Consider the following 144,179-nt stretch of genomic DNA (forward strand, 5'->3'; position numbering starts at 1 on the left):
CCTATCCCTCCTTTGCACTAAGACTTCTATTTCATAATACATAAGAAGTTTAAATATTCAAAATGAATATAATAAAAATAAGACTCAAATAAAAAGATATTCATAAAATAATACAAATAGCTGAACCAACAGTATCTTCAACCATAATTTCCTACAAGAAAAAAAACAAATATTTTCAATAAATTTCAAATCGCATGTCCACCATAATAGAACAATACAAGCATAATATTTTAAATTGCATAAGCATATTAGAATAGCACATCTACTATCAAATATATCTTTTTTTGAATATTGAAAAAATTACTTCATTACCAAAATGTAAGCAAAGTTACAACACCCCATAGAGAGTCACAAGGTGTAACCTCTCTTGATATTACAAATAAGTGTAAGGAACCACATTTTAAATCATACAAACTAATCAACATTATCATCCTTTGACTCTTCCTCATATGTAGACTCATGTACATCATCTTCATTTCTCAATAGTTGTTCCACCAACATCCTCACGAACCCAATCAATGTTATCATCATAAGTGTCTTCCATTACATGTGTTCTAGGTGGCTCAACTTCTAAATCATCATCTCCATCAACCTCTTCAGCCTGTATATCAAATAAATCTCTTGGGATTGTCTTCATAACAACACTCCAATTGTCTTCATTAGAGTCTTTCACATAAAAAACTTGTTGAGCTTGTGAGGCTAAAATGAATGATTCATCCTCTGATTGTGAACTACACATCAAATGTGAGATATTAACTAGTGTATAGCCATACTCATCCTATTTTATTCCCCTATCTTGTGTCACATCAACCCAATCACATCAATGACTTTTGTGTGCAAGCCCCACGTGCATGTACATGTGCACAAGCTACTTGGCCGGTTTTGACATCTTCTCAAAGTTGGTGACTTCCATCGTGTCACACAGCATTTAGGTAACATGATTTTAACCTTGTAAAGCAAAAAATAACCGAAACCAACCCAATTTGATTGCACTCCGCCCAAATTTAAACCCTATAGTAGGGGGAAAGGGATATACCCAATTATGAAGATGGCTGAGGTAATATTGGAAGTTGGGACGTCAATCTGAGCAACTTGATGATAGCTTTACTTGAGATTAGGACATCAAGCAAAACAAGGCTGGCTATACATATCGGGTCAGTTAGGTTCGTAGTTGGAAGAATTGAAATCAGCTGCAATGAGAGGGAATGTCATTCCATCAAGAATAGAAAAAAGATTTCGATTCCACCCAACTAAACAGTTCGAATGTTTGATTTTAAACCCCTATTCCTGCAAACCTAACAGGATCATAACGTGCCTAAAATTCTCATAATAATTTAACTCAATGGTGTGAGTTAATGTTCCATAATAAGTGAAATCTCCAAAATTTGGATTTCTATCTCTTGAACTAGCAAAACTTAATGTCTTTGTCGTGACAACTTCACTATTTTGGGTCTTTTGTCATCATTCACGATCCTTGGTGTGAAATCGTCCTTCACACGATGGACATTTAGCCAACCATCTAATCTCCTCCAAAATTTAAAGGTTATTTTCTAATTCAAGGTTTGTAACCTAAAACACACCACAAAAAATGTTTGAGATGGATTTATGTTTACAAACAATGTGTAAGAAGTTGCATAATGCAAGATGATGATTCTTACATGTAACTTAAACCATTTATGAAATTTTAGATTCTGGATTTGTTTTATCTCTTTTTTTCTAAGACAGGTACTTCAATGTTGACACTTGATAATTGCAGCATGTTGTTTGCATGAACTTAAGGTTAGTATTCTTAAAATTTTTAAGATTAAAGTTTACTTATCAATATAAAAAACCATATTCAACAAAAAACTTACTCAATATAGGGGATCGCTTTGTCACAATTGAATAACACATATCGATGAGATTGGGCCCATGTGATGTCATCTAATTAGATATAGTCAACATTTCGACGATTTAGCATCTGAAACACTGAGAATCCTTGAATTCCAATATTTGCCTCGTCATTATTTCTTATTGGTTTGTTAATCCTTGTCTCTACAGTATGTAGGTATCATGAGCAAAAGGTTACATTCATCTGCCAAATAACCTTCTACTATAGAGCCTTTTGAATATACTCTGTTGTGGACATAGGATTTAAGCTTTCCAAGGTACCTAGATAGAGAGAATGAAATTTTAAATAATGATCACATATATGTACACACATATATTTGTGTGTGTAAATGTATTAAGCATTGAAGTGAATATAAAGAATTACCTCTCAATTGGATATATGCAGCAAAATTGTACTGGGCCACACATATTAGCCTCATATGCTAAATGTATTGCTAAATGCAACATGATGGTGAAAAATGGTGGAGGAAAGATCCTCTCTAAACAACAAAGTATTAGTGCAATCTCCCATTCCATTCTGCATAAGTCATTGGGGTTTAATACCTTTGAACACAACTTCCTAAAAAAATTGCATAGCTCAATTAAAGGGGAAGACACATTCTTAGGCAATGTTCTCCGCATGGGCAATGGAAGCAACTGTTTCGTTAAAACATGACAATCATGACTTTTGAAACCCCAAATTTTGCATTGCCTCACATCTACCAGTCAATATATGTTGGATGCATATCCATATGAAGCCTTAATTGATTTCAATAGTCTATAAAAAAAAAACTTTTTTCTCAATAGAAGATAAGGAGTAGCACGTAGGGGGGAAATATATAACATTTGATCCACGTTACTGAGGATGAAGCTCGGGCCTTATTCGCATTACCCTCAGATCTAAGCGTGCCTTTACATTATCCTTTATCTTACCATCAAGGTTCAAGAGGGTCCCCATTATGTTGTCACATATATTATTTTCTATATACATCACATCAAGATTATGATGACATAAGTTGTGCTACCAATACGGTAATAAGAAAAATATACTCCTCTTCTTCCGGTTAAAGAAACAATTCTCCAAATCAATGTTGTGTTTCTTTTTTCCCCAGTATTATACATTTTAATACATTGGACGATCATTCAAACCCACCAATCCAAATAAAGCATTAGGTAGTAGGTACATTGAATTTGTCTCAACATGGAATAAAAATTAAAAATTAGGGGTTTTTATGATTTAGTCCCCCTCAGAAAATCTAATACGTATGTTAAGTTAGATAGTAGGTACATTGAATTTAATGCATTTGATGACTAAGTAAATGTTTTGTTTCTTGTGAACCGGGTAACTGGTTCACCGGTCTAACCGGCCAAGTAAAAGATGGATTGAAAACTTGAAACTATTGGTTTTAGATGAAGACCAGAATTCTGTTTGTGAATGCACCCACCAGAAACTCTGTTTCATTGTGCACCGCCAATGAGAGAAAGCTTCAATGGTTCAGTTCCAGTCAAACATAAAATAATTCTGGATAGAAGTGGGCTTCAACTTTCTGTATGGAAGCCAAAAATTGAATGAACTTTAAAAAACAATTAAAGATGCTGAACTCAACTGCTAATGTTGTTACTAAAATAATTGAGAGCTGTTAAATCTTCAACCAAAAGCATCTTTGGTTAGGTCTAAGATGGAATAAAATATAATTAGTCGAAGAGAGAAAAACAAAATCATTATCTTGGGCCTAGAGCCAAAGTAAAAAAAAAAAAAGGAAAGAGAAATTTTATGTACAAGATGAAGATGAAACCAATTGCAAAATGAAAGTATGAATGGAGTGCAACCACTTTTTAGTAAAAATTTAATCAACACTAAAGTTCAGTTTGAAACCTTATATTTTGTCTTATTTTATATGTATTTATATTGTACATATTTATATTTGTACTCTTTCTAAATTGAGCTACTAAAATACCATGATCAAGATTCAAAATAGATTTACGTAACAAAAAAATCATAATCTGAGTACAAATTAGAACCACGCATACGAGTTTCAACTTTCAACTCCACATTTTAAAGAAAGAGAAATAATCATGGATATCTCTATAAAAGGTACCTAGACTCTAGACTCTAATTTAAAGGCCATAGTTATAAGAATTTTAAGATATAAACTACAAATTCATCTATATCATCTTTGTAAAACAGTAACTCCACATGCAATTCACAAGAAAAATGGATTTAAGCTTTTATCCTTTTGTTTTATAGCTTAAGTTTTTTTTCTTAATTAGGTACATATAAGGGGAAAATTCTATTATTAATTATAATGGTGCTTGATCAGGTTGCAAGTTGGGCAGGCTGGACCGGGTTTAAACTCAACCCAGGCCCAACTCTAAGAACCAGGCTTAAGGTCGGAGCCTAGACGAAGCCCGAGGGCAACTTAGATTTGTGCTTTAATTGAAATTTGATGCACTTGGGTTACTTGGGCCTAAGCTGGGCATAGGTTGGTTAATTAGCCCACACTAAAATTTGGTGTAAATGCATGTGAATACATATCCATAAATGCACATGTCTATAGTTTACTGATATAGGTATATTTGGTTGACTTACTAGACCCCAACACGTGGTGTCGGTCAGGGGTAGTTACGTCACTCCATACTCCCCCAAAGGGCAACGAGGTAATTCCCGCCCTGAACGGTTGCGGAGCATTTAATGCAAATGCATGATCCTGGCAAATTTACTCTTGGCATGCTAATGAAAGGGTCGTAGTCAGCCAACGCCTCTCTAATTCCCCCTATGTGACCGCAATCTATGGGATAGTTACTTGTCGTTCATTACTGCTCTCTTGAGCGACTCCGACTATAAAAGGGATACTATAACTAAAGGTACGGACTCACATACTTGAGCTAGCACTTACTCTCTTGTGGTGAACTTAGCTTACTTTGAGCCCTTAGCTAAGTTGACCATTAGAGTCCTTGCTCCTGGGAGCACTCCTGAAGGCCTCTAACATCTTTTCACTCTTAGTAGGTGGGATCCACAACCCTTGGGCCTCAGAAATTACCTCGTTGCCCTCGACTCCAAATTTGGCAACAACAATTCGCACCATCTATGGGAAAGACTTAGCATCTCCCCCTTAACAAACTTTAAGAAATTTCCTTAATATTTTCGACAATGGTTGATAACTAAGGTAGTGTCCCAAATGCTCAAAACTTGATCATACATGAGTTGTTTAACATGGTACTCCAGTGACTAAACAATTTGACCCAACAACTAGATGAGTTACAACACCCAATAGGAGGCCTCCCACAACATGGCCGCCCCATCAGAGGCTAGGAACAACATGGAAAAAGATCTACTCCAATCTCGATAAGATGGCTTCTAGGCGAACGTGTCGATGGAGACCCCTCGGATCCAATAGTAGTAGTCATTAAGCAAGCAAACACTGCTCCAACACTTCTCGACTTCCCCTCCATGCGAGGTGTGAATCGTCATAGCTTCCACGTCCACGATTACCAAGACAACCATAGGGATCGTCACGCCAACCACACGACCACTAACCGCAATAGGGACGACAGCAGGCGCTCAAGCCATTATAGCCCCCCTTATTGGTCGAGAGCTGGCTGATGCCGCGCCTCTCCCCCACCATTCTTGGACCTTCGTGATCACCTCAATTATCACTATGCTCATAGAGCCTAAGACCCGATCAAATCAAAATACTTTGGGAATCATGCAGACCTCTCCCGTGTGAGAGAGCCCCGTGACAACGCCAAGGCCCCAATGCCTCAGATCAACCAATGCCTTAGGGACCTCCAGGCACATATAGGCACCATCTAGGACAATATCAAACAGGTCAAGGAGGGCAAGGGTGATGCCTCCACCAGTTAGCCCACCTCGTCCAGTCAGGTGGAGGCTTTCACTGACTCCATCACCTCATAGCTGCTCCTGCTACCTACCAATTTCAAGGCACCCACTCTTGAGATGTACAATGGAAGTACGAATCCAGAGGACCACCTGAAGAGCTTTGGGACAACTTAGGAAGCAAAACTTCTTCTTCCAAATGTGAATGGATGACGAGTTATCCACCACCTTATCTCGTCAGCCATAGAAATACCACAGCCCTTCACCATTAGGGTTCTTCCTCAAAGACAACTATTGTAGTCCTAATGGTGTTAGGGGCAAGCTAGCTAAGGGTCAACCTATAATGGTTCAACATCTAGGGAATCAGAGGGTGCAAAGGGAAGTGCAACCCAAACTGAAGGTAGTGCTTATGGACACACACTTTCCCTTCATGACAAAGCCATGGCCTATCACTGACACAAGGGACTCTAATTCTATAATCCCTCGGGATGAAGTACTTCTCGGCTAGGGACTTAACCTCCTTCCTTTCAAGGACATTATCTAAAACTGAGCGAGGAGACGGCTCTATCATCCATTGGCCTCAACCTCCTCTTCACCAAACAGCCCATGGACTCCTCAACATCTACCAATACGAGAAGCACCGGTGCATTCCTTGGGGAATCGCCCCTTGAAGGCCTTACAATGGGACACCCAAAGATGTTACCCCTCCGCCTGGTGGACCCGGTGCTCTCATTTACAGAGTCCACACACTATTGGCCATGCTCAGCTTCTTGAGTTGTGACTCTCACCCACAGAACCTCCACATTGGAAGACTGAGAAGTGCCCTCGGAACTACTACTGCTACTCTTACTCCCATTGTTGTTGGGGGTAGGGTTACTACTTGGTTCACTCCAAACGAAAAAGGAATAGGCCTCACAACCAGATTCAGAAGTCAACATGATGGAAGATGAGGCATCACCAAGAAAAAGTTTACCAAAATAGGCTAGAAAACAAGTGACTAGAAGTCAAGGTGGTCTAAGAACGTCCAAGCAAACGCACAACAAGAAAATGGCGGATGCTCCCCTATTTCCTCTCCTTTTTAAAGGACAATAGATAGCTCAACTCCATTCCATCCAACAGTTGTAATCAAACCACCTAAACCGTCCACACCAACAGCCTCCACATGGCATCAACCTCAAAAGACAAAATGACACTAAGGCCCGAAGCTAGCTTGCCCATCGCCTTTGGCTCAAGACACACCAAACTGGTACATATGTTTGACTGCTTGTCCCAGTCACGTCTCCATGACAATAGAAGCTAGTGCCCACCTTGAACAAGGCTACCTGACAGCAAAAGCCAGCACCAGTCCCAGACACAACTATTGGGTAACGACAGCAAGCACTCATGAAGGTCACGATAATCTAATCGTAACAATATGAATCCATCCCAGTCATGAACATCAAACTATGTACAGGCATGATAGTGCCACTCACGAAATGCTCATCTCTGAACAATTACAAAAAGCATTGCCAGAAATGATGTCTGCTCTCATCAGCCGAGGCCGAGCCCTTGGCGTAGCCCACCCAACAGCCTCAGCCTTGGACTCGAGAGTGGAGGGCAAGTGATGTAAGTATATTTGGTCGACTTACTAGACCCCAACACATGGCGTCATACGGGGGTACTTCCATCACTTCATACTCCCCCAAAGGGCAACGGGGCAACTCTCACCCTAAACGATTGCAGAGCATTTAATGCAAATGCACAATCCTGACGCATTTACTCCTAGCACGCTAATGAAGGGGTTGTGGTCAACCAATGCCTCTCTAACTCCCCCTATGTGACCGCAATCTACAGGACAGTTACTCGTCATTCATTACTCTTCTTGTGGGTGACTCCAACTATAAAAGAGACAGTGCAACTAAAGGTATGGACACACACACTTGAGCTAGCACTTTCTTGTGGTGACCTTAGCTTACTCTGAACCCTCGACTAACTTGACCGTCAAAGTCCTCACCCCTAGGAACACTCTCGAGGTCTCTGACGTCTTTTCACTCTTAGCATGGGGGACCCATAGCCCTCAGACCTCAAAAATTACCTCGCTACCCTTGGCTCCAAATTCAGCAACAACATTTACCATAAAAAGTATGCATGTAGCAAATATGATTCTATATATGCATATGTACTTATATAGTTGGGGCAATCTCAAACTAATATAAGGTCAGGTGGGGCTCAAGCTAAGTTGGGCTAGGCCCAAGTCCAACCCAAAAAAAAAAGACTGAATTTGTGGGCCCTTGCTTATCTTGGAAACTAAAAATCCAAGCTCGATCCATGTAAAATTACAGGCTAGATAGGTCTAGTTGGTCTTGCCCAAGTTGCACCCTTAATGCTTAAGTTACAATATGGAATTTTATGGATAACAAAATAGTTTAACCTACCATTTATTTTCCCACCTCCTGTGGTCTAAATGAATTCATGCTTTTGATTTGTATTAGTAAATGTATACATATGTTTCACGTGGCAATTTCTAATGATAATGATAAAGCAAATGTGTGTATGCTGCATATCAAAATTGCAAGGGTTTAGGTGAACGATGTGAAGGGCCTTGTATTCTTGCATACGTTTGGTTAGTTATATCCATTGAAATGTTAGTTGAACATCATACTTAAAATTCAAAAAGTAAAGCGCCTCTGTCTATGTCTAGACTGAGTTTGTCATTACTACTGAAACCAAAAATGCCATATATGTTTTCCTGTGAACCCAAAACACTATATATTAAACCCAACCAATATGTCCCATGAACCCAAAAGTCCATATATTGAACCCAGGCATGTGCTCTCATGAACCCAAAATGTCATACTCACACCCAATTCCAAAACCCTAACCTGTCTACAAACCCAACTCTATCCGAAACCAATATCACCCGGATTAATTGCATCTGTCCATGAACCAAAGTTGTTCACTTCAGCAACTTGATTACCAACAAACAGAAAAGAACGACCTGATTAGCTGGAAAAATGAAAAGAATAGCTAGAAAATATAAAGAAAAATACCTTGATTAGCAACATGTCCATTCAACAATCTGTATAGATTAACAAAGTGTTCCATGCATCATCAAGTTTTAAACAAGGTATCAACCTGCTCAGATCATCAAGTTTTTGAAGCTACAACTAGTAAATACAAACATAAATCACAGTTAAATTGTTCCAACAAACAAAAGCTGTGGGTGGGTGGGCGAAGAGGGATCAGAATATCATTTTATGTTTTCTCATACAAACTATGATTCTTTCTTTCCATCATTATCAACTCTGTTGATAATTAAGAATCCCAATCTCTACATGATATACAATACAAGTAATATCAGTTTTTATTGGAACCAATAATGAACAATGAATAATCTGAGCAAAAGTTATGTTTGGTATCATTTGTATTTCCACCTGAAACATTTTGGGTTAATCAATACAAAATTGACATAGAACAATTATTTAAAGTTGTTTATGATTGAAATAGGCATATTATTATAGTTGTTGCTACATTTCTTAAAAATGTACAGTTTGGCTTGGCCAATTTTCTTGCACATGGACAAAAGTTGAACTGTATCAATAGGATAAGGATTTAATGGCTGAAACAAATACCTTTGCCAAATATATACAATAAATATGACAGCTACTACTCAGCCAAATATGATACTATTAACACAATAGGATAAGGATTTAATGGCTGAAACAAATACCTTTGCCAAAGATATACAATAAATATGGCAGCTATTACTCAGCCAAATATGATACTATTAAGACAATAGGATAAGGATTTATTGGAACAATTAATCCAGCCTTCAATTTTTTTTTCTCTTTTTTTTGATTGTTAGTCCCATGGTTTTCAAAATCGGATTGGATCAGACGGTCGGACTGGAAAAACCAGGAACCAGTCATATAATCAGTTCCGTTTTTCCCCAAAACTGTTGATTTTGGTCAATAAATCACTGAACTAACTGGTTAACCGTTCGAACGGTTTTGACCATTTTTTTATTTTTTTGTCAAAATGGGCCGGCCATTCGGATCAAACGGTCAGACCATTCGAAGAGATAATTGGACCCCTGACCAATTCGGTTTTAAAAACCATGGTTAGTCCAAACTCCAATTTTTATTGCACCTTTAAATGACATATTACTTCTTATTTGTGAATTTGTGAAATTATGGTTTCAGAAAATTGGGATTTTGACTAGTAAAATTAATCCAATCAATTTTAATGGAATCAGATCCAAATCTAACAAATATGATCACTCCCAATATATTCTAGTACAAATAAAATAAAGCAAAACAAATAAAAAAATGCATATAAATGCAGAGAATTATCATAATAAACCGTGAAGGAAATATAATGGCCGGTTGTCCATTAATTTGACAAGATGATTTCCTTGATGTTGATGATTCCATTTTCTTAACTTTCAAAAGCAACATTGAATGCAAACAAGTTTGTATTGTAAATCCCGATGGCATGTCATAAATGTCCTCTTATGCTACTTCTATTTGAAATTATGAGATGTAAAGCAGGGATGTTTTTCCAAGATATAAATAAACATGAATATAGCCCTCTTTGATATGCAAATAAGCCTAGAGTTCAGGATTTGTGGCTATGCCGTAATAGGCTAAGGTATGAAAATCCATGCCCATCTTTAGAGAGTCCACATGTTGGTGTGGCTTCTGTAGCCATTTCAGGATTAGAAATTGTTAACATTGAAAAAAGCTCATTCTTCTAGATTCTAAGTTGTTGTGAAATCCAAGAAATTTCAAAATCTAAATATCCTCTCTATTCCAAAGCTTTGGAATAAGTGATGAAATGGTGCTTTGGAATGTTAGGCTATGTCTGGTTTGTAAAAGTTTTTCTACCTTTTCTTTCATTTTCCTTTTTTTCCTATTTTTTTTCTTCAAACCAAATACAGCCTTAGCAAATACATTCAAAACCCATCCTAATAAGGCTAAAGTGAAAAGATTTAGACAACAGGGCTGAATCTCGCTTTTGACAAGGTAGGCAACCTAAAAACTAAAATAAAAAACAAACAGAACCATTGATAAGTAGATTGAACATGTATTGCAATATTGGAAGCAAACTTTGCATAAATATAAGTAGATCAAAGCTAGGAAGTGAGAATAGAACTTATTGTTGATATGGAGTTCCATCGTATGAGGAAGAAGCAACCGGTAGTTTGATATGGAGTTCCAACAGGGACGGGTTCCATGCGAGGACCTAAATCCCTGAAATTTTTTTAGATAACAGTATTTTTTTGATAAATAAATTTAGTTAAAATAAATAAAAAATTAATTTATAAATAATGTTTTAAATATATTTTGATATAATAATATATATATATAATATAAATAATATACATAATATCATATATTTTAATATATTTAATATACATTTAATATATATAAATATATATAATTGGGGCAAGGACATCAATCCTCATCGAATCAGGGAAATCGGGTCCCCATCAATTGTCATCCCTATTCTCGAGACAAAAGTTGACACATAGAAACATTTATATCATTTATCGATGCAAATTCATATTCTTACCAAACGGATGCAAATCTGAACTGAAGCACAAATTTACAATGATTCAGCATTTGCACTCCTTCCAAACACATCCTTAAGGACAAAAGCTGGGCTTGGACTTAATTTAGGAAGCCCAATGTTAGTTACCTTGATTTTGAGAGCAGTTGCAAACCATGGGCTTATCATTATTGTTTTTGGCAGAATTTGTGGCCAACAACAGGTTTGGATGCAATTATAATGTTAATGACCAGTTTTGTGATTGGAAGATTGTTTATGGTATATATTCATTTATGAAACAAAAAAGGTAAAATGGGTGGAATATTTTTTTTGGGAGAATGACCAATCAGCCCATATCAGAATTTTATAGCCCCAAAGTACAGGGGGAATGCATCATGACCGTGAATTGATGCCAAATTCACGGGCAGGATGTGGTTTATAGGGGGGAGAGGGCTAGTAGTAGGGGGGCTGGAATTCAGAATTCTGCATCGTGTGTATCCGTACTTCTCCGTATTTTTTTGGGATTCTAGCATATAAGGGCAAATTTTGGGGTTTAATATCAATAAAAGTAATATATTTAAAAATTTTCAAAAATAGGTTAACTTTTTAAAAATAATATCAATAAAGGGCAAAAACACTATTCATCTTCTTCTTCTTGCCATTTGTTCATTAGAGTCGCCGTCCTCCGTCGCCCACCACCACCGGCCACCGCCATCCGCTGCCGCCCACCTCCGACAACATAGCTGAAAGTGGCCAAAGGCAGAGGTGGCAGCAGCAGCGCTGGTGGTTTCTTTGTCCAACGCCGCTACCTTCGCCCACCTCTGCCTCCGACAACGTTGCCATAGGCGGAGGTGGTGGCATTGGACAGAGAAACCACCAGCGCCGCCGCCGTCACCTCTGCCTCCGGCCACCTCCGGCAATGCTGTCAGAGGCGGAGGCAGCGGCAAGCGGCAGCAGATGGCGGTGGTAGGTGGTTGTAGGCGGCAAGGGACGGTGGCTCTGGTGAACAAATGGCAAGAAGAAGAAGATGAACAGTGTTTTTGCCCTTTTATTGATATTAATTTTAAAAAATAACCTATTTTTTATTTTTTTAAATATATTACTTTTATTGATATTAAACCCCCAAAAGTTGTCCCCATATGCTATTACCCCTATCCTTGAAATAGAGAAATAAAGGTGTAAATCGGGTTGGGTTGCCCGTGGCTTTGCATGGCCCAACACGATTTTTGACTGGCACGGCATGAAGGCCCACACGCTGTGTCAGGCCCGGTACGGAGGTCCATGCCATGTTGGGCCATGCCAAGCCCAATACGGAGGTTCGTGCTATGCTGGGTCGAGGGTTTGAGGCCCATGGGCCAGCACGACACGGCACGACATCACGTGCCATGCCGCCTGCGACCCATGTGGCGACACGGCCCAACCAATGGCATGGCATGAAGCACGGCCCGCTAGGCCCATAGCGAGCAACGCTTGGCCTGTCGAGAATTTAGCCATTGCCCCCCCCCCCCCCCCCCAAAGGGGCCCAATGGCTAGTTTCAGCTTTTTGGGGAGGGGGTTTACAGAAATACCCCCAATAGCTATAAACAGTCATATTAGGGGGTATTTGTGTATTTTGCTTATAGGGGTTGAAAAAATGATATAAATGCCCCCCAACAGCTATATAACAACTAGTTTAGGAGGGCATTTTGGGTAAAGTTATAAGTAACTTTACAATAACCAAAATACCCCTCCTAACAACTAAATAATAGATAATTTTTTGGGTATTTTGGGCAATTGAATTATGTTCATTCCTATAAATAGCCCTATCCTCCACCATTCTCATCACACCAATTCAACAATTCTCTTAATCTCTTCTCTCTCTCTCTCTCTCTCATACTCATACATTCTCAATTATCTACAATATGAGAAATTTCGATTAGTTGATTGTCCGATTCTGCATTTTCTAATTTTCAAGTCTCAACTTTATCGAAGTTTCGACTTTCAACAAGAATAATGCTTGCTCAACCAGCTCAAATATCTCAATTCGGGAGGCTTGCATGTTGAAAGGCTTTAACCGTTGAAATCAAGTTGGGATTTTGAACCAACAATTCGGGTAAGTCAAATTAGATTAATTTTTATCTTTTTAGAATTAATAAAAATGAATGGCTCTTTTGAAAACTGATTCCCCAACATGTTCACCATGGATGACATTCAATCGCATCACAATAGTGTTAGCACTGATGCAATTGATGTCGATGGAAGTGGAACTTTCACCCCCGGTAGTAGTGATATTAGGGGAAAAAGGAGGACTTCTAGGCTGAATAGCCCGGTTTGGAAAGTTTTCAAAGTAGAGATATTGATGGGAAGGGGAAAAGAGTCGTTTGCTAAAAATGTAGGAAAGAGTTTAGTTATTGTAGCAAAGGTGGTGTGAGTCATTTGAGCAAGCATCTTCTCACACATGAGTGAGAGGAAGATGAAGGGAGAGAAACAACCCAAACAAAGATTGGAAGGAGGACTAGTTTTGGTATTTTTAGATATTCATAAGAAAAAATGAGACAAAAACTTGCTAAGTATATTGTACATGCAGAACAACCATTTATATTAGCTAAAGATCCAAATCTAGAAAAATGGTTGCATAGTTCTGTAAACCCACAATATAAAAAAGTTTCTAGGAATACTATAAGAACTAATGCTTTAAAATTTTTTTATTCATATAAACAAAATTTAATTTCTTTGTTAGAAAATAGTAATTCTAAAGTTGCAATTACTTTGGATGTTTGGACATCCAAATTTAGTATTAGTTATATTTGTGTTACCGACCAATTCATTAATGAAAATTGGCTTTTGAATAAAAGAATTTTAAGTTTTACTAGGCTTGAATGGCTACATAGTGGCCCAGCTATTGCTGCAAGTAATTTAAATACTTTGCATGCTTATGGAATAGAAATAATGATTCTGCAATAAATATTTTAAAATCTCAATTAAAATCATGCTTAAATGGTAAATTAGTTCATATCATATGTGCATTTCACATCTTAAATTTATGTATTCAAGATGCCTTGAATATTATTTCGACTCATATTTCAAAAATTAAAAATTGTATTATATATATATATATATAACAAGTTCAGGGGTAAGAAAACAAAAATTTAAATATTTATGCCAAAATTATGGTTTAAAATATATACATTTTATATTAGATGTAAAGCATATGTTGAATTCTACCTATACTATGTTAGAAAGTTGTATATCTCATAAACAAATTCTTTCTGATTTTTATAATTTAAAATGCCAAATGATATGATATTTGAGTAAGACTGGGAAATGGCAGTCTGCATAAGAGATTTTTTAAAACATTTTTTTGATGCAACAAATGAATTATCTAGAATTTATTATCCAACTAGTTGTAATTTACCATATCAATTAGTGATTGTTTTGCTAAATATAGAAATAATCCACAATTTCAATGTATTGTTGAAATTATGGAAAATAAATTTAAAAAATATTGGGAGAACATTTCTCCCCTTTATTGTTTAGCTACAATAGTAGACCCTAGGATTAGGAAAGATGATTTAGATATTTTACTTAAAACATATTGTGAAAATATGAATATTGATATATGAAATAAAAAAGAAGAAATTAATAATTTATTATTTGAAATGTACAGTTGGTATGAATCTGAAGTTGTAGGAAATATTCCTACAACTTGTTCATCATCATCTTCTTCTACTTCTGACCTTGAGCCTAGTAGTAGGAGAAAAAAACTTTTTTATTTAATAAGTAGAAGGCAGAAATCTACTAGTTCTACAACAAGTTCATTTATTGAACTTAATTTTTATTTACAAGCATTTTTTTCTAATTTAGGTGAAGTATCAAATAATTTTAATATTTTAGCCTGGGGGAATGAACACTCGAAAAATTATTCGTTTCTCACCGCTATGGCACGTAATCTACTAACCCCTTTAGTGTCTACAGTTCCATCGGAGTCTTATTTTAGTGTAGGTACCAGGGTGCTGGATGACAAAAGAAGCTACATGAACAATGAGAGCATAGAGATGTGCATCTACATTAAGGATTGGTTAGATGCAGATGATAAATTACAAGACAAGGGAGGCATAATACAACACCAGACATTTCACCCGAAGCAGATGATGAAGTCATAAATGATGATTCATGAATTTGACTACTTATATAGAATTTTTCATTTTTTCAAATTATTGTAAATTTTTTAATTTTATTTAATTTATTTGATATATATTTTTAAATTTTTTAACAATGTAATTTTGTATTTTCAATTTGTAACCATATTGTATTTTTTATATTTTATTAATTTATTCCATTTTTATATTTCATTCATCCAAGTATGCAATGATCCAATCATTGTATTTGTAATTCACTAATTTGTACCATTCAAATTTAAATGAAATAAAATTCCCATTTTTCTTCCAATTTGTTATTCCATCATTATTATTTCAATTTGGTTAAGTATTTTTTTCATTTATGTGTTAAATAACTTAGATTTCTCATTTCTTAATTTTTTAAATAGTTTCCAATTCCCAAAGTTCATAGGAAAGTTAAATATTTTAGTTTTACAATTTTACTTAGAAAATAAAGCAAAATTAAAAAAAAACAAAAAAATGAAAAAAAAAACAATGCAGCCCAGTTTGGGTTGTTCGGCCCAGGCCCAAGCATATGTGTCGGCACGGCACGGCACGGCACGGCACGGGCCTGGGCCGTGGGCTGTGCCAGGCCAACCCCCAAAATATCCACCGGGGAGGACGGAATGGCCCATGGCGGCCCACGGGCCAGCACGGCATGGCCTGTGGGTGGGGCCATGCTATGCCGGCCCGGCACAACCCACTTTACACCACTACTTTCAAATGAATTCGCCTATATTTTTTTTCTTAGGTAGTGTTTGGATTGGTGGGTTTGGAATTGGCATTTAGAAATAATAACCCTTTCAATTGATTTGAAAATTTAGACTGTGTTAAGCCCTAAAGCAAAATCTTGCTTTTAGACTCGTACGGTACTATGTGCTTCCTGTTGTAAAATTTGTTTAGTAAAGGTTGTTTTTGCAATTATATTTTGAAGATAGAAGCTCAAACAAGCGTTTGGATAGAACAGGTGGCAATTATACACATGTAATAACATCTTATGATCGGAATGTTGACCAATTATTTTAACTCTCCAAATGTCACGTGGCATCTAAAGAGATATGCCACATGGTATGTTTACATGATCAAAGGAATGTCACATATTGCAGAAATGCCATGTGGAACTTATATTTATGCCACATGGAATTTCTAGAAATACACATCGAACATAGCATAAAAGTACAATTAGTTTTCAAGCTGGATAGAAAGTGATCATAAGTTCCTAATTTGTGCTTTTACCTTCTAATGTACCTTTGCTTTGAACAAAAAATGCTTTAAAAAGCAGCCACTACAAAATTTTGAGACACATTTTTTGCTGCTTAAAAAACAAAGAAAAAAAAATAATGAAACAAAAGCTTATTCAAACACAACCTTATTTGTTTGAATGGTGGTTTCAAATCATGTTGTAGATTGTTTAAGATAAGGAATGAGAAGTTGTAGATCCGACTCAAATGGATTTAGGGTTGTCAATTGGATTGGATTTGGTCCAATCTGGTCTAGTCCAATGTGACTCCATTATAAATGGATCAGGTCCAATTCAATCAAATGAATGTTTTGACCAATTTGGACCAGTCCCATTCAATGTTTGGATTGTCCAGTCTGTTCAAATTTATTTCGATTTAGATTGCTTTTAATCCAAATCCGGTCCATTGGTACATATATTATTATCTTATATCAATGGATCAGATATTGGCTTTATCCAACCCAATCCATTATAAATTTGTTACAGACGAACCACGCCCAATCCAATTTAATAAATATTTTGGATCGAATTGGTCCAATCCAATGTCTTCTTGGTCCGCCTAATTCGTCCAAATTAATTTTAGACTGGACAGGGTCCAATCGAAAACCAGTCCATTGACACCCTTAAATGAACCTGAAAATGAAACAATTTGGTTTTATTTTTGTTTTATTTGTTTAATGTGTAGATAAAGGAAGTTAAAATTTGAAACTTATGCTCATTTTGCAAAAAACATAAATATAAATTATACAAAATACGAATACATACAAAATACAGGATTTTACACTCTAGATATTTGTATTTGCATTGTTTCCAAATTGAGCCTTATATAAATATGTACAACACTGCAAATAAAGAGAGCCTAATGTGGTTGGTTTTATAGCTTTAAACTTGAGTATGTTTATTTTATTCCCTTCACCTTTCTAGCCATAAAAAAGCGTGTGAATGGTTTGTGATAAAAGAAATTCAGGGCTTAATTGAAATTTAGGGTCCATTTGGTTCATATCAAGGATTGGAATTGGATTCACCTATTCCTAATGCATGTTTGGATCAATTTAGAATCTGAACCAAATTTACCATTTGGTTCAACTCAGAATCGGAATTGGAATTAGTCAAAATTTTCAATTATGCCCTTGTTAGAAAAAAAAAATAGAAGAGGAGGGGGATATAGAAGAAAGGAGAGGGGAGGAAGAAGTTGTTGCTGCTAATAATACTATTACAGAATACTATTACAGAAAGAAGAGGGAGCAGAAAAGAGAGAAAAGGGGAGAAAGAAGAGGAATAATGGGGAAAAGGCATGTGGAACGTTGGATGAAGGAAGGCCAACCAACAACTGGTCTTACCTCTTTGGAGATGGTGGGCGTTGGTAGCCAACGTTGGATGGAGGAACGTCTGTGAAAGTCCAAACCTTTGGTCAAATAGGAAATATAGGCTTTTTTGTCAAAAAATAAAAATAAAAAATAGAGAGGGGGAATGGGGATCCCATTCCAGGAAGTAGAACGCCCATTCCCCCATATGGGGGGAATTCCATTCCGCCTAGTTTGGGAATGGGAATCCCATTTTGATGAACCAAACAGTTGGAGGCACCCTTACTTCAACTAAAGCAAAAACTTATTGAGTGTTGACAATTAATCTATTATTATATATTTATCATATTAAAAAAATAATTATGGCAAAATAGACATAATTTTATTAATGATGAATATCAAATATACAACTTAACATCGATTGGAAATTAAATCATCTTCCTATCTAGGGGGTGTATTAGTAGTTCAACACTTCAACCTTTCAGATCAAATAGGTTAATCCATGATGTATAATTAAAAATAATTTTTTTAAAATAGAATAATACAAAAAATATTAAACAATTTTGGGCACATCTATAATATTATATACTAATAATATAAACAAAAATAAGTATGATAAATAATAATTATTTTATCAATGATATAAATGAAATGTAAAATTTAAAACCAGTTTGAAAATGAAACCATTTCCATATCTAGGTGGTAGGTAGGTCAATGATCTAACATTCCGGGTCAAATGGGTCAATCTATAATGTCATAACTAAGTAAAGAATATTAAATACATACATATATGCATACATACATACATAAATAAATTCAAAGAAAAATATGTTTTGTATAAAGCATTTTGATACAGTTATATTGTTATATATTCACCATATTAAACAAAGATAAATGTGAAAATAAGAATTACTTTTATCGATGATGAAAATGGAATACATGATTTAAAATTAACTGAAAAAACAAAATGGTTTTTCCATCCAAGTGGTGGGTTAATGGTTAAACTCTCCATGTCAAATGGGTGTTATTATTAAATAATAAAACACATAAAATTCTAGAAAATGTAGAAATTTGTCAATAATTTTGGGTACATTCTATAATATCATATATTCATCATATAAAAAAAGTGTGGTTAATGAGAATTATTTTCATTAATGATAGAAATGGGATAAAAATTAGGATGAAAAATAAAGAGCATTAATATCTAACACATGACCCGACTAACCATGTCAAATGTTTCAATAATTTAATTAGCTAGGTTGTCGTAGGCAAGTGGTTTGGTAGGGATTCAAACAAATCATATCAAATTTGAATTAAGGTATATTCAAATTTGATCTGATCCATAGATTCAACCAAATCTCAAATATTGATTCAAAACCGAATCCAATCAAGATGTCAGATATTCAAATTTGATACGATCCGATTTAATTTTTTTTAAAATAATAAATTATTAAAAGAAAAAATATAATAGTTGAAATAAAAAAAAAAACAAAAAATATAAGTATTTTCTCAACTAAATAAGTAATAAATAACATTTTTATTTATTTCCATCATATAAAAAGTACAAAAATGCATTATAATAACATTTTTATAAATAAGTAATAAATAACATATATATTATATATAAATAATATATATACTATATATCTATATGTGTATATAAATAATTGATTTGACCATAATATTAAAAACCAATGTTTTAACAAAATATTGGAATTGCATTTCCCCTTGGTAAATAAGTAATTTTTATTATCTCATAAATTAAATCATAAAAATAAAAATATATAATTTTTTTTATAAATTTTATAAGAAAATATGAAAATACATTAATATTATATTATATTCATACTAAAAAAAATATGTTTAAAAAAATGAGAATTATTGTTAGTAAAGATAGAAATGGCTAAAATAAAAAGAAAAAATGAATTAATGTCTTAATCATAGTTCATTTTCCTAGTTAAATAGGTTAATGGTTCAACTAGTAAGGTCCTTTGATTATTGATTATTATCATCATCATCATTTGATATTGCCACGTGCAAAAAATAAGAATTACTTTTATTGATGATGAAAATGTAATACATGATTTAAAATCTACCGAAAAAGAAAAAATGGTTTTTGTATCCAAGTGGTGGGTTAGTAGTTCAACTATCCACGTCAAATGGATCAACACATGGTGTTATTATTAAATAATAAAATACATAAAATTATACAAAATATAAAAATTTATAGATAGTTTTGGCTATGATCTATAATATTATATATTCATCATATAAAAAAAGTGTGATTAATGAGAATTATTTTCATTAATGATAGAAATGGGATAAAAATTAGGATAGAAAATAAAGAGCATTAATGTCTAACACATGACCCCACTAACCATGTCAAATGGTTCAATGATTTAATTAGCTAGGTCATTGTAGGCAGCTGGTTGGTAGGGATGCAAACAAATTGGATCGAATTTGAATCAAGGTATATTTGAATTTGATTCAATCCAAAGATCTAATCGGATTTCATAAATATTGATTCGAATTTAAATCCGATCAAGATGTTGGATATCTGAATCTGATACGATCTGATTTTATTTAAAAAATAATAAATTATTAAAAGGAAAAGAAAATATAATAGTTGAAATGAAGAAAAACAAAAAATATAAGTATTTTTTCAATTATTTTTATCATATACGAAGATTATAAAAATGCAATATAAATAACATATATATTATATATAAATGATATGTATATAAATAATTGATTTGACCACAATATTAAAAATCAATATTCAAACAATATATTGGAATTGCATTTCCTCTTGGTAAAAAAATAATTTTTTATCTCATAAATTAAATAATAAAAAATAAAAATATGAAATTTTTATAAATTTTATAGAAAATTTTGAACATGCATTAATATTATATATTCTTAATATTAAACAAAAATACGTTTGAAAAATAAGAATTATTGTTAGTAAAAATAGTAATAGCTAAAATACAAAGAAAAAAATTAATTAATGTCTTAATCATAGTCCATTTTCCTGGTTAAATAGGTTAATGGTTCAAGCAGTAAGGTCATTTGGTTGCTAATTATTATCATCACCATCATGATATTGCCATGTGCAACGCACGTACACTTTTACTAGTTAATTAATAATAACCAAACCTTTATAATTTTTTTTCACTCTCTATCCATTTTTTCAGGACATGTTTCTCCTTTGCATTTTTTTTTTGAAAATCTTTCTCCTTTGCAATTAAATGGCAGGAGTTAAGATTATCTATACTTCATTGTGGGAATAGCTCTCCAAGGCTTTTGTACTTTTTATCAACTAAAATGTCCCTCTTTTTGAATTTTTCCCTTTTCTATTGTGAGGGAAGAATCAGTAACTTTAATACTACTTTTTAATTCATTAAATTCTGTCTCATTAAGTTCCATATTTAAGGTATTAATTCCCATACTCTCTCATTGAATCCTATGTTTAAGGCATTTTTGTTTTTCATCATTAAATTCCATTAGTTAAATCCACTAACAACTATTTTTAGTATAAAACCTATATTTTTTAAAATTACTTTAAAATAAAATTGATTCTTTTAAGTGTTGAATAGGCAATTCAACCATTTGGGTCAAATAGGTGAAACCATGATGCCATAGTTAAACACTAAAAATTTAAAAATAGACAAAACTACAAAAACAAAAAATTATAGAAATATTTGGGCACATCTCTAGTATTATATATTATTCATCATACTAAACAAAACTAAGTATGATAAATATAGAGTATTTTTATGAAAATGGAGTACAAAATTTAAAACTGACCCAAAAATAAAACCATTTCCTATTTGAGTGGTAGATTAGTCGTCTAACCATTTGAATAAATGGTTCAATCTGTGAGGTCATAGTTAAATAATAATTTTTTTAAATAGAAAATACAATGAAATGTGACAAATATAAAAAATAGAAAAATTTAGACACATTAAATATTACATATTAATCATATCAAACAAATATAAGTTCTATAAACAAGGTTTATATTTACTAAAACATGCAAGAATTATTTTCTTGCCTAGGTGGTGGGTCAATGGTTTAACCTTTTGAATCAAATGGATCAACTAAGGATGTCATAATTAAATAATAAATATTCCAAGAACAAGACAAAAAGATATGAAAAAGGTATAGAATTTTTGTAAAACAAACATTTGGGAACAACTTAATATTATATATTGATCATATTAAATAAAGATAAGTGTGAAAGTAAGAACTATTTTACCAATGATGTTAATGGAATACAAAATTTAAAATTGACCGAAAGCAAAATAGTTTTTCCATCCCGGTGGATCAAATAGTTCAATTGCTAGGTCAAATGGGTTAACAAATCTAGCATGCAGATTTGACCATGAAAACCAATGTTCTAAAAATATATTGGAACCACATTTCCATTTCATTCAAACAAGTAAGTTTGTGATGTCATAAGTTAAATGATAAAATAAAAATATAGAAAATATTATAAAAATTTACAGAACATTTAAACATGTCCTTAATATTATATATTTGTTACTTTAGACAAAAATGTGTGAAAAATTAAAATTATATTAATGATGGAATGGCTAAAGTGCAAATCAATAAAAAACGAATACTAATGTCTTACCTATATCATGTTGAGTTAGTCAAACAGGTTAGTGATTCAACTAGTAAGGTCATTTGGTTGTTGACCAAATCTTTTTTATTTTCTTTTTTTGCAAAAAAAGGGTTCGAGTTGAAACATATTTAGAAAAGTTTCCAATTGATAGGTTAATCAATCCAATTACATTTAGTTCAACTACAAGTTTAAAACATTAATGAACTATAATTAAGAAGATTTGAAGCCAAATTTTTAGATTGAAAGGCAATAAATCCATTGGTACACCATCCTTTGAGTATTTATCTTTGTTACATGGATTTTGAAATGAATAGTGAAATTATTATTATTTAAAATTGTTATCAGATTTGGACCTGAATGGATGGTAGGGCTGCAACTAAATCAGATTCTGATGCGATTTGAAATTGAAGTTGATCCAATGTTGTATTGGATTCAGATGTCATTTTATATCTTATTGAATCAAATCAGATCAGAAAAATGTGTTAGTCAGATACTTGATTTGAATTTACATGATCGAATTGAATAAAAGAAAATTTGAATTGGGATGATTGAAAACCCAATGAATTTGAATCAACTATATCTGAATTCAATTCAATACGTTTGCATTCTTAATAGTACAACTAGGAATGGGCAACCAATACGGTTTTGAAAACGTTGACTGGGTCAAATTTACCTCAAGTAACCATGTTAATACCTATTATAATCTATCTATTGTATTTACTACTGTCTCAAACTTATTTTGATATAAAATACTTTGAAACTATCTGTGTTTTTTCTTTTTATTTAAACAAATCAAATAGTTGAAATTAGGCGTTCCAACGAGGCAACCATTAATTCCACCCATGATCCAGTAACCAAAATGCTTTGCATTTGGTCCAAATGTGGCAAGATTGGTTTCGAATTCATTGACAAATATTGTTTTCCATGTTAAGGTGTTCTTAACCACCCTACCAAACTATACCATATTTGGTTTGAGAAGATTTTCTAAACTCAAGAAAAAGAGGACGACTTTCGGTGGATCAGCCCATTGATTTTTTCTAAAGATCAGTATCTCCAGTTGTGTTTAATTTGAAGGAAAAGGTAGGAAAAGGAAGGAAAAAGTAGAGAAACACAGACTTAATGTCTGCTGTGTTTGATCAGTATCTCCAGGTTTCGCTTTCTTTCCCTATCTTATCCTTCAAACAAAACACAGACTTAATTAATTATTAATTAATTTTGGATGCTTAAGCATGTGTTTCATGTGATTGATGCATATTTTACTTTATGTCTGCTGCAGGTGGGTAGGGCTGGCATCTTTTGACCCTCTCAGATCTGTCCTACAGCCACTCCAACTCCTCTTTGGTCGGGTTCAATTCATTGCATGTAAGCCATTTTCTCAGAAATCTCTATGAGAAATGCATCCATTCATCTCTCTCTCATGTTTTAAGGTTTTATCTTTTTGTTGGGTGAGGGGAGGGCAACTTGTTTTCTCCATGAGATTTCATGTAGACCCAGCAAAAAGTTGACCCAACTTGCAAACTCTACCCAATCCAACCTGAAAAAACAAGGTTAGCGTCTTATGTTTAGCTACTTGAATTTGAGAATGACCCAACCCGATTCAATCTGGAAAAAACTGGGTTGGGTTATAGGTGAATCCATTGACCCGATTATTAGGTCTAATTGGATTATTTGTGCATTGTTAGAAGTTTCCACTCTTTAATTTTTACTATTTAGATTTTACTCTTTGAATTGTTAAATGTTCAAGTTATTTTATTTTATTTTTGGAAATTTAAGGTTAATTCCTTTAATTTTATCATTTTCATGTATTTTTCTTTATTTCTAAAAAATCCAATTATTTTGTGGGATGACCTGAATTGACCCAATGGGTCAACCCTAACCCAAACATTTAGGGTTGGAGATTAGCAGTTGTTGAACAAACTCAAAATTCAATCTGCAGTGTGTTGACCCAACCCGAACCTGACCCACCCAACACAATTGCCAGGTCTAGTTTCATGTGACCCTGCTACAAACACAAATGTGTATAATGGGGGGAAAATCTATGATGTTGGAAAGACATGGTATCAAAGGAGTATTAACCAATTAAAACCCACCTGCAAATTTTGATAAAATCCACCTAATTGATTGACACGTTATGATATCAGTTGGTTGGTCACAAATTTTTCAGATATCATGTCTTTCTAGTATCATAGTCCAACCCATAAAATGGGCTACATAACCTTTTATGATTGGACATGCCAGTGTTCCATATACATAAAACCCACCTAAGAAAAAATACTGATGTATTCACTCATGATTGGTTATATAGCCTGTTATACACATCTATGTTCGAAATAAACCTAATGCACACAACGGTGTAACTTATCCCCCAAACCCTTAAACCCCAAAATTGGTGAAGACAAGATTGGATCCCAAGTCTTACTACATCCGGCCAGAGACCTTTTCAGAGTCAATTGGCATCTTGAGTAGGAGCTGTAAGTTGGGTTGCCTGAGTTGAAGAATTTCAAATGGATTTAGTTTTGGGCCCGTTTAAAATTTGACAATTTCTAGGCCTGCTTATAAAATATAGGACTAGGGTTGGCCGACAGGTTTAACTAGGCCCTATTAGACCTGTTCATTGGCCGGGCTGAGCTTTTGCTCTTCATTAACAAGATTTTTTCAGGCCCAAGCCCAAGCTCGACCTGACCAACAGGCCTACAACTCGGGCCCGAGCCCGAAGCCCGACTTAACAGAGGTTGAAATGTAGGGCGACTGAGTTCACTGGTGGTGCGGTTGGCGCCAGTGCATGAGTTCGCCATCACTAATGCTTGAGTTCACTGGTTCTTGAGAATATGCAACAATGCATGAGAATGAGAACTGCAAGACAGACAAGAGAGAGAGAGGAATGGTGGAGAGAGAGAGAAGATTCACTGCCGGAGAAAGGGGCGGCTGAGTTCACTAGTGGCGCGGCTGGTTCTGGTGCCTGAGTTCGTCGGTTCTTGAATCTTGAGAATATGTGAGTGCGTGCGAGTGAGAACTGTGAGAGAGACGAGAGAGAGAGAAGACTCACCGCCAGAGAGAGACGATGACCGGTGCCTGAGCTTGCTTGTCACCTCTAAGACTGAGAACAGTGGTTGTTTGCTTGGATTCGTGCCAGTTATTGAGAGTGAGAATGAGGATAGAAAGATAAAATATGAAAAGAGGGAATAGGAAAGGTTAATCGGCTAGGGTTTACAATAAAATACAAAATGTCGGGTCGGGTCGGGCTTGTGACAAATCCCAAGCCCGGCCTGTAAAATAGTTGGGCTTAGGCTTTTAGGCTCGAGGTCAAGCCCACGGGCTAAAGTTCATGTGCAAGCCCATTCGGGGGTCCTAAAGCCAGATTTTGGCTTTTCCTATTTATTTTTATTTTTTTTTTGTTTAAGAAGATTCCAGTGGGCTAGCTTTATATACAGCCTTGGTTAAGTGATTCTTCCATGTGCTTATGAGGCCCAGCCCATGACTAGACCCGGTTCACCAGGTCTTAAACCCGGCCTGACCTTAACTTCCCCATGGCAAATTGGAAAAGGATAATATTGTCATTTAATTATTTTTATTTCTTTTTATAATTGTTGTCATTTTCAAGTAGTTCAAATTTTGTAAGGAAGACCGTCGTTTTCCATATTTAAGCCGGAATATAAGATTATATCTCATATAAAATCAAAAATTAAAATATTAATCAATGCCAAAAAAGTTCATTTAAAAAGAAACACTGAAGCCCAAGAAGCAAAATAGCAATTTCACCCTTCACTAAGTTTGTAATTCTTCATTAATCGATGGAAAGATTGAAGGAGATTTTGGTAAACTCACAATATAGCTGGTTTCTGATTTTTAGTTTTTACCTCTTTCTTTCACCTTTGTTAATTTAGTACAAAAACGAGTCAATTACATTCCAAAATCATCAATACAAATTGAAATTACACCTATATCCTTTACTTTCTTGAAATGTTCAAGGAACTCCCTTATTTTCTTTAAAATGTTTTTGACCTAATGCCAAAATGACTATAGAAATGAGAAATAAAAAAATATTTTCTAAAGAAAATTAATCATAAACTGAATATCATAATAAAATAAAGAAGACAAAAACATTGTTTTAGAAACAGGGTAGGTGAGTGAACTTTTCTGAAAGCATTAGGGGTATTGTTGTAATTCACAATTTTTATTTTATTTTTATAAGATACTGAATTTATTATTTATTTACAATAATAACAATATTCCTATGGAATCAATCGACAAATATCTCCTTACCTCTCTTTTCCGGTTTTCCCTTCTCTTTGCTCAGTCTTTTGCTATCTGGGTTGCTCTTAAAACTCAGATGGTGATTCATTTCTTCCAATCTCAAATTTCTTGCTAAACTCTATATCATATTGTATTGTTTTCTGATCTGTGTTCCAACTCTTTTCCTTTCCACAAATTATAGTTTTCACCAGGAAATCTGTGCATCTCTACTTCTACTCTAGAAACCATTGATAGGAAACAAAGACCTCCCTGTTTTGGGTTTTTAGAGGCATATTGTCTTTGCAAACAGATTCAGAGGAATGAGTTTTATGCGGGAGATGCAGCCAAGAGTAGCTCCATGTGAGGTCAGTTTCGTTTTTTAGTTGTTACTGATTTTCTTTTTGAACATTTGAATAAGACTGTAAGGGTTCAACGTTACAAATATTCGTTCATGTTTGATGGGCTTAGAATCCGGTTTCTGAAAGACATTTTTTTTGATTCTGATGGATATCTCGGTTTCTACTTTCTCTTTCCTGATGCGTTTCTCTTGATTATAAGTTTTGAAAGTTAAGTTGGCAATTTTCCATTTGCATCAAATCTCCTCAAAAGGTGTTATCTTTTTTTTTTTTTCTGTTTTGGAATCGATTTTCATTCAGAGGGTCAGTGGGAAGTTCTGTTTTATTTGCAGAGACGATTCTTGAGTTGCGATTCTCAACCTTATTCTCTTCCTCCATTTTCCTTCCAAGTTTTGTTGGGGATCCGAGCTGTTTATGGAAGGCAGTTATTTCATGTCTGTGCTATTCAATTCTAAATTAAACTTTTTTGTTGCTCAGTTCATTTTAGTTGATATGCCGTAGATGAGGTTTTAAATTACATTATGAACTGCACCCGGCTTCTCTCCTTTCCTCTTTCCCTTCCCCACCCCATGAATTTTCTAATGTTGAATTTGAGAACTATGCTATTCATATTGTTGTGGGTGTTAATACTGACAGAACTCTTCTATATTGAGGTTTTTTGGTTGTCTTCCAATCTCTGTAGTTCACCTAAGCCTTATTGCAACTCATGCATTTTTGTTCAGTTGTACCTGACGATCCATTTCTTTGTTCATGCAGAAATCATCCTTAGCTGTTTGAGCTTTTCTTTTGGGGCATTTTGGGATAATGGGTAGAGGCAGAGGAAAGGGGAAAAAAATGACTGTTGTTACAAATCATGAGGATCCTGGAAGTGATGAAGAATCACTCCCTGCATACAAGAGAAGGGGAAGGCCTCAGAAACCATTGAAAGATGAAATCGACGAAGAAGTAATTGAGAAGATAGAGGAGGAGGATGGGGAGAATACTAAACCAGCGGTCTCGACCAAAGAGGTGAAAAGTCAAGCAATAACAGAGAACGGAAAGAAGAGGAAAAAGTATTCACAGACAAAAGAGAACTCTGATTCAGTCAAAGAGGAGAATGGTATTGGAAGCAGATTGAGCACTGACAACTCAATCAAATCCAATGGTTATCGACTGAATGGAAACAGGCGTAAAAGCAAGCCTAGGCGTGCTGCTGAAGCTGGTGTTGAGTGTAAGTGAGATTCGGTTATTCATGTGATGGGTTTCTTCTTTTTCTCTTACCAGATAAATTACATGTCTGGGAGCGAAAGGATGTTGGTGCATCTCTGTTTTGGTATTTTGTTTTTTTGGCCTTCTTTTTGTATTTTCTGATTTTCCTGTTCCTTGTTTATGAATGATTTTATCTGGGAGATTTGGAACAGGCTATACTGCTTTGTAATCTTCCATGATGCTACTAGTTCTATTTCACCAGTTCTTTTCATATAATATCTACTTTATGTGGCTTGCATAATCAAAAACTTCTTTTTCCTTTCCAACTGCCTCATCATATTTGCTGATGGGGTTTTACTCCTTTATTGATCTATTTAAAAATATGGTTATGTTGATACCATCATTATTACATGCAGTTGTTCTACTCTGCATCTTCTGGATGTACCCATAAACCAATCCATTCTGGGATTTACTGTGAAACATGTGTTTGTATTATATCTGAACCATTTAATGCTTTTATTTTATCCTGAACCATAGGATTGTTCCATTTACAGCATGCTATGCTTATAAGTTCCAGTTGTCAGGTTGCTAACAACTTAGGTGTTAGCAAAATCGCTTCTGTTTTATTAGGCAAACATCAATTTCAGAGTTTCTGTCTTTGCAGTTTCTTTGCTGCTTGCTTAATAATTTCAAAATATTATCTAGTGTAGCCTATTTGGTGACATGATGACTAGTTATCTTGGCCTCCCTAGATGATGGACTGACTAGTCAGTGCCTAGCATTGAATAGTTTACCCAAAAAGATATATTCCAAATTTATGATAATGATGCAGTCTCATGTCTAAGTTATAGGTAGATAAATAGATGGATGCATAGTCCCTGGTTTCATACCAACCACCCCTAATTGGAAGATGTTAAAAAAATCTACTTCCACTATGCCTCTTATTTTTTAGGGCTTATTACTATTATGTAGCCTCTTGCCATATTTCAACATAGATGTTTAAAGCATTTGGCATACATATACCAATATGAAGGCCATAAATGATGCTATTCTAAAGGACAGAGATAAGAATAAACAGATACAAGTTAAAAATAACTTTGTACCCAACTAGGGAGAATAGTTGATTTTGATTGAGGTAACCTGGTTGATACTTAGGGCCTATTTGTTTGCTCTGACATTTGGCGTTGGAAAGTGCAATAATTACATTAGGAGGTATACTGATATTGGTGAACTTTTCTTTCCTCTAACATTTGTTTTTACTTTTCTTGTTTTTTTCTTATCTAACTCAGAAGGTGGACAAAATTTCTGGCTTTGGTACTTTGAAACCAAAAAGTTATAGTCATATTCTATCATAATTTGTTTTTCCATCACTCTCTCCACAGTATCATAATATGACTTGTATACTTGATTCTGGTAGTTGCAACATTTTTTATCTTCTTTTTAATATGTTTCCATGCAGGGGCTATGATAATTTTGTCTATTCATCTAGGGTTTTTGTTTTGTTTATAGTATTGCTAAAAGGTAGGCCAACAATGACCATCAAAATTTCTATTAGAGATTCTTAAACCTTCATTTTGTTCATGCTTTTAAATTTCATATGGATCCCAAAATATCAAGATTTCATTCCATTATTGCGAGGTATAGGGATGAATAACAAGGACAAAAAAATTACTTTTGAATTAAAATCTGAGGTAGTCCTGAGTCTTATGGTTTTTATAGATTTTAGAATGGGTTTTAGTCTTCATGCTGAAACTCATTGTAGATTACCCGCACAGAAAGAGAATAAATTGGGAGGAAATTTAAACTAGTGTTTTAAAAGGCATGGGAGCGTATGCCTGGAGGCATGCCTCCAGGCAAGGTGCCCCCAAAATGCCTTGAGACTGTATGCCAGAGTTGTTGACACCTCTGAGGCGTATGCCTCAGGTGCAACTTGCAAGAGGCGTGCACCTCATATGCCTTTTTCATGAAGCAGAGGCATGCTAGTGGCATATGCCTCATGCACCTCGTATAAAAAGACAAAAAAGAAAGGAAAAAAGAAAGGAAAAAAGAAAGGAAAATGTCTGTAGAAGTTTCCTTTGGAACTCAGAGGAAGAGAAAGAAGATCATTTGACTAGATGGGAAAGTATCACAAAAAGCAAGGATTTTGGTGGGTTGGGTGTTGGGAGGTTGAAAGAGAAAAATATTGCTTTGTTGGGAAAATGTCTGTAGTGGTTCCCAAGGAGACAAGTGCTTTGTGGTATTTAAGGTTTAAAATGTCGGTGTTGGTGGAAATGTCAATCAATCCAAATATAAGAAACACGTCAAAAATGTTGGGAATGCCGTATGGAAATATTGTAAAAATTATAGACATGGTGGAAACATTGTAAAATATGCAAAATTTAAACATGGAAAACCTAAATGGTTGTAATAGTCAGCCAAATAATCTATTACACAAACAAAAACTAATATTTAACTTCATGCTTGAAATGAACATTGAGCTAGCTCAAAGTGGTAATCATGTAAGTTAGACGGGCAATGACATTGTTGCTCCACATTGGATTAAATTAAAATGATAATCTGAATATTACACTTACAGGGTGCATTCATCCATTAGATTCATTCCATTCCCAGCACAGATACAAGATTTACAATGGTGTCCAAAACAACTGCTGCCTATATACACCTTGCTTTGCAAGAGTGTCGGCCATTCCATTTGCTATCTTTCTAATCCACTTGAAAGTTATGTTGAGCTCCTGTGTGATGCTCTCTATTTCCCTTAAATCATGCCTATAAATCCATTATAAAGAAGTGTTCATTGGCTGATTCTTGGAGGTTACCAGAAGAGTTTAGCAGCTGTTCGAAGACTTGGCACGGCTTGCAGAGTGTTGGTAATCAGGAAGAATCAGAGAAGGCTAGGGTTCAGGCAACATTGGAAGGTAGCAAACAGAATTCTCTGGGTAAGTCTTATTTATTTTCTAGAGATTGCTATCAGTCAAGATAGGTTGGACCTATCTAGAAGGAGCGACCGAACTGTTTTTAGGGTTTTCTCTCAGAGGTGATCTATTCTAGGGTTTCACATTGATCCTACGGCAAGACCTAACTGTGAACCCCTTGGAAAGTGCGGCTGAGCACCTATTTCAGACCTATGATTAAAATCCTAATTCTGTTCCAGCATCTCCGATTGCTCTCTAAGCTGGTTTCAGACATGTCTCTTGGTTCCGAGTTCTTTTAGGGGGTGAAAACTTGTACGGATTGCTTGGTACTGTGATTGCCGATTGGTTTCATATCAGATTTACACTGGTTTCATGCATATACTGTGATTGCCGATTGGTTTCAGATCATACCCGCACTAGCTTCATGCATATACCGCACTAGCTTCTGATTGTGGTCGACTGTTCAAGTGCTGTTTTCTGTTGTAGTAACCCTAATAGTTCGTAACTACTGATTCTTGACCAAGAATGGAGTTTAAAAATTAGGGAGAAGGTAGTTTTGGGAACAACAGTTATGGTAGTGTATTTGAAACCCAGTTTCGGATTACAACTATGAGATTTGACGGGTCAAACTACTTGGAATGGGCCCAATTAGCCATGATGGCTATTGGGGGAAGGGGAAAACTAGGTTACCCCTTGGGAGATGTGAAAGAACCTTCCAAGGAGGATCCAATGTATACCAAGTGGGTTCAAGAGAACTACTTGGTTATGACATGGCTGTGTAAGTCTATGAAGCCACATATAAGCCGAAATTACTTGTGGGCAAAGACAACTAAGGAGATATGGGATGTTATGAAAGAAACCTATTTCCAATCCCTTAATGTTGCAAGAACCTATGAACTGAAGTGTGAAGTGAATAGTCTTAAACAAGGAGAGAAACCAGTTTCTATCTACTTCTCTACCTTGAAATCCCTGTGGCATGAAATTGATCATTTAGAGACTCTTGAGTGGGAAAGCCCCAAAGATGCACAGACTTGTAGAAAGCAAGTTGAGACGAATAGGGTATTTGAATTTCTGGCTGGCTTGAATTCAGATTATGACATTGTGAGGCAACAGATACTGACCAGAGATAGTGTGACCCTCTCTCAAGCATACTCCCTGGTGCATAGTGAAGAGACCAGGAGGAAAGTTATGATGCAACTTCATCCCTTTTCCCCAGCCCTGACAGCTGTTAAACCTAAGTCAGGGGGTGATACAAAAAGGGACAAGAAGAAGGAAGACAAACGGGATTTGGTATGTGAAAATTGCAAGAAACCCAAGCATACAAAATATACTTGTTGGAAGCTGCACCCTCATTTGGTTCCAGCAAAACTAAGAAATAAGAAGGGTAATGCTCATGTGGCTGTGAATACTGATTCAACATCCTCGTCAGGCACAAAAGGCACACCCTAGAGACCTTAGCCGCGGTTCGGGCTGCCCTAATACAGTTGGAAAAGGAAGTTGGGAGTTCAACTCAGCCATCTCAATCACCATCAGCCCCTGCCTCATCTGCATTTGCACATTCAGGTACTCGAGCCTCAGCATACCATGTTTCATCTCCAGGTAATACTGAACACTGTTGGGTAATAGATTCAGGTGCATCCAACCATATGACTAGCTTGCCATCCTTGTTCACTACATATCAGTTATCCTCTGGTAGAGATAAAGTATCCATTGCTGATGGCTCTCTTATTCCCATTTCTGGCAAGGGTGACATCAAGTTATCTGATACCATATCTTTATCTTCTGTCTTGCATGTTCCTAAGCTTGATACTAACCTGCTTTCAGTGAGTAGTATTACCAAACATATGAACTGTTCAGTAACCTTTTTCCCTGACCGATGTATTTTTCAGGATTTGGAGACGAGGAAGGTGATTGGGACTGGCCGTGAGATGAATGAGATCTATATGCTCGGAGAGAGTTCTCGTTGGGAAGAGCTAGTGGATAAGAAGTCCTTTGTTTCTCAGTTTGTGAGTCCGGTTATGCTTTGGCATAATCGATTAGGTCATTTATCTTTCCGGTCTTTGAAGAGTCTGTTTCCTGCTTTATTTGAGTTTGTTGAGATGTGAGAGTTGTGAGTTTGCCAAACATTGTAGAACATCTTATTCTTTGAGTAATAAAAGGAGTAATAATTCTTTTGATATTGTGCATACTGATGTTTGGGGGCCATATCACATCCCTTCTATGGGTGGGTACAGATATTTTCTATTGTTTGTTGATGACTATACTCGGTTTTCTTGGGTCTATCTAATGCGTTCTCGAGATGAGGTTCCCACTCTGACACAACTTTCATCAGATGATTCTAACCCAGTTTGGAGCCAAAATCAAAGTTCTCAGATCCGATAATGGAAAGGAATACTTTGCTAAACCATTAACTTTACCTCCTTAATCATGGGGTTATTCACCAGAGCACTTGTCCTCATACATCACAGCAGAATGGGGTTGCCGAAAGGAAGAATAGCCACATCTTGGAGGTGGCTAGAAGCATTATGTTTACCTCCAATGTACCTATTCGCTTCTGGGGTGATGCTATCCTCATGGCAGTATATCTCATTAATCGGGTTCCTTCCCGGGTTCTTGATATGAAACCCCCTTTTACACTTCCTATGCCTAGACGAGGAGTTGTTTACTATTCCTCTTAAAACCTTTAGTTGTACCTGCTTCGTTCAGCTTCTCGGGCCCCATCATTCCAAGTTTGACCCTAAGGCCTGCAAATGCATTTTCCTCAGTTATGCACAAACTCAAAAGGGTTATTACTGCTATGATCCTGTTTCTAGGAGGGAGTTTGTCTCCATGGATGTCACCTTCTCTGAGGAGACACCCTATTATCCTAGGGTTTCTCCTCAGGGGGAGAGTAGTGAGAGTGGGGATTTGGGTCTTTTTCCTTAGGGGGAGCGCAGTGAGAGTGGATCTAACACATCTGAGGATGTTTCTTTACCTATTCCATTGGGTGATGAAGGCTGTAATGGTGAGGGTGGTCAAAGGGATCAGGAGATGAAAGTCTATCACAGGCGATGCAGGCAGGTTGATCCCGGTTATCGGCAGTCCAGGCCAGTTCCAGTTCCTTCTACGGCTCCAGATCCAGGTATTACAGTCCCAGGGCCCACTGGGACACCTTCCACTGTTGCCACTTCCCCTCCTGTGGATGACCTTGACCTCCCTATTGTCGTCCGTAAAGGAAAACGACATTGCACCACATCTACAACTCATTGCATTTCTCAGTTTTTATTCTATGATCACCTATCTCCCTCTTACAGGTCCTATCTCATTTCCATTGCTAATGTTCCTATTCCCAGAACAGTGCAAGAAGCCTTATCAGTTCCAAAGTGGAAAGATGCAGTGCAAGTTGGAATGGATGCCCTGTTGAAAAATAACACTTGGGAGCTAGTTGACCTATCAAAGGAAAGAAGCCAATTGGATGTAGATGGGTATTTATTGTGAAGCATAATGCTGATGGCTCCATTGAAAGGTACAAAGCCCGGCTGGTTGCAAAGGGGTTCACTCAGACTTATGGTATAGACTACTTGGAGACCTTTGCCCCGGTAGCCAAGATGACCACCATCCAAGTTCTATTATCCCTTGTAGCAAGTTATTCTTGACCCCTGTTCCAGATGGATGTTAAAAATATTTTTCTGAATGGAGACTTACAGGAAGAGGTCTACATGCAGTTGCCTCCTGGATTCTATGATACAGAGACAAGTAAGAAGGTTTGCCGACTGAATAAGGCATTGTATGGATTAAAACAGTCACCTAGAGCTTGGTTTGATAGATTCAGACTAGCCCTTGGAAAATTCGGTTATGTACAGGCCCAGTCAGATCATACACTGTTCATTAAAAGGTTGGACTCCTCTTTGACCCTGTTTGCTGTGTATGTGGATGATATTGTAGTGATAGGAAATAATAGTAGTGAGATTGAGTCCCTCAAACCGCTCCTTCATCAAGAGTTTGAGGTGAAAGATCTTGGTGCACTACAGTACTTTTTGGGTATTGAGGTTGCTAGGTCTAAACAAGAGATCTTTATCTCAGAGAAAATACATTCTAGATCTGTTGGCGAAAACTGGAAAGTTAGGTGTCAAGCTTGCTGATACACCCATTGAACAGAATCACAAGATCAGTGCAGAGGGCGGGGAGCCTCTTGAAGACAAAGTTCTGTTCCAACGGTTGGTTGGAAAGCTCCTATATCTCTACCTCACTTGGCCAGATATCAGTTATGCAGTTAGTGTTGTCAGCCAGTACATGCATTCCCTTAGAACTACTCATCTTCTTGCAGCAAAGAAAATATTAGCATACTTGAAGAGATGCCCGGGTAGGGGTATACTGTTCAAGAATGCTAATCACATGAAGGTGGAGGTCTATACAAATGCTGATTGGGCTGGGAGTGCTGATGACAGGAGGTATACCTCTGGATATTGTGCTATTGTGGGAGGTAATCTTGTCTCTTGGAGGAGTAAAAACAAAGTGTTGTTTCCCGCTCTAGTGCTGAAGTTGAATACAGGTCAATGGCTAACGGAGTGGCTGAAATCCTATGGCTGAGATAACTACTTGAAGAGTTGGGTATTGATTATGAGAAGCCCCTGATGTTGTATTGTGATAATCAGGCGGTTATTAATATAGCTCACAATCCGGTGCAGCATGACAGAACTAAGCATATCGAAGTTGATCGACATTTTGTCCGAGAGAGGGTCTCATCACATGTAGTGTGTCTCTCGTATATCACATCCAACATGCAGCTCGCAGATATCTTAACCAAGGCTATACCAAGGAAGAAGTTAGAGGCAGACCTATCCAAGTTGGGAATGATAAATATCTATTCCCAACTTGAGGGGGAGTGTAGAGAACATTGATGTGGGCCCCACAGTTGTGGTCCCCACTATGTTCGTAGGACAGTATGTGCAATTATTTGTTTGTCATGTTAGTGTTAGTTGGTGGTCAACTTGTTATTTCAGTTTGTTATTTGCTTTATTTGTCATGTAAGTATTAAGGACAAATCTGTCCTTTCTTCTATGTACTGAATATAACCTATAAATACTAAGAGAGTGGCGGCGGCAGATCAATTTGAGAATCTGTCCCTTCTTTCAAACCTTTGTGTTCTCCTGTTCTTCTCCTTTTTTATTCTTTTCCTTACTTTTCTTCTACCTTTTCTAATCTAAAATCCATTAGGATTCAAGGCTGATTGTAGTCTTGATCGCCTACATTTTCTAACAACGCGAAGGTCGCAGGTTCGGGACATTGGTGACAGCAGGCACGTTGTCAGCAGAATAGGGGTACAACTTGATGAGAGCCAGAGCATCCTCAAGGACAGAAAGGTCGGTCTTGCCGCCACAAGCCTCGTACATCGGGCGCACGGTCTGCAGCAGTGTCTTGTAGCTGTTGGCAACCCTCACCTCTGACTCGACCGCAGGCAGTCGTGACGCAGCAGGACCAGCCCCCGCCTTAACCAACATTTTTGGCGTATTCTCACAGTATGCTAGCTCGTGCTTGATGGAGATGTTCACGGGGTGGCAGCTCTTATGCCATAAGGCATCCCTTATCAGGTCTTGATCCTCCTGGAACCATGAAGCAACACTCTTAGACTTCTAGTATGTCCGCTCCATGACATCGAAGGCACGCCTTGATTGGGTCTTGGCGTCGCTCAGGTAGTGGTGTTCGGTCATTATTAGCGGGTACCCCTGGACGGGCAACACACCGATTGCGGACATGTGTGCGGTTGCCACCACTGCTTTCTCTTGGTCAGTCAGTAGCAGCGGTGCGGTCAGGACGTCCTTGTATACGCCACGTGTTGTGCCGCCCACTGACAGGGAGAGGCCTGCTCCTTCGGTGTACCTTGCCTGAACGGTTGACTCGGCCGACTCCCCGAAAATCAGGTCGTTGGCAGTTATGCGATAGAGCTCTGTAGTAAGTGCACACACCACGCCCAGGATGATGGCAACCTTGCGCATTTGGGCATCAGTCATGCCCTGCGGCCTGTGGGCAGCCAAACCCGCATGTGCGACCCTGATAAAGGTAGGAGTTCGGCTAATTGTGTCGTTGGGGTTCACGTTTGCGATGGGTCTCCAGTGGTACGCTGTGGGGATTGTCGACTTGATCAACATAGAGCGTGCTTCACTTAGGTCCCCGTTTCTCATGTTGAACGTCACGAGCTATGTGGTCAGGCCAACGTCATCGTTGATGATGAGCGGCTTCCATTCCTCGATTGGCACTTCGGTAGCGGCCATGACTATCGTTAACAAACTAGGCTAAAAACTTTAGATCTTGAACTATAATAAACCAAACAGTGTCCTGACGAAATAGTCAGAAACGCCATTTGGTTATTTTTATCTGTATTGGAACCTTGACATACGCAGGCACACTGGCAGGTCGCGGGACATGATTGATGCCCAGATGCGCAAGGTTGCCATCATCTTGGGCGTGGTACGTGCAGTTACTACAGAGCTCTATCGCATAACCGCCAACGACCTGATTCCTGGGGAGTCTGTCGAGTCAACCGGTTAGGCAAGGTACACCGAAGGAGAAGGCCTCTCCCTGTTAGTGGGCCGCGCAGCACGTGGCGCATACAAGGACGTCTTGACCGCACCGCTGGTACTGATTGACCAAGAGAAAGTGGTGGTGCAGCCACACACATGTCCGCAATCGGTGTGTTGCCCGTCTAGGGGTACTCGCTAATAATGACCGAACACCACTACCTGAGCGACGCCAAGACCCAGTCAAGGCGTGCCTTCGATGTCATGGAGCGGACATACTAGAAGTCTGAAAGTGTTGCTTCATGGTTCCAGGAGGATCAAGACTTGATAAGGGATGCCTTATGGCATAAGAGCTGCCACCCCGTGAACATCTCCATCAAGCACGAGCTAGCATACTGTGAGAATACACAAAAAATGTTGGTTAAGGCGGGGGCTGGTCCTGCTGCGTCACGACTGCCTACGGTCGAGTCAGAGGTGAGGGCGGCCAACAGCTACAAGACATTGATGCAGACCGTACACCCTATTTATGAGGCTTGTGGCGGCAAGACCGACTTTTCTGTCATTTAGGATGCTCTGGCTCTCATCAAGTTGTACCCCTATTTTGCTGACAACGCTAACTGCATAACTGATATCTGTCCCTCCTTTCAAACCTTTGTGTTCTCCTGTTCTTCTCCTCTCTTTTCTTCTTTTCCTTACTTTTCTTCTACCTTTTCTAATCTCTAATTCATTAGGATTCAAGGCTGATTGTAGTCTTGATCGCCTACTTGGTATCTGCCTTGAATCCTAATGGATTACAGATTAGAAAAGGTAGAAGAAAAGTAAGGAAAAGAAGAAAAGAGAGGAGAAGAACAGGAGAACACAAAGGTTTGAAAGGAGGGACAGATATCAGTTATGCAGTTAGCGTTGTCAGTAAAATAGGGTACAACTTGATGAGAGCCAGAGCATCCTCAAGGACAGAAAGGTCGGTCTTGCGTTATTAGCCTTGAATCCTAATGGATTATAGATTAGAAAAGGTAGAAGAAAAGTAAGGAAAAGAAGAAAAGAGAGGAGAAGAACAGGAGAAAACAGGTTTGAAAGGAGGGACAAATATCAGTTATGCAGTTAGCGTTGTCAGTAGAATAGGGTACAACTTGATGAGAGCTAGAGCATCCTCAAGGACAGAAAGGTTGGTCTTGTCGCCACAAGCCTCATACATAGGGCGCACGGTCTGCATCAGTGTCTTGTAGCTGTTGGCCGCCCTCACCTCTGACTTGACCGTAGGCAGTCGTGACGCAACAGGACCAGCCCCCGCCTTAACCAACATTTTTGGTGTATTCTCACAGTATGCTAGCTCGTGCTTGATGGAGATGTTCACGGGGTGGCAGCTCTTATGCCATAAGGCATCCCTTATCAGGTCTTGATCCTCCTGGAACCATGAAGCAACACTTTCAGACTTCTAGTATGTCCGCTCCATGACATCGAAGGCACGCCTTGACTGGGTCTTGGCGTCGCTCAGGTAGTGGTGTCCGGTCATTATTAGCGAGTACCCCTGGACGGGCAACATACCGATTGCGGACCTGTGTGCGGCTGCCACCACCGCTTTCTCTTGGTTAGTCAGTACCAGCGGTGCGGTCAGGACGTCCTTGTATGTGCCACGTGCTGCGCGGCCCACTGACAGGGAGAGGTCTGCTCCTTCGGTGTACCTTGCCTGACCGGTTGACTCGATAGATTCTCCGGGAATCAGGTTGTTGGCGGTTATGTGATAGAGCTCTGTAGTAACTGCACACACCACGCCAGGATTAGACCTGTTCATGGGCCGGGTGGCCCGACGGGTCGGCCCGGCTTGGGCCAGTCCCTGGACTGGCTTGAACAGGTACATAGGCCCACGGGCTTAACTTCGGGCCAGAAAGCCCGACCCGCAATAAATTCGAGCCGGGCTCGGGATTTGCCAAAATAGCCCTGAGCCCGGCCCGGCCCGACCTATAAATAAACCTAAAAACCCTAGTTGAATACCCCTCTTGTTTTCACCTCTTCCCCTTTTTTATGCAACCAAATTCTTCTTCTCCACATCCTCTTTCCCTTCTTTATATATATTTTTTTAATATAAATAAATTTTGAATTTATATATTTTTTTAATGTAAATAAATTCTGATTTATATTGATTATTGAATAGGGAAAATTTCTAATTTTTTTATTAGGTCGGGCTTTGGGCTTTTATTAGGGTCGGGCTCGGGCTCGGGCCTAACATATTTCTGTTATTGAAGAGTAAAAGCCCGGTCCGAGCCCGGCCCGGCCCATGAACAGGTCTACCCAGGATGATGGCAACCTTGTGCATCTGGGCATCAGTCATGTCCCGCGACCTGCCAGTGTGCCTGCGTATGTCAAGGTTCCAATACAGATAAAAATAATCAAATGGCGTTTCTGACTATTTCGTCAGGACACTATTTGGTTTATTATAGTTCAAGATCTAAAGTTTTTAGCTTAGTTTGTTAACGATAGTCATGGCCGCTACCGAAGTGCCAATCGAGGAATGGGAGCCGCTCATCATCAACGATGACGTTGGCCCGACCACACAGCTCGTGACGTTCAACATGAGAAACAGGGACCTAAGTGAAGCACGCTCTCTCTTGATCAAGCCGACAATCCCCGCGGCGTACCACTGGAGGCCCATCGCAAACCTGAACCTCAACGACGCAATTAGCCAAACTCATGCCTTTCTCAGGGTCGCACATGCGGGTTTGGCTGCCCACAGGCTGCAGGGCATGACTGATGCCCAGATGCGCAAGGTTGCCATCATCCTGGGCGTGGTGCGTGCAGTTACTACAGAGCTCTATCGCATAACCGCCAACGACCTGATTCCTAGGGAGTCTGCCGAGTTAACTGTTCAGGCAAGGTACACCGAAGGAGCAGGCCTCTCCCTGTCAGTGGGCCGCGCAACACGTGGCGCAGACAAGGACGTCCTAACCGCACCGCTGGTACTGACTGACCAAGAGAAAGCGGTGGTGGTAGTCGCACACATGTCCGCAATCGGTGTGCTGCCCATCCAGGGGTACAAGCTAATCATGACTGGACACCACTACCTGAGCGACGCCAAGACCCAGTCAAGGCGTGTCTTCGATGTCTTGGAGCGGACATACTAGAAGTCTGAGAATGTTGCTTCATGGTTCCAGGAGGATCAATACCTGATAAGGGATGCCTTATGGCATAAGAGCTGCCACCCCGTGAACATCTCCATCAAGCACGAGCTAGCTTATAGTGAGAATACGCCAAAAATGTTGGTTAAGGTGGGGGCTGGTCCTGCTGCGTCACACTGCCTGCGGTCGAGTTAGAGGTGAGGGTTGCCAACAGCTACAAGACACTGCTGCAGACCGTGCGCCTGATGTACGAGGCTTGTGGCGGCAAGACCGACCTTTCTGTCCTTGAGGATGCTTTGGCTCTCATAAAGTTGTACCCTATTCTGCTGACAACGCGCCTGCTGTCACCAATGTCCCGAACCTACGACCTTTGCGTTATTAGAAAAGGTAGGCGATCAAGACTACAATCCACCTTGAATCCTAATGGATTTGAGATTAGAAAAGGTAGAAGAAAAGTAAGGAAAAGAAGAAAAAAGAGGAGAAGAACAGAACACAAAGGTTTGAAAGGAGGGAGAAATTCTCAAATTGATCTCCCGCCACCACTCTCTTAGTATTTATAGGTTATGTTCAGTACATAGAGGAAAGGACAGATCTGCCCTTAATACGTACATGACAAATAAAGCAAATCACAAACTGAAATAACAAGCTGACCACCAACTAACACTAGCATGACTGAAACAAATAATTGCACTTACTGTCCTACGAACACAGTGGGGACCACAGCTGTGGGGCCCACATCATTGTTCTCTACAATATTTTATGAAATGATAAAAGTAGCATAGGCACACATTTTAAAATTATTATCATGTTCCAAATCACTAAACAAAGCTATGAAACTAAGGTTATACACAAACGAATACTGCCCTGTAAACTTTAAAATTTGAAGCTTTAGGATAGAATGAGTTAAAGCAAAATTTAAACATGGAAAACCTAAATGGTTGTAATAGTCAGCCAAATAATCTATTACACAAAAAAAAACTAATATTTAACTTCATGCTTGAAATGAACACCAAGCTAGCTCAAAGTGGTAATCATGTAAGTTAGATGGGCAATGGCATTGTTGCTCCACATTGGATTAAATTAAAATGATAATCTGAATATTACACTAACAGGGTGCATTCATCCATTAGATTCATTCCATTCCCAGCACAGATACAAGATTTACAATGGTGTCCAAAACAGCTGCTGCCTATATACACTTTGCTTTGCAAGAGTGTCGGCCATTCCATTTGCTATCTTTCTAATTCACTTGAAAGTTATGTTGAGCTCCTGTGTGATGCTCTCTATTTCCCTTAAATCTTGCCTATAGATCCATGGAACAAGCTGCTTGCTTTTGGCCCAAGAAATTATCTGCTTTGAATCTCCCTCTACTTTCAAAAGCTGAAATCTTGATTGTTTAACAATTCTTAACCCTTGTAGTAGTGCCATTAGTTCAGCCTTTAGTGAATCTCCCAACCCAAAGGTCCTAATAAAATGCCCAACACTTTTCCTGTGCAATCCCTAAATACTCCTCCAATACCAGCCATTCTCATGCTTCCCATGGAACTCCCATCAAAATTTAGCTTTATTTTATTAGCCGATGTGGGTAACCACTCCATAAATGCCTTTTCTTTGGAAGAAGATGCCACTTCAGTCCATGCCCTTGGAATATCATTTACTGAGAATTCTTTGAACAAATCAAGTGTCTTTATCCAATGTGCAGTTCTGATTTTTATAGTTTCAAACAATTCCTCTTTCGATCTACTCTTCTCATTGAATATCCTCCCATTCCTTTCCTCCCAAATAGTTCATCTATTGCAGCCCTTATTGCTTTCCACATAATTCTTCCTCTCTTCCTTGGTTGCCTTACGAAACTTAGGCTGAAAAGGCTTGCTACATTCTGCGAAGGAGACCACCTGCAACCAAAAAGGGAACAACAGAGGTCCCAAACACAAAGCCCAAAAGGGCAAGAAAGCAATAAATGAGATATGGATTCACCGTTTGCAAGGAAAAGGAAGCACAAGTGAGGCGATAAGCATTTGTTTGGCCTTCTATTTTGAAGCATATCACTAGTGTTTACCTTTCCAAGATAGACTTCCCAACATAGAACCTTAATTTTAGGTGGGATAGGCTTGCTCCAAATCTCTTTCATAGGGAAATTCTCACTCATATTGTTGGGCTGCAAGCGAGAACTAAGTAAGCACAAATAAAAACCCCATTAGGTGTACTAGGCCACACTCCAGTGTCCTCCATTGATTGATCCAGAAAAGCTAGCCGAAGTTTGTTCAGCAATTGAATAAGTGCCTCACACTCATTATCCCTTAGATCCCTTCTAAAACCTAAATCCCAATTCACCCATAAAGAAGAGAAAGCAACAAACTTCAGCTAATTCAAAAGGTGGAGGCATGGAAGGTTCAAATTCAAACAAATGGTTAGAATTTACATTAGTAACTGGAAATTCTCTCTTTTTTCCTTTTCAGATTCTGCATATACTTTAATATCAAACTTGTCTGGGCCTCCACATTCAGGAGGTAGTTACCTAACTGTGCTGTGTTGTCATTCAATCACCCTTGTTATCCATTAGGGCTAAGCCAAACTAACATGCAAAGAAAATTAGAAACATCAGGGATGAGAATCAACGTATAATTTTGGAGATGAAGTGACACTTCAATGTGCTTTTTTTTATAATTAACAGAACTGATTGTTGTATTCAATTCAAAAGAAAACTCCAACTGCCCTAATGTTGAGTATTAGGCAAAATGTGACTTCTTTCATCATTCTCAGTTCAAAAGTCCATAGTGACAGAAATTGAGGTAGATATTGCCCATAGAATTAGTGTGTTGTGGACAAAATGGTGAGGTGTGTTGAGAGCGTTTTGTGATCAGAGAATACGAATCAAGCTAAAAGGAAAATCTTACAAGACAGCTTCAAGATCTGCAATGTTGTATAGAGAAGGATTTTGGGCAATCAAAAAGTAGCATGTATAAAAATAATACAGTTAGCAAAAGGAAAAGAATTGGTGTAATGGAGATGTAAATACTGATGAGTGATAAAATCATAAAGAATAGGATTTGAATGAGTGGCTGAGCACATCTATGGGAACCTAGGAGTAGCTGCGTTTGGTGATAGAATGGCAGAGAAGGCTTAGTCTGGGCATATACATTGAAGAGCACCTATTGCACCGGTAAGATAAAGTGATTTGTTGGAAGTTAAAGGGTTTTGCAAATAGGGGTGCAAGTAGGGCTCGGTTAGGTTGGGTTAAGGTCAACCCTAACCCAATAAAAGTTGTTGAACCCCCACTTCTCTATTTCATTAGTTATCATGTTTTAGAAAAAAAATGCATTTAAACTTAAAATTTTTGGCATACAATGTACATGCATAAATGTATAGATAGATGAATACATAAATACTTGCAGCGAAAAAAATACATAAATATATAGATATATACAAATACATAGTTGCATAAACATACATGTTAAAATAATTTAGTTATTTGTGTTAGGGTCTGTTTGGCTAGTTAAAGCGTTTTTTATTTCTGTTTTGTTTATTTCTGTTATTTCTGTTATTGTACTCACTTACAGCAGGGGCACAAGGGTCTTTTCCCTTCTTATTTCTACCGCCCTATATAATATAATAAAAGTTGGCACTGCTAGCACTGTTCTATTGCTCCAAACTTTTTCTTCTTCCTTTCTTCCTTCTCCTTTCTCTCTTCTTTCCTTCTCTTCTCTACTTCCTCATATTTCAATCAGATTTATTGTCAAGATGGTATCAGAGCAAGGCTGTTGAATCTGGGCGACCAAGTTTTTTCTCTTCAAGTTGCTGAATCTGGGCGGAACAGATGACTGAATCTAGGCTGATCAAATCAGATTTGCAACTAGTACAACCCTAAAGTTTTTCTTTCTTCTTTTATTTCTTTCCTTAGTTGTGTACCAAGTGGAGAGCAAATGAATCCAAACCACTGAATGTCAGCAGACTTTTGTGAGGGTTATATCCTTTATTTGTTGGATCATGTGATCCTGTAAATGTCGACATACTTTTGTGAGGGTTATATCTTTTATTTGTCGGATCGTGTACCTATGAAAAGTGACTGTAGGTCGTAGATGATCTGTTTTCTCTGCTCGTTAGTCTGATTTCATGTGTATTAGGATCTCTCTTATTGATTAATGTTGTGGTGGAACTTCCAAGTTATTGATTAATGCTGTGGTGAAAATCAGTCTCTGTCATCGTTCTTCTTTGGAAGTTGGTGCTGTTTATTTTTGTGTTCAGATTAAGTCCAGAACTGAATTGTTGTGTGTGGAGCTTTTGTCGATATAAGGAGGGATCCTAAGTTGAGAGTTTAGATAAAAAAACTTGTGCTTACCATGTCGTCTGAGAATTCTGCTACTTTAGAGATTCCAGGGAGCCACAATGGAGTGAGTGGGGGAATGGATATGAGTTTCCCCATGGCTCTTATTCCCTTTGATGGTCTGAACTACCTTGAGTGGTCTAGGGGAATAAAACTCTATATCACTGTTAGGGGGAAAATAGGATACATCAATGGGATAGTGAAGGAACTGAAGTACGGAAGTGCTGAATATGATAGGTGGAACCAAGAGAATAGTATGGTGATGTCATGGCTCTTGGTTTCCATGTTGCCACAGGTAAGGAAGACTTTTATGTGGGCTGAAACTGCTTGTGAGATATGGGAACAAGTAAAGTCCACCTATTCAGAGCAGAGACACTACGCCAAGATATATCAACTGCAAGCTGAATCCTCTACTTGCAAGCAGCGGGAGAGAAGTCTCTCGATGTACTATTCTGATTTGATATCGATATGGAAAGAACTTGATCACTACCAGAATGTGAATTGGAAGTGTGATGAAGATGCAAAGGCGTATAAGTCACTTGTATCTCAGCAACGGGTCTTTGCCTTCCTCGTAGGGCTGAATCCTTCATATGAGTCCATCAGGGTGTAGATCTTGGGTAGTAAAGACTTGCCATTAGTTCAGGAGGTGTATGCCTTAGTGCAGTCAGAAGAGAGTAGAAGTGTGATGAATTGTGTACAGGGGGAGTTAGTTGCCCTAGCTGTCCGGGGAAATTCAGATACAAATGTCGGAGATGCTTTTAAGAAAGGTGACTCTCAGAAAAGAACAGATGATAAGAGTAAACTTTGGTGCACTCACTGCCAGAAGACACGACACACGAGAGATACATGTTAGGATCTCCATGGAAAACCTAAATGGGCACAGGATTTGGGTAAGAAGTCAACACCTGATCAGGGCAAGAAACCAAGCCAGCATAATCAGAAAAAGTATAACTCAGCTAATATGGTGTTGATAGAGACTAGTCCATTGGTAACTCAGGAGAGGTATCCTAGTTCTGACCCTAAGGAAGAAATTATCAACTCCTTTCGTGACCATTTGGAATTGTATGGTAGGACTCTCCGCTAAATGGATTCTGGTCCTACTCCCTTTACCTCTTTCGCGTCTACATCAGGTAACGCTGCCACTGCCTTTCATGTGTCATCTCATATCATTGATTCTCCTTGGGTTATTGGCTCTGGAGCCTCAAACCACATGACCGGTAAGTCAAATTTATTTTAGACATATAACCTTCTCTCTGGGAGAAATAAGGTGAGACTAGCTGATGGTTCTTTCTCTACCATATCTGGCCAAGGTACCATGCCTCTCCCACTCGGCCTTACCCTTTCTAATGTACTGCATGTTCCAAAATTACCTATAAATTTGTTGTCCATTAGTAGTATAACTCACTCCTTGATCTGTTCAGTCACTTTTTTTCCGTCTTCATGTGTGTTTCAGGATTTGGCCTCGGGTAAGACGATTGGTAGAGGAAGCATGGTGGATGGTCTCTACGTAATGGAGAATAAAGTTGGTCTTGTGGCTATAGAGTCCATGAGTTTGCCAAGTGAGAGTCAAGCCTATTTATGGCATAGTCGTCTAGGTCATCTTTCTTTTGAATCATTAAAAGTTATGTTCCCAAAGTTGTTTGAGTCCTTGTCAGTGAGTCAGTTACAATGTTAGACATGTCAATTGAGTAAACATTGTAGAAGTTCTTTACCTTTGAGAAATAAAAGATCTGAATTTCCATTTCATATTGTTTATTCTGATGTTTAGGGCTCTGTTACTCTACCCACTGAGGCTGGATATAAGTACTTCATTACCTTGATTGATGATTATTTTAGATAAACTTGGATTTACCCTATGCGATCTCGAGATGAAGTGCCAAAAATTGTGAAAGACTTTCAATGCATGGTGTTCACTCAGTTACAAACTGAAATCCATATCTTCCAGTCGGACAATGCGAAAGAATACTTCTATAGTGATCTCACGGAGTTTTTTGCTTCGAGTAGGTCACTTCAGCGAAGCTCTTGTGCCAGGACACCCCAACAAAATGGTGTTGCTGAACGAAAGAACTGTCATCTTCTCGAAGTAGCTCGTGGCTTATAAATTCATATGAATGTGCCAAAACGTTTTTGAATGGATGCAGTTTTGTGTGCTAGATACATCATCAACTGTATGCCATCTCGGTTACTAGAGTATAAGGCCTCACATCAGCTTCTGTTTCCTACAGCTCCATTGTTCACCATTCCGATGCGTGTTTTTTGGTGTCATTGCTTTGTCCATAAATTGTCTCCTCGAGGTAAGCTTGATCCTCGGGCTATTCCTTGTGTTTTCCTTGGTTACCCTTTATCTCAAAAGGGGTATCACTGCTATGATCCGACCTCTCGCAAGTACTATGTCTCCGTTGATGTATCATTCTTTGAAAATCAACCTTTCTTCTCGGTTTCTCCTCAGGGGGAGATTAGGGTTGAGGAGAAACAGGCGGCTCAAACTCAACTACCTCCTTTACCCGATCCTCCTCCATTTCGGGTTTTTCATCGTTGCTATAAAAGCCAGCAGAGTTCAAGAGTCGTGGAACCTGACACTATGCAACCGACATCATTGGATTCACCAGAGGCAGATCCGTCTCATCAGCCAGATACACTTGCTCCTATTGATATGCCTGTTCCTCTCAATGTTGATTCACCTGTCATCAATGATCTTGATATTCCTATTGCTAAGAGAAAGGGTGTTAGATCTTGTACCACTAATCATCCTATCTCTAATTTTGTGTCCTATGATCACGTTTCGCCTTCATTCCATGCATTCCTCTCTTCTGTGGACAGTGTCCCCGTTCCTAAGAATGTGGCAGAAGCTTTATCTAAACCTGAATGGACAGATGCAATGCAGGAAGAAATTGATGCATCACACAAAAATGGCACTTGGGAGTTGGTGGACCTTCCTGAAGGGAAGGAACTAGTGGGTTGCAAGTGGGTATTCACAGTGAAACACAAGGCTGATGGAACTGTTGAAAGGTACAAGGCTAGACTGATAGCAAGAGGTTTTACACAGGTATATGGAGTAGACTATGCAGAGACTTTTGCTCCAGTAGTCAAGATGAACTCTATTAGGATCCTTCTTTCATTGGCAGCAAATCTTGACTGGGAACTTCACCAATTGGACATAAAAAATGCTTTCTTGAATGGTGACTTGGAAGAGGAAGTGTACATGACCCAACCTCCAGGTTTCTGTGCCAAAGGCAGTGAACAAAAGGTGTGCAGGTTAAAAAAATCTTTATATGGATTGAAACAATCACCTCGGGCTTGGTTTAGTAAGTTCCATTTAGCAGTTCAACAAATGGGGTTCAAATAATGTCAGTCAGATCACACTCTATTTGTGAAAAGAGGTGAGGGGAAAATTGCATCTCTTATTGTGTATGTGGATGACATAGTGATCACAGGAGATTGGGAGGCTGAAATACAGAGACTAAAAAAATTCTTAGCCACTCAATTTGAGGTGAAAGATGTATTAGATCTTTATTTCCCAACGGAAATATGTACTAGATCTACTAGAAGATACAGGCAAGTTGGGGGTAAAACCAATTGACTCACCAATTGAATCTAATCATCAGTTGGGAGACAGTCAGGGAGAGTTTTTGAAAGATGTGAAGAAGTTTCAGAGACTCGTAGGGAGACTTTTGTATTTGTCTATGACCAGGCCTGATATTGCTTATGCAATGGGCGTCCTTAGTTAGTTCATGCACAATCCTAGGACAACTCACTTTGAAGCTACAGAGAGGATCCTTAGATACTTCAAGAAGTTTCCCGGAGCTGGTTTGTTGTTCCAGAAACATGGTCACTTAAAGGTGGAAGTATATACTGATGCTGATTGGGCAGGAGCAGTCGATGACCGAAAGTCTACCAGTGGGTATTGTGCGTTTATAGGAGGAAACCTGGTCACATGGAGAAGTAAAAAAGAAAGTGCGGTGGCTAGATCTAGTGCTGAAGCAGAATATAGAGCGATGTCTCATGGGGTTGCTGAAATCATGTGGATAAGAAATCTGTTAGGTGAACTGGGTTTTGCAATGAGCAATCCTATGTCACTCTACTGTGGCAATAAAGCTGCCATCAAGATTGCTGCTAATCCAGTCCTGCATGATAGGACGAAACACATTGAAGTGGACAAGCATTTTATTAGAGAGAAACTTGTAAATGGAGAAGTGTGTACTCCATATGTCAGCTCAGAAGAACAACTTGCAGATATCTTCACCAAAGGTCTTCATCATGTGCACAATGATTTGTGTGGCAAGTTGGGCATGATTGACATCTATGCTCCAACTTAAGGGGGAGTGTTGAAATAATTTAGTTATTTGTATTAGGGTCTGTTTGGCTAGTTAAAGCATTTTTTATTTTTGTTTTGTTTATTTCTGTTATTGTACTCACTTACAGAAGGGGCACAAGGGTCTCTTCCCTTCTTATTTCTGCCGCCCTATATAATATAATAAAAGTTGGCGCTGCTAGCACTGTTCTATTGCTCCAAACTTTTTCTTCTTCCTTTCTTCCTTCTCCTTTCTCTTTTCTTTCCTTCTCTTCTCTACTTCCTCATATTTCAATCGGATTTATTGTCAAGAATACATGCATAAATGGTGAATATACATAATAACATGCATAAATACATATTTATATAATATTTATACATGCAAATATGAAGTTAAGTTGGGTTCGGGGAGGGTCAGGTTGGTCAAGGCTTCAACCCTAACTCCACTCAAAGCTAAGTCAGGTACATACTTTTCAATCCTAACCCTAACCTGAACTTGAACTCAACCCTAATTTTTCGGGCTGGGTTTGGGTCTAACCTGGCCCAAGTTGCAGCCCTACTTGCAAAGCTAGGGATAGGCTGATTTACTTGTGATCTGCTTACCTTTTGGCTTGTTATTAAAATCTGTATAACTAATACTATGACATTTGAGCATGAAAGTATAGTATATTAAAATCTGTATAACTAATACTATGCCATTTGAGCATGAAAGTAAGAAAAGTATACCGGAATTATATCTCAGGAGCACTTGGACCTTATAATCAAGCCATTAGCTTTTGCTCAGTGTGTACATACACTAATATGCTCTGTACCGATTCATGTGTTTGTATTTCATACGACCATTCTACACATTGAACACCACACGAGGACGGATGAATAAACAACTTCAAACTGCTTGAGGGTTGAGAGAAAAGTAGCGTACGGACTACAGAGTGCATATATATTTGCACCTCCTCTCCTTTTTTCTTTGTAGCTCCTTGCCTCCTATAATGCGTTCCAGTTTGTAGTAGTCTGCCCTTGTGTTTACTGGACCTAATTGTAGAGGAATCCTATGTTAGCACAATTATTGGGTAGCAATTGAGTGGTTTATTTTTTTGGACTCAATGCTTTTACCATCTAAACTACATTCTCATTTCATGTAGCCATGTTTGCTGTTATTGCTGCCAGCACCAATGGATGTCAGTTGGCTGTTAATGAGAGTGAATTGCTTATGATTTAAATTGCAGAGTTCATACATTTCAAGGTTCAAAATATTTAAAGCTTTTTTTAAATCTGGTTCAGAGGGGCCGGTTTAAGGTCCATCCATCCTCTGAACCGATCAAGACCCCGAAACACCCCCTGTAGGGGTGAATTGGGAAGCCCCGATACGAAACGTATCAGCTGGTACGGCGTATCGATACTTTGAACCTTGTACATTATGATGTAGAATTTCCACATACCATCCAGTTAAACTAGTAAGCTGCATTACTGAAAACGAAATCATATAATTGTTTAGTAAGACATGAAATCTCTTTCCTAGGTGTGCATGTCCAATGCATCTATATGGTACAAATATCTTACCCATAATTCCAAAACTATTTTTAAGGTGTGCATCTCTCTCTCTCTCTCTCTCTGATGGGAGGTGAGTGTTTGTTGAAATCTTGAATTCATTTGACTTTTTTTGTGGGGGGATTTGAATTCACTTGACTTGGAGGCCTAAAAGAATAGGCTATCATCTATTGCAAGCAAATGAGAGTGGTTACGGCCACACAGGATTGTCATTTGTCAATGGTCTGGTTACTTCTGCCAGCAGTTACGAGGCTCAAAGAAATATTGAAACTACAACGGAACATGTACTGTTCAAATCTGATAAAGAGAAACCCCACTCTTGTATGAAAGGAAAGAACTTGTTGATGATCTGGAAAATATAATATGATGAGTTATTACTGTTCTCTCTCTCTTCCTTTTCTCTGTTTTTCTTCTTTTGCTAGTCAGAATTTAAATGAGAGATTGAAAGAGAGGGGTGCTAGTTCATCCTATTGGTTCCTAACCCAATCATTTGAGGAATCTGAAGGATGGTTTGGTCCACAACTGCAAGAAATAGAGAGTGGTACTGAACCTCTTTTTAACACGTTGATTAGGTTGAGTGAAGTAATTCCATGCCATTATGCATTTATGCCAACAGCTGGGGTTGCTTTATGCCCAGATCTGAATCCGAGTATACTGTGGCTGAGGCGATTGATGTCAGCAGAATTATAATTCCTAAATCATATTTAGGTCAGTTTTGTCTGCTGAACTCAATGGAGAGAGTGAGAGAGAGCATCAGGGGGGATGACGACAGAATAGTGTTCAATTCATGAATTCAAAGTCTTGAACAGAATAAAGGCGTTGGCCCCAAATTTCAAAGGAGAATTGGTATCCCATAAATGGATCACTCTGTGCCAAGAGAAGCAATGATGTGGCCCAATCCTTGTTTGCTTACATGCTTTGCCAGATTTAGCCCAAAATGGAGGGCTACAACCACGCGTAGGGATTCTTTTGGGCTGGAGCTTTCCTTGTTTGGAGAGGGTGGAGACTGCACTGGAGCATCTCGACACCTTTTCAATCCCAACCTCACTTCTGCCTCTCATTCGAGTACCAGACCAGAAAAAGGTTGTTACAGCAATTCTCAAATTTTATAGGAATGAAACGAATGGAGAATGCAAACCAACTAATTGATGGGATTGATTTATGTGATCAAAACACTAGCGTTTTTTGCTGAATAGAGCATCCCTTCCAATCAAGTGCAGCAAAAGCAAAATGTCCTAATTTTTTTTCCTTTTTGTTTGGGAAATCTTCCATTCTTCCATCTCAGAAAACTTTTATTGGTTTGTACAATTGAGAACAGTGACAAGTGGGGGAATATATCAAAATACAAGAGGTAATTGCATCATATTGATAGGTGGGGTTTTTTATGAATAAAATCAGAAATCAATAAAAAAAATTGAAATGGAGCAAAATAAAGATACCTTTTTGCTTTACTTGATCAAAGTATTTTTGTTTTTTGCATTGTTTTTAATTGACAAGAGGTTACTTCAGTCCAACCCTTTTTTCGTGCATGCTATATCTATTACTAGGCTATTTGGGGTCTGGGTTCCTTATAACTTGCCACCTGTCCTGTGATCTGTTCACTGGAATCCAGCATCAGACGGGTCCTACCTACTATTATCGTCCGGGCTAAAAACCGGTATGTGCAAAAGCATATGATTCTTTGGTTTTATTGCATTTGATTCGATAATGAAAAAGGCAAAGTTTCCTTGAAAAGCATCTCTACAAATATATCCCCAAATCAAATGGTTAAAATCATCTGTTTAGGCTGATCTTTGGCATTAATTTTTGGGATCCTAGATCCATACACAAATGATGTACCCCAGACCCAAAAATACTTCTTTGTTGTTTAGATATAACAAATTATATTGACTTGAGTGAAAAATAGAGGCAATTGTGAATGGCTGTGGATGATAAGGCCATATCTCCTCGTTTTTTTTTTTTGAAACTTTTTTGATATTGAATGATGTGACTGGTTTTAGGATGAAAAAGTAGAGTTTGGATGAGCTCCCAATAGAGCGTGCCCCACAGGTGCCCCCCAGCCCGTCATCTTCGTGTATTGGGAATATCTTCTGTGCTTGTCATTGGGAGATGTTCTCAATTCACGGGAGGGATGGGCTGTTGCCTACTTCATAGAAGCAGCAAAGGTAATTAAGATCAGATTAGACATTCTTATTCAATGTCTATTTGTGTGTATGCTCAAATTTATTTAAAAAAAAAAACTAATAAAAAGAAAAAAAGAGGAAGAAGAAGAATATCATGGAGGTACTTTGAAATCCTATATACCTGATTGGTTCTCCCTGGTCATTTCAATTTGAACATTACATAACCGTAAATGACCCCATTATCTATTCCATGTAGATTTTGGGGATATATGCTGATTAGACAAAATGCACGATGTGATTGGAGGAAATGATATAAAGTTATGCTGCAAGCCTGCAACTTGCAAAAGGATATTCCTCCTTCTGATTGTTCATTGAAGCTGCACTATATACCTAGTTAAATGAGTCCGGACCTGCTCCTCACACCGACCTTAAGGTGGGGACAGAGAGCAGGTTGCATGTGAGGTCTACTGACCTTACCACGGAGAGCCTATTGTCTGGGATTGATCCCAGTCGGAGGTCACCAAGTGGCCATCTCAACTATTAGGTCATCAGCAATTAATATGCATTTTTCATGGATTGAAACTTGGTTAGAGTTAGAATTCTTAGATTAACCTTCTACACAAAATACAAATGTCATTCACACTCTCTTTTTTTCCACTTTGAAGGCTTTTGGAGTGGAAGACTTTTTCTTTTTATAGGCAAACTTTATTGAAAGGATTTTGGAGGAGAAGAGAATTAGTCGATGATTTGGATTAAAAATGGTACTTTCAGATCATGGTAATTTTCAGATTTGGCACAAATAATTGGAATTAAAAATGGTACAGTTGTATGTTAAGGTTAATAGACCTTGTATGCATTCTCTTTTGTCACCACCTCTTAAGGTTCAAAATATCGATACAGTCCAATACACCTGAGATAAGGTAAACTCCCAAACAGCAAGGATTTCACATATCGATGACCCACCGATATAATACGTATCAATCAATACAGGTTGATACGTTGCAAAATTTTAATCCTTGCTAATATATAATATGTAATATTTAAAAAGAAAATCAATGCTATTCAGGTAGCCAACTGGCTCAGTTGGTATGATCTTGGGCTGGTTAGCAGAGACTTTGGGGGTCGTAGATTTGTAATCCCAAGACGAAGAAGAAATTATTACAAGTTCAGATACAGTTTTACGAACAATACTACCCACAGATCTACAATCATTATCTAACATAGTTGCCTATGCATTTGCAACCCCACCCCCTGAGAGGGCTTCAGCCATTATTTGGGTTTGTTTGTCCTTCCCCTCTTGTTTCCATTCTTAGAGACAAACTTGTGGTTCCACTTTGCCTCGGGAACCTGTCGCTGGCCACCTCGTTACAAAGGCACTGACAGCTCGCTGCATTTCAAAGTTTCAGAGTTCGAGATGACCAATCAGCTAACTTTTAGCCTTTTCTCCCCTCCTAACTTAAACTACTTTTCAGTTTGTTTAAGGAGTGCTCTTCAACATGGCAAGATAGGTTTAACTGAACCCAATAATTGTTTAGCAGCTGTGGAACCAATAATAACACTCCACACCAATCGTAAAATACATGGACACGATAACCACCCAACCTCTCCCATGGGCTGCAACCATTTACTGACCGGCATGGGATCACCTTCTGCTAAAACATGACTTACTCTTTGATTGTTTGATATTATGTTTCATAAAGCATATAATGTTTATATTGGAGACTCCAATCAAGTAGATATTAGTTAACCTTTATTTTTACTTAAAAAATTATTTTTTGTTTTGTTTCCACTTGGACCCATTTCCATAGTGTGTATTGCTATGATGGATAGGATCTATAGAAGATTTCTGTGTACAACATACTAAAATAGTGGCCAGCGTCAGAGTTCTGAAAATGAAGACATGTTTTTGTTTTTGAAGGCATCTTGCTGTTGCTTCCAAAGAAAAAGGTTTTTCGCTTTGTTTTTGAGAAAAAAACAAACACAATAATGCATTTTTGTTTGTTTTGCTGATATGGCATTTTTCAAAAACAAGGAAAACAAAAGAAAATTCATGTTAGAGAGAGTACCAACTCTTGTTCTTTGCTTCCAAAAAAAGAAAAAAGAAGACTCCAAAAGAAAAGAGCCAGTTGCAGTCATTTTCAATAGCTAAGCAAATGGGTAGTATTTCCATTTCCACTCATCTTGTTATTAATAAAAAAAAGTATCTCTATCTCTTCCTAATATGTGAAAATTGAATTAAGTCCCCTTTCCGTTGAAATTCATTTACATTTACATTAAAAAAAAGCTATCAACTTGACCAACCATTTAAAAGCCAATTGAGTTAAAAATCAGCATGGTTCAAAGTATCGATACACATTTGTTATGAATCGCACACTTCAAAAGGGTAAAACCTTTTTTTTTTTTAATTTTCAGTTCCGTTTCTTCACGATGGACATGTTAAGAGGGGTTCTAGTGTTTAAACATAAAGAACCCCCTAACTCATTGTATTTTGTGTTTTAATGGGTTCAAAAGTTGATATGTATCATAAAATACACATCGATATATTGCGATATTTTGAACCTTGACCTGAAGATACTAAGCAAAACTAAAATTAAGGTAATTGGTTATAGGCGGCCCCCTTGGGCTAGAAGATTTGTAACAGTGTTGAATGTCCATAATCTGCCATGTACCTATGCCATACTTAGAAGGTTTGCAACCAATCAGCTCCAAACACTACTGCAGTTGTCTGTTTATTACAAAATTTTGGTTGGTGAAGAAAAGGTCTTAGGAAGTTCTGAGAACGGTTTATGCATCAACTTGGTAAAAAGTAAAAACAATGTTTTCCCAATACTTTGATTGAGGCCAATACACAGTAAACCGCTAGTTTTCAGAGAAATATTGGTTTTCATTGAACCAACCATTCAAGTGATAAACCAATTGAAACTGCTGCCCTAACTAAACCAGAATTGATTGATTTTAAACAATAAATTGTGTTTGGGGGTGTCAGTGGGTCAGGTTAAGTGGTAAACCCACACTGACCCATCTCAAGTGAGGTTGAAATGGGTCCTTGTTAAACCTGATCTGTTGAAATACTTGTATATATAAATTTGATTGAGCATAGGTGTGCTATATATGGGATGGGTCAGGTCAAGTTAAATAAACCCTTTTTCATTTAGTCGGATTGGGCTGAGAATCAAAGCAGCTCTTTTTTATTTCTTGGAATCGGAATCGGAATAGTCTATTCCTCTCACCTGTTTGATTCAGACTGAAATTGAAATTGAAATTCGAATTGACTGGAATATATTTTTATTTTAAAGGAGAAGAGGAAATAAGTATTCCCTCAAATGAGGAAATACTATTCCACCACAAATAAGAATGAAATTCCAATTCTACCACAAATAAGAATGAAATTCCAATTTCACCCAACCAAACAATTAAAATTAAAATGAACCAGATTCCAGAACTTTATTTCTGCAAATCAAACGGAATCCAAAACCAGTCCCATTATTAATGGGGTTTATTGAGTCCGACTTGACAAGACTCAATTATACTCGACAAAAACCTGTGAAACTGGTACAAGTCGGTTCTGGCCTGACCGGTTCAGGTGGACCATTTATACTTTCTTCCTTCAATTTCTGAGCTCATTATATTGCTTATAACTGCATAATAAATGCTGGTTCAATGAATCTCAGCTCCATGCAATCAATGGCCAGTTTATTCAAACATTGGTTTAAAATGCTCTGATTCCATGCCAATTCTTGTTGTGTCGGCACTCTTGTAGGTGTGAAACGTGATCCAACCAATTTGGTGGGCCCTTTTGCCCAACCCAATTGGGTGGTGGGCCCTGATCCGCACTTGCTCTAAGATATTACCATCAACCACTACCAGACAACACACAATAAATTCGAAATCTCTGATGCGAAAAAAGAGAGATTTTTTAGAAGCGAACATCTAAAGCTGATGGGGGCCACCAGCTGATTATTGACCTTTTGACACATGTTTGAATAGTCTCTGTTACTCCACACGCTGCTTCTGCCTCCCAAAAGGAATGCAAGCAAGCAAACCATACTCGTTTTTTTCTCCTGCAAATTTGCTCTCAAGTTAATGTCTACCTCTCACTCTCACTCTCACTCTCACACAAATGTGGGGTTTGGGAATGGATAGATGGAGATAATCTCAAGGTGTTTATTCCGTTATTCAATAAACGTTTTATATTTGTGTGACTGTAAAATTAAGAAATACATTTAATGAGGGTGTTTATTCCGTTATTCAATAAACGTTTTATATTTGTGTGACTGTAAAACTAAGAAACACATTTAATGAGGGTGTTTATGATATATAGTTATCATTAGGCATTACATCAGCAAAATGCCAATAAACTAAGAAATGGAAGAGATATAAAAAAACTTCGGTACACACAAATGCAATTAATGAGGCATTTACTGATAGGGCATCTTGTGGCACCATCAATAAACATTTATTCAATAAATATAAATGGAACCAAACATATACCTTATCTATGCAGTTGTAGATATAGAAAAACTGTTTCTAAGATTTGAATCTTTGTCACCTAAATCGTAATGGAACAATCCAACCATTTGCACCAACACCCACATTAGAGTTCAAATCAGCTAATAATACACAGTGTCAATAATGTCCCGTACATAGGAGCATCTCCCCATGAATGACAAAGAAGATGTTCCTAATGTGTGGCTGCAGTGGTTTATTGGGATAGGGTTGGTAGCATATCCCTACCCCCCCTAAAAATTGATTAATTCTTGCATAAAAAGAAAAAGAAGGTGGTTTGTGGTTTGATCTTTTTCCAATGGACTTTGGGTTCTGTTTTTAGGTATGAGAGTGTAAATGGGTTAAGGGGTGATTGTTTATATTGAATAAACCTTTTAGCTTTTGAGAAAATGACTTTTAAGAGGCTCAAATTCACTTGGTCCGATTTCTATAAGAACCCTTTATAAGTTTTTAAAATGTCTTTGAGAAGGTCCATTTCACTATTAATGCATTAAGAGGTGTTTCATGAAATTTTGGTTCCAAAACTGTCCCTATAAACATTTCTGATGGCAAAAATGCCCATGACTTTCTTTTTGTCCAAGACCCTATCTTTTTCTCTAAATTTCTTTGTTTTCTTTTGCTTGTTGGAGACCACAATGGCAGCTTGTAATTAGTAGGCATTTCTTTTTTTTCATTCTTATTTTTTTTTATTTTGCTTTTGTCTTCTACTATTTCAATGTCTGGAAGAGTTCTAACATCTCTCTTTATTGTTTTTTCTTGATTTTTTATAATGTGCAATACCAAGGCTGATTTTTTTATATCTTGCAATACCAGTTCTAACATCTCTCTCTTCAAATTAAACAACATAATACAAAACAAGAAGCTGCAACCCATCTCTCTCTCTCTAAAATTGGAGTTAAACCTAATTACAACCAAACCAAACTACCAATGTGCCGGAAATGGCAATAGGGTCCATAAGGAGTAAGTAGATAGGATGAGGAAAATAAATATTTCTTCCACAATAAATAGAAACTAAACCTAACAGCAACCAAATTAGGCTAACAAACTGCACTCTAAGCTCAGTTCTGCTGATAAAATTGAACCACTGAGTTGTAATACTTCTAGGTTTTCTTTTCCTTGCATACAAGAGCAACAAAAGTACAAAACCAACCACCCGCATGCATGCATCTTTCCAAACAGAGAAGGAAAGAAAATGGGTATTATTCAGGGTTCTGTCGATTCTATCAAGATGTGTTTGCTAGATTTCATAGCAGTACCTCACTTACCTAAAATCCAGAGGAAACCCTTTAATACCGAGAAAAACAATACAGAAAAATCCAGACGAAACCATTAAAAATCATACAAAAGCCAATATTTCTCCGGGTTCTAAAAATGTTGTTTGTCCATACCAATCCAAAAGCCTTCTAATCTGAAGATCCTCAACCTCTAATACCCAAAAGAAAAACGACCCTCAAAATTTAGTATATTTAGCTACTTCTTTCCTCCCAACCATCAAGAAGCTCGATAATATTAAAATATGATGCAGAAAAAGATATGGTACTGAAAGAGTTTTGACCAATCAAAACCCACCCATAAATTTTGATAAATAACAACCTGATTAGCTACCACATTTATGATTCCAATTGATTAATAAGTTTTTAAGATATCATATCTTTTCCGTATCATAATCAAACCTAATAAATAAATATTAAATAGAAGAGTTTTACAGTTTAAAGAGGTATATATATAACATAAAAAACTTTAAAATCTACATGAAGCAACCTTTTTCCTATACAAAGTATGTGTTAGATTAAAAGGTTAAATTACACTCCATAGCCCTTAAATTTTTGGAAAAGTTCATTGATAGTAGCCTAGTAGGGCTGCAAACACAAATTGCTCGATCCCATCCAATTTCATCATAAACTTTTTGTTTTTGCATGTAATTTTATAAATTAAAATTTATTCTAATTTTATATAGATTTATTGATATTTTAGTACGAATAATATGCTCATATATATATATATATATATATATATACAGATGTGTAGAATTTGAATCTATGTTTTCCATCTTAATCAGATATCAGATCAAATTCAGATTTCTCATATTTTTATTATTAGATAGAATTTGGATATACTCCTATCTGAGATCCGTTTGTAGCCCTAGCAACTTTGGACTGTTATCTCATGATGGAAAGTGGAAAATGACATTAATGTCCTAAAGTCCAATTGGTTAATGAATTGATATAACATTGAAGATCAAAAATACTAAATCAAGTTTGCATTTTCACATTAAAGAAGAAAAACCAATGAGAAACCAATAATGATCCCTTGTATTAAATAAATTATACATGTTAACTATATATTAATGTATTAAATAAATTATATATTAAATGTATAATATTTTCAACAGATTTATTATAATTAGGTCTATCAGATCCCATGGACTTGAGAATTGATTCTAGATCCAAAATTACAGATGACCTTAATATTCTTGTCGATTTGAGACCAGTTTTACTTTTTTTTAGTGATGAACCAATTCTACCTTGTTCCCACCCAGACCCGACCGATTGACCGCCCTAAAAACTTTCACTCTTTGAATTTATTCATACGAACGCTGTATTAAGTGTTTGATATATATATTTTTTTCAAGCTGACCCTCAAACTGATTGATATATAGAAATAGGGATGGTCGGAGGACTTTTGTCAAACACAAGAGGTGTGATATATCTTTAAAACAGTATATCATAAAGAGCAATTTTAATTACTGGAAAACCGAAAAACCCAAATACACTATTACATTCAAGTATTCAACAACAGTTGATTAGCTACTCACGACTTCCTTTCTACTTTTTTTCTTTTCTAAAGAAAGAAAGTTTGAGCCCTCACCTCACAAGAACACTACTTTTTTTTTTTTTTTCTTTTTTGATGTTTGATGACGAGAGAAAAGGAGACTAAAGCTCTCTCTATCATATTGACCCAAAAGCCAATGTACTTTCTCTCTTTCTATCATACACACAATCACATACACGCACACACATACTCTCTTTAATCTCTCTCTTCACTCTCCTCTCTCACCATTGGACAGTTTTCTCAGAGTACTATAACCCGAGCTGGCATGGCCCAAATGGCAGGTGTCGGCTTTATACAACACTACCAGCTATTACAGCAAAAAGACCGGAAAGCTGTAACCAGTAAAACCCTCCTCCCTTTTTTCTCCATCAGACCTTTAACCCTTCTCCCTCCTCGAAAACCCACCTTCCAGTCTTGTGCCCCACAAAACAGCCATGAATGGAAACTAGAGGCCACACATGGAGATGGGTTCGAACTCTTTGGCCGTTTCAGCGGCCTCTGGTTCGTCTGATTCACTCAATGGCTTGAAATTTGGCAAGAAAATCTACTTTGAAGATGTGGGTATTGGAAGCGCAGCTAAATCAGGAGGTGGGTCGTCGTCGGTTTCGGTTTCGGTTTCCGAGGGATCGACATCGACATCTATGGCGCCGGCGCCGGCGCCGACGAAGAAAGGAAGGGGAGTTGTGCAGGGTGGGCAGCCTCCCAGGTGTCAGGTTGAGGGGTGTAAGGTGGATCTGAGTGGGGCCAAAGCTTACTATTCCAGGCACAAGGTTTGTGGGATGCACTCCAAGTCTCCCAAGGTGATTGTTGCTGGTCTGGAGCAAAGGTTCTGCCAGCAGTGTAGCAGGTCAGTCGGCTTTTGCTTTAACTTATTTTCTCTTGTACATATAAACATTTTTAAATTTGGTTTCTACAGATCATTTTGTAAGTTTTCTTCGATTGGAGCGTTTGGATTCGTTGGGCCTCTTTTTAGATGTTTCATTGTTATTACTGTTAATGTCTAGGGCACTAGGCTGTGTAGTCTTTATGTTTACTCTTAGTCAGACTTTACTTTTTCTATTTCCTAGGTGAACCTTTGGAATGATTTGGCCGGTGTTAGAGTGAAGAGATGTTGGTCATTTTGTATCGGTTGGGATTTATTGGATTTGGTTTTGTTAAATAGATTGATTATGTTGGGTTGTGAGTGCACTTTTCTTGTTATTATGGTTCTGTTGTTTATCTGTTAATATTTTTTCGAGGTGGTATCAAGTTTGTTTGTGATTGTGAATTTGGTTTGGAGTTGTATTTAAATGTTTTCTTTTTCTTTTACTGTAACTGTGGGGGCTTTGGATTTTCATGTCACTGAACAAACTTCTCTTATTGGGTTTCTTTTCTGTTATTCACTTCCCAACTAAAAGTTCGAAGTTTTTTTGCACAGAAGTTATTTCTGCCTTATGTTTCATCTTGCATACAATTGTTGCCGATATCGATCTTTCCTCTCTCTCTCTCTCACTCTGGAAAGGAAAGAGAGGTTAGCAGAAAAATATTAATTTATGTTGCGAAGGTATCTTCATTATTCTTTGAAAGAGGACAACACTCTGAATGTTGAATGTGGGCAATTGAGGCAAGGCTAATTAAAATCAAATTCCATGCTACTTGGTATCAACTCCTATCACTTTAACTTTCGAGTGTTGAGGTTCTTTCTGCTATCTAACTAAACACAATGTGCAAGGTGGACATGATTTGATTAAGTTGTTGCTAAACATGGGAGCAATGAGTTGATAACCTGTTTTCTGGTTTAGGGTTGATTAGGTCTCTAAATCCGAATCTATTTCCATCTCTTAAAAAAATTTGAATCTATATGACTCCTTGTTGAGCTGTTAGTAAATTGGGAATATGAGTCTGAGATTGGTCCTTTGTGAAAAGAAAAAGCCAAGGTTAGGTCCATATCCAGTCCACCTATCCCAAGACCCCAGATAGCTGGGACCAACATTGGGTAATGCCCTTTTCTGGTGTGTCATTTATAAGAGGTGAGAAGACTTATTAGTAGATGTTTGTTTTTTGCATGAAATGAATATAAGAGTTAGAGATGTGGTATAAGAAATGAAAAGAGTTTAGTTTTAGGATTTGATTTTAATTAAGAAAATGGGGATTAAGAGCAGCAGTATAGAATACACATAGCAATGGGACCCACATGTGCTTGGCTGGTTTCAATGGGCAGCATTCTCACTCAAGATAAGTTGAAAAAAAAGAGGCTTTTCAGTTTCCAAACAGATGTGTTTTATGTATGGTTGAGGAGGAGAATATTCTACACTTGCTGTTCCAATGCAGCTTTGTGAGAGGATTTTGGTTTGCTTCTTCATACTTTTCAACATGGCTTGGTGGTCACCCAATGGTTATGCTGAGATCTTTGGAAGCTGGTCAAGAGTACTTGGGAACACTGAAGCAAAAATCATTTGGATCTGCATCCCCTTTGCAGCGTGCTGGGGAGGTTTGGATTTGGAAGGAAAAAATAAAATAATTTTTGAGGGGAAACTGAAAAGCAATGAAGAATTAGGGGCATTAATCAGTTCACAGATAATTGGATGGGTTCTAATACTTCCAGAATTTGAAGGCTTACCTTGAATGTTTGGGTTTTTGTATTTTGAATTAGTGATCTGATTACTGATCTGTTTGTTTCATTTTTGGTGTTTCCAGTTTTTGTTTTGTGAGTGGTGACACCTTGTCACCTAGAAGTTGTACCTTGCTATATTTTTCAATAAATTTTCTTCTTTATTTATCTTCAAAAAGGGACCCACATGTCTGCATGACCATTTGGAAAGGCCTATTTTTCTGAATCTGAGCAATGGGGTTGTCTACCTGGATGAGAGAGAAAGCTGCCCAAGCAGATTTAAGACTGCTTTTTGAACCCTCTACTTTTGTTTAGCAACAGAAAAGGGGTAAAATCATGTGGAGGTGTGCAAGAGCTGCATTGATATGGACAATTTGGGAGAAAGGAATGTTAGAACTTTTTTGGAGAAGGAAAGGAACCTTCAAGAGATAAAGGACTGCGTCTTGGTTAGGGTGATTCATTGACTGAAATCTTTAGACTTGTTTCACCAGTTCTCCTTTAATGACATTTGGAGGAATTGGGCAGCAGTGGCAAGTTGTTCCTTTAATGACATTCGGTTTGGTGTTTTTAGAAAACCGAAGATACAGGTTCAGTTTCGGTTAACCAATATAAAAAACGACGGTTAACTGAACTGACCGGTATACATATGTTTCTATGTATTATATATATACAGAGGAGGTAGTAGGGCAGGGATGGACATTGGACAAGAGGTAAGGCATATATGAAAATCAGAGGAGGTAGTAGGGCAATGATATTCATACCAGAGGAAGCATGTCATTGGTCAAAAGGCTTTGTTGATGGAATAGTAAACACTATTAGGGAAGAAGGTTGGAAAAACTCATTAGTCTATTGTGGGAAGAGCTATGAAACAGTACTGAGAAGGAATGGGAGAGGGTGGTTTATCATGGTAACAGAACACTTTGGCACTAACAAAAAACAAATGATTTACATACCAAAAGGACAAAGGGGACAAGGTTGGGTTTCCTTCGCCAATAATCTTTTGGTGTTTCTCCTGGAAATCGAGAGGAAGGTTGGAGAAGAAATTGATAACAATCTACGTGAAAGTGTTCCAACGAACCATTGTACTCCGGAGACTAGCAAGAAGCAAAGCTCATTTTGTCAAGAAATCATGGTAGCAAGTTCAACTGGACATCGAAAGTTAGCACTTGAAGAAGGGAGAGGCAAATGGGAACATAGAATGGTATTAACAGCAGATAGGGCTGTAAGGGATTGGACGAAAGTCTTAGAGGCAGTTGCGGAAAGACCAGTGATTTAAAGGTGCGAGGCATGCCTAGGCGCATAGGCGAGGTACATTTTAGGGTAGGCGCAACCCATTCAAAAGACGCACACTTGGTGTGCCTTGCACCTTAGCTCAGGCGTGTGCCTTGCGCCTTAGCTCAGGCGTGTGCCTTTTGAAAATTTGCCACTTTTTCCTTTTTTTGAGTTTGGTGGCTGTGCCGGGGGCGGAAAAGTCTTAGAGACAGTTGCGGAAAGAACGGTGATTATAAGGTGCGAGGCGCGCCTAGGCGCACAGGCGAGGCACATTTTAGGGTAGGCGCAACCCATTCAAAAGGCGCACGCTTGGTGTGCCATGCGCCTTTTGAAAATTTGCCGCTTTTTCCTTTTTCTGAGTTTGGTGGTTGGGCCGAAGGCTCCGCCCCTAGACCCTTGTGCCACGCCCCTCGAGGCCAGCCCAAACAAGTCCATGTTAGGGTCTTCGAGAATCCCCTATTTGGTAATGTTGTCCATTCATTCATCCTAATAAAATATCTTCTTAAAAGCAATTAAAACTATAAAATCATTATTTTTTGTGTGAAAACTCATAATTTAAGACCCTAACATGGACTTGTTTGGGCTTGCCTCGAGGGGCATGGCACAAAGGTGGCTCGTAGAATTAGGAATGTAATATGTCACATTAGCTACTTGATGCAATTGAGAAAAAAAGAGATTGTGGGTTTTGTATGCTTGAAATTGTTTTATATGTTTGATTTCATTTTTAAATTCTCATTTGAATATGCTTTACATATTATATTTATGTATTTTAATTTTAGATAATAGGTTTCTAAAACATTTATTTTAAAACTTTAAGTTTATATTTTTATTAATATTATGTTTTATAATTTTTTGATTTTTTTGAATATTTTGCATTTTTTTGATTTTTTTTTGAATTGTGCGCCTTGCCTTGCGCCTCAGGCGCAAAATGGCCCTTGTGCCTTTTTTGTGCCTTGCACTTTTAAAACATTGGGAAAGACTGGCTTAGAAGGCGATGCTGTCTTATTGCCATTTGCTGAGAAGAAAGCCATCGTTGATACTGTGTTATGGACGCCTTCCTTGGGAAGACGTACCATCGCCGCCGGCAGCAACAGGCCCCGGGCCCACCGCCAGCAGCAGCAAGGATTCAGTGATGCTCATCCTACCCAGTTCGGCAACAACAACCTTATCTAGATTAGATTAGCTCATTTTGCTTGTTCTTATCTTATTGTTCTTATCTCTTATCTTATCTTGTTAATAGCTTATCAGATTAGGATTAGCTTAGCTTATCTTATCTTGTTAGTAGCTTATCAGATTAGGATTAGCTTATCTTATCCTTAGCAAGATAGAACTATTCAGCAAGGAGACTCCCCTTGATTAGGACTCTTGTAATCTCCTATTTAAGGAGACCCCATTATTGAATGAGATATCAAATTATTCAAGCAAGAGTGAGTTAGGAGAGTTGGTGATCTCTTGGACAAATCACCAAAGGTGCCAAGATAGGTTCATCACGAGCAGGAAGGAACAAGGGAAAATAGGAGGTTTTCCCCATGGATCGACCCGTGACGAGATCCTATTCCCGGGCCCTCAACAACTTGGTATCAGAGCAAGGCGTTATGGGAGATCTGGAGCTGCTACCTTCCAGGGTCCACGACCTCGAGCACCAACTCGTGGAGACCAACTCCGAAGTTCGTGAGATCAAAGGTGAAGTGCGAGAACTGCGGCGACTAATGGAGATGTTTCTTTCCAGCAGAGAAAGGAACTCTGACGGAGGGACAACAACTAACGACCGCCAGCCAGATCTGCTAGAGTCTTCCGGCGAACAGCAGTCCGTCGGCCATGGAGCAGCTATCATCCCCAAGTACAGCAGGCTGGAGTTCCCATCGTACAACGGCAACGGAGAACCCCTAGGCTGGCTGTATCACTGCGAGCAGTTCTTCTGGAATCAACGGACAAATGACCAGGACAAGGTAAGCCTAGCCGCCTTTCATTTAACAGAAGAAGCACAACTTTGGTTTTATCGGTTAGAGCAATAAGAACCCGGGCTCAGTTGGCCCCATTGACCAGCAACCCACTGGGTGAGCTAATTAACCTTAAACAGACCGGAACAGTTGCTGAATACCAGCGACAGTTCCAAACCCTCCTCGCGAGGGCATCCTCCGTGCGACCAGACCAACAAGTAGATATGTTCATAGCAGGGTTAGCAGAACCCCTGTGAGTGGATGTCGAGATGCAAAATCCCCCAAATTTGGTCACAACCATGAACTTAGCCCGCGCATTTGAGCGCAAGCTGGAGCTCAGCCGCAGAATTTTTAATGTGGGTTGTCCACCGAACTCGTGGGTGCCCCCAAGACCAGCAGCAACGACCCCCTCTTCTGCTACCAGCCGGGAAATGAAGCCTCCCACGACCACCATCTCTAGAGCAGTGACAAGTACAGGCAGTAACATGGTCACTCCTCCCATCAAGCGCTTGACCAGGGCAGAAATGGCAGAGCGCCCAGCGAGAGGTCAATGTTTCAATTGTGATGACCTCTACTCGGCAGGACATAGATGCAAGAGGCTTTTTTGCCTTCTCATAGATGAGCAAGAGGAGGAGGAAGGGGAACCCGTCATATTCGAACCAGAGATCTCTCTCCATGCGATCACCGGTATTAAAACCTCTCAGACCATGCAGTTACAGGCACAGATTGCAGGTCAGCCGGTGCGCATTCTCGTCGATTCAGGGAGCACACACAACTTCATAAGTGAACATGCAGCCTTGCAGTTAAAACTACCAATGGAACTCCGGCCGCGACTACAGGTAGTCGTCGCAAATGGTGAAAAGGTTCACAGTCTAGGGATTTGTAAGGACGTCCCAGTACAGGTCAATTCTGAACTAATTCTTGTTGATATATTTGTACTCTCATTGGATGGGTTCGATATTGTTCTCGGGGTCAAATGGTTAATTACCCTAGGCTCGATTTTGTGGGACTTCAGCGCACTCACCATGACCTTCCACCTGAATGGCAAGCAAGTTTCATGGCACGGTTGCAGGGTTAAAGAAAAGACACCGCAGGTTCATGCACTCCAGACAGAACCGACAGCCATGGAAAAACTTCTAGCCGAGTTTTCAGATCTGTTCTAGGAACCGAAGGGCCTTCCCCCTTCCCGAGCTTGTGACCATCGTATTCCTTTGGTGTCGGGTTCAGCACCAGTCGTTGTCAGGCCTTATCGCTACCCTCACTTGCAGAAGGATGAGATAGAAAAACAATGTACAACGATGCTGAACCAAGGGATCATACGCAAAAGTCACTTCCCCTTCTCTTCACCGGTTCTGTTGGTGACGAAGTAGGATGGAACATGGAGGTTCTGTGTTGACTATAGAGAACTCAATGACCGGACGATCAAAGATAAGTTCCCTATTCCCGTTGTGGACGAACTGCTAGACGAGTTGCATGGTGCCCAGTATTTCTCTAAGTTGGACCTCATGTCCGGATATTTCCAAGTTCGCATGGCTCCTGGTGACGTGAAGAAGACTGCTTTTCGCACCCACCATGGCCACTTTGAATTTTTAATCATGCCATTCGGACTCTCCAATGCAACCATCTACATTTCAGGCACTAATGAACGAGGTATTCTAGCCCCATCTGCGCAAATTTGTTTTAGTTTTCTTTGATGATATCCTCGTTTACAGCAAATCATGGGTAGAGCATGTCCACCATCTGAGGACCGTTTTCGTACTCCTACGCCAACACAGCTTATTCCTGAAACGGTCCAAGTGCTCCTTCGGGGAACGACAGGTTCTTTACCTCGGCCACATCATCCATGGGCAGGGTGTCACAGTTGATAGTTCCAAGATTCAGGCTATAACAGAATGGCCCAAACCTCAATCCGCCATGGCCTTACGGGGGTTCCTCGGTTTAACGGGTTACTACTGCAAATTTGTACAGAACTATGGAGTGTTGGCAGCCTCGTTAACCAACCTGTTGAAAAGAAACTTCTTCCAGTGGGACGACGCAGCTGATGAAGCTTTTGTCACTGCGAAATGCATTGTCTTCAACCCCTGTCCTGCAATTACCTAATTTCGCCCTTGAATTTACAGTCGAGTGCGATGCTTTCGGAGTGGGTATTGGGGTCGTACTACAACAGCAAGGGCACCCAATCGCTTTCTTCAGCCGCAGATTGGCCGACCGGCATCTGAAGCTTCCAGCCTATGAGCGCGAACTAATCGGCCTTGCCCGAGCCATCCAACACTGGAGGCCGTATTTGTGGGGACGGTCGTTCATCGTCAAAACTGATCATTACAGCCTCAAATACCTGTTAGAGCAGCGTCTCACCACTTTCCCTCAGTAGCATTGGGTTAGCAAACTGCTCGGGTTTGACTTCCGGGTGGAATATAAGGCGGGATCCTCTAATCGCGCAGCTGATGCCTTGTCTAGGCGAGAAGAAGACGCGATGGTTCATGTAGCATTTCCCAACCTCGGATCTCTCTGTTTGACGACATTAAGAAGGCAGCACCACAGTCCCCGGAATGGTCGCTCTTACTGCAGAAGATCCAGACCGGCACGGCCGACCCTGATTGGTCACTTCACGACGGGTTGGTACTGTATAAGGGACGAGTCCATCTTCCAGCAGACTGCCCGTTGATTCCCACCATCATCACCAGCATCCATAACTCCACCCATGAGGGCATTCAAAAAACACTACACCGCATCCGGACTGATTTCCATTGGCGAGGTATGAAGACTTCTATTCGAGATTTTGTCCAGAATTGCTCCACATGCCAACAACACAAATGGGAAAACCTACACCTGGCAGGCCTCCTTCAGCCCCTTTCCATCCCATCGCAGATCTGGGCCGACATCTCCATGGACTTCATTGAGGAACTTCCCAAGGTAGGGGGCAAATTAGTTCTCTTTGTGGTAGTCGACCGCTTCTCTAAATACGCGCACTTCATTCCTCTATCACACCCGTACAGTGCCACTTCGGTTGCCCTCGCCTTCTTTACACATATCTTTCGCTTACATGGGTTGCCGGAATCCATCGTCAGCGATAGAGACCCGGTCTTCACTAGTGCCTTTTGGAAAGAGTTATTTCGACTACACGGCACCACCCTGGCCTACTCATCAGCTTACCGGCCACAAACCGACGGTCAGACGGAAGTGGTTAACCGCACTATCGAGATGTATCTCCGCTATTTCGTAGGTGATCATCCTCGACGGTGGTTGGAATGGATTCCTTGGGCCGAGTATTGCTACAACACAGCCTACCATTCCTCCCTCGGCATGACTCCCTTTCGCGTCGTTTACGGCAGGGATCCTCCCCGCTTGATGTCCTACGAGCCCGGATCTACTCGCTTGAACGCAGTCGATCACTCCTTACAGGACCGCGACGCCCTCCTCGCCAACGTCTGTATTCGCTTACAGCAGGCCCAACTCCGCATGAATCTCCACTATAATAAGCACCACCGGAAATTGTCATTCGATCCAGGACAATTTGTTTGGTTGAAGCTCCAGCCCTACCGGCAGCGCTCCTTGCGCCACAAGGCTGCCCCGAAGCTGGCCCCTAAGTTCTATGGGCCCTACAAGGTTCTACGACGGATTGGCAGTGTGGCCTACCAGCTGGAATTGCCAGAGACTAGCCGAATTCATGATGTCTTCCACATCTCCTTGCTGAAACCATTTACGGGTGTTCCCTCGGACCAAGTTCCCTCCATGCCACCCTTGAAAGATGGCAAACTGGTCCCTCAGCCTAAAACTGTCACCCGCTCTCGTTTCAATCGTGGAATCCTTGAAGTCTTGGTGGAATGGTGTGATCTACCACCAACAGAAGCCACATGGATCCCATTGGTAGAGTTCCAAGCCACATATCCAGCTTTCGAGCTTGAGGACAAGCTCGTAGTCCAGGAGGGGAGTAATGTTATGGACGCCTTCCTCGGGAAAACGTACCATCGCCGCCGGCAGCAACAAGCCCTGGGCCCACCGCCAGCAGCAGCAAGGATTCAGTGATCCTCATCCTACCCAGTTCGGCAACAACAGCCTTGTCTAGATTAGATTAGCTCATTTTGCTTGTTCTTATCTCTTATCTTATCTTGTTAATAGCTTATCAGATTAGGATTAGCTTAGCTTATCTTATCTTGTTAGTTGCTTATCAGATTAGGATTAACTTATCTTATCCTTAGCAAGATAGAACTGGAAGTCTCCCTATTCAGCAAGGAGACTCCCCTTGATTAGGACTCTTGTAATCTCCTATTTAAGGAGACCCCATTATTGAATGAGATATCAAATTATTTAGTCAAGAGTGAGTTAGGAGAGTTGGTGATCTCTTGGACAAATCACCAAAGGCGCCAAGATAGGTTCATCACGAGCAGGAAGGAACAAGGGAAAACCCCGTGGACCGACCCGTGACGAGATCCTATTCTCGGGCCCTCAACATACTGGTGACGAGAAAGTGAGCTTCAATATAGTCCAAATAGACGGAGGACTGATACAAATTCAAAACAAGGTTCCAATTTGCAATAAAGTAGAGCCAAAAGACGACATCCTCCTAATCAAACTATTAGGGCTTCCCTTTAATCTCTGGAATGAACCAACCTTAAGGAAAATCGTCAGAGCCCTAGGTGGTGTTCTACTGGAGCTAAACCTGAGAAGCTTGCGTGTTGTGGTGATCAAAGTAGCAGGGATTATGCCAGAGAACCTGCCTCGTTCATTTGACATATTCTCAGATGGCGCCTGGTACAGAGTTTGGTTAGCATTGGAAGTTGAGGCGTCTCTTTGGGGAAGACGAATAGAGGTAGGAGGCGATGGTGAGGTCACAGGATGGAGCACACGTGGCACCCAGGGAATGGTGAAGAAACCTGTAGCACGTGATAGAGTAAAAGAAGAGAATGAACAGTTGCAGGAGGTTACCAATTCTCAAAGCTTACCATTAAAAGCTATTAATTCAAAATTCTTTGAATTAAAGACAAGGTCTTTAGGTGGCTCTTCCTGTGCTAATGGCTCGGTGGGTCTCAACAGAGTAGCTCTATTTGAACCGACTGGGAGAGTGCGTGAGCTAACACATGGACCACATGCCACAAATAATGGACCACGTGACAACTTAAGGTGTCACGTGGAGCGGGAGAGGGTAAGAGAGTTAGTAGACGAGAACTTTCATCTATCTTCTTCCAAGAAAGGTTCGGCTGAACTGAATGAATCAAAGAAATCGCGAACAGAAAGAGAAGATCGACCATTGAGCTGGATCCATTGATCAGACATTGAAATGTAGTTGATCGCCCAAACTCGTGCTACATTAGAGACAAAATAGAAGAAAGAGAAGAGGAAGACCAAGGGTGGTAAGTTGCAGCTTAGAGAGTGATTTAGAGGGGAGTTCAGAAGAGATTGCAAGTATTGATAGTTCAGAAGAGGAAGGACTTCTCGAAGGTCAAAACAGAGACCTTAAACTTGAAGCATCATTTTCTTGGAGGTATGGTGGGAGTACAAAAGGAAAACTTGGAGGTTTTGGTGAACAATAACAGGGTAGTCCAAAGTCCAAAAATGGACAAGCCTTTACCAAGTTTTAGTGCCATGCAAGCAACTAATAAGGAGATAACTCAAGCTAACCTAGAATTGAACGATAACAGGGTAGTCCAAAGTCCAAAAACGGACAAGCCTTTACCGAGTTTTAGCGCCATGCAAGCAACCGAGAAGGAGATAACTCAAGCTAACCTAGAACTGAACAAGGGTACATCATAGAGAGGTGAACAATTGGGTAAGGGAAAAGGTCTTTGTGTAGACCATTTGACGAGAAATAGTTCCCTCCAAACCGAGGATACAGAAAGCTCCAACTGTTCTTTACAGGGATCGAAAACCAACCATCCTCATTTGCCCCTTTCTCACAACCCTCAATCGAAATCAGGTAACTCTGTCAATTCCGTTTTTGCTATTGATGAGTGTTTTGTGTCCGTTGTTCCAGATTCCCTTCCCAACCAAGAGTCATAGGCCCACAAACAGGAAGCCATAGTGAGAATACAAGGGGAGAAAGTAGTGGGAATAACATGTAGGGATAAAAGGATCTGGAGAATCATTGAGAGAATAATGGGTGAAGTGGAGAGGAATGAATTGCAAAGGGAGGATACAAATGGGGGAGAAAGGGTTCCTGGTGGAGAGAATGAAATAAGGAATGAGGAGAGGATTAGGATGGAGAGCTTGGAAAACTAGAAAAAGGGGAAACTTGTAGGGAAGATTTAGTAGCAGAATTTGTGGGAAAGCTGGGGTGTAAATTGAAGAACCCGAATGATTTAAAAGCCTTTCTACAAAAAAAAGGATAGTAAGATCAAGAAAAGAAAATTGAGAGATTAAAAAGAGATATTGAGGGGGATAAGAAGTTTGGGGTGATAGGGGACAAAAGGAAATGGCTTAAATAGATTTTGATGGTGTTAGGGTTGTTTTCACAAAGTTGAAATGTGAGGGGGCTGGGTAATGCCTAGGAAGAGAGCAACAATTAAAGAGGTGATTAAGAAGTTTAATCTAGATGTGGTGTTAATTTAGGAATCCAAAAGAATGGATTTCGATTGTAGATGGGCAAGAAGTGTTTGGAGAGGTAGGGGGATTAAGTGGGCGGCTACTCCTTCGTGGGGGTCCTCAGGTGGGATTGTAACATTGTGGAAAGAAGATGTGATAATAGGAGTGGAGGAGTTAATAGGTGATCCATAGTTGTCAAGGCGTCGCCTAGGCGACTAGGCGCCCTTTGCTGGGCGCCTCGCCCAAACGCCTTGACTTTTAGCAACTAGGCGCCCGCCTAGGCGACAAAAATGACAAGGCGGGCGCCTTTTATAACATCATTTATATTGTTGTATCTTATTAATGTATGTGTTAATATATTTTATTATATGCTATATATATCAATTATACTTTGTTTTAATGTTTTACTATTGAAGTTTAAAAGATCAAAGGGTTTTGAGAAGAGAAAAAGAAAGAAAGAAAAGAAAGAGGAGAAAGAGGAAAGAAAGAATAGAATAATAAATTTATTTTTTCTACTTTCTCTCTCTCTAATTAAATAAAACAGAAATTCCATCCTTGTTTTTTTTTTCTGTTTTGCTTTCCATCTTGAATATTTATCATATAATGTTGATAACCATTTTTAGTTGCTAATTAATATGAATTTTCTCTATTAAATACTTATTATGGTAGTATTATTTTTGAAAATAATGAAATTAATATATGTAAAAGATTTTTTTCTTTTAGATGTGATGATTTGCCATATTTTTAGAGGAAATTTAATGTTCTTAATAAAGAAAATTGCTATTTTTTCAATTAATTAACACATGCTGAATGGTATATAAAACTAGGAAACTAGCCAAAAGTCAGATTTTTATATTATAAAATTTTTATCGCCTAGGCGTCCGCTTAGGTGACTAGTCGACTAGGCGCCCCAGTGTCGCCCAGAATTGCCTAGACGCCTTGAAAACTATGAGGTGATCATTATGTTTCTCTAAAGTTCAGGCAAGTGGAAGATGGTTTTGAATGGGTACTAACAAATGTGTATGGCCCCAATGACTATAGGCAGAGAAAGAAATTGCGGGAAGAACTGAGTGGTATTAGGGGCCTTTGGGAAGGACCATGGTGTGTGGGAGGGGATTTTAATGTAGTGAGTGAGATTCACAGAGGAAACCAACAACCCTAGATAGAGAGTGACAACAAGTCTGAGGAAATTTAATCAGTTCGTGGATACTTTTGAGCTTAAAGAATTTCCACTCCTAAATAATACCTTCACCTGGTCCAACCTCCAGTCAAGTCCAATTTGCTCTAAGCTGGACAGGTTTCTATTTTCTACGGATTGGGAGGAACATTGGGGTAATTTAACATCTAGGGCACTTCCTAGACTTACCTCAGACCACTGACCTATAGTGATGTGTAAGGAGGAAATGAGAGGTGATGGACCTGCCCCCTTTCAGGTTTGAAAACATGTGGTTGATCCATCCGGGCTTCATTGAGAAAATCAGGGAGTGGTGGGAGCAATTTAATCTGCCAGTACAGTGGGAAGGAATGAGGTTCTACAAAAAAGCTTCAATTCCTAAAATCCCAAATAAAGGAGTGGCACAGAATGGAGTTTGGGAGAGTGGGGGAAAGGAAATAGATCTTGCTGGAGCAGATAGAGGAACTGGATATGAAGGAAGAAAGGGGATTTTTTGGAGAAGAAGACAGGGAGAAGAGATGGAGTCTAAGGAGGCAGATGGAGGACTTGTTGCTCAAGGAGGAAATAAGTTGGAGACAAAAATCTAGGTGTAAATGGTTAAAGGGGAGGGGGGGGGGATAGAAACACTAGATTTTTCCATTCAGTGGCAAATGGTAGGAGAAAGATGAACTTCATCTATTTATCAAAAAAAAAAAAAGAACTTCATCTCAAAATTGGAAGTTGAAGGAGTAGTCATATCCCACCTGGTAGAAATAGCAAAGGCCTTTGTAAGTCATTTCAAATCTATTTTTAGAAGACCTTTAAATGAAAGGGTGTGGTTGGAGGGTTTGGAATGGCTGACTATAAGTGCAAAAAACTGAGAGGTTAGAAACGAGATTTGAGTTGGGGGAGATAAAGGAAGCAGTCTTTTCAATGGATAGGACAAAAGCTTCTGGTCCAGACGGTTTCACAATGGCTTTTTATATCAGGATTGTTGGGATATTGTGGAGAAGAATCTTGGGTTAGTGTTTGAGGAGTTCCACAGAAGGGGAATAATTAACCCGGGTTTGAACTCTACATTCATTGCTTTGGTACCAAAGAAGAAAGAGGCATCACAACCAAGGGACTATAGACCTATTAGTCTGGTGAATAGTTTGTATAAAATAATTACATAAGTGTTGTCTTTAAGAATAAAGAAGGTTTTTCCTACCATTATTGCACTTAACCAATGAGCTTTTGTGAAGGGGAGATAGATTACCGATCAAATCTTGATTGCAAATGAGAGTCTAGAGAGCTTTAGGAAATCCAAGAAGAAGGGAGTGGTTTGCAAATTGGACTTGGAGAAGGCTTATGACATGGTTGATTGGTCCTTCCTGTTGGAAGTGTTGAAAAATTTTAGATTTGGAGACAGGTGGTGTAAATGGATCTGGGGTTATGTTAGGAGTTGCCACTATTCTATTTTGATGAATGGAACTGTAGTGGACTTCTTTCTCGCCTTGAAAGGAATAAGACAAGGAGATCCACTATCCCCTTTTCTTTTCACTTTGATTGCAGATGTCCTTGGGAGATTGATCCATAGAGCGGACTCAAGGAATTTAATAAAAGGCTGGATAGTAGGAAGAGAGGAGGTACCACTTACACATCTGCAGTTTGCATATGACACAATCTTGTTTTGTGAAGGGGGGGACATAAATTGGATCCGAAATTTAAACTTGGCAATACAACTCTTTGAGCAGATGTCTAACCTCAAGGTGAATTTGGATAAGAGTAGTATGCTGGGTGTGAATTTGAAGGAGAGGGATCTAAGCGAATATGTAGGTGTGCTAGGTTGTGCAACCTCAGATTGGCCTATGATTTACTTAGGCCTCGCCTTAGGGGATAATCCTAAGAAGGAAAGCTTTTGGAACCCGATTTTGGAGAGATTTGAAAAAAGGCTTGCTTCTTGGAGGAAAAATTGTCTTTCTTTGGGGGGGGGGAGAGAGTCACTTTGATTAGGTCTGCCCTAGCTAACCTACTTGTTTACTTGCTGTCAGTGTTTAAGATCCCCACAAAGGTTTCTAACATTTTGGAAAAATTAATGAGGGATTTCTTGTGGGAGCCAGGAGAGGAAAAGAGGGACCATAGGGTGAGTTGGGAGGTAGTAACTAGGTGTAAAAAGCTAGGAGGTCTTGGGATTGGGAATATTAGGAAAAGGAATATGGCATTGTTGGGGAAATGGTTATGGAGGTTTCCATTGGAAAGAGACAAATTGTGGACAAAGATTGTGGCTAGCATACATGGATGGAAGACAATGGTTGGGAACTTGGAATTTTGGCAAGGGCTACAGCTGACTCTCCTTGGAAAGCCATTCATGACTTGCTTCCAGTTTTCTCCCCTTGGATCAGGTATGGTCTTAACTCCGGTAATAGAATAAAATTTTGGGAACAACATTGGGTTGGAGACTTACCTTTGATGGACCAATTTCCCTCTTTGTATGCTCTATCAGATTTGAAAAATGAACCCATATCATCCTTCTTAAGCCCTTCAGACTCTCCTTCTAGTTTTGGGTGAAACTTAGGCCTGAGAAGGGCAATTAGGGATACAGACTTGGGCTACATCATGTCTCTATTAGCCATCCTTGAAAATGTTTTCTTGGACCTTAATAAGGAGGACAACAGATTTTGGACCCCTTCCTCCTTAGGTATTTTCTCTTGTACTTCGTTTTTTGAGACGTTAACTCAGCCGTTTGATCCTATTAGATTGTCCTTCCTAGTTAAAGAAATTTGGAGTAAGCCCATTCCTCATTGGGTTGGTAGTTTTTGTTGGGAAACTTTCTTGGAAAGAATTAACACAAATGACCAACTTCAGAAAAAGAGACCCAGTTCTTGTTTACTTCCTAATAGGTGTACTCTCTGTAAAGCTGATGGGGAAACTGGTTACCACTTTATGGTTACTTGTTCGGTCGCTAAAACAGTATGGGAGTGGGCTTTTTCCCTCTTTGGGTGTATTTGGATTCCCCCTAGGAGCGTCCAAATCTTGTTCTCTTCTTTTTTTAAATGGTCGAAGAAGAGAGGGAAGATTATGTGGAGAAGCATTAGGGCAACAGTGTATTGGTCCCTATGGGAAGAAAGAAACTCACGAATATTTTCAGACAAGAAAAGAACACTCGGAGGTGGTGATTAAGTGGCTAAAGGAAGAAGACAGCGGTTTGTGGAGTTATATCAATGAGAAGAAGAAATTCAAATAGCTGAGTAGGGATATTGTGATGCATTACAGCTGGGTGAAGAGAACTACTAACTCATTTTCTGATGGGTTAGCCAAGCAAAGGGTGAATAGGGAGTCTATATTTTGGGCTAATTTTTAACTGTCTTCCATTGTATTCTGTTGGTAGGGAGTTAAGACATTTTACCTTCCCCCTTTTGTACTTAAAAGTTTCACATAATTTCATACCAAGAATAAAGTTTCTTGTTAGTGATAAAAAAAAACAAAGAAATAATCACATTTTTTATAACAAGGTGAGATCTCTAGAAGACTTGATTTCTCTTCTAACCTACTTGTGCAACACTTGGGTGGTAAATTCTGCAGAATTCAAAGGAATCTCAGTAAATGAATTGCAAAAGAATATGGTTGAGTTTCTTCATTCTTCTCCAAAGACTTTAGCCTCCTTTAGGGGTTCACACACAAGGGAGAAGGTGGAGATGAGGTAACTTTGATGGAGGTGTGGTAGGTAATTCACGTGTGGCTGGAATAGGTGGGTGTCCAGAGGAGAGATGGTACCATCTGCTGGGTGTACAGTGGCCCAATTGGCATTGCTGGTTCTACAAAGGCAGAGATTTTGGGCTTATGGCTGCTCTAACTGGGCTCTGTATAGCAAAAAACTTGGGCATACCTCTCTTAAGTCTTAACCATTGAAGGAGATTCTGCACACACTATAAGGTAGCTAGGTGAGGATGGTGGTTCATAGAGGCTGGCACACTATTTGGCTGAGGCTAGAGACATTGGCTATGTTTGGTTCTGTGGATGTTTATTGAAAAAACGCCGCCACATCAGTGCCATATAGGCATTGGTGTTTATTGTGCATGAAGCCACTGTTTGGTTTCAATGTTTATCAAATAAACACTAAAAAACATAAATGCTTGGATTTATGTGCATGAGACATTTAGGAAAACATCAAATCCTTGTTTCCCCCAATGCCCCAGCATTTCTTGAAATGATATGCTTATATGGCATACTCTATGGGGTGTTAATCTGGGATGGAAAGTAAGAAACATTTAAAGTTATGCTCAACCAAACAGCAAAAGCAAGAAACGTTTAAATTACAGTTTTTCAAATAAATGTTAAAGCAATAAACACCCCAAGATAAACGCTGATGGAACCAAACACATACATTTTGGGTCTGATGAATGTAATAATCAAGTGAATTCCTAGGGAGTTAAGTTCACTGACTGATGAGTTGGCAACATTGGGTGTTCAGAAAGAATCTCTGTGTAGTGAAAGTTCCCTGCCGGTGTAGTTTCTGTGCTGAATCTATGAGTTGGCAACTGTTCAAGTGAAAGCTCCCTTTCTTTGTCTTTTAACCTTTTATATAATACTTTTAGTTACCTTCTTCAAACAAACAAACAAACAAAAAATAAAATAAATCCTACTTGAACAGTTGAACTAGAAGAACAAAAATTATAGTATTGCCACTTACATCTGCAAGTTGGGTACCTGATTTGAAGAATTTACACAACATTGAGTCCAGGCATTTGGGCATGACCCAATCAAATTTTAGCAAGTCTTCAAGTTGAGCCCACCCAAGTTACACCCCTATTGCCACTACCATAAGAAAACACATTAACTCCTAAGTGCCTTTGATATTTTAAATAAAAACTAAGTATGACTTGACAAATCAAACTACTAGGCTGGAAGCAACAGATAACATGTAAAATGACCAAACTAACCATTCCATTCTAGAATTATAAAAAATACATGAACATCTATTTTTTTTGCTAATTGAATAAGATTTTATTATCAAAAGATAGCTATTGATACAAACATCCGGAGGGGGTGCAATGTGCAGCCACACCCTTAATACAATTGCATCTCAAAACTGGAAATTACAACATAGCCTAATAAAGAATTTCCATAAAGCCCCTTGTTTGGCTAAGAAATCTTCCATTGCATTAGCCAACCTGCTCACCCATTGTATTCTAGTTGTCATATTCCTTGTTAGCTATTTGACTTTCTTTAGTAGGTCCCTATAGTGCCAAGTAACAGAATCTGGATCCAGTATCCACCCCACCACCACCTTAGAATCTCCCTCTATAATCAGACTGCTCACACCAAGTTGATTTGCAAATTGAATTCCTTGTAGAACAGCTAGCAACTCAGCCCTAGTAGAATATCCTATTATCATTGGGCATGGAAACAAGGATAAGATATTGCCTTCCCCATTTCTTTTCTTTTCTTTTTTTTTTTTTGAGCAAAGGTGAAGTACCATCAATGTATTGATGAAAAAGGTCCTTTGTACAATAAGAATCTGTACACAACAAAACAGAAGGACCTCAAAAAGAGTCCATCCTCAAAAAATTACAATCAGATGTATCCCCTTTAAAATCAGGAAGTATAGCCAACCAACTTCTAACAAAATCTACAGCCAGATTGATGACTTCAGCTGCAGAAGAGGTTTTATAATCAAAGACTCTCCTGTTCCTTTCCAACCAAACCACCCACAGAATTGCTAAGAGAAAGCCCCTTGATATTTAGAAATTAAAATGTCCATCACCTTAATCTGGTGGCCAGAATTTTTGATAGGATCTTGTAGACACTTCCAACCAAGCTGATTGGCATTAGACAATTCTCACAGTCTGTCGACGGTCAGTTCTCCGGTGAGCTTGAATTTTCTCAGCAAGGTAGAAGGCAATACATGGAACTTGGGAGCTCAAGGGCGTATGATTCTTCTAATAATCAAATGCACTGGTCTCTTTAAAAGGACTCACTTAGAGCTTATTAGGTTTATGCCATGTGCTTGCTTTTTTCCCCAGTTTTGCTTGGACCTCTTTTCTGAGTTTCAATTCCTGGCTTTTGACCTTGAAAATAAGTTATGGGTTTGCTCAGTTTTAAGTTGCAGTTCTATTCCTTTAGTTGCTTATTGGGTATGCTGGTATTAATTAGGAAGAGCAAGAGCTCTTTTAATTAGTTTGTCTTAAATTTGAAATCCAGATATTTAACTTGGCCTTGGAATATCAATGGAGCATCCACATTCCTTAGTCAGGCCACTCAAGGATATAAAAGTTGCATTTAAGCTTCTCTCGAGGGCAATAGAATTGTGAAATTCCTCCAAAAAACTTTAGCAAATCAGCTTTCAAGAGCTCCCAGAACTTCTTAAAAAACAACATTGTGAAACCATCTGGCCCCGGCGCCTTCTCCCCTTCCAACTCTTCAATAACCTTCTTTACCTCTTCTTCTAAGAAGGGTTTTTCTAGCTTTGAGACCTGCTCCTCAGCCAAGCAATTAAAGATCAAACCATCCAGCCTTGGCCTTATCTTGCAAGGTTCCTTGAACAAACCTTTGTAGAAACAAACAAAAGCATCTGCTTTATCTTTCTCTTCTTGAACTACCTTCCTTCCATCTCCAATTTTTGAATAGAATTAACTCTCTTTCTAGCATTGGCCACCTTGTGGAAAAAAGCCGTATTATTATCACCTGCTTTCTGCCACATAGTCTGAGCTCTTTGCCTCCATTTGCCTCCATTTGACTTCAGATTGGTGCAGCAAAGTATCTAAAGTCTGCACATGATGAAGACCCTTGGTGAAGATGTCTGCAAGTTGTTCTTCTGAGTTGACATATGGAGTGCACACTTCTCCATTCACAAGTTTTTCTCTAATAAAATGCTTGTCCACTTCAATGTGTTTCGTCCTATCATGAGGACTGGATTAGTTGCAATGTTGATAGCAGCTTTATTGTCGCAATAGAGTGACAGGGTTGCTAACTGCAAAACCCAGTTCACCTAATAGGTTTCTTATCCACATGATTTCAGCAACCCTATGAGACATAGCTCTGTATTCTGCTTCAGCACTAGATCTAGCCACCACACTTTGTTTCTTGCTTCTCCATGTGACCAAGTTTCCTCCTACAGAGACACAATACCCACTGGTAGACTTTCGGTCATCAACTGCCCCTGCCCAATCAACATCAATATATACTTCCACCTTTAAATGTCCATGTTTCTGGAATAACAAATCAGCTTTGGGAAACTTCTTGAGGTATTTAAGGATCCCCTCTGCAGCTTCAAAGTGAATTGTCCTAGGATTGTGCATGAACTGACTAAGGACACCCACTACATAAGCAATATCAGGCCTGGTCATAGACAAATACACGAGTCTCCCTACAAGTCTCTGAAACTTCTTCACATCTTTCAAGAACTCCCCCTGATTGTCTCCCAGCTGATGGTTAGGTTCAATTGATGAGTCAATTGGTTTCACCTCTAGCTTGTTTGTATCTTCAAGTGGATCTAGTACATATTTCTGTTGGGAAATAAAGATGCCCTTGTGAGAGCGGGCAACTTCAATTCCAAGGAAATAACGTAAGGGGCCTAGATCTTTCACCTCAAATTGAGTAGCTAAGATTTTTTTTAGTTTTTGTATTTCAGCCTCCCAATCTCTTGTGATCATTATGTCATCCACATACACAATTAAAGCTGCAATTTTCCCTTCACCTTTCTTCACAAATAGAGTGTGGTCTGACTAGCATTATTTGAACCCCATCTGTTGAACTGTTAAGTGGAACTTACTAAACTAGGTCCGAGGTGATTGTTTCAACCCATATAAACCTGGAGGTTGGGTCATGTACACTTCCTCTTCCAAGTCATCATTCAAGAAAGCATTTTTAATGTCCAATTGGTGAAGTTCCCAGTCAAGATTTGCTGCCAATGAAAGAAGAATCCTGATAGAGTTCATCTTGGCTACTGGAGCAAAAGTCTTTGCATAGTCCACTCCATATACTTGTGTAAAACCTTTTGCCACCTGTTTGGCCTTATATCTTTCAACAGTTCCATTAGCCTTGTGTTTCACTGTGAACACCCACTTGCAACTCACTGGTTCCTTCCCTTCAGGAAAATCCACCAACTCCCAAATGCCATTTTTGTGTAATGCATCAATTTCTTCCTTCATTGCATCTATCCATTTAGGTTTGGATAAAACTTCTACCACATTCTTAGGAATAAGGATATTGCCAACAAAAGAGAGGAAAGCACGATATGAAGGTGAAATATGATCATAGGATACAAAGTGAGAGATAGGATGATTAGTTGTGCAAGATCTAACACCCTTTCTCTTAGCAATAGGAACATCAAGATCATTAATGACAGGGGAATCAACATTGAGAGGAACATGCATATCAATGGGAGCAAGTGTACCTGGATGATGAGAAGGATCTACCTCCAGCGAATCCGATGATGTTGGTTGCATAGTATCAGGTGCCACGGCTCTTGAACTCTTTTGGCTTTTGTGGTGGCAAAGAAAGACACGGAATGGAGGAGAATCGGGTAGAGGAGGTAGTTGAGTCTGATGTGGGACAAGTTATGAACAAAGCAACGACACCCAAAAACACACATTGGAATGGGGGACAACGGAGCCATAGGAAACAAAAGCTGATGTGGGACCTTATACTCTAGTAATCGAGATGGCATACAATTGATGGTGTACGTAGCACACAGAACAACATCCATCCAAAAGTGTTTCAGAACATTCATATTGATTAACGAGCCACAAGCTACTTCGAGAAGATGTTTTTTCTTTCAACAACACCGTTTTGTTGGGTTGTCCTAGCACAAGAGCTTCGTTGAAGAAATCCACTTGAGGCAAAGAATTCCGTGAGAGCACTATGGAAGTATTCCTTTGCATTGTCCGACTGGAAAATATGAATTTCAGTTTGGAACTGAGTGAACACCATGCATTGAAAATCCTTCACACAATTTTAGGCACCTCATCTCTAAATCGCATAGGGTAAATCCAAGTGTATCTAGAGTAATCATCGATCAAGGTAATGAAGTACTTATATCCAGCCTTAGTGGGTAGAGTAACAGGGCCCCAAGCATCAGAATAAACAATATGAAACAAAAATTCAGATCTTTTATTTCTCAAAGGAAAAGAACTTCTACAATGTTTACTCAATTGACATGTCTGACACTGCAACTGACTCATTGACAAAGACTCAAACAACTTTGGAATCATAACTTTTAATGACTCAAAAGAAAGATGACCAAGACGACTGTACCATAAATAGGCTTGACTCTCACTGGACGAGCTGAGGGAGTCTATAGCCACAAGACTAACTTTATTCTCCAATACGTAGAGACATCCACCATGCTTCCTTTACCAATTGTCTTCCCCGAGGCCAAATCCTAAAACACACATGAAGACGGAAAGAAAGTAACTGAACAGTTCAAGGAGTGAGTAATACTACTAATGGAAAGCAAACTTATAGGTAATTGAGGAACATGCAGTACATTAGAAAGGGTAAGGCCGAGTGGGAGAGATATGGTTCCTTGGTTGGCTATGGTGGAGAAAGAACGATCAGCTAGTCTCACCTTATCTTTCCTAGAGAGCAAGTTGTATGCCTGAAATAAATTTGACTTACCGGTCATGTGGTTTGAGGCTCTGGAGTCAATTACTCAAGGAGAATTAGAGGTATGAGATGACACGTGTAAGGTAGTAGCAGTGTTACCTGATGTAGATGCGAAAGAGGTAGGAGTAGGACCAGAATCCATCTGGCGAAGAGTCTTACCATATAACTCCAAATGGTCAGGAAAGGAGTTGATAATCTCTTCCTTAGGGTCAGAATTGGGTTGCCTTTCCTGAGTTACCATGGGACTAGTCTCTTGAGATGCCATATTAGCTGAGTTATACTTTTTCTGATTCTACTGACTTGGTTTCTTACCTTGATCAATTGTTGGCTTTTACCTAAATCCTGTGTCCATTTAGGTTTTTCATGGAGATCCCAACATGTATCTCTGGTGTGTCTTGTCTTCTGGCAGTGAGTGCACCAAAGTTTACTCTTGTCATATGTTCTCTTCTAAGAGTCACCCTTCTTAAAAGAACCTCCAACATTAGTATCTGAACTTCCCCGGATAGGTAGGGCAACTGGCTCCCCCTCTATACAATTCCTCACATTCCTACTCTCTTCTGACTGAACTAAGGCATAAACCTCTTGAACTGATGGCAAGTCTCTACTTCCCAAGATATGCACCCTGATCCATATGAAGGATTCAGCCCCAAAAGAAAAGCAAATACCCGTTGTTGAGAGACAAGTGACTTGTATGCCTTTGCATCTTCATTACACTTCCAATTCACATTCTGATAGTGATCAAGTTCTTTCCAGATCGATGTCGGATCTGAATAGTACAATGAGAGACTCCTCTTCCCCTTCTTACAAGTAGAGGATTCAACTTGCAGTTGGTAATCTTGTCATAGTGTCTCTGCTCTGAATATGTGGACTTTGCTTGTTCCCATATTTCACAGGCAGTTTCAGCCCACATAAATGTCTTTCTTACCTATGGCAGTATGGAAACCAAGAGCCATGACATCACCATACTATTTTCTTGGTTCCACCTATCATATTCAGCACTTCCGTTCTTCGGTTCCTTCACTTTCCCATTGATGTATCATATTTTCCCCCTAGCAGTAATGTAGAGTTTTATTCCTCTAGACCATTTAAGGTAATTCAGACCATCAAAGGGAATAACAGCCATGGGGAAACTCATATCCCTTGCCCCACTCACTCCTTTTTGACTTCCTGAAACCCCTGAAGTAGCAGAATCCTCAGACGACATGGTCAACACAGAATTTTAGTCTAAATTCTCAACTTAGGATCCCTCCTTATATCAAAAAAAAATTGCTCCACACACACTTCGGTTTTGGACTTAATCTGAGCACAAGAACAACACCAGTTTCCAGAAAAAAAAATATGACCAAACTGATTTTCAGACCTGTACGGGATCAGTCCCAACCTACTAAGTTTCCAAAAGGTCTACAAGCATTGATCGTTAAGAGAGATCCTTACACACATGAAATCAAGCCAAAAAGCAGAGAAAACAGGTCATCCGTGACCTATAGTCACCTTTTCGCATGTACAAGATAACACGATCCAAAACAAAAAAGAGGTATAAACCTTAGAAGGGTCTGATGACATTCAGTAGTTTAGATTCATTTTTTTTTCTCTTGGTACACGACCAAGGAAAGAAAAAAAGAAAAAAAAAAGGGCTGTACCAATTGCAGATCTGATTTGATCAACCCAGATTCAATCCTTTGTTCCACCTAGATTCAGCAACTTGAAGAAGGAACTTGTTCACCCAGATTCAATAGCCTTGCTCTGATACCATCTTGGCAATAAATCCGATTGAAAATAAGAGAGAAGAGAAGAGAAGCGAAGAAGAGAAGAAAGAAGAGAAGAAAGATTGGAGGCAATGGAATAGTGCTGGCGGCGCCAGCTTCTATTAGAATATAAAGGGCGACAAAAATAAAAAGGGAAAAGACCCTTGTGCCCCTGCAATCAAGTTGTTAACGTAGGTTCAAAAAGAAAGCGGGAAAACCAGAAAAAGGTAGATGATAAAGAGAAATTGTTGTGTAATCACTGTAAAAAATCCAGACATACCCATGAGACTTGTTGGAATTGAATGGAAAACCAAAGTGGGCACATGAATTGAGCAAGAAATCAGCACAAGAGTAGAGCAAGAAGCCAAATCAGAAGCTCAACAAATTTAGCATCTCATGAGCATCAGGGTGGTTTCTCTACCATGAGTTCTTCTCGGGATTGCCCCCTTTGTTCTGATCCCAAGGAGGATACTATCAATTCCTTTGATGACCATTTGGAGCAATATGGTAGGGCCCTTAGACATGTAGATTCTGGATCCACACCTTCAACTTCGTTTCCTTCCTCAGGTAACTCGATCTCTGCATTCCATGTATTTATTGATAATCCGCAATCCCCATGGATTATTGATTCCGGTGCCTCAAACAATATGACTGGTAAGTCAACCTTTTTCCAATCATACACCCTTCTCTCTAACAGAGATAAAGTGAGGTTAGTTGATAGATCCTTCTGCTCCATTGCTGGTCGAGGATCTATATCTTTGCCTTTTGGTTTTTCATTATCCAATGTTTTACATGTTCCAAAGTTACCCGTTAACTTGTTCATTAGTAGTTTACACATGCCTTAAGCTGTTCAATAACCTTTCTTCCACATTGTTGTGCGTTTTAGGATTTAGCCTCCGGGAGGATGATTGGTAGAGGGAACATGGTCGATGGTCTCTGTGTTGGAGAATAAAGTTGGCCTTGCGGTCTTAGAGTCTTTGAGTCAATTAAGTAAGAGTCAAGTTATTTTGTGGCACCATTGTTTGGGCTATATGTTTTTTTTTGAGTCTTTGAAGTACTTGTTTCCAGATTTATTTAAGTCTGTGTCAGTTAGTGATTTTTAGTGTCAAGTGTGTCAACTAAGTAAGCATTGTAGAACTTAGTTTCCTTTACGTAATAAAAGATCATATTTTCCCTTTCACATTGTGATGTTTGGGGACCTGTTAATATTCCAATTGAGAATGGCTACAAATATTTCATCTCCTTTATTGATGACTTCTCTTGATGCACTTGGTTTTATCCTATGCACTCACGAGAAGTTCCCAAACTTGTGAGAGATTTTTAGCGTATGGTCTATACCCAATTTCAGATAAAAATTCAAACTTTTGAATTAGACAATGCGAAGGACTACTTTCATGGTGATCTCACAGATTTCTTTGTATCCTGTGGCTCTCATCACTGGAGCTCCTATGTCAGAACCCCTCAATGCCAAGGACTACTTTCCTATCCACTCACGAGAAGGAGTTCCCAAACTTGTGAGAGATTTTTAGCATATGGTCTATACCCAATTTCAAATAGAAATTCAAACTTTTGAATTAGACAATGCCAATGACTACTTTCATGGTGATCTCACAGATTTCTTTGTATCTTGTGGCTCTCATCACCGGAGCTCCTGTGCCAGGACCCCTCAATGCCACGGACTACTTTCCTATGCACTCATGAGAAGGAGTTCCCAACTTGTGAGAGATTTTTAGCGTATGGTCTATACCCAATTTTAGATAGAAATTCAAACTTTTCAATTAGACAATGCCAAGGACTACTTTCATGGTGATCTCACAGATTTCTTTGTATCATGTGGCTCTCATCACTGGAGCTCCTATGCCAGAACCCCTCAATAGAATGGGGTTGCAAAGAAAAAAATTACCACCTTCTAGAAGTTGCTCGGGGACTTCTGTTACAAATGAATGTTCCAAAAAGAATTGGATGGATGTTGTTTTGACGGCTGCTTATGTTATCAATAGGGCGCCATCTCGGTTACTAGAATATAAGTCTTCTCATTAGCTCCTTTCCTAAGGCCCCAATGTTTTCGATTCCTATTCGTGTCTTTGGATGTCAGTGCTTTGTTCATGATCTCTCTCCTTGTGGTAAACTTGATTCCAAAGCTATTGTGTGTTTTTTCTTTGGTTATCCTCTTTCTTAGAAAGGCTATTGTTGCTTTTGATCCCATGTCAAAAAAATATTGTCTTTATGGATGTTTCTTTCTTTGAAGATGTTCCTTATTTTCCTATATTCCCTTAGGGGGTGAGTCCAGTTGAGGAGAAACAAAAACAAAAACAAGTTTTACTACCCTATCTTCCTGATCCTCCATTTCGTGTCTTTCGGAGACAACATTATAAAAGTCAAGGCCAGTAGAGTTCAATAGCCATAGAACTGCTAAAAGCTATGGGACCAATGCCATCAAACTCTTAAGGTCGGATCCTTCACCACACCTAGGTACCATTATTCCAGTTGATATCCCTGAACATATTGATATTGACACTTCAAGCTGTGATCTGAGCCTTCCTATTGCAAAAAGGAAGCATGTTTGAACATGCACCACACACCACCCCATGACTCATTTCTTGCCCTATGAGAATATCTCATCTTCATTTTGTGCTTTTCTATCTGCCATTGATAGTGTTCCTCTCCCTAAGAGTGTTTCAGAGGCCTTATTTGTTCCTGAATGGACAAGTGCAATGGAGGAAGAAATCAATGCCCTACATAAAAATGGCATGTGGGAGTTGTTAGACTTTCCTAAGGGAAAAGAGCCTGTGAGGTGTAAATGGGTGTTCTCTATGAAACATAATGCAGATGGCACTGTGGAGAGATACAAGGCTCGGTTGGTAGCAAAAGGTTTTACACAGGTGAATAGAAAGTTTGCAAAATAGAGAAATCCTTATATGGCCTAAAATAGTCTCCAAGGGCTTGGTTTAGCAGATTCCACCAGGCAGTGCAACAAATGGGTTTCAAGTAGTGCCAAACTGATCACATACTCTTTGTAAAGAAGGAACAAGAAAAAACAACAGCTTTGATTGTCTATGTGAATGACATTGTTATCACTAGAGATTGGGTGTCGGAGGTACAAAGGTTAAAGAAGTTCTTGGCTACACAATTTGAAGTGAAGGATCTGGGGACTTTGCGCTATTTCCTTGGAATTGAAGTTACCCGCTCCCAACAGGTATCTTTATTTCCCAACTAAACTAGCTGACGCCCCTATAGATGTCAATCACAAACTTGGGGACTGCAGTGGCGAGCCCTTGAAAGATCCAAGGCAGTACCAAAGACATGTGGGCAGACTTCTCTATTTGTCTATGACTAGGGCTGACATTGCATATGCCGTGGGTGGCCTTAGTTTATGCATGCACCCAAGGTAGCACACCTAGAGCCAGCAGACAGGGTTCTCAGATACCTAAAGAAATTCCTAGGGACTGGTATTCTCTTCAAGAAGTACGGACATATGAGAGTAAAGGTTTGCATTGATGCTGATTGGGCCAGCTCAGTGGATGGTTGGAAACCCACCGGTAGTTACTGTACCTTTGTAGGAGGAAACCTTGTTACTTGGAGAAGTAAGAAACAAAGTGTGGTGGCCAGATCGAGTGCAGAAGCAGAATACAAGGTCATGTTACATGGAGATGCTGAGTTACTATGGATCAAGAACCTGTTGGGTGAATTGTTTTTTCACTTTGATGTTCCTATGTCACTCTATTGTGACAATAAAGCTGCTATCAAGCATATTGAGGTAGACAAACATTTCATTAGGGAGAAACTTGAGAAAGGAGAAGTGTACTCCATACATTATGCCTGAGGAACAACTTTAGATGTTTTTACTAAGGGAGTAAACTCCTAGAGGCATTATGATCTTTGTGACAAGTTGGGGATGATTGACATCTATGCCCCAACTTGAGGGGGAGTGATGTAATATGTACTATGTGCCGCAAGGGCACTTTAGTCTGTTCTCTTATTATTATTATTTTTTTTTATTTTGTACGGTCACCCTAATCTGTATATACAAGGTCTGGTGCCGCCAGCCTATTCTTTTGGCTATCTTAACTCCTCGTCTTCCCTCTTCTCCCTTTCTCTTCTTGTTACTTGACTGAAATCAGATATGTCACAAGATCAGTATGCATTTCCTGCAATTTCCACCTCTTTCATCATTTTTTTTTTCTGTTAGTCTGCTGGCAGCATTCTCCTTACCATTTGCCTTACCCCCTTGCAATGGGATGGTCTGGACCTTGTAATGTGATGTCTGCAACGAGGTAGGGCATTCTGAGCATCCTCTGGTGTTGAAGGCTGCTGTTGAGTCTACCACATAGTGCACAACTGACAGGAGATAAGAGGCCATTGTCTCTCTCTCTCTCTCTAGATTTAAACTAAAAGAGGATTAATCAAGTAATGAACACGAGGTAGGGCATTCTGAGCATCCTCTGGTGTTGAAGGCTGCTGTTGAGTCTACCACATAGTGCACAACTGACAGGAGATAAGAGGCCATTGTCTCTCTCTCTCTCTCTCTAGATTTAAACTAAAAGAGGATTAATCAAGTAATGAACAGCGTGCATAAGGTTTGGGGTTTCTCTTTTAGTTTTTTACCTTGGATAATTTCTTGTTAAATCCATATATTTGTTCGTTACTAGGTTAATCATTTATATATTTTGGGAAATTTTCATCCTTGAGTATTGTCACTGCAATGTATTCAAATCGGATATCCAATAATATTGTCAAATTGAATTCAAATCTCAAACTAAAATATCCATCAGATTCTTATAGAATTTGAATTCATAGAAATTCTTCTTGAATCGAAATCCAAATTTGATCAAATCCATTTGCAGCCCTAGGCTTGTAAATGGATGGGTTAGCATTCAATTAAAATCCAAGCCAACCAAAACCATCCATTTTCCACCCCTAATATTTAATGGGCCAGTGGTGAGGCAAACTTGACAAAGACAGAGGTGATGATAGGGTATTGTTATTATTGTTGTTGAGGGTCGAGTTAGGACTAATCCCATGCTATCAGATTGGGGGGAGGGGGAAAGGTCTAGTGGAGGTTTGCCCCATCATTTGAATGAAAACAAGTTCTTTTTTTTTTCCATATACAACTGTCTTAAGATGGATCCCTAGAGAAATCACAATATATAAATTAGCTAAATTCAAGGATTTTAGATTTGAGATGTATCACAAGTTAATCCTTTTCCATGTACTATTTCTTCCCTGTTCTTTAGTTGCATAGTTATGCAGCCAGCTTGGAGGACTTGTTTTTCTTTATTTTGCTTATGATGTCCATGTTGTACATCATCCTATGTTCTCCCCAATTGATGCAATCTCCTTGAACAGCCTTCTACAAACTAGGAGTGAGTGCATTTGTCAGGGTGCCAAGGTGAAGCTAGAACACAGGGAAGCACCCAGTCACCTAGTTTGTTGACTAGGTGCGCCTAGGTGATGGATTTTGACTATAAAAGTTGTTAGATCCTATGTTAGTTCCTTAGAATTATAGCATGATGGACATCTTTATTTGGAAGAAGGCAATGGTGTTTACTAGATCATGATAAACTTCATGCCAAAGCGTAGAAAATCTTCATATCTATAAGAGAATGTCACTAAATCTATTGATATTGATATTCCAGACTCAATATAGTAATGAAATGAAATATTCAATAAATCATAGAGCAATTGCAGACTAGAAACAATTAGAAAATTTACCAATCAAACAGCAAGAAGGAACCTATCAGAAACCAAAGAAAATAAAAAAATAAGAACAACAAGAATGAGCATCTGCCTATTTTTAGGACTAGAAAAAGAAAATTCAAAATAGAAGAATGGAGGGGGTGGAGTCCCTATTTCTGTCAAATATAAAAAAGTCAAAAAAATAAATAAATAAAACAAAAGAAAACCTTGAACAATAAAATACCGAGAAGGGGGGGGGGAAGCCCCTTTTTCAGTCCAAGAAAAAATAAAAAAATAACTTGAAAGGAAGGCATCCCTATAGTTGCTCTTCAAGTCTCTTCTCTTGTAGTTCAGTCGGTTTGAATATGTGTTGATCAGACCCTAATAAAATACAATAACAAAAACTGATTCATTTATAAGTGATGGAAAACAATGATTTGGTGTAGCAGGTTCTGTTCTAATACTGTGAACTTAATACAAAAGAAAAATGTAAGTCTGTTTTGTAAGACAGTTAATGGGGTTTTTGAATTCTTTATTTGCTTTTATATCATCTTTTATATCATTTATATTGTCTTTTAAATATGCATTTGATTTTTAAATATGTATTTATTAATTGATTTGATCTTGATTTTGTATCTTCCCTTTCTATATGCCTAGAGTATGCTGCTATATGCATGTATAAACCATGGTTTTCAAAACCGGATCGGACTGGATGGTTGGACCGGAAAAACCTGGAACCGATCAGGTGACCAGTTCCGTTTTACCCCAGAACCATTATTTTGCCAAAAACTGTTGATTTGGTCAGCAAACCGCTGACCCGGGCGGTCGAACCATTCGAACCATCCAACGGTTTGGCCGTTTATTTTTTATTTTTTTTGTCAGAATGGACCATCCATTCGGTTCAAACAGTTGGACCATTTGACCCGGGAACCGGACCCCTGACCAGTTCGTTGTCCGGTTTGATTTTAAAAACCTTGGTATAAACTTGATTCACTGAGTATACTGGAACATGCAAAAAAATGGTTACTTGATATGCTGTCATGTTTTTTTGGAGCATTCTGGTGTATGCTTGTACTCTGTTGCTGTGCGATGAAACTTCATGGATCAAATGTTGTACTGCTTAAACAGTTGATAGATGACTTCAGATAAACCCTAGATATTGTTGGTTCATCATTAGCATCATCATCATCATCGCCATCATCCAATCCTTGTACCAACTACATGGGTTTGGCTACATGAATTCTGTTTTGTCATTCCGCCATATCCATTGTTATTAGCACTTAAATCATTTCTTACTATTTCGACCCATGTCCTTTTTGTTCTACCCCTTCCTTTCTAGCCCCTTCAACTTGCAACAAATCACTTGTTCTTATGGGTGCTGTCGGAGGTCTTCTATGCACGTAATCAAACCATCTTAGTTTTATCTCATTGATCACTTCTTGGAGCTACTCGTAGGTTCTTTCGAATGACTTCATTTCTGACCCTATATGGTTTGTGTTGATAAATAGAAATTATTTTAGTTGTTCAGAAACAGTATATCTGAACAGCATAGACCCCAATAAACTGCATCATGCGCTATGTGCATTGGACTGATTAATAAACTTTTGTAAGTCTGTAGTAGGAATTCTTATCTATTAACATCATGTACATTCAATTCAGCATGCACTTGTTATTTATGAACAAAAAGGAGATAATATCATTTCTACGTTCTCTGAGGCTGTCAAGATTAATGACTTCTGGGTAGTTCTTCTACAGATTTCATCAGCTGTCTGAATTTGACCAAGGAAAGCGAAGTTGTCGTAGACGTTTGGCAGGGCACAATGAGCGTCGGAGGAAGCCACCACCTGGATCTTTGTTAGCTTCACGCTATGGACGTCTGTCATCCTCTCTCCATGGTCCGTCAGACAATGACAGTAGAACACTTCAGAAGGGGCATGATTTATATTGTTTATGGAGCTTAATTCATTTTTTTCCTTTGTGTATATAGTTTGTGGTCACATAATTTTATTCTTAATTTGCAGAAGCTAGCGGCAGGGTTGGAAGCTTTCTGATGGATTTTACGGCATACCCAAGACAGCCAGCAAGGGATGTGTGGCCGACCATAAGAGCTGGTGATCGACCACCTGGCAACCAACCAACTGCTACGGGAAAATTTCTTCCACATCTATGGCAGGGAAGCTCAGAGAACCCTCCGAGCAATGCCTTCTCTCATGGGTCACACCCATATCTGCAAGGTCCGGCAGGTGGGACTGCATTTACCAGTTCCGTAATTCCTCCGGGTGATTGTTTTGCAGGAGTCTCTGACTCTGGCTGTGCTCTCTCTCTTCTGTCAACTCAATCATGGGGCTCCAGAACTCGTACAACAGATCTTGCAGCAAATAACTTGAACGAGGAAGGGGCCCCAATGGTTCAATCATCAGCACCTCATGGTGCTATACCAAACAACTTAACAAGCAATTCATGGACTTTCAAGGGAAATGAATGTAGTAGCAGCTCGCATGAGATTCCCCATGATTTAGGCATTAGACAATTCTCTCAGTCTGTCGACGGTCAGTTCTCCGGTGAGCTTGAATTTTCTCAGCAAGGTAGCAGGCAATACATGGAACTTGGGAGCTCAAGGGCGTATGATTCTTCTAATAATCAAATGCACTGGTCTCTTTAAAAGGACTCACTTAGAGCTTATTAGGTTTATGCCATGCGCTTGCCTTTTTTTCCCCAGTTTTGCTTGGACCTCTTTTTTGAGTTTCAATTCCTGGCTTTTGACCTTGAAAATAAGTTATGGGTTTGCTCAGTTTTAAGTTGCAGTTCTACTCCTTTAGTTGCTTATTGGGTATGCTGGTATTAATTAGGAAGAGCAAGAGCTCTTTTAATTAGTTTGTCTTAAATTTGAAATCCAGATATTTAACTTGGCCTTGGAATATCAATGGAGCATCCACATTCCTTAGTCAGGCCAGTTACCATATGCTTGAAATTGAAATTTCACGTCTGCTTCCTCTGTTGGTTGTGGTTCTTCTCTAGCGTTGGCTAATGGCTTCACGCTTACACCTCGACGGCCAGCAGTTCATTAACTTTCGTGATTCTTCAGAGGCAGATCCTGGGTGGTCGGAAGAGGATTCATTAATTCACAGGCTGTCATACAAATAAAATGACCCAACCTCCAAACTTGGAAAAGCATGAAATATATAGACTGACAATTAAATAGCACATAATTGATAGTTCTGAATTATGATATCATGTAAGATTTCTCTCCTGTTGGTTCTTTAACGTAATCAAAGAAGCCAATCAATCAAAGGCAAGCTTACCAAGAAGATAAAAGGTGGCATTAGCCAAGTCTTCGTGCGGTCTTCTGGGTTTTGGCAAGCTCCGAAGATTGAGAGACGGTCTTTTTTCTTTTGGGAAGCTTAAAATGAAGCTTTTTGGTCTTCTTATGCATTTTAAAAACCTGGCATACTGAGCCACTAGTCTTTTGTCTTTAAAGACAAGTCCAAAAGTTTCCTATATTGGCAAATAAAATGGCAACTGAACTAAGGGTCCGTTTGGTTTGAGGTAATAGGGCCCTGGAGTTGAAATCTGAATGGGTCATTCTGTTTCCAGATGTTTGGTCAATCGGAATGGGAATGAGTAGGCAGAATGCCATTCCCCCATATGGGGGAATGGCTATTCCCGACCCCTTCCCCCGGAATGTGATTCCCATTCTGCTATTAGTTTCTTTTTTTTTTTTTGGATTTGCAATTCATAAGGAAGATGCCGTGGGTACACCAGGGTTTCACCTTGGCAAAGAACCTCCCCAAATCTGCCACTCGTGCCTTCGTCGAGAATCATACATCCTCTATATGATCTCCACCACCACCGTGGCCCAATTTCACCATCATCGTCTTCTGCTACTGCTACCCACCACTACGCATCACTCCTCCAGTCTCTTATCGAGGGAAAAGCAATCAAGCCTGGGAAGAAAATCCACACGCACTTCCTCGTTACGGGCATCGGTTTGAGCACCACTGTAGCCACTAAACTTGTTAATCTCTACTTGGTTTGCAACCATTTACCCCATGCTCACTGCTTGTTCGACAGAATTCCTAAAGACAATGTCTTTGGAACGTTCTCATTCAAGGCTATGCTTGGAATGGACCCCATCAAACCGCTCTCTCCCTTTACCACCAAATGTTTGATTGTGGTCTCCACCCTAACAACTTCACTTTCCCCTTCGTCCTCAAGGCATGCTCCGCCCTCCCTGCGCTTCAACAAGGGAGAGAGATCCATTGCCACATCATACGGGCGGGATGGGAATTGGATGCCTTTGTAGGGGCTGCGCTTATTGACAAGTATGCCAAGTGTGGATGTGTAGTGACTGTGTGTCGAGTCTTTGACAACATTCTGGTAAGAGATGTGGTCTTCTGGAATTCCATGCTCGCTGTTTACTCCCAGAATGGGCACCTAGATGAGGTCCTTTGTCTGTGCCGTGAGATGGCTTTTACCGGTTTGAGGCCCACTGTTGCAATTCTCGTCGCCGTCATCTCGGCGTCGGCTGACATTGCGGCTCTCCCTCAAGGGAGGGAACTCTGTGGGTTTGGTTGGAGGCATGAGCGAGTATGGGTGGATTAACAATGAGACGGAGGAGACGTTTGAAGAAGCGGTGGATAGCTACAAGCAAAATTTCTAAATTTGCTACAAAATTTTCATGCATTTTTTTGAATTTGCTACAAAATTATTGTAATTTCTGCATTTTCTACAATTTCTGCATTTTTTGGGTATTTTCATGCATTTTCTTCTTTTTTATTTTTATTAGGGGCAAAATTGAAAGTCATGGCTGATTCTGATTCTAGTCTCTTGATGAACCAAACAGCATCAATCGAAACCCGATTCCAATTCCTGTTTGAACCAAACAGGTAAGAAGAATAGACTATTTCGATTCCAATTTTAAAGGATTCCCATTCTGATTCCGATCACGAACCAAACGGACTCTACCTTCATTATCTCAACAGATATAATATAAAGCTGTAGTTCTCCAAGAATATAATTTCTCTATGAACCTATATTTGATCCTTGTGCTGTCAGTATGGTTCAAATTATCAATACACTCGATATTAGTAAATCAAATATTACGTGATTCAAAGGGGTGATGCATGCTGACTCTCAAACGATACTCTGAATGCTAGTGTACTGATTTTTTGGTGAAAGTTCTTCATGTATCATGTGTTTCCGACATGATAGATTTTTCGCATATATCAGATGACACATGTTTGTTTTTGAATTAAACGATACTCTGAATACTAGTAATTAGGGACACTGACAACTTTGAATAATGAAAAGTAGTAGGTGTACAAGTACAATAATGGTGAAAAGATGAATTTTGACTTAAACTTAATTGAGCTCAGTTTGCAAATATATACAACATAAATACATACGAAATAATATAAAATATAAGGTTTTGCGCTCTACGCATTTGTACTCTTTCCAAATTCAGCCTTAAAGTAGAGTAACAATGCTTTTAATCACTCAACATTGAAATTTTCAGTATCAAGATTGCCAATGCTTTGAACCTCTAAAGTAATCATCAGAATACTGGAGAACATTGTTGAGCGCATGGACTAGTATGTTGAGATTATGGTTTCTGGATTGATTTTCATATTTAAGAGAAAAACAAATCAACTAGAAACCTTTCTTATCTTAGTAGAATTTGTATGTTAATCTACAACACGCCATTTACGCTACCAAGTTCGACAGTGTGTGTGTGGGGGTGGACGAGGGGTTTTCTGGACTGACGCCATTCAGAGGTCAGTTATTTTCTTCCAATTCAGGTTTGATTTACACAAATTATGCACTTTGGCAGAGTGAAGGGCAAATTAGGAATTTTAAAACTTTAAATGAGTCACCTAATGTCACATCTTAATTGTTCTTAGGGGGTGTTCTTTTTCTAGATTTTGAAAGGGGAAAGTTGGTTAATGGGAATATTGACCAAGAATACCATGTTCTTTTATCATATTTATGTGGGGACCAGGGAAAGTTTTTTTATTTTCCTGTGTATCAATTACTGGGTAAGTGGTAGGGGGGAAAGTTGCCAATACTTGAATGGGACAAAAAGACCCCTTATAATAATGAATTTTTATGGCTAAAATAGTCATTACCTTATTTACATGGGAAATAAAAGAACATGGGTAAATGCACTTACCCGGGTAAATCTTTCCTGGGAACACTTACCTGGGTAAGTGCATTTACCGGAGTATGTAACTTACCGAAAAGCGAATGGGGCCTTAATGTTTTAATGAGGGTATATTTATAAGTCCAGTGGGGTCAACCTACAAGGTATGGTATATTTAAGTCAATTTGTAAAACTCAAGGTATCTTTTTAAGTCGGTTTAGGAAAACTTAGGGTATGTTTAAATCTTTTACCCAAAAAACTAGGTTTTGACATCAGTTTGGTTTCAATACAAGGTTCATGTTCAATGTTGGTCCAGCGTTGGCCCTAACTCCACCCAACCCATCTAATTTATATCTATGTTGTATTAGAGAGGGTCAAAAGAGTTTCAAAGTTTTTTTTTTTTTTTTTTTTTTGAAGCCATGAAAGGCACAATCCATTCATCAATGATTCATCTCATTTAACATAGCAGATATGATCAAATCAGGATTGAGAGAGGTCTGAGAGACATTATGAGCAAGCGCATGTGCAACACTATTACAAGAACGGGATACATGAGAGAAAGTGATTGAAGAGAAAGACTGGGAAATACCCTTACAATCAAAGAGCAAGTAGTCATGGCCTGACCCACAATGAACTCTCCCAATTGATCTTCTGCCAACAAAACATGTTCAAACCCTCTACCAACTTGACCTAATACTACACATCTCACTATGAGACTAGGACCCACCATATATAAGATTAGAGGTGTAAATCGCAGCCTGACACGAACTTGGACCGGCCCGACACAACGGTCTACGGGCCGTGCCAGGCCCGACACGACCATGCGGGCCGTGCTGGGCCTAGGATTTTAGGTCCATGGGTCGACACGGCATGGCACGATCAAGCGGGCCATGCCGCCCATGGCTTGCGGGTTGGCACGGCCCGTGGCACAACCCATATATATTATATATATATTATAATTATATATTAATATATAGTATATAATATATTAATAAAATAAATATATATTTTTTTAATTTTATTATACTAATTTATTTAATTATTGCATATATAAGCAATTTTATACACAAAATTCATATAAAACTAAAATTTTAAGTTTTTTTGTCAATTTTTTAAATAAATTGCTTTGGCCTGATACACGGCCCGACTGGCCCAAGGCTCGTCCCACAGGCCAACCCGGCTGGTGGAACAACAGGACACAACACCGGCTCGGGCCGTGGGCTGTGCTTGGTCGACCCTCAAAATTTTCACCGGGGAGGGCAGCATGGCCCGCATCAGTTTTAGTATTTGGCAAGTCAAGATACGTGCCATTTTGGGACAAGATGGACTACACAAAGCTTTGTATGGGAAGGAGAATAAACCTACAACTATTAGTGATGAAGAATGGGAGGAGTTAGATTTTAAAGACCTAATCACTATTCAGTTGATGCTATCAAATAAAGTTGTGCGGGAAGTGATTCATGAGAAGACTGCTGCAGGTTTGTGGCGATAGTTGGAGTCTTTGTACTTGTGAAAATCTCTTGTTAGTAAGCTCTACTTGAAGCAACAACTATTCCTGTTTCGGATGGCTGAAGGTGCACCTATAAAATCTCATATTGATGAATTTAACTCTATTATCATGGGCTTGCAAAATATTGCTATTAAGGTTGAAGATGGAGATAAAACCCTTTTGTTACTCTATTCCTTACCACCCTCATACAAGTCTTTTAGAGAGTTTCTCATCTATGGAAGATACACCATTAGTATAGATGATGTTAAAAAGGCATTACTCTCTAAATAGATGATTGATAAAGACTTGACTATGAATATGGGTGATACTCAAGACTTTAGATTATTTGCAAGAGGGAGGTCTAAGGATAATGGTTCAAATAGTAAACTAAAGTCTAGATCAAAATTTATACATAAGAACTTGACTTGTAATTGTTGCCACAAGAAAATGCACATTAAGTCAGAATGTTATAAGTTGAAAAATAAAACTAGAATGAAGAAAAGAAAAAGAACAACTCTACAAAGGTTAGTGTGGTTGATGATGAGAATGTGGATGTTCTTTTAGTGACAGATCATAGAACCATATCCAAGGATGAATGGATTTTGGATTCGGGTTGTTCCTACCATATGTGTCTCAATAGTGACTAGTTCTCCACCTACGAATCTATTAATGGTGTAGTTGTATTGATGGGTAGTAATGCTTCCTGTAAAACTGTGGGAAAAGAAAAACTTCAAATCAGAATGTATGATGGTGTTGTGAGAACATTAACAAATGTATGGTATGTGCTGGACTTATAGAAAAATGTCATCTCTCTTGCACTTTAGATGCTGAAGGATGTAAATATTCAGCTAAAGGTAGAGTTCTGAAAATCAGTAAGGGTGCTCTTGTTGTGATGAAAGGCATGAGGATAGGAAGTCTGTATGTGCTATAGGGTATTACTATCACATAGGTTCAATTGCAATTTCTACATCTCTCTATCTGAGTCTGACACCACTAAGTTATTGCACATGAAGTTAGGACATATGAGTGAAAGGGGACTTACTATGTTAAGTAGGAGATGTCTTCTTTGTGGCAAAAGTATAAGAAATCTTGACTTTTGTGAACATTGTGTTTTCGGAAAACAGAAAAGAACTTGTTTTAATACAGCCGTTCATAGGACAATGCACTTTGAATTTTGTTCACTCAGATCTATGGGAACCTTCACGAGTTCCATCAAAGGTTGGTGCTCGATATCTTCTTACCATCATTGATGACTAATCTAGGAAGCTATGGGTTTATTTTATGAAGCATAAGAATGATGTATTTGCGACTTTTAAACAATGGAAAACTTTGCTTAAAAAGCAAACAGGAAAATAAGTCAAGCGGTTGAGAACAGATAATGGTTAAGAGTTTTGTGAAAATGAATTTAATGAGTTTTGCAAAACGAAGGCATTGTAAGGCATCGTACTATTGTCAAAACACCATAGTAGAATGGAGTTGTAGAACATATGAACAGAACTCTATTAGAGAGAACAAGGTGCATGTTGTCAAATGCTGGGCTCTCAAAGGATTTTTGGGCGAAAGCAGTTAATATGGATTTCCACTTGGTAAATCGATCTTCAGAAGAGGTATGGTCTGACAACCCTCCTAATTATTCAAATTTGAAAATATTTGGTTATCCAACATATGCACATGTTAGTGAAGGAAAGCTTGAGCCTAAGGCCAAGAAGTGCATATTTCTTGGTTATGCTTTTGGTGTGAAGGGATACAGATTGTGGTGTCCTAATCATAAATCACCAAAATTTATAGTTTGCAGAGATGTTACTTTTGATGAGTATGCTATGCTTCACCCAAAAAAGAAGTCTTCAAATTCTTGTGATGCAAATAAAACACAAGATTCAGGAAAGAAGGTGGAGTTAGAAGTTAAAAGTGTTTTCTCACCTTAGTTTACATTAGTATAGGTGCCCATTTCTACTGAGATAGAAGAACATGTACAAGAGGAAGAAGAGGAAGAGTAGTATTCTATTGCTAGAGGTAGAACAAGGAGAGAGACTAGACCACCCAGAGATATGGTTATGCTGATCTGGTTGCCTATGCTTTGTTAGTTGTAGAGAATGCTGATGTTACAGAATCCAATACTTATGTAGAAGGTATCTCATTTGTTAATTTTGCTAAGTGGTTGACAATTATGCATGAAGAGATTGAATCCTTGCATAAGAACCAGACTTAGGAGTTTGTAAGACCACCTAAAGGAAAAGAGATCGTTGGATGCAAATGGGTTTTCAAAAGAAAAGAAGGTACTCCGGGTGTAGAGGATGTTAGATATAAGGCACGATTGATTGCAAAAGGCTACAGTCAGGTACAAGGTATTGATTTTAGTGATGTTTTCTCTCCAGTTGTTAGACATAGCTCCATTCGTGTTTTTCTTGCTTTGGTTGTTGTGCATAATTTGAAATTAAAACATTTAGATGTTAAAATTGCTTTCTTGCATGGAGAACTTGATGAATAGATTTATATGCTTCAACCCAAGGGTTTTGTTGTTGAAGGAATTGAAGACCATGTTTACTTGTTAAAGAAATCTCTATATGGCTTAAAACAGTCTCCTAGACAATGGTATAGAAGATTTGACTCTTTATTGGTGGCTTTTGGGTATTCTAGATGCAAGTATGATAGTTGTGTTTATTTTAGGAAACTTGCAGATGATTCTTTTGTTTACTTGTTGCTTTATGTTGATGATATGCTTATTGCAACAAGAGAAATATTTGAAATCAACAAATTAAAAATACAATTGAGTGATGAGTTTGAAATGAAAGATTTGGATGCAACAAAGAAAATTCTTGGCATGGAGATTTAGAGGGACCGAAAAGTAGGAAAATTGTATTTGATACAACATAAATATGTTGAAAAGGTTTTAGAGCGCTTTGGCATGAAAGATGCTAAACTAGTAAGTATTCCTATTACAATCCACTTCAGACTTTTAGCAATTTTGTCACCATAGATAGATGAAGAAGAAAAATATATGTCACATGTCTCCTACTTCAATGCAGTTGGGAGTATTATGTATGCTATGGTTTGCATACGACATAACATTTCACATGTAGTTAGTATGGTGAACAGATATATGTTATGTCCTAACAAGACACAATGGTAGGTAATAAAGTGGATTCTTAGATAGTTAAAAAGCACATCAGATACTTGTTTAGAGTTTAGGAGTAGTGTCAGTTTGATAGGTTATATTGATCTAGATTATGCAGGTAATCTTGACAGGAGAAGATCACTTACAGGTTATGTATTTTCTATTGGCGGTTGTGCTATTAGTTGGAAAGCTTCTTTACAGTCTACAATTGCTTTATCTACTATTGAAGTCGAGTATATGGCAATGACTGAAGTAGTTAAAAAAGCTATTTGGTTGAGATGTTTGTTTTGTGAGCTCAATTTGGATCCAAAAGTGACTATTGTTTACTGTGATAGTCAGAGTGCAATTCATCTGACTAAGGATCAAATGTACCATGAGACGACGAAACACATTGATGTGAGGTACCATTTTGTTCGTGATGTTGTAGAATAACGAGATATCATTGTGAAGAAGATTGGTACTGCAAATAACCCAGCTGATATGTTAACAAAGCATCTTCCTGTGGCTAAGTTCAATCATTGCTCGGACTTGATTGGTGTTTGCAGCATTTGAGTTTGCCCATTGGGGCTTTTGTTGGAGAAGGTGGAGGGGGATTACTATTCTGTGATGCTTGAGAGAATTCAAGCTAAGGTGGAGATTTGTTATGTTTGTGCATTGAATTCTTTATGGTGACCTGGTTCATGAATGCGGTATGGACCCGACCTATATTCATCTTGTAGGTCCGAACTGAATACGAAGATTCATGTATTTTGGAGATTTTCTCTCTTGCATATAGAAACCTGCGTTTGGTGAGAGATGAGTGAGACATTGGGTGTATTTGGACCTTAGAGTTTTCTATGTGAGCACAACTTTGTATTTCTTCTCCATTACCTACTACATAGTGGATTTTTGTTCCTCCTTCACCCATGGACGTAGGTTATAAGCCGAACCACATAAATCTATGTGTTCTCTGTGCTTACTTTCTCTTTATCTCTGTTTTATTTTCATTTGAGTGCCATTTTGAATATGTTTTCTTGGGTTTTTCTGCAACAAAAGTCAATTCAGTTTTAGTATTATATACATAATTGTGATGGTTTAACAAAATTTTCCCTTTAAAACTTAAGATTGTTGGTGTGCATTTACATGTATATACATACATAAAATACATATACATAGATATATGAAAGACATACATATAAATACATAAACACTTATATATAAAGACGCTTATATATATTTTTAGATACAAAGATGAAATTAAGTGGGATTCGAGTTGGATTCTAAAAGGAAAAAGAAAAACTAAAAAAAGTCGAATTAGGATTTAGGTGGCTAAGGCCTCAACCCTGGGTTCACACTTCTCAACCTTAACCCTAAACTGAAATTCAACCTGACTTTTTTGGATTGGATTTGCACTAGCCCGGCCCAAGTTGCAGCGCAACTTACAACCTGCCTTGTATTGCTTCCACCACGGATTTGATAGCCTTGGTCTTATGTCTACCCAGTTGAAGTTAGTGCTGTTTGGAAATACCATATCCAAGTAGTTTCTGCTCAGTTTGGAAAGGATACAAATACAAATGTGGTATTTTTAAATCTTGTATTTGTATTATACATATTTATATTTACACTCTTTCCAAACTGAGCCTTAACAGCAATACCTCTTAATGAACAAGGACAAAGCATTCATACAAATAATAAAGAGGCAAGGGGAGATGGGATCACCTTCCTCAGGTCCTTTGGTTTAAACGATCTAATATCCTCCCCTTTGCCAAGTTCACTAAACCTCTATGGGCAATGTAGGTTATATTGAAAAAAAAATTAGATGATGAATTTGTAGGTTGTTTCTTCAGGCATCACTTGATCTCTAGTTAGGCTGAAAGCAACCGATTGATGTAGGTTTTCTGTTTATGGTGTCGAGTGCTCTGTGGTGACTCTATTATGGATGAGCTGAAAGCCTAAAACATGTATGAATATAAGGATTGATCAATACATTCCTCTCCTTTCTCACCTGTTGCCCGGTTTTAGACTAACCACTGTTGTTTCTTTGGTTATGGGTTGCTGTAAAATGGTCGTATACTGGGGTCAAAACTGGTTTTTAAACCGAAACAATGGTTTTGCTGGAGCCACCAATGATGAAGAAACACAAGGATAAAAGAACCCCAAAAAGCCCAATTGAAATATGTAGGGCAGAAGCTCTTATTTTGTCTTCGATACCTTTATCTTGACATAGAACCTCTGCTCTTGGTGATTTTTTTGAGGTGTACCATCATCAATGCTTCGTTTTAAAATAGTTTTCTAACAAATAAAATTAATTATTTTAGTTATTTGATGTTGTATAAATGATAAAGAAAATAGAATGGAACTTATGGGTATCCAAACGGAAACCTGCATGAGTTCCCTTCAACATTTGGTATGTTCAGTTAGGTATTTGTCACTTCCATCATCTTTCTCTTCTCACTTTCACTTTCGTCTGTCTTCTTCTGAGCGTGGTTTTCATGTATAGGAAGAAATAGGAAAAGTATTGAAATGAGAAATGCTTTATTTCCCATCTTTTGTTTCTCCTCTTTTGATATTGTAAGAATTGACTGAAGTCTACTATTTGTCGTCCGATTTCTCTTTTCCTTCTTTAATTCCAGTGGAATTACTTTGTTAACTTTGCCATGGGGTTGAATTCTATTCTTTAGAAAATTTCACCTAATTCTGGGTTACAGAATCCTTTTTTTTTTTTTTTTTCTGCACAATGGAGGTAACCTATCCTCGTACCCACAATCCCCTAACCCTGGTGCAGCGGGGTTCAATCTCAAGTCTCTGTTTGAATGATACAGATAATGCACCAACTCAGCAAGCCATCTGTTTGTGAGGTAGGGATCTGCTACCAACACTGTCCCAACAGGCCACTGCAGCCACACCTTGGGAACATCTCTTGTCTTTCATTGAGAGATGTTCCCAATGTTTGACTGTAATGGTTTAATGGGATAGTATTGAGAGAAAATCTCAGACCAAACCAGTGAATTACAATTTGAGAAATTCTCTGACAAAAACAAACTGTTTTAGCATGGAAACTGAATCAGATCAAACCGTTTTAATACTGTTTGATGTGGTTTCTAATATGGTTTGAAAAACTTTGGACTATTCTTTGATTCTATTGGGCTTATTCCAATTAAAAAGCCAAAATAATATTCCTAAAAGTTAAAACTTTTATTTTATTATAAAATAAAAGAAACCAAACCAAAACTGCAAACCACAATTTCGCAAAATATGAAACCGAACCAAACCGTTTTCAAGTGCAGGATGAACCAAACCATAAATTTAGTTTGATTCGATTTGGTTTTGTGGTTTAAAACAAACAATGAGCACCCGTACATAGAACGTTTCTTGGGATTATACATGAACTCCAGTTGGTGGGGTAACAGAATCAATATATAATCTTTTTATATGTCTAATGAGGCCGGCAAAAAATGGGAAATTTAAATTATCTCATTCTCTAGTACAGCTCCTCGACTGGGAGTAAGCAACAAGGACAAGTCAGCTGGTGGTGTATGGCTTTTTGTGAGAAGAGATGGAATGTGAAAAAAAGGGGAATGTATCTAAGGGTGTAACTTGGGTCGAATTGGATTAGAAATTTGTTAAAAATTTCAATTTTTCGAGTTCAATTTCCCTTGGATTTGATTTTTTTTTTTGATAAATCCCTTAGATTTGATTTGTTGGTTCGCCAAATATATTTACGCCGGCCCACCCCCTCTTTTCTAGGAGGACTGATCTCAAAAATCCCATAATTTTGAATGGATCCAAACCCTAACCCAAAGTTCAATACAATTGAAAATTTTCATATTGGAGAAGTCGACTTACAACCCTAATGGCAAGTGAGAAATGAGAGAAAGGGGAAAATATTTTCAAATTGGGAAGTGGACTTACAAGCCTAATACCAACTGAGTAGTGGCCAGTTGGTATGTTAGCATATATGCGGATTCAAGTTTTGCTATTAGCACATTTGAGAGTAATTATTTTAAATACCAAAAAAGAAAGACTTACAACATAATTTTCAAATTTGGACTAGACCAGATGGTCAGACCAGAAAACCTGAGAACTGATCACCTGACTGGTAGGTACCATTTCACCTTAAAATTGCTTTTTGGTAAAAAATCGTTGATTTGATTAGTGAATCATTGACCCTGGCAATCAAATCGTCTAACTGTCAACCTACATAATGATTTTTGGCTATTTTTTATTTTTTTTTTCAAGTCAAAACGGGCCATTCATTTGAATTGAATGATTGAATCATTCAAATCGGGAACTAGTGCCTAGAACGATTCCCTATCTGGTCCAATTTTAAAAACCTTACATACAACCCTAGGGTATAGGAACATAAAGCAGATGTGGTAAAAAGCATTCATGTGAAGCTGAAGCAAGGGCAGATGTGAAAAATCTGTTGGGTGTATGACAAGATCCACAGAAGATTTGGACCCGATCTCTCTCCATTGCATGCATCTCATCTGCATGATTTTTGATTCATGGGATTTGCATTATTTCGAAGACAAAAATGCAAATATCTGATTTCAATAATTTAAGGTCCAGGCCTGTCAAGTTCTAACAAATGCTTAAGTTTTTTAAATCAACATTAACATTTAAATAAAGATAGAAAAGCATTTACAAAAGTTCTTGTCTTCACTGGCCATGTCTAAAACTTTTTAATTCCAACTTTGAGACATATCACTTGGCGTTTAATGGATTTTTAGTAAACAATGAAAACGCCACAACCTGCACACAAGGAATGTCATGGTTTTCAAAATCAGACCGGACCAGAAAAACCGAGAATCGGTCAAGTGATTGGTTGCATTTTTCTCCAAAACCAGATTTTTGCTAAAAAACATTGATTTAGTCAGTAAATTGCTGACCTGAGCATTTAAACTGTTCGATGGTTTTGACTGTTTTCTTTTTAACTTTTTTATCAAAATGGGCTGATTGTTCGGTTCGGATGGTTGGGCCGTTCAACTTGAGAGCCGGACCCTGACCGGTTCATTGTCCAGGTTGTTTTGAAAACCTTGGATCAATGATGGGTCTTAGCCCTTTAAATGGATGATCTTGATAGTTAACTGATCATATATCTTATACTGCTTTGTTTTATGGCTTAAAAAAATATCGATTCTAAGGCTCAGTTTGAAAGGAGTACAATTTTTGAAGTACAAAATCTTATATTTTATATGTATTTATGCAATACATATTTGTATTTGTACTTCTTCCAAACGAGCCCAAGTATTTGCAACAGATAGTAATATATTAATTTTAATTGAAAAGAGGCCATAACTTGGTGCAATGGTAAAATTAATCTCCGGCATTATTAGAATGTGGGTTTGAGTTGAAAGTAACCATTGTGGAAAATTATGCCAAATGTTATGAGTTATGACCATACTCAGTTCACCCCTCCCAAGAGGCCAAGACCCCATATAGTTGGGGTCTTACCCCAAAACTACCCTTGTGTGTAGAATGACCATTTTGCCTCGATGAGATGTTAAATTTAATTTTAATACTGATCTCTCACCTCATACCCTTCTTCACACACGAACAGCTGCAATCTTTGGAACTAGGGGTGCGTGTCAATTGAATTGGATTTGGTCAAATCCTATCCGGCCGAACATGAATCCATTACAATGGATCGGGTCCAATGCAATCTAGGAATCCTTTGAATTATTTTGGACTGGTCGAATTTAATATTTGGATCATCCAATCTGTTCAAATTGATATTAATTTAGATTGGTTCTAATCCAAATCAGGTCCATTGACACCTGTACTCTAATATTATATCAATAGATTAGATATTAGTTCAATCCGATCCAATCTAATATAAATCGATCAACCATCATGAATGGAGCAGGTTCAATCCAATCTGATAGATACTTTAGGCCATTAAGTTTTATTGGTTCGTCCAATCTATTCAAATTGATTTCGATAGTACCCAATCCAAAACGGGTCCAGTGACACCTCTATTTTTCCGATGACAGAGCAAATCATATAGGAAAGGGAATTACAAGAAGGAGGAGTTAGCGGAGAAAGAGTTGACCATCCTCCATGGCCGCTGCGGTGGGGGCCCTGCAGTGGGGCCCAGGCAGGGCCCCTCGTCATCTGCCGTGAAACCAAGATCTTATGCTTCCGTTGTTGCAGAAACTTGTGCTCTTGAACAGATTCACACTGGAGTTAAACCTCCCTCTTTCACCCAATACGGTGAACCTGCAGTTTTTTTCTCTGACATTGAAATTGAGAAGGCTTGTGAACCTTTCAGGTTTTTATTGATTGTAAAGTGTTCTTATGGCAGGCCCTCAATACTGGAAATCAAATCCTTACTCTTGGCCCGTTTTGTTTTGCAAAAAGAGGTGGTCATTTCTGTGATTGATTACACACACCTTCTCTTTCAATTTCAGTGCAAGGAAGATTTTTTGAAGGTTTGGCTTAGAGAGGTCATTTATCTCAAGGGATTCTTGTTCCGGTTCTTCAAGTGGTCTCCGTTCTTTAACCCTGATGAAGATCCCACCGTCCTCCCTATCTGGATTAATCTTCCAAAGCTACCTATTTATCTTTTTGGGGAGGATTTCATAAAGTCTATTGCAGGCAACGTTGGCAAGGTACTAAAAATCCATATTGCTACTTTGTAGTGCACGCTGGCTAAAATTGCTTGGGTTTGTGTTGAAGTAGATATAGCCAAGCCTTTCGTGTAAAAGGTTTGGATTGGTGTGGGGAAAGATGGTTTCTTCCAACGTATTGTTTATGAGAACATCCCTAGCTATTGTAACAAGTGTCGTAAAATTGGCAATGTCCAAAGAGAATGTAAGAAAATGGAAAAAGATACAAAAGAAAATAAAGTGACTAAATAAAACAGAGGAATCAATGAGAAGAAAGATATTTTCGTTGAGAAGGGTGGCTCCCTTGAAGAGAAAGGAAAAGTGAAGGAGATAACGATACCAAGAAGGATCGAACGTCAAGAGTGGAAACCGACTGGTGTTGTCGACAAACATGACATCATTATCTCGCCAATTAAATTAGATGAGGATCTAGTTGTTGAGGTCTCTTCCTCCCCAACGTCAATTATTATTTCTTGCTCTAACAAAAATATTACGCAGGAGATGAAGTTAGCAATTGATGATGCTCTATAAGAGGTGTTTGGCACGCCAACGGATGCAAAGAATACTGAAATTAATGTTCATGATGACCTGGAAATCATGGGAGATAGGGCCATTTAAAGCCATCAAGAGAGACCAAGGTCTGCTGATGGAGACACTATTAACAAAAACTCAATTAACTTAATACGAGCTGATGCCACGTACCTAAGGAGATTCTATAGCAACCTTGCTACGAAAATAACAGAAGCAGTTCAAAGAGTGTATGAGATTGTTCAGAGTGATGATGAAGGGTCTCAGCTTGACAGTTCGCCAGATAACGATGAAAGTTCGCCGATGTCGGAGGAATTATAACAATTGTTTGTGGCAGACACCCTATCTCTCACGAACCAAGCCAACCGGTGGTTGAACCAACTTTTGTGGAGGTGAAATCGAAACGAGTTAGAAAGACAATCAAGGCTATGGATGAGTGACCTCAATCTTCGCCTTGCTTTTAGCCATGATTACATCTCTCTTTTGGAATTCCAGAGGTGTTACCAACCAAAAAACTGTACGACATTTAAAGAAATTTATTCAAATTCATAGAATTTCCTTAGTGGTTATTTTAGAGCCTTTTCTTGTTTCTATTAAAGCTCAAGATTTAGCGGGGAAAATTGGGATGGATTTCTCTATTTTGGGAAATGATGAAAATAGTAAGGTTTGGATTTTTGGAAAATCTGATTTCCAAATCCAATTGGTGGACTCTTGGAATCAATGCATTACTATTAAAATTATAGACAAAAGATCCAATTGTTCTTGTTTAGTTACAGCCATTTATGCAAGTTGTAATTACATCATCAAAAGTGAATTATGGGAACATATTAAAACTCTATCTGTTGGAGTAAACCTCCCTTGGATTTTAGGAGGTGACTTTAATGTTGTAAAAGAAACTACTGAAAGGGTGGGCTGCCATTTTCAGTTGGGCCCAATTATTGAATTTGAAAATTTTATACTAGATGTGGGGTTGATTGACTTGGGTTACATAGGTAACCGGTTCACATGGTCTAACGGTTCAGTTGCTGCTAGACTAGATAGATGTTTGGTTAATATGCATTGGCAGAACTCTTTCTCTCTCACAAAAGTTTTCCATTTAAATAGGTCCTGCTTGGACCATGCCCCTCTGCTAGTCAAAATTACAGACAAACCTGAAAGTGGGCCTAGGCCTTTTAGGTTCCAACAGATGTGGACTCTCCACCTGGGCTTCATGACTATAGTAAAGGAGTCTTGGGAAGTTAATATTGAAGGAAATGCTATTTTTATTTTGGCTGAAAAATTGAAACTGTTGAAGAATGGTTTAAAAATTGGAATATAAATGTTTTTGGTGATATTTTTGAGAATGCAAAGGCAACAGAAGAAAATGTAGCAAATGCTGAATTGAGGGTCCAATTGGACAATTCAGAGAATAACCAAATGAATCTGTGGCTGACGAATGACAATCTCCACTAATGTCTTGCTCAAGAAGAGGGTTTTATAAGGAAAAAATTCTTGCGAAAAATGGTTAATGGATGGTGATCGCAATACTAGGTATTTCTTCTCATCTATTAAAGCTCAACAAAATATTCTTCAATTAATAGAATTTGGTAGGATGGTAAGAAAATTACTTGCCAGAATGCTATTAAAAACCACGCCACTAGTTTCTTTGAAAGAATGTTGACTGATGAGGGGTGTGAAAACCATGACTACTTGTTTCAAACTATCCCTTGCCTTGTAAATGACAAGGATAATCGAATGTTGACTCGGGTTCCAAGTAGCGAAGAAATTAAAGACACTGTCTTGTTTATGAAATTAGAAAGTTCTCCTGGTCCAAATGGGTTTGATGATATATTTTTTACTAAATATTGGAAAATTGTTGGCAATGATGTGTATAATGCAATTAGAGAAATTTTCTATACCAAGTCTCTTCCAAGGTACTATACATCCACACTCATTGATCTTGTCCCAAAGAAAGAACCACCTAGAACTTTTGTAGACTTTCGACCAATAAGTTTTATGTAATTTCTGTTATAAAATTTATGCAAAAATCCTATCTTTGGAACAAGGTTATTTTGTCAAGGGGAGAAGTATTGATGACATCGATTTGGCTCAAGAAATGGTAGCGAAAATCAGCAGGAAGGTCAGACATAGTAATGTGATATTCAAGTTGGACATGGCTAAGGCTTATGATAGAATGAATTGTGGGTTTGTTTTCAAAGCCCTTCAAAGTTTTGGATTGATTTAATTCGGCTATGCCTTTGTAATTGTTGGTTCTCAGTAATCATTAACAGCCCCCCAATTGATTACTTTCATTCTACTAGGGGCCTTAGACAAGGAGACCCTTTGTCCCCTAGCCTCTTTATTATTGTTGGAGAAATTCTTAGTAGAGGGTTGAAAATGGTATCTAAAAACGGGCACATCCCCTACTATGCATTGCCAAGAGGATGCAATGTGGTATCACACAGTCTGTTCGCTAATGACACTGTTATTTTCTCAAGGTGCAATAAAAGAGGTTTATAGAATTTAATGCAGTTCATTGATGTTTATCAAAAGGCCTCAAGACAACTGGTAAACAAGGAGAAATCATGTTTTATAGTGAACCATAGGATAAGATGTGCTTTTGTTAATATGATTAAACAAGTCACGGGTTTTACTCAAAAACATTTTCCTTTCATCTATTTGGGTGCTCCAGTTGGTAAAAGGAACGCAGGATCTAGAGACTTTGATGAGCTTGTACTAAAAATCAAAAGTAAAATTGAAGGATGGAAAGCCAAATCTCTGTGAGCTGGTGGAAAGTTAATCTTACTCCGCCATGTTTTGCAAAGTTTACCCATGCACATTCTTAGTGCTTGCTCGCACACTAAAGCTGTCATTAAACGGATAAATCAGTTGTTTACTAGTTTTCTTTGGGGGACTTCAGATTTTGGATCTAGGATGCAGTGGATAAGTTGGAGCAAGGTATGCAAGACTATAAATGAAGGTGGCCTTGGGTTAAGAGAAATTTCTAACATAATAAAAGCCTCTCGAATTAAAGCTTGGTATAGATTAATATCAAATGACAACATTTGGGCCCACTTCATTCAATCAAAATACATAAAAAACACTCCTCTCCCACTTCTTTCTTTGCCAAGAACTTATACTAGAGTCTGGAAAGAGATGATAGGCCTGAAGCAAATTGCATTATCTCATTGCCAATGGATTGTGGGAAGAGGAGAAGTATCATTCTGGCATGATAATTGGTTGGGTCCGGACCCCTTAATAAATAATATAGGGGTGGAGATTGAAGATTTTACTCTCAAACAGGTTTTTAATTGTGATGGGTCATGGAGCTTTAATACAAGTCAGAATATGCCTCCTTGTATTATGAATCAAATTAAGGAAGGAAGCTAATTGCTTCATTGAAGATGAGGATGATCGGCTAATTTGGAATTGTAATATGAATGGTCACTTCTCTCTTAATTCAGCATGGGAGCTAGTTGGAAGTCGTGATCCTATGATTGATTGGGAAAGCTTTGTTTGGAAAAAGGGCATGCCTACTAGAATCTCTATTTTTATGTGGCATTTTATGCATGGTGCTCTTCCAACTGATGACAAAGTCATGAAGCGTGGGGTTAATTTGGTTTCAAAATATTGTTGTGGTAGCCATAGAGCTGAATCATTTCAAAAAGTTTGGAATTTCTTTTCTTGCTTATTTGACATACACATTAATCCCTCACAACATATTGGTGATTGGGTGAGAGCATGGTGGCGTCAGTGCAAATCTGACTCTCAAGTTGGCAATTTAAAAGCTATCACCCCATGTCTAATTCTTTGGATTATTTGGAAGGAGAGATGCAAAAGAATTTTTGAAGGAAAAGCCTCAACATCTAATGAGCTGATTTCAAGAGTGAAGAAGTGGTTGATTGATATTAACGCCATCCAAAAACTCTCTCTCAATGCTAGCTCTAACAACCTTGTGCTCCAAACTCTTAATATTACAACCAAGGATGTTAGGCAGAGGAAAATTAGATGGTTAGGCTGGAAATTTCCAATCCATTATCATTACAAATTAAATATAGATGGTGCTAGTAAGGGGAACCTAGGTGATAGTGGTGGGGGTGGAATTATTAGGGATTCCTTGGGAGGTTTTTACTTTGCTTTCTGCAATTTTTATGGCTATACTTCCTCCATTCAAGTTGAGTTTTTGGCTCTTCTAGATGGGCTAGACTTTTGTCTCCAATTTGGAATCACTGAATTAGAAATAGAGAGTGGCAATGAGGTGTTAGTCGGCATCATTAACGGGACAACATCTCATCCATGTCAATTTCCTATACTTGTATAAAAATCAAACGAATACTTGATAACATGAGGTATTATTCTATTGGTCACTTGTCGAGAGAAGGAGATAGGTGTGCAAATTACCTTGCAAATGTGGGTGTGAATTTGGAAAGCAATGCAACTTTTAATTCCGTATTTCATACCCCACCAAAACTTAAAAGACTGCTGCATGAGGATTATGTTAATCTTTCCATTCTGAGAATTGGTTAAATCTGATTGTATTTTTTAATTAATTTGTTGGGGTGGTGACGAGTGCTTTTTGTATTGGGCATGGGACAAGGCGTGCTATGTCCTCCCCTGTATATTGTAATTTTTCATTTGATAATTGTTAATAAAATTTTTGGGAATCAAAATATTGCTGCCGCAATTAGGGCACAAATAAAGAATTGCACAATTGTAGTGTAGAAATAAGAGTTACACCTCCAATGATGACGAAAATGTATATTACCACCATCATCACTCGGTTCATATAGCGCCAACAGAGCTACCACTTGTGTGGTTCATGATTCTCTATCCTTGCTGTTGTCGGGTGTTAGCTAGACCCGACCCGTTGGCAGCAATACTAAGGAGACAATGGTAAGCACATATATAATGAATCAGATTATATTGAATCTAATAATATTATATTGAAGTTTAAGTCTGTATTTTGTATTCCTTTATTCTAAGGACTTATCTACTCTTTCTAATTAAAAACTCAATATTAATAAGGGCATTTTAACAGTAAAAAGGAGTCTTTAAAATTAGGAATGTACAAATGCAGCATTAATCTGCTTTATATATGTACATATATAAATAAACTTAAACTCAAGAAACCCAACCCGACCTTTTTTGAGTTGTGCTTGGACCAAGTTTCAACCCTAGGTAATAGATATAGAGTCCATTAGTTCAAAAATTGAGGGGGTTTTCAATAGGAATGGATGAGAAATCTTCTTTATTTTTTGTGCTTTATGGGGCTACACAATAGGGGGTAGCCCATCCCCTTTCCCTTAACCCCCCAAACCCTGGTGGTAGCGGGATTTGATCTCAGATTTCTACTTCGAAGTCAAAGAACTTACCAACTGAACCACCATCAGTTAGCGAATGGATGAGAAATCTTGGTACAAATGTCTTGTTAACAAAATTTTCAATAAAAAATCTTGGTCATTTAGTTCTAAACTTCATAAGAATATTTGGATACATAGGTGTTATAGACTGATCCACAAAATTCAATGTAAATGAAAAATTGTGAGATAGTATGAATTGATCCCATGGAATGGACCGAACTGAACCATCCATGGTTTTTTTCAACGTACCAAATAGAATTTTATTAAGAAAAAACTAGTAAGAATAGTACAAGGGAGTAATTTTCGATTCTGATAATGCCATTTTAGTTGCAATGTATACTTGTAATGTTCATTTTGTATATTTTTGACTGAGAAACAGTCCCATTATACATGGACCGGGTATTCTGGTTTTATGGACTATTTAGGCTCCATTTGGTTCATAGGAATAGGGGTCTGGAATTAGAATCGGAATAGGTTATTCTAATTCTAACTGTTTGATTGGGTAGAATCGAAATTTCATTCCCATTCCTGTTGGAATGTCATTCTCTCATTTGAGAGAATGGTCATTTTCTGCCTCTCCCTTAGGAATGAAATCCCATTCCTACTAATTTTAATTTTTATTCACATTCCTTGATTTCAACTCTGATTCCAAAATTTTTTAATTCTAATTCAAACTGTAAAGCAAACGTACTCTTATATTTAATCCATCCTTCCAAGTTACAACTGCTCTGTATAACCTTTTTGCACATTCCGTAGACTGTAATATGACTGGAAAGAATGGAGTTGTGTGCAACTTACATCAACATTTTCATGGGCTTTCATAATTGAAAACATGGTTTTTAAAACTGAACCGGTGTCCGAATCAGTCAAGGGTCCGGCTACCGGTACGAATGGCTGGTTCGTTCTAATAAAAAAATAAAAAGATTGAAAAATGATTAAAACTATTTAAACGATTAATTAACCGGTTCATCAGTTTGCTGACGAAAATCAACGATTTTGAGAGAAAAAGTGATTTTGCATAAAAACGAAACCGATCAGATTCACGGTTCCCGGTTTTGAAAACCATGACTGAAAACATTGATTATATTTTGGCTGTATCTGTCTGTGCACATTGGCCTATTTTGTCTAGTTCTACTCGCATAGTCATCGTTAATTAGAATGCTGTGTAGCTTAGTTTGACTATATTCTAGTTTGATTTCTACAGTCATTAGATAATAACGTCCTACACTAGTTATAAAGCGCACATGGGATATATCCCAACAACCACTCAATCTTTTGTGGGTTCACCAGCCGGAGAGTGTCTGGTTGTTACATGCATCTACCAATTTTTAGTTCATATGCGCATGACACTTCTTTTGTTTTATGAAATAAAGTCATCTGCCGTATACATTAATGTTTTTAAGTACTATGCAATAATAATACATTATTGTACTATATTATTATATTATTGTACTATACATGCTAGAGAAAATACATTATATTTACAAGGGGTTTTCCTGTTCAGTTCATCTCAGAAATTTTAGTCATCCTGACTATGAATCAATGTCAAATCTATAGATAAGATGTGATTTATGGGGGACTACTTAATAGATTAGGAGGGGGTTATAATTTCAAACTTCTAATTGGAGTACAGTCTACTAAATCCCTACAGTCACAGTGTTTAAGGTAATTTGCCTCACAGCTGGATAAGATGTACGTTTTCAATGTTATCACTATTTTGATTAATTTTGTACGATTGTAAATAGAATGGTTTTTTAATTCTATCTCATTCGTTATTGAAGTGTTTGCCTCAAAATATTTTTCTTATTTTCAGGGCCAATTAATTAAAGGGCTGTAATTAAATAGGTTGGAGTCGCATTACATCTACTTAGATTTGAATTTAGTACTAACATAGTAGCTTATGATCAGTCAGATTTGTAGATCGGATGGATAACTAAAAAGTTATCAAAATGTTGTTTTTATCTGTAAAAGAAATGACTTTTGTAATAAAGTTGACAAATCAAATAAATTATTTCATGGAGCTTGAATTCATGAACATTCAGGCTATCTATATATGATTGAGCATAAAATTAACAGTATAAATAAATTTTTTAAATATTACTTTTCTGGTGTTTGGTTGTCAATAAAATATTAAGAAAAGCAAAAAATTATCCATAGCTAGACTTGGAATGGATAAATTGACTTGCTCCTCCTTAACTCAGCACTCTCATTTAATAATAAAGAGATTGTTTGAATATTTGAATATAATAATATCTAAAAAGAGATTGTTTTACATATTTACCCTAATGAACTTATGAGCTTTTATAAGATGAAGAGAAAAAGAAGAAAAAATAAGAAACAAATGGTTTACTAGTAGCAGTACAGGCTCCACCACATAAAGGCATGGACATTTCTATCAAAGTTTGAGGTGCAGGTAATTAAAGTTAAATTAGATATACGATATAAATTTATATCTTTACTATTTACTTCTATATTATTATAAAGTCATATTTGTCTTGGTTTTTGGTGTAAGTCATAAAAGTTAAATAAGATATAAAATATCAATTTATATCTTTACTATATTTACTTCTATACTACTTTTTTGCTACCAACTTCTACACTATTTATAAAGTCCAAACTTGCTTTGGTTTTGGTGTATATCATAAAAGTTAAATTGGATGTATAGTATCAACTTATATCTTTATCACCAAGCTTGCTTTGCTTTGGTTATGATGCACCAAATGAGAAAGCAAAAAAGAAAGGCAAGGGTGGACTCGTCTTGAAATTAGATATGACGAAGGATTTCGATCGTATGGGTTGGGAAATTATTAAGGAAGTATTTGTTACAAATTAGTGCAACTTACTGTTGTCATTTATTCTTTGTTGAATCAGTCCACAAGTTTGTTTTAGTCTTCAGTTTATTTAGGAGTTTGTTATTTGTTCTCCACGGTTTTTGGTTGTTGAATAAATTTAGGAGCACTTCGAGTGTTTAGTTGAGAAAGTTTAGGGAAAGTCCAGTATAAATTGGAGTCTATACTCCTTAACTGTATGTTGTAATTTTTTTTCAGCACTTCAGTTTCTTTCTCTGTTTAAATTCCTGTTCACTGAGAAATAAAATATACTTCTTCTCTTTAGCTATCAATTTGTTTCATGGTATCAGAGCCAGGTTGCCTACCAAGTGTTTGATTTTATTACTCAGTGAACATGAATGGTGGAAGTGTTGTTTCCAATATCTGCGTAGATAAGCTTGTTTGTAACAATTATAGTTACTGGAAGCTTTATATGGAAGCTTATCTCCAAGGGCAAGACTTGTGGGATCTTATTGCTGGTGATGAAGCAGTAATTCCAACGGATAACCCCCAAAATGCTGAGTTACGGCGGAAATGAAAGATCAAGTGTGGCAAAGCTCTATTTGCTTTGCGAACGTCAATAAGTAAAGAGTACATAGAGCATGTTCGTGATTTAAAATCACCAAAGCAACTGTGGGAGACACTTGAAAGATTGTTCACTCAAAAGAATACAATGTGGTTGCAGTTTTTGGAAAATGAACTTGCTGGAATGATTCAAGGTAATCTTTCTATTCTGGAATATTTTTTGAAGATTAAAACTTTGTGCTCTGAAATTTCAGAACTAGATACGGAGGAGCCTGTGAGCGATGCACGTCTGCGTCGCTACCTTATTCGTGGTCTGCGAAAAGAGTTTATGCCTTTTATCTCTTCAATACAAGGATGGGCAAAACAACCTTCTATTATTGAGTTAGAGAATTTACTGTTTAATCAGGAAGCGTTGGTGAAACAGATGACCAACAATTCTCTTTCTAAAGTAGAAGATTCTCTTCACATTGATTACCAAAGGAAAAAGAACTTTTCCTCCAAGCATAATGACAGTGAACAGACTAGAATTGAAGGGCAGTCAAAGGGAAATTCTAAAGCTTGTTACAGGTGCGGAAAACCAAGCCACATCAGATGTGATTGTCGAGTGAAAGTGGTGTGTAACCGATGTGGGAAACCAGGCCATATTCAACGAAATTGTCGTGTTAATCTTAATGAAGAAGGAGCAAATGTTACACATGAAAATAATGAATCTGAGTGGGAACAATGCCTATTCATTGAAGATATTGATCAACCGGTGAATGTGACTTCTGTTGTGCATAGACCAATGCACTTACAGATGTTAATGCTGTCATAGACTTCAACAAGGAATGGATCATTGATTCTGGTTGTTCTCATCACGCAACAGGAAATGCCTCTCTACTATCAGATGTTCGTCCACATTGTGGGAAAAGAACTATTGTAACAACTGATAATTCACTACATCCTGTGGTGAGAGAAGGAATTTTCAACGTCATAGAAAATAGTTCAATTGATGAAGGCCTTTCTCTTAAGGATGTTTATCATGTTCCAGGCTTAAAGAAGAATCTTGCTTCAGTTTCCCAAATAATGAACTCTGGAAGGTATGTACTATTTGGACCAAATAATGTTCAAATTCTTTCAAATGTTAAACACATTGAAGCTGATATTTTATTTACTGGAAAAAGGAAAGAATCGTTGTATGTACTATCTGCAAATGATGCATATGTTGAAAAGACATGTCAGAATGCAAGTGCAGCACTTTGGCATGCTCGGTTAGGCCATATTGGTTATCAACTGCTTCAGAAAATTTCCTCACAGAAACTTCTTGATGGCATTCCCATTTTTAAAGATTTTCATCATGATATGGTTTGTTCTGGTTGTCAATATGGAAAGTCACAACATCTACCCTTTTCAAATTCAAAGAATAGAGCCTCTACTATGTTACAACTAATCCATTCAGACCTCATGGGGCCCACAAAAACACCGAGCTACAATGGTCTTTAGTATGTGATGATTTTTGTAGACGATTTTTCGCGATTCACTTGGGTATATTTCCTGGAATATAAGAGTGAAGCCTTTTCCAAATTTATTCAGTTCAAGCAGCTTGTGGAGAAAGAATTTGAGCTTAAAATAAAGTGCTTACGCACTGACAATGGAGGAGAATACATGTCCGGTCAATTCCTTGATTACTGTAGAGAACATGGGATTCAAAGACAAATAACTTGTCCAGAAACCCCACAGCAAAACGGGGTCGTTGAGCGCATGTTGGCACACCTTACATCTATGTGGGCAGCAGCTATTCAGTCTGCTTGTTATGCCATTAATCGATTACCTCCATGGCCAGGAAGAATCATCGCCTTTTGAAAAAATATACCATCACAAGCCCAATGTAAGTAATTTTCGAGTTTTTGGATCTGTTTGTTATGTTCATGTATCAAAAAATAATAGATCTAAGCTTGACCCAAGGGCAAGGCGTTGTATTTTTGTTGGTTATGACACTTGCAGGAAAGGATGGAGGTGTATGGATCCAAAAACAAAGAAGATTACTGTTTCTCGTGATGTGGTTTTTGATGAAGTGTCATCTTATGAGCCTGATGTAAAAGAAGGAAAAAGAACAAATATTCTTGCACCTCTCTTTGACAATGCTGCATCCAATGAAAGAGAAATCAATATTCCTTTACCTAGAGAAGACATTCAACAAGCTGAAAGCGATGGGCCTATGATTAGAAAGTCATCTAGACAAAGAAAGCAACCTGACTATTTGGCTGACTATGAAGTTCAGTTAAATCATTGTTCTGTTCTGACTTGTTTTCTTATGGCAGATTCATGTGAAAATGAGCTAAGATCTTATAATGAAGCAAAAGGTAGAGCTGAATGGGAGGAAGCAATGCAAGAAGAAATTTCAGCCTTAAACAAAAATTGCACGTGGGAACTCGTTCCAAAACCGAAAAATGCTGATGTAGTTACTTGTAAATGGATTTACAAGTTAAAGAAAAAGGTTGATGGCATTGTTGACAAACATAAAGCTCGTCTTGTTGCACGTGATTTCTCTTAGCAATATGGCCTAGATTACGATGAGACTTTTAGCCCTGTTGCTAAAATGGTAACAATTAGAACCATCATTTCTTTGGCTACACACAAAGGTTGGAAACTATGGCAACTTGACGTGAAAAATGCATTCCTCTATGGGGAGTTAGATCGTGACATTTTTATGGAGCAGCCACATGGATTTATTTCCAAGGAGTTCCCTAATCATGTATGCCGACTTAAGAAGGCTTTGTATGGCCTCAAGCAGGCTCCACGAGCATGGTATGGTAAGATTGCTCAATATCTTGATTTCTGTGGTTTTAAATCTTCAAGTGTAGACCCAAGCTTATTTGTCAAAAAAACATCCACGATATGCACAATGTTTCTTTACGTGGATGATATGATCATTACGGGAGACAATAGTATTGAAATGACTCATCTACGGGATGACTTGTCTATTCGTTTTGAAATGAAGAGTTTGGGTGAAGCAAGTTGTTTTCTTGGCTTAGAAGTTGAAGAATCAAATGGTTACTTTGTCTCTCAAAAAGGGTATGCAGCAGGTTTGTTAAATCGTTTTGGAATGGGGGAGTCAAAAGCAATGACTATTCCTATAGAATCTTGCTTGAAGTTAACTAAAGATGAATGAAGACCTCTAAAAGATGCAACACTTTTTTCGACAACTTGTTGGCAGTTTATTATATTTAACTATCACAAGACCTGACATTGCATATTCTGTTGGAGTTATTTCTCAGTTTATGGAGAAACCATGTGAGGGTCATTTAATTGTAGCAAAGAGAATTCTCCATTATGTAAAAGGCACTCTACATTTTGGATTGATGTATAAACAGCATATACCATTTTCTTTGAATGGCTTTGTAGATGCAGATTGGGCTGGTGACGTGAATGATAGGCACTCTACAACAGGCTATTGTTTTAGCACAGGATCAGCTGCAATCTCATGGTGCAGCAAAAAGCAAACAACTGTTGCTCTTTCAAGTTGTGAAGCTGAATACGTAGCAGCTACTATGGCTACTCAAGAGTGTCTTTGGCTTAAAAGGCTCATTCAAGAAATTTTTCTTACCTTCAATTATTCAGTCCCCATATTTTGTGACAATGAAAGTGCAATAAAACTTGCTGGAAATCTAGTATTCCATGCACGTACCAAGCATATTGAAACTCATTATCATTTTGTTCGCGAAAAAGTATTAACTCAAGACATTGAGTTGCAGAAAATACGAAGTGAAGGCCAAGTTGCTGATATTTTTACCAAAGCACTTGCCAAAGCCAAGTTTGAAGCATTTCGAGAGCTCTTGGTATTGTTGACAGAAAGTTTGCACTAACGGGGAGTGTTACAAATTAGTGCAACTTACTGCTGTCATTTATTCTTTGTTGAATCAGTCCACAAGTTTATTTTAGTCTTCAGTTTATTTAGGAGTTTGTTATTTGTTCTCCACGGTCTTTGGTTGTTGAATAAATTTAGGAACACTTTGAGTGTTTAGTTGAGAAAGTTTAGGGAAAGTCTAGTATAAATTGGAGTCTATACTCCTTAACTGTACGTTGTAATTTTTTTTCAGCATTTCAGTTTCCTTCTCTGTTTAAATTCCTGTTCACTGAGAAATAAAATATACTTCTTCTCTTTAGCTATCAATTTGTTTCAGTATTGAGAAGAATGATTTTTCGTGACAAGTGGATTGCCATGGTAGCTCAATGTATAGAAACTCTAATCTTCTCGACTAATTTGGGAGGGGAATCTATGGGTCACTTCAAACTTAAAAAGATGACTACGACAAGGAGATCATCTGTCTCCCTACTTATTTATAAGTGGAATGGAAACTCTTACCCAACTGCTGAACAAAGAAGTTATTGCTGGACATATTGAGGGATTCAAATTTGGTAAGCTCTTACAGTCAATAAGTCACTTATTATTTGTTGATGATTGTATTCTATTTTGTCAAGCATAATTGACACAAATAAAGAGGCTCAAAGATAGAATCATGGAGTTTGAAAAATCTCTAGAAAGAAGGTAAATTTCACAAAATCAAGCATTGCTTTCAGTAAAAATGTGCACAAACAACACCAAAAATTTCTCTCTAAAGTGGTTGGTGTTCAATACTCTAAGGATATAGGCACTTATTTGGGTTTAAAGTATGGCTTTCCAAAAATTTCTCATTTGACCATAAAAATTTGGTTGAAAGAATTCAAGGAATAACAGACACTTAGAGAGCCAAATTGCTTTCTCACGCAGCCCGTACTACACTTATAAAGGCAGTTGCACAAGCTGTTCCTCTCTACACTATGACCACCACAATGCTTCCTAAGACAATAACTACTACAGTTGACAAAATTCAAAGAAGCTTTTGGTGGAAAGGGTCATCCAGTGGCAACACTCTACACACAGTCTCATGGGCTAAATTCTGTTTGGCAAAATCAAGAGGTGGTCTGGGCTTCTGTAATACTCATTTGATGAACAAGGCAATGTGTGGTAAATAAATATGGAGATTACTCTCCAATCCTGATTCTCTTTGAGCAAGTAATATAAAAATTAAATACTTCTCACACACTAGCCCATTTAAAACCAAGAATAGTAGTCGGGCATCACCATGGTAGAGGTAGGTTCAAAAGTTACTTAAAGACATTCAAGCTGACCTTCTATGGTTAGTTCAAGATGGTAGTCGTATAGATGCTTATTTTGATCTTTGGGTCTCAACCATCAGAGGAGGCATTCCTTCCACCTTAATGGAACATGGAACATGGAATGTCAAAGTAAGTCACTTTCTTAACCCTAATGGAACATGGAATCTTTCTCTACTTCAAAATTCATTTACCCAGGATTCAATTGAGCATATTATACAAATAACACCATCCACAAGTGTTGACAAGATAATTTGGAAGATAAATAAGTTGGGTACTTATACCGTGTTCCCTTCAAATACCAAGTGTTTGCATGGAAGGCTCTATGGGGAGGAATCCCTACAAGAAGTAAGTTGAGACCATGGAATAGAAATGCAGAGGTATCATGCATTTTTTGCAATCATGAAGAGGAGAACTTTTCACATATATTTTTCAAATGTGACTTTGCAAGAGTTGTTTGGTGTCAAGCCCAACTTGGTATAAACCCCGCTATAGTGAATGGTGAAAACTTAGAACAACTTATTTTGGATTGGCTTCAGTCACTTAGGCAATCTTTTAAGGCAGATACCAGATTATGCTTTGTATCCAAATTTCAGGTACTCCAATATATGATCTGGGAGGCATGCAACAAGAAGTTTCATCTAAACAAGGATGTGAATCTCATTTCTTTGGTGGACAAAGCAAATGAAATAATTGTTGATTCATGCCTCACCCTCTATCAAGACAAGTTAAAGGCATTGTCCCTAAGCCCAATAACTGAGAATCATTATCTAGTATTCACTGATGGATCTTATGATCACAATGCAGGCATTGGTTTTGTCATCAAGAAATATGATGATAAGTAGATCATTACAGCCCAAGGGTCAGCCTACAGAGCCATTGACAGTTATGACGCAAAGCTTTGTATAGTTATCAATCAAGTGCGAGTTTTGGATGCTAAAGTAATAGTAAAAAAGTTAAACCTTCTAGTAATGGAAGTTACATGGATCAATCAAGTGCATTTTGGACTGATCTTGCATCACCAATGTCAGTTTAGGGATTTAAAATTCATTTACATATCTAGAACTATGAGCACTTGAGCTCATCTTTTAGCTTATTATGCTTGTAAATATCAAAGGCAGTCTACTATGGACATGTTACCTTGTACAACTTTACTCACAATATAATTTAATCACCACTCTTTTGCTTGGAAAAAAAAACTTATATCTTTATCATTTACTTGCCCATACACTAGTTTCTAATTCATTGAATTCGATGACAAAATATTTATGCACGCAGAGAATATATATCCCTTTGATTTTTGCAAAATATGTATTTTTCTATAATTATGTTTTTTTTTTGAACAATTATTGAAGGGTTCAGGGTTTCAACTTTCAAGCTACAATCATATGGTATAGTTCATGTTGTTTAATGTATTTTGTTTGACAGCTGGGTAAGATGTATGTTTTCAGTGTTGTCACTATTCGATAAGTTGGCCAAATAAAAAAAAATATTTTATGGAGCTTGAATTCATAGACATTCATGTTGTGTTTTATTGAGCATAAGCTTAATAGTTCATAAATAGTTCTATTTTAAATATTAATTTTCATATATGAGCTTGCTTATCTATAAAATATTAAAAAAAAAACAAAACATTATCCATAAATAGAGTGAGAATGGATAAAATGACTTTCCCTCCTTAAATCATTACAGACTTTCCTCAAGCTCCCATACTCTTTGTCTAGAGGTGTAAATAGGGCCATGCCACCCGCAGCCCAACACGGCCCGACCCAAATTTGGAACGACATGCAAGCAGTGCCAGGCTTGACATGATGGTTTGGGTTGTGTTGGGTTTGGGGTTCTAGGTCCACAGGCCGGCACGGCATGGCACAACTGTACATGCTATGCTGCTTGTGGCCCATGTGCCAGCACGACCCAGCCCGTGGCACGGCCTGTGGGCCTGTAGCTATATAGGGGTTTATTTTATAGAAATACCCCCCTAATATCTACAAACAACTATATAGGGGTAATTATGTATTTTGGTTTTGGGGGGAGAAAGAATGACACAAATACCTCCCAACAACTAGTTTGGGGGGCATTTTGGGTAAAGTGATAAATAACTTACAATGACCAAAATACCCCTCACAATAACTAAAAAAATGGCTAGTTTTTAGGGTATTTTGGGTAGCTGGATTATTTTCAATTCCTATAAATAGCCCTATACTCCACCATTTTCAATTCCTACAATGATCAAAGTCAAGAACAATAGGAGAAAATGATGAAGCCAATATTTTTTGTATACTCAATAGTTATATAACATTTTTTTTTTAAATTATCGTAAATTTTGTTTTAATTTTTTTTAATTTATTTGATTTTTTTAATGACTTAATTTTTTATTTTCAATTTGTAACTATATTGTATTTTTTATATTTTATTAATTTATTCCATTTTCCAATTTTCCAATTTCATTCATCCAACCACTGTATGCTTTGTATCATTCAAATTTAAATGAAATAGCACTCCTATTTTTCTTCCAATTTGTTATTCACTTTGAGTCTCTACCTGGCCTAGGCCCATAGCATAGGCCTGCACGAGCTTGGGCCATGGAACATGTCAAGCCAACCCCTCAAATTATCCCTGGGGAAGGCGGCACAGCCCGCACTTTGCACGAGCCGCCTGACACAACCTGTTTTACACCTCTATCTTTGTCAAGAGGATTATATCAATGTTCACATATTGTGTTTGGGTTTCTGATTGTATGTGTTGGGTTTGGGCTGAGTTTGTGAGGGAGAATTTGTAATTCTCTTAGTTTTGGGGCAAGGTGGGCTATGCCCTCCCCCATTACCTTTTATTTAGTCTTTGATAATGGTTAATCAAATTTAAGGTGGTTGTCCCTCCATGTGGAGTAAATTTTGGGGTTAAAAAAGCTTATTTTTAATCAAACTATTCGAATATTTGAATATAATAATATATGACTAGATTGTTATACATATTTACCTTATGATTTTATGAGTTTTTTATTAAATGATGAGAAAAAAAGAAGGAAAAACTAAGAAAAAATGGTTTACTAATAGTAGTAGTTTTATGAAAGCACTTTTATAAAAGTACTTTTACGAAAGTACTTATAAGAAGTACTTTTATGAAAGAACTTTTATGAAAGCACTTTTATGAAAGTACTTTTATGAAAGCACTTTTAAAAATTATTTTTATGAACACTTTTGAAAAGTACTTTTATGAAAGCACTTTTAAAAAGTACTTTTATGAAAGTACTTTAATAAGTGCTTTCATAAAAGTACATTATTAAAAGTGCTTTCAAAGTTCTTTCATAGAAGTGTTTTTATAAAAGTGTTTTCATAAAAGTACTTTCGTAAAAGTGTTTTTATAAAAGAAATTTAATAAAAATGCTTTCAAAGGGTATATTTTAAAAATTTGAAAGAATATGAAGGACAAAATAGTCACAAGTGCTTATTAGAGAAAAAGACTACCAAACACCCAATATAAAATAAGCACTTGGAAAAGTTGAGTGCCAAATGCAAATAAGTGCTCATTCAAATAAGAACTTGTTTTAAAGCACTTATTTTTAACTTAAGCACTCCCAAACATGGCCTAAGCTAAACAAGGATTGCAAATCTCTCTCTTGAAATTTATTGCTATTTTAGGTCTATCCACCCCTTCAAATTGACCTAGGACCAAAATTTACTGCTATTTAGGTGCATTGAGCTTATACCGAAATGATATGATACATTCCAATACATGACGTAATTTTGATCCTTAAAATTGAGCAATGACTCATCAATTTTATTCAATCACAAGGTGTACCAACTGACTAGTTGATAAGATCTCCTGTTGGTTGTAGCAGAGATTTGGGGTCTAATTCCACTTATACCTACATTAGGGGTTTTACCGGTTTGGGAATGGGCTACCCCAGTTGTCTACAACCTTGGATAAGAAGAAAAAACCAAAACCAATAAAACTTTACTTATTCTAAGCATGTAGTATGCCATATTCAATTGGTAGGCCATCAATATTAGGGTTCTAATAGGAATAAAATCGTTTCACATTTCCTTTACAGTGCATACTACACTAGTTTGTATTGTATATCTTCAATAGAGGTGTAAATCAGGCCATTCTTCCCATGGTCCAACACAGCATGACACGATTCTGAGCCAGCCTGGCCCAATGGTTCATGGGTCGTGCCATGGCACGATACGATTGTATGGGCCATGTTGGGCTTAGGGTTTTAGGTCCACAGGGTAGGTCGGCATGGCCTGCACTATCATGTTGTGCTGCCCGTGGCCTGTGGGCTAGCATAGCCCGATTTGTAGGCTTGCAACAGGCCTAGCGTGGCCTGCCCGAAGAACTAGCAATTTGGAGACCCCCCCTAACGACTAGTTTCAACTTTTTAGAGTTTTTTATAGAAATACCCCCCAAGAACTATAAACAACTATATAGGAGGTATTTATGTATTTTACCTTTGGGGGAAGATAAAATGACAATAATGATCCCCCAACTAGGGCTGACTATCTTGACCCCAACCCATTTAACCCACCTAACCACCTTGGAACCCACCCATACCCACCTAATATATTGGTGGATCAACATTTGGGTCGAGTAACCCATTAGGGTCAATGGAAAAGGATCAGGGTGGGTTGGGTCAAGGGTACCCATCAGGGTCATGATGAGTTGGGTTAAATTCAACTCTATCTATACACACCAAATTTCAAACAATAACAATTGAAGTGACTCGAACTCAAGCCTTCTTGCATATCCACATCTCAATACAATTCCAAACCACCATGCCACATTTCATTTTGGGATTAAAAGTGAAATAAAATAGATTTTATTAACTTCCATGCTTACATGCAATTTTACACAAAAACATTTTTATAAAAACTATCTTATAAAGTAATTTTATGAAAAAAACTTTTACAAAAGTACTTTTACATGAAAACACTTTATAAAGTACTTTTATGAAAGTACTTTTACAAAAACACTTTTACATGAAAGCACTTTATGAAAGTACTTTTACGAAAACACTTTTATGAAAGCATAAAAGAACTTTTATAAAAGTGCTTTTATGAAAGCACTTTTACAAAAGTAATTTTACACGAATGCACTGTTATGAAAGCATAAAAGCACTTTTATAAAAGTACTTTTATGAAAGCACTTTTCCAAAAGTACTTTTATAGGAAAGTAGTTTTATGAAAACACTTATGAAATCATAAAAGCACTTTTGTAAAAGTACTTTTATGAAAGCATAAAAACACTTTTATGAAATTTCTTTTATAGAAGTACTTTTGCGAAAGCACTTTTGTAAAAGTTATGCATTTTTTGCATTTTCTACAGTTTTCTACTATTTTCTACATTTTCTGTAAACTTTGGTACTTTTCTGCATTTTTTTGCAATTTTCTAGTATTTTTCAACACTTTTTGAAATTTTTGGTATTTTTCTGCATTTTATACAATTTTTTGTGCTTTTCTGCATAACTTTTGCATTTTTTGGTGTTTTTCATGCACTTTCTACAATTTCTTGGTATTTTTGCATATTTTCTGATTTCTTTTTCTACAAACATTTATGCATTTTTTAGTTTATTTTGCATTTTTTGTAATTTCTGCTATTTTTTGTATTTTTCTGAGTTTTTGCAAATTTCTGGTATTTTTTGCATATATTCTGATTTTTTCTACAAAAGTTCTGAATTGTCTACAATTTCTAGTTTTTTCCTTGCATTTTTTCGTAAATTTTTGGTATTTTTTGCATTTATCTATTTTTTTTTCGCATTTTTCGGGTATACGGGTTAACTTGATTCATTTTGTAACATGGCAGCCTTTAGAGAGATTATTCTCTCAAAATTGTTATTTCGGGTATACAAGCCGTCCCAACCCATTTTTGTATTTATAGGTGAGGGTGGTTAAGGGTCAATATGGGTAGGTCAGGGTGGGTTATGATCCTTTAACAAGGATTGATGATGGGTCATGGTGAGTTGGTGGTTTCATATGGGTGGGTTGATATTCTACCCTTACCCAACCTAACCCAACCCACCCATTTGCCACCCCCACCCCAACAACTAAAAAATAGCTAATTTTTAGGGTATTTTGGGCAATTGAATTATTTTCAATTCATATAAATAACCATATCCTCCACACCAATCCACCATTTTCATCACATTAATTGAGCAGTTTTCATACTCTCTGGGTCTCTCATCTCAATTCTTATACAATTTCATATTGTCATACTATCATACACTTAGGCAGTTAGGCACTTAGCAATTTATCCATTTAGGAGGCTTTGAGAGGCACTTAGCAATTCTATATATATCAATAATCCAACCATTTGGTAAGTGCAATGAAATTAATTCTTATTTTTTTAGAATTAAAAATAATGGCCGACTCCTCCTCCTAAAACCAATTCTCCAATGGTAAAAATGTAGCAAGGGTGGTACTGGCCACTTGGCCACTTGGCCACTTGAAGAGAAGGGAAAAAGAGTCATTTGGTAAAAATGTAGGATTGACTTTAGTTTTAGTAGCAAGGGTGGTACTGGCCACTTGGCCACTTGAAGAGAAGGGGAAAAAGAGTCATTTGGTAAAAATGTAGGATTGACTTTAGTTTTAGCAGCAAGGGTGATACTGGCCACTTGGCCAAACATTTTCTCTTCCATGAGAAACAAGAAAAATACACCTATTTTAAAGATTTGTTGAATGCTAAGGATAAATTACAAGATAAAGATGGACATAACACTACTACACCTAATGAAACAGATAGTTATGTCAAGGAGATGACCTACAGCCCAATCCCAATCTTCGATGCTGCTCCATGAGTTATTATCAATGTCAAATTATTTTGAGCCCCACTATTGGTTATGATGAAAGAGTATTTTGTACTATGCCAACGAAAATGATTTATGGCCACAAGGCGAGTGCCATATGGTACAAATAACAGCTCACATTGTTCAATGTATTTTGTTTGTATGTTAATTTTTTTTTTTTTAAATTTCACTCACACATAACACCTCTCGTATCTGGATTTTAATGGATTCCCAAAAAGAGGGGAGAAATTTGTCTCTAATGACATCACTTAAAATAGAAATCATATATTTAAGTGAAAAGTAAAGGGAAGTCTTTTACCCTAATATAGGTGCCGTTTAGTAAGTCTTTTTAAAAAGATCTTCTAGCAATTTAGATGGTCAAAAGACAGCGAATTTTTGAGGTCTTGTCTTTAAGGACAAAGACTGTTTGGTAAACAATTTGGTCTATTGGGCTTTTAAGACACATTTAGAGGCTATATATCATATAGAAAGACAAAAAATATTCATTTGAAGTTTCCTGAAATTCGGTATTTTCAGTCTTTTCGGGTCTTAGTGTGCATGCATCTTTTCATCTTTCTGGATTTCAGTTACCAAATGGAAAAGACTAATTAATTTTTTGGTCTTTTGATCTTGCTGAAGCCCAAAAGAACCGTGGGAAGATTTAAAGTATGATGGATTGAAGTTGATGACCATTGAATGCTTAATGGTGAAGATGGACCCCTTGTGGAGATGCGGATGGGCAATTAGAGAGTGCAAGAAGCTAAATGGACATTATCCATTTTCATATTAGAGATAAGGAAATTAAGTTGTGGATTTGTTAGGGTAGTTTGGCAAGCTTTTCTAGGAAGATCTTTTGGTAGCTTTGATAGTCAAAAGACGCATTGAATTTTTGTATGAAGATTTGAGCAACTCAAAGCTACATTGATAAATACACGTATTTCCGTGTCTTTCTGCATGAGAATATAACACAAAAGACACGAAAAACTTCATTTGGAGCTTCACAAAATCAGCCCAAAATGGGCTTCTCGCGTCTTTTTGGTGTTTCTACTTTTGGCGACTAGATCTTCCATGAACCATACTGGAATAGACAAAAAATCGATCTACCCCCAACTTGTAAACAACCGAAAAACCACACAGAAAGACACACTAAACAGGACCTTAACATGGGTTATAGGTATCTTGTCAAGGGATTATCCTTGGGACCTGTATTATATTTGTATCAAGGGTCCATTGGAGGAGGGGAGAGGAGGTCATCCTCATTAAGTTAGTTATTGTTGTCTTTTTTAGTAACATAGCCGATCCAAAATAGGCATCCATAGTTCCATACGGTTTTTACTTTATTACATTTTATGTTGAAACCAATTGCAGACAAATACTTTATAAGTAATAATTATTATTTGGGATAAATTGTTGAAATCTCCTATGTAGTTTTTGGCGTTGCTGAAGCCTCCCTTGATGTATGATAATTGCAATTACTTCCCCGCAACTTTTTGATAATTGCAAGTAGGCCCCCTCTGATAGAATCTTCTAAAATATAGGCATGAAAATGTCTAAAATACCCATAATGTTTATTTTTCAAATTTTTCTTCATATAAATCACTACCCTAAACCCTTCCAATCTCTTTTCTACAATTGATTTATTTTTCAAATTTGCCCTTTATATCAATCACTCAAATGTAAAGGTGCAACTTTAAATTCTCTCAGCAGTAACTGTATGGGTAGTTTAGACATTATCATGTCTTTTTATAGGATTCCACGAGAGGGGGTATACTTGCAACTGTATTAGAAAGTTCAAGGGAGGTGATTGCAACTATCAAACTTTAGGTATGGTTTCATCAACAGCCAAAAGCTTTAGGGGAATGTTTCAACAATTTGGGAGAATGACCGATAGCCCCAGTGTCAGAATCTATTGGTTCAAAATACATTTGGAGTAGGTGCCAGCTTGTATCTTTCGACATTTCGAATGTTTATAGCAATGCAGTGGGAATCAGAAATCTACATTGGGTGTATCCATACTTCTCCGAAAAATCAAAGGGTATATAGTTTTAGTATGTACCACAAAAGTTGAGGGAAATGTTCCATTTTTTTACCTATGTACCACAAATATCTATCTATGCTCATGCTTCTCTATTTAAAGGATGCTGAGATGACTCTCTCCATAACCCAAACCGGCTGTTATGGCATTTCAAAGCTTCCCCCTGCTCGGCCTGCTTATCCTTGTCGACTTGCTGGGTCGATCTGGGGGTGCTGCACTGAGTAATGATTCCTCAACTTCACTAAACCGATACAGTTTTCCAGCAGGCTTTGTTTTTGGGGCGGCATCAGCTTCTTATCAGGTATTTCAGCAAGAAACCTTCTTAAGTTAATTTGTAGAAGTTGCTACGATATATATATCTGGCAGCCTGCGTTTGACCCTTGTGCATGGTTTCTTAGTTTGAAGGTGCAGCTAAACAAGGTGGTAAAGGCCCCAGTATATGGGATACTTTCACTCACAAATATCCAGGTCTCTCTCTCTCTCTGGGTTTTTTGGAGATGACAATGGTTCTTTGTTTCATCTTTTTCCTTTCATTCAAAAGTTCATGTAAATCTATATTGTTTCTTTCATTGTAACATGAGTCTCCTGAGTTAAATTATTTAATTCTTTCAAGTGTTACATTAATTAACAAATTAGAATTCATCAACATGGAGAGAGTTGGTTTTGATTGATTAGACTCCGAAGAGTACGATTGGGTGATTATCGTATCCGGAGATCTCACTTTTAAATTGACAAATCAAAACCACCACTATGAATTTTGATGAATTCTCTTTGGTTAATGTACAATTTATTAAAAGCCTTAAGTGTAAGGAGATCAGAACCCAGATTTCGTATTCACTTTTTCTCCCATAATTCGATACTATGGTTAGAGAGTAGTGGGTAGGAAATTCGGTCTAGACTAAGTTTGATAATGCTTAGTCCACCGATTAAGGGTATATCACCAGCCTAAGTTGATATGTGACGAGTGGGTGGCTCCTGTAAAACGGGCCGGGCTGGCATGGCATGATCAGTGTGGATGGCCCATATAAAATGCGGGTCATGTTGTATTGGCCTAGAGGTGATGCAGGGTCGTGTTATCTTCCCCTAAGATAATTTAGAAGTTAATGCTTAAGTTTATACGGGCCTGTGCCGTGCCGTAGGCCAAGATAGCTCGTGGGCTATGAAAACCAGGCTAATTTAAAGAAAAAATTATTTATAATTGATAATCATATTGTGGTATGTTATGCAGGCAAAATAGCAGACCGAAGTAATGGAGACGTAGCCATTGATTTTTATCATCGTTACAAGGTACATATTACACTGATTTCACTTCTTTTGGTTTTATATTTTAATGGGCTTTTGTTGCATTCATGGTTCAAAGTATCGGGCGTATTATATTATATATGGTTTGAAACGTCTTTTTCTTTAATTTATTTTAATAATAAAAATTATCTTATAAATTTTAAAAAAATTAAACTTTGACAAAAAAAAATGTATATATCAACCATTTCTAAATACATATACGATATGGCCAAAATGAGGAACTTCTTTAATTACTTTTTCACCGAAATACTTAACAACTTCCATCAATTTCCACTCTCATTTGCCGTCAAATCAAGCATAGCTAATACAATTACCTTCTTGTGTGGATGTGTGTTGGGAATCGGGACTGCATGAGACAAAAAATACAAGTAATTTATTTGAGTAATAATTTAAGGAATGCGCCCTGGGGGACTGGTTCCAACTTAATAATTTGAGCCTGCCCTGCCCAAAGTGGATGCCCACTTAATAATTGGATGAAAAAGGATAAAAGCATAAATGCAAGAAAATCCACGGAGTGGGGCACTGGTTCCCAGTTTCTTAGGTGAGATGTTATTAGGTGGACAAATTCAGATGGCCTAACAGTCTTTTGCTTAACCGACAACTAAGTTGTCATGTGCAGTCTTTTGCTTAACCGACAACTAAGACAATTTAGCTATTGTCTTACCGTATCTTCTGACAATTGATCAGTTATATCTTCAAGTTTTTTTTAAAACCCAATTTTACCCTTTATCCTTTTCCCTTCTTCCCCGATGGCAGATACGATGAACCACTCCCCATTTCTTCGTCGCCATTACTATCACTGTTGTCGTCTGTAAATTGTCGGCAGAAGCTCATCTGAGCTCAATTTTCCTTTGAGTCCAACTTTATTCTAAGTAAACATAGATCGATGGGAACCTCTCTCTGGTCCTTCGTCGATCTCGGTCCCACTCAATAAGTTGACGTGAAGATGCCGCTGCAGAGTTGTAGCGCATTGGATGGCAGCGGTGAAGAATAAGGGATATGCATAGAGAGAGAGGTAAAGAGAATGAACAAAAGAACGAAAGAGAAAGATTGGAAGCAAGCAAAAAAAAGCCACCGCCGCTTGAAGTTGCAGCGGCGATGCCGTTGACACGAAAAGAGACATGGGTGGGATAAAGAAGATGGAGAGAGAGAGAATGACAGAAGGGAGAAAATGAGAGAGAGAGAGAGGTGGCTGATCAAGGGATTGCAACTGCAGCTAGAAGTTGTAGTGGCAGCAATCGTAGAATGGGAGATACAGGGAACGTCAAAGGAGGAACAGAAAAAAAAGATGGAGAGAGAAATAAAGAAAAAGGGAAAGAGAGAGAGATTGGAAGCAAGCAAAAAAGCCACCGCCGCTTGAAGTTGCAGCGGCGATGCCGTTGACAATAAAAGAGACAGGGGTGGGATAAAGATGGAGAGAGAGAATAAGAGAGAATGACAACGGGGAGAAAATGAGAGAGAGAGAGGTGCTTTTATAATAGTGCTTTTATAAAATTGTTTTTACAAAAGTGCTTTCATAAAAATATTTTTTTTGTAAAAGTGTTTTCGTAAAAGTACTTTCATAAAAGTGATTTTATACCGGCTTCAATTTTGATTGGTTTCAAATTGGACAAGCGTTTGGCCTCATAATGAGATTATTGGAAATTTGGTTTAGGTCCAATTCAGACTAATAAAAATATGGACCAATTTATTTTAGATTGACTCAATCCAATAATTATAATGAACCATTCAAATCCAATTTGATAAGGTTTGGATTGGATTAAATACAATCCAAAACCGATCAATTGACACGCTTAGATCTATATTTAATATTTTTAAGAATATAAAGTTAATATTTTTGAAACCAACGTAAAAATGAAATCGTTGTTCCATTAATGTGGCATATAAGCATTCAGCCATTTAGGCCAATTGCATCAATCCATGATGTCATAGTCAAATGAAATGTTTATAATGTGACACCACCCTACTATATTAATTCTTATCCAAGGGTCAAATTTTAAAATAAACGTGATGATTAACTATTATTACATATGCTAATTTTAATTAAACGATGGATGAATTTTACAGGGGGACGTGGGAATAATGAAGGAAATGGGCTTAGACGCCTTCAGGTTCTCCATCTCCTGGCCTAGAATATTGCCACGTAAGATTTGATTATCGTGGTTTGTATGATTTGAATTGTTTAGTCTATTACTAGATTCATTCATAAATTCTAAAAACATATGGCCCATTTGGTAAGTTTTTTTGGGAAGATCTCTAGCTGTGAAAGTCAAAAGACATATTGAGCTTTTGTATGAATATCTGAACAGCCCAATGCTAGTTTGGCAGATACACGTCTTTCTGTATATCTTTTACATGAGAATAAAATGTGAAAGGCACAAAAAGTTTCATTTGGAGCTTCCCGAAATCAGCCCAAAATAGCTTCCAGCATCTTTTCGGTGCTCTGGCTTTTAGTGGCTAGATCTTCCGTGAATCAAATAAGAATGGCTAAAAATCGGCCTACCCAACTTATAAACAGCCAAAAGACGGTGCTGAAAGACAAACAGGCCCATATATTTTTGATGAAAATTGATTAACTCAACCAAAACAAGAAATTTTTAAGGCTATGTTTGGTTTGAAGGAAAAGGTAGGAAAAGGAAGGGGAACCTATACAAAGGTTTATAAAGATTTCTTAAAACCAAGCATTTTACTTAAAACCAAGCATAACCTAAGGAAAAACTTACAGATTAAAAGTTTAAAACTTATTATTTCTGGTAAAATATTCTTTCCTTCCTAATGATTTTTTCTCAAAATCTTAGATGGGAAACTAAGTGGAGGAGTGAACAGGGAAGGCATCAAATTCTACAACAATCTCATCGACGAGCTTCTCTCCCACGGTTCTCTCTCTCTCTCTCTCTCTCTTTCTCTCTGTCTGTCTGTCTATATCATTGTTAATTTGGTGTCATGAATGCATAGGTTTGCAGCCATACGTGACCCTCTTTCATTGGGATCTTCCCCAAGCACTTGAAGATGAATACGGAGGTTTCTTGAATACTAAAATTGTGTAAGTGATTCGTTCTCACTTAGATGAATAAGGAGGTTTCTTAAGTCTCTCTCTGGAGATCTCTCTCTCAGTGATAAACATTCAAATGATCCAAACTAATCCAGTTGGGCATCGTTGATCTAACTTGCAGCGATGACTTCCGTGATTACGCGGAAATCTGCTTCCGAGAGTTCGGTGATCGGGTGAAGAGTTGGATCACCTTCAATGAGCCATGGACCTTTAGCAATGGTGGGTACAGCCTGGGCACTTTATCCCCTGGCCGATGTTCTCCATGGGTGAGCATAAGCTGCACTGGTGGGAATTCAGGCACGGAGCCATACCTGGTGGCTCACAACCAACTCCTTGCTCATGCAGCAGCAGTGAAGGCATACAAAGACAAGTATCAGGTCTGTAATTCTTTCATTCTTAGCAATCTGAGTGCCATTGGCCATCAAAGTGGTGGGCTATAGCGTGAGTTCTGAACTGTTAAGTGAGGTTTCTGAATAGGTTTTTATTTTCTAACATGGCCTATCATCCAAAAACCCGGTGGGTGAAGATTGAACATTAGAGCATTTGATCAACAGACTATAATACCATTTCAAAGAACCATTCAACCTATTAAATGAAATCCCTGAATAGGTTTTTATTTTCTAACAAAACTATATATATTTCTTGATTCCTCTCTGTTTATAACATTGATCAGGCGTTTCAAAAGGGCAAGATTGGAATAACGTTGGTGTCACATTGGTTTGTGCCCTACTCCAATGACAAGGCAAGCATCCAGGCTGCTCAACGAGCTATTGATTTCATGTTTGGCTGGTGAGTCCATTGATGGGTTGGTTTAATCCTATCCCATTTGCGTATTAATGATTTAGGGTGTTTTCTATGACAAGATTCTTCGACAGTGTTTTTGTTTTAAGAATTTTGTTTCAAAAAACAATCCATGCTCTTAAAACCATCAAAATAAATAATGGCTTTTAAAACAAAAATAAATTTTGAAGTGTAAAAGTTAAGTTACTGTTCTATGGAATATGATATTATATAAACAGATGAAAATATATTCTTTAAACGAGAAATTCAACATGTTTCTTGTTTCAATTTTGAAAAAAAAAAACTACACATAATATAACCAAGAAAATGGATTCTGTATTTTTTGTTCTGCAAACCCATTTGTCTTGAAACCAGTTAGTTTTGTTTTGTTTTTTAAAACTTAGGCTGCATTTGGAAATGACCCAAGCAAATGGAGTGTAATTCCCAGTTCTGGGCAAATTTGCACTCTGGTTCATTTTTTCCTGCATTGACAATTGACAAATGACTGACCATTAAGGTCACGATTGGTTTGCATTCAAATGGGCTTTTGATAAAAAAAAAAAAACATATGCTTTATTTATATTCTTGTTTGAATCTATTATAAAGTCTGTTTGGTAAGAAAGTAAATTTATCAGTACAAAACTAACACAATTTTACAATTTATATGAACCATTTTACACTCTACATATTTACATTCACACTTATTTACATTGTTTCCAAACACAACCTTATAAACAATTCACAACTAATAAAATGAGGAATTTAAAAGATGTACGATTAACTAAATTGTGTTCTTTTAATAGGCTTTTGCATCCATTAACCTATGGAGACTATCCAGAGAGCATGCGATCTCTTGTTGGAAAACGGTTGCCGAAATTAACCCCAGAGCAATCCATGGCAGTAAAAGGATCATTTGATTTCCTTGGGTTAAATTATTATACTGCCAATTATGCAGCTAATGTCCTCTCCTTCAATTCTGTTAACATAAGCTATAATACAGATTCTCATGTTAATTTGTCAAGTAAGTTCAGTTCACAACCTGATTTAAATGTATTATGTACATCACTTATTATACTTACATTGTGAATTTGCCTTGTATATTTTTTTTTTATGACAGCCACACGGAAGGGTGTCTTAATTGGTAAACAGGTATGGCGTTCAGTAAGTTGGGATTGCCATGTCAGCATATATATATTGTTGCTTTTGCTGATGTGGCTATTGTTTACTTTTAAAAAAATGGACAAATTGGTGAACACCCACCTTCATCGACCAAGGGGGTGCTTGGTACATTGTCATTGCACTGTCATAGCATTTTGGGTTGATCAATGAAAATATTGTATTATCACATCATTTATGACTGTCGCTTCAACTAAAAAATGCACACTTGTGAAAATAAAATTAGCAATTTGTATTGATTAACTCAAAATACAAGTGCAATTCTAATCCGATCCAGTTCAATGTGAGTCCATTATAAATGGACCAGGTCCAATTCTGTCTAATAAATATTTTGGATTATTTTGGATCGGTCCAATTCAATGTCTCGACCATCCAATCTGTTCAAATTCATTTTGAATTAGATTGGTTTCAACTCAAACTTAATCTATTAACACCTATATTCTTATCTTATAACAATGGACCGGATTTGGCTTAATTCAATCCAATCCAATATAAATTTATTACGAACGAACTAAGTCCAGTCCAATCTAAAAAATATTTTGGACTGGATTGGTCCAATCCAATATATTTTATTGGTTCATCCAAATTGATTTTGGACTGGATGGAATTCAATCCAAAACCGATTCATTAACACCCTTAATTACAACACAACAACACCGTACCAAACACTCTCTTAAATAACACTATTTCATACAAGAACTTAAGCTTAACTATATAATATGAAAATTTGCAGGCTGGTTCAAGTTGGCTCTTTGTGTACCCACGGGGAATACACGACCTGTTACTTTATGTAAAGAAACAATACAAAGATCCGGTGATTTATATTACAGAGAATGGTGAGACTGAGCTCTTGATCTGTTGCTTTTCACATTAATTCTGTGCTCCAAGGTTTGTGCCATGTTGATCATTGATCAGAATTAAATACTTATTTATTGTTTTTATATATGTTTTTTAGGGGTGTCGGAGAAGGATGATAGCTCTTTGACATTGAAGGAAGCGCTGGTGGATAACTTGAGAATAGAATATTATCAAAGCCATCTTTCTTTTGTTCAAAAAGCTATTAAGTGAGTTTTTCGATCATTGTCCATTACTTCTTATTAATAGAACCATGGTTCTTAAAACCGTATTGGTGACTGAACCGGTCAGGGGTCTGATTATTGGTTCAAACGGTCCAATCATTTGACCCGAATAATTGACCTGATAAAAAAAATAAAAAAATTGAAAAACGGTCAAAATTGTTTAAACAATTTAAACGGTTAATCGTCAGTTCAACGATTTGCTGACCAAGACCATCGATTTTGAAGAAAAACAGACTGGTTCCTGATTTTCTGGTCCAATTTTGAAAACCATTAATAAAACTCAAAAATGCGAGCCCAATGCCATTGCTTCTGCTTGGTTGAACTCAGGAACCAAATGATTAATTGGGCTATTCGAGAATCAGCTCAAGGTATTTGGGCTGAACTCTGAATAGGACCCATCATCTTAAAAATGGGCCCATTCAGGGGGAAAAGCCAACAATTTAGTGGCCTGTGGTTGTAGTTGTAGCAGGCTAAGTTTCAGCGTACTTATTTGCCATTGGTGAAAAAGCACTTATTTCAAACAGGAGTAGTGTAGGTATTTTCAAAATGATATGATGGGCCAAGACAGGTCAGAAAGGAAATAAGTATTATGGTTGAGTTTTTGCAGGAAAGGTGTAAATGTGAAGGGATACTTTGCGTGGTCGCTTATGGACAACTTCGAATGGAACGATGGTTACTCGGTTCGTTTTGGTATTAATTACATAGACTACAAGAATGGGCTGAAGAGATACCCAAAGCGCTCAGCTTATTGGTTCAAAAAATTCCTCCAACGCTAGGGCAAAGGCATGTTCTCAGTCCATCCCATGCATCATCTTGCCAAATATAAAACTGGTTTTTGTACCAAGTAAATAAGCATGGGATCTTCTCTTATTTAACTTTAATTAGCTTTTTATGTTTGAAGTTGTGAGCCTAGATTGCACCTCCTCTTCATCATTATTAGATGGGGAAAATAAATAACAAGTGCATACATCCTTGCACATACTTTCTAGGTCAACTTGAGTTCTGTGGAAGCAAGAGGCAGGAGTCCTTTCTTCTTCGTTTACTACAAGAAAACTGATCTTTTTTCGGCAGTACATAGTTGGTGGTTATACTTTCTGATTATGCCACTGCCGGTAAAGATGATGTATGTGTTTGGAACCGTTTATATATATATTTTTTTATTCAACGTTTGTATTTTATTAACTGGTAAAATCGAAAAAGATAATAATTACAATCGTTTGTGACAATTAAGCACTACATCAATATAACAGTGAAAAAACACCTAACCATTGGGGGATGGTTTAGAAAATAGCTTATCCAAATAGTAAGCATGTATAGAAATCGAAGTCACCTTTTACTATTCTTGATACCTACAGAAGAACATAAGAGGGGAACTGCTAAAGTGGCGCCCATATGACAGCGTTTATTGAATAAACGCCTATGGTTCCAAACATCCTTAATAACTTCCAGCAAAGGCAAAGAAAACCACCATAGGTATCTATGTGATTTTGGCACTCAAATCAATCATTGCCCGAAATTGTTGGCAATCATAAAACCGCCAAAAAAAGTAGCTACGTTTCATTATATTTGAAAAGTACCAGCAGTCATACAAATTACCACTAAAATCGAGTCAAGTATCTCCTTTATATAATATAGATTTAAATACATAAAAAACATAATTATTTAAATATTTAAAATTTTGGATCCAATCAATAAGTCATTCAAATAAAGTATTGTGAAAAAGGGTAAAAGAGTTAAATATAACTTAACTTTTCATAAATTGACTTAAGAATACCCTTAGTTTTTCAAAAAGAGTTAAACATACCTTGTGACTCTTTCATTCCTCATTTGCTTTAAAATTCTCAAAATATACCCTAAAATTTTCTCAAATACATATGAACATACTCTCTCTCATTTGTTTCTTTTCTTTTCTTTTCTTTGTTTGTAATTTTATATTTTTCACTTATTGCACAACCAATTCTCCTAGAACCTAGAGTAGGGCATTGGTAAATGTTAATTCTAGCGTCAACCATCTTTGTGTCCTAAGTCCTACGCTACTCTCAGTAGAAAAATGTCTAAAAAGTTGCAGAGTGGAGAGATGAGAACGCATCTGCAGCTGCATATACTTTCTTTTCTTTGCTTCAATCTATCTCACTTTCCCCATCTCTATATCATCCATAGATGTCAGCGTCTCTGATGAAGATCAAAACTGCGATGATTGCTCCAAAAGGTTCTGATTGGAGAACTGGAAAATTTCATCTTCTCGGGCCTCACATTATCACCTGTTTTCTAGCGTCTCAAGTGACGAGAATAAATCTCTCAACGTTTCTTACATTACTCGACCCATTTTAAAATGATTTCATAGTCACTAATAGACCTGTTTAGGGGCCGGATAGCCCAGTAGGTTGGCCTGACTCGACCCATTTTAAATCGGGCTTAGACAAAGATACAAGTCTGCAGGCTTATGCTCGGGCTTTCCTAAATAAGCCCAATCCAAGCCCGAGCCCAGCCCAATAATATTATTTAATAAAAAATATAATATATACTAATAATACATAATATATATTATATGATAATAAAATTAATAGTGAAAAAGGTATGGATAGTGAAGCCCGAGCTTGGGGTTCGAGGCTTATGTAGGGGTAGGCTTGGGCTTGGGCCTAGTCATTTTGTATTTATAAAGAGGAAAATCCCAGTCCGAACCTGGCCCCGCCCAGCTTGTGAACAGGTCTAATTGCTGAACACAACTATTCAACCAATCCAATAGCTATTTTTATTCTTCAGTATTCTCTCTCTCTCCTTCTCTCTTTGTCATCTTTCTCTATTAATAAGGGCAAAGTAAGATTTTAAATTTTTAAATGACTTCAGATGTGCCTTTTCATTGATGGAGGGTATATTTAAGTCCAATGGGATTAGTCCACTAGGTATTTTTGAGTCTTTTTGAAAAACTCATGATACATTTAAGTCAGTTTATGAAAACTTGGGGTATACTTAAGTCTTCACCCCCCCCCACCCCAAAAAAAAGGGGGGTTTTATTGTTCAGTCCATCCAGAATTCTTAGCTCCACCGTACAATCAGGGTAGGTGCCAGCTTAGAATTGATGCCAATACATGGCGGGTATTGATGTTTAAGGTGAAGGTGATTGACATTTGAATTATTGCAAGTGTGCAGTGTAATTCAGAATTCTGAAGTCTGAAGTGGAGTACAGTCTACTTATCCCAAAGAAAATCAAAATATAAATATCTTTTCACCTCTTTATCCTTTACTTTTACTTATGTGGAACATGTGCATGGGACATGTCCTTTCCTTGATGACGATGGTTATGATAATAAAAATAATGATGATGATGATGGTGACAACAACAACAGTGATGTCTTGTGTTTTGATAGGTGCCTCATCTCTCATGATAAGGTAGCACTGCAAATAGATCAAATTGAATGGAATTGGATTTATTTATATCCAAGTTTGATTGATCAACATTTGAATTTGAATTGCAATTAGATATTAAATGGCATTAAATAAAATAAACTAAAAATTACCAAAATTTTGCCGAATTCTTTTGGGTGTAGTAGGGCTACTTTGGGTGTTTCATATACATTTTTGGATGAAATGTCATCAAGAGCTTGTGTGGTGTGGGTATAAATGAAAAATTTTATAGGGCTCCCTTGTATTGCTCGATAGATTTTTGCCATCATTCTACCCCCACCAAAAATCTCTTATCAAAACAATAATCTTGTGACATATTTTGAAGAAAAGTTGACATGCCATGGAATAAGGTAAAGAAATAATAGATTTCTTGCTGATTCCAGAGTCATCATCCCTTGTACTTTTCTGAATTTTTGCAAATTTCTGGTATTTTTACATATTTTCTGATTTTTTCTATAAAAGTTTTGAATTGTCTGCAATTTCTAGTTTTTTCTTTGCATTTTTCGTAAATTTTTGGTATTTTTTTTGCAAATTTTGTACTATTTTCTGTATTTATCTACATTTATTTTGCATTTTTTAGGTATACGGGTTGACCTGATTCGTTTTTGTAACGTGGTAGTCTTTAGAGAGATTATTCTCTGAAAATTGTTATTTCGGGTATACAAGCCGTCCCAACCCATCTTTGTATTTATAGGTGAGGGTGGTTAAGGGTCAATGGGTCAATATGGGTGGGTTAGGGTGGGTTATGACCCTTTAACAAGGATTGATGATGGGTCATGGTGAGTTGGTGGGTCCATATGGGTGGGTTGATATTCTACCCTTAGCCAACCTAACCCAACCCACCCATTTGCCACCCCCACCCCCAACAACTAAAAAATAGCTAATTTTTAGGGTATTTCGGGCAATTGAATTATTTTCAATTCATATAAATAACCATATCCTCCACATCAATCCACCATTTTCATCACACCAATTCAGCAATTCTCATACTCTTTGGGTCTGTCATCTCAATTCTCATACAATTTCATAGTCACACTATCATACACTTGGGCAGTTAGGCACTTAGCAAATTATCCATTTAGGAGGCATTGAGAGGCACTTAGCAATTCTATATATACGATAATCCAACCATTTGGTAAGTTGTTATAGACACACCGCCCGGCAGCACACTGCGGTGCAGTCATAGGCAGCGGCATGCACAGCAGGCCGCACAGCAACACGCACCGCCCGGCAGTACCGCACAGCAGCACGCACCACCCAACAGCGTGCAACACGCACCGCCCGACAGCGAGCAACACGCGCCGCACGGCAGCAACACGCACCGCACGGTAGCAACACTGTGAGACGCTCGCCGTGGCAACAGCAGTAGAGTGGGGCCCACACGACAACTCATCAGGGTGGGCCCGCACTTATTTTACCATGTCGGCTTTGCTCACCAAACTCACCGCCAGCTACTCCATTCCTTATCCCTATCTTATCTTATCTTATCTTAAGTAAGAGTTGTTTTACCATTAGGAGTAGGTAATTAGGAGTTTGAGCTCAAGTTGGAGTTTGAGTTTAATTAGAAATTTCCTTTTGTAATCTCCTATTTAAGGAGCCACGAATTGAAATAAAGGCATTCAGTTTTCAACCAAGAAAGGTGTTATGAGAGTTCGGGTGATCTCTTGGACAAATCACCCATGCGATTGCCACAATAGGGTCTGTACGCAAGGGCAAGGGCAAGGGAAGACAGGAGTCTCTCCCGGTGGACCGACCCGTTATGAGATCCAACGCGTAGGCCCATAACTGTTTACCAATTAGGACACGTCCTTTACTTAGGACATGTGGGGCAGATCCTTCATAGTCAAGACGGACCATTACAGCCTCAAATATCTGCTGGAATAACGGCTCACCACCTTGCCACAGCAGCATTGGGTCAGCAAACTCCTTGG

At 37.9% G+C, this 144,179-nt stretch overlaps 5 protein-coding genes and 1 long non-coding RNA gene across 6 annotated transcripts; 5 read left to right on the forward strand and 1 right to left on the reverse strand.

The window, feature by feature from the left end:
* Positions 1 to 26,785: 26,785 nt before the first annotated feature.
* LOC104603501 (uncharacterized) lies at positions 26,786 to 28,628 on the forward strand. Its single transcript, XR_016083065.1, has 2 exons — positions 26,786 to 27,141; positions 27,889 to 28,628. It is a non-coding gene; the product is annotated as an uncharacterized LOC104603501 (long non-coding RNA).
* A 7,838-nt stretch (positions 28,629 to 36,466) lies between these two features.
* On the reverse strand, positions 36,467 to 37,393 carry LOC104603597 (uncharacterized). The gene is made up of 2 exons (XM_088897960.1): positions 37,097 to 37,393; positions 36,467 to 36,814 (listed from the first exon to the last, which is right to left on the reverse strand). Exons 1-2 carry the CDS (start codon positions 37,391 to 37,393, stop codon positions 36,467 to 36,469), a joined length of 645 nt encoding a protein of 214 aa, XP_088754086.1.
* Positions 37,394 to 40,209: 2,816 nt separating this feature from the next.
* On the forward strand, positions 40,210 to 40,848 carry LOC104603595 (uncharacterized). Its single transcript, XM_010267659.2, has one exon. The coding sequence runs from the start codon at positions 40,210 to 40,212 to the stop codon at positions 40,846 to 40,848; it is 639 nt and encodes a 212-aa protein (XP_010265961.2).
* A 19,841-nt stretch (positions 40,849 to 60,689) lies between these two features.
* Positions 60,690 to 93,780, forward strand: LOC104603500 (squamosa promoter-binding-like protein 17). Its single transcript, XM_010267551.3, has 3 exons — positions 60,690 to 61,313; positions 92,705 to 92,844; positions 92,971 to 93,780. Exons 1-3 carry the CDS (start codon positions 60,925 to 60,927, stop codon positions 93,609 to 93,611), a joined length of 1,170 nt encoding a protein of 389 aa, XP_010265853.1. The 5' UTR covers positions 60,690 to 60,924; the 3' UTR covers positions 93,612 to 93,780.
* Positions 93,781 to 95,110: 1,330 nt separating this feature from the next.
* LOC148802706 (pentatricopeptide repeat-containing protein At4g25270, chloroplastic-like) lies at positions 95,111 to 95,551 on the forward strand. The gene has a single exon (XM_088897961.1). The coding sequence runs from the start codon at positions 95,111 to 95,113 to the stop codon at positions 95,549 to 95,551; it is 441 nt and encodes a 146-aa protein (XP_088754087.1).
* A 36,014-nt stretch (positions 95,552 to 131,565) lies between these two features.
* On the forward strand, positions 131,566 to 140,008 carry LOC104603499 (beta-glucosidase 12-like). Its single transcript, XM_010267550.2, has 13 exons — positions 131,566 to 131,755; positions 131,853 to 131,922; positions 132,683 to 132,741; positions 134,824 to 134,899; positions 135,555 to 135,632; positions 135,712 to 135,799; positions 135,930 to 136,185; positions 136,482 to 136,597; positions 137,392 to 137,609; positions 137,706 to 137,737; positions 138,498 to 138,600; positions 138,720 to 138,828; positions 139,451 to 140,008. The coding sequence occupies exons 1-13, from the start codon at positions 131,597 to 131,599 to the stop codon at positions 139,617 to 139,619; spliced, it is 1,533 nt and encodes a 510-aa protein (XP_010265852.2). The 5' UTR covers positions 131,566 to 131,596; the 3' UTR covers positions 139,620 to 140,008.
* The last annotated feature ends 4,171 nt before the right edge of the window (positions 140,009 to 144,179 follow it).

This window comes from Nelumbo nucifera, chromosome 2 (assembly GCF_055504915.1).
Source record: "Nelumbo nucifera cultivar China Antique chromosome 2, China Antique-T2T, whole genome shotgun sequence".
Taxonomy (NCBI): Eukaryota; Viridiplantae; Streptophyta; class Magnoliopsida; order Proteales; family Nelumbonaceae; genus Nelumbo; species Nelumbo nucifera.

Excerpts from the sequence above, each read along its gene's own strand:
- LOC104603597 (XM_088897960.1), bottom strand. The coding sequence starts at position 37,393 with ATGAGAAACGGGGACCTAAGTGAAGCACGCTCTATGTTGATCAAGTCG. Across the intron at positions 36,815-37,096 it reads CGGCCGAGTCAACCGTTCAG|GAGGATCAAGACCTGATAAG; the intron begins GCAAGGTACACC and ends TCATGGTTCCAG.
- LOC104603595 (XM_010267659.2), top strand. The coding sequence starts at position 40,210 with ATGGCCGCTACCGAAGTGCCAATCGAGGAATGGGAGCCGCTCATCATC.
- LOC104603500 (XM_010267551.3), top strand. The coding sequence starts at position 60,925 with ATGGAGATGGGTTCGAACTCTTTGGCCGTTTCAGCGGCCTCTGGTTCG. Across the intron at positions 61,314-92,704 it reads TTCTGCCAGCAGTGTAGCAG|ATTTCATCAGCTGTCTGAAT; the intron begins GTCAGTCGGCTT and ends GTTCTTCTACAG. Across the intron at positions 92,845-92,970 it reads TCTGTCATCCTCTCTCCATG|AAGCTAGCGGCAGGGTTGGA; the intron begins GTCCGTCAGACA and ends CTTAATTTGCAG.
- LOC148802706 (XM_088897961.1), top strand. The coding sequence starts at position 95,111 with ATGTTTGATTGTGGTCTCCACCCTAACAACTTCACTTTCCCCTTCGTC.
- LOC104603499 (XM_010267550.2), top strand. The coding sequence starts at position 131,597 with ATGGCATTTCAAAGCTTCCCCCTGCTCGGCCTGCTTATCCTTGTCGAC. Across the intron at positions 131,923-132,682 it reads TTTCACTCACAAATATCCAG|GCAAAATAGCAGACCGAAGT; the intron begins GTCTCTCTCTCT and ends TATGTTATGCAG. Across the intron at positions 135,633-135,711 it reads CGACGAGCTTCTCTCCCACG|GTTTGCAGCCATACGTGACC; the intron begins GTTCTCTCTCTC and ends ATGAATGCATAG.